The sequence below is a fragment of the Mastigoproctus giganteus genome, chromosome 3 (genome assembly GCF_048544385.1).
Source record: "Mastigoproctus giganteus isolate SK-2022 chromosome 3, ASM4854438v1, whole genome shotgun sequence".
Lineage (NCBI taxonomy): Eukaryota > Metazoa > Arthropoda > Arachnida > Uropygi > Thelyphonidae > Mastigoproctus > Mastigoproctus giganteus.
In genome coordinates this window covers 153,016,523-153,160,701 of record NC_143577.1, presented here as the reverse complement: position 1 = coordinate 153,160,701, position 144,179 = coordinate 153,016,523, and the positions used below count along the sequence as shown (strand labels likewise).

Genomic DNA, 144,179 nt, shown 5'->3' with positions numbered 1-144,179 from the left:
CAAGATGGTCTTGAAACATGGTATCCATGATGTTAATAATTGTTTCCTGCCAGGTCCGGGTATAAGTACCCTGCCGTGTCCTCGTCGCTGGTATGGTCTCACCCCTGGGGAGTTTGTTTGTGGTTACTCTGTATACCACACCCCAGGGGTTATCATTCCCAGTGGTAGAAACAAGGTGTTCCCAACTGCGCATCTTACGCTGGCGAATGGTTGCCGTGTATAGGTTCCTTGCATCTCGGAAGTTCTGTCTCAGTGCCTCCACTTCCGCTGCCGGCTGGGAGCGCCTTGCCCGCTGGAAGAGTTTCCTTCTCCTGTGCACCTCCTGCCTAAGCCTCTGTAGCTCTGGAGACCACCAGGGTACAGCCCCCGGGGTTGGGTTTTTCTTTTTGATAGAGGTGTTGGCAGCTTCAGTGATGAGACCAGCGACCGTCATCTGATGCTGATCCGGGCTGAGTCCAATGATGTTCAACGATTGGGCTGCTGTGGTCAGTGTGGCTTGGAAGAGTGGCCAATCCGCCTTCTCTATGGCATATCTTGGCTGTGCCTGCCTCACTGCTTGGTGTCGACTAAGGGAGCGCTGGAGCTCAAACGTGATGGCCCTGTGGTCCGACGTGGTCCAGCTTTCTTGGACGGTCCACGATGTTAGGTGGCCAGCGAGGGATCTGGTAGCCAGAGAGACATCGATTGTGGCCTCCCCCATCGAACTAGAGAACGTTGCCAGATTGTTTGGCCGGTTGAGGACTGTGTACGGACTATTTGCTAAGTAGTCTTCAAGTTGTTGCCCGTTCTGTACTCCACGTCTATCCATGGTCTCGCTGAACCACGCTGGGGACCTGCAATTCACATCCGCTCCCACGACAATTTTACTGTTTGGGAAGTCTGTCTGGAGGCTCCTCAGATATCTGGTTACTGGTAGTATATCTTCACCTGGGTGACAGTATAGCGATACCGCATAAAATTCACCCAGGGGCGTGATAATATGGGCACATGCAGCCCAGGATGTGCAGTAGTTGGTTAGTTTTGTTGCCGTTATATTTGGATTCCGAATCAATATGCAGGCCCAGGGTGTTTCTCTGTTATCCTGCACTATCTTATAGGCCAGGGGGTAACCCCTGACCTCCTTGCGATATGCAGATGGCTCCTGGAGGAGGAATATGTCGAGATTTGCCTCGTTCGCCTTCTTTGTGAGCTGCGCCGCTACTATTTTGGACCGTTGTGCGTTCAGTTGTATGAATTTAACCCTGTTGATGTTATAGGATTTAGGGCGTGTGGCCATAATCTAGTCTCATTTGGAAAGTGCTCTTTGCTTTACAGTACACTGGACATTCGTTATCCCTAACTGAGTGCTCTGCTGGTAGTTTATGGAATTTGCAATTTACACAGGTCGGCGGCTTGTCTTTATTCGGACACGTGTTGAAGTCGTGGCCACGTTCTGCACAGTGGCCACAAGTGGGTTGGGTTTGGGCACAGGTATGAGTGGTATGCCCAAACCTGCAACATCTGAAACACTTAGGGACAGCAACGTGTTCCCTAAAGCGGTGACTGCCCCAGTTTATAAACACTCTGTCGGTCTGGCTAAGCGTGACCCAGGCCGCTGGTGACAACTCGACGACCCAGTGGCAAGCATTTCCTGTTCTGGCTTTCGTCTTGAACTTGGGAATAATCAAGTTGGCGGGTTCTTCTTCCGGATGTGCGTGCTGGAGGTTTCTGTAATACAGTTCCTCCTGGAGAGCAGTTGGTGTCAGATCATTGTCGAGGTTATATATTCTGATGCTAGGTCCTTTGCGTCTAGGGTGTAGGGCTTCAAGTCCGAGTGTTTGAATCTTCTCATTTTGTAGGATTTTTGTTGCGTCCTCTTTTGTTTGAGTCTCGATGATAATCCCTACGTTTCGGGTCTTCCTTACCGATTTTATTTTGGTATCTCTGAAGTCGTCTGCCAACTTTGTGACCACTAGATTTTTGACCTGTTCGCTGCTACTGTTTTCGTCTGTGGAGGTCGGGCGCAGTATTACCAAATGTGGTGTTGGCAGGAGGGTCCTGCGTTTCATCGCTGTAGTCGCAGTTGCAGTTGGGTCAGCAGTCGGTCGGGTCCTCAGCGCTTGCGCATACGAGGGAGCGCGCTGTGGCATTTGGTCTGCTCCCACGGATTGGAAGGCCTCCAGTTTCGCTTTAGCTGTTTCGCACTCTAGGTTGGTTTGTAGTAGGACTGTCTCCAGCTTTGTCCAGATGGACACTATTTTTCCTCGAAGTCCAGTAGTTATTCTGTTGCTGGTATCTTTCAGAAGGTTCTCTAACGTTGTTCTGAGGGCGAGGGTCTTTTCCAGTACCGTCCCCTCTGGGAGAGTCGGATCTAGCGACTCGCTATTTTCGTCCTCCTTTACATTGTTGGTATTTTCTGCTTGAGAGCAGAGGATGTTCTGACTTCCTCTTGTTCCTTGCTGGCTTCTTGTCTCTCTGTCACTCTGTTCGACGACCTGTTTTTTATTATTTTTCCGCTTGGGTGCGGAGTTCGTTTCCTCTGTATACTCAAGCTGCACAGTTTCCAATAGAGTACTGCCTGCTGTTTCCTGCGGAGCAGTGTTTATTTGGGCGGTGTTGCTATCAGTTTCTTGTGGCATCTTGAACCAAACTTCGGATTACCGAGCTATTCCAGATAAACGAATGTAATGCGTATCGTTGTGGAAAGTGATTCACAAGATTGCAAATAGCGTTGACTACAAGTTCGTAGCACAAGTCCAAGCCGAGATATGGCGTGTCAAAGTTTCAGCTAACCCCCGCAGGTCACTGAGGAGGGGGGGGGGATAACACCAGGGAGCTGGGACTACCTTTAGTAGGTTTTGGGTCAACAAGTACAACGGTGGTGTTAATTCTGTCTATGGTGCATGGTTATCAATCGTGTCTTTAACATTTTAGGTTCCACGTGGGGTGGGTGGTGGGGGAAGCACATTAGAAATTTAGAAATCATTGTTCAGTAGTGGTAGTGAACTTCTTCCGTTCGATGACTACAGGAGAAAGTATGCAGCAGTGGGTGGGAGTGGGGGAGAAACAATCACTAACCCTGTCGCCACCTGACCTTGCCAGGAGCTTAAGTGACGTGTTGCCTAAAGCAGAATATCACTGGGTTCGGCTGCGTTGAATGAACATTAAGCTTGCTGTTGGTTTCGACTGTTAATTAACTGGAATATACGAATGCTTAAAATTTAGATTAAACATATTTTCCTTAGCAGACACTACAGGTTCTAGTTCTCAAAAGCTTTCTGTTAAATTGTGATTCAATATATAACACAGGGGGTCACCCTCCCCAGTCAAGAGTGCAGTTCAACCGCGGTGGCAGGGAAATAAGTGGAATGCCACTCTCTCCAACGCTAGAACAATGCCGCCATGGTGAGCTGACACATTGTTGCCAGCGTTGAATCAAAAACGAGTTGAAATGCACTATCTCACCCAATAAAACTGAAAACAAATCTCACCACTGTGATCCACTGATGTAGATAAATCCTTCAGTACACAATTTAATTACCATATTAAACTTAAAACGCATAATCCAGACACATTTTCACGGAGCGATGAACAGCACGTGTGAGTAAGAAGGCGGCCATTTTGGCGATCCTTTGAAATATGATATTTGTGATTGAATGTTTGTGATATCTGCTGTTGGCTACCAATTTCATTTGCAAACCTGTTTCTGCTTTGTATAAATGTTGTTAGCGCCGTTCAATTCAATGGGAGTGGTGTCTGCCTATTTTGGTAGGGCTGTGTATACAACTAATTGATGAACGTAGTGGCATTGATTAAAGTCTATACACCTCAAACAGATCGCCTCGCAGGTGCTTGGTCTCCAGAAGCAGCAATTGGCAGAACTTAAATCTTTCTTCATAAGAGGACCCTTTGTTCCCTTCGCCAACCTTGTTGCCCTTCTCTGTACACGCTCAAACAACTCTACATCCTTCCTAAAATGAGGCTTCCAGACCTGTACCTAGTACTCAACATCTGCTCGCAAAATTCCTTTATATCATTGACAAAACCCCATGACCCTCTGGCAGCCTGTCTGCACTGCTCAGAAAAATTCATATCTGACTGCACAATTATCCGCAGGTCTCTTTCATTCTCCACTACCCTGAGTGTAACACCATCCAGTTGGTACATTTCTCTGGGGTTACTGCTCCCCATATGCAGAACTTTGCATTTGTCAATGTTTAACTTCAGTTGCCACTTCTCAGCCCATCTAGCCAACATTTGCAGATCCTGTTGCAGCAGCATACTGTCCTTATTGTTATTAACAACCCTGCAAACCTTTGTATCATCTACAAACTTGGACATTAAGCCTGATATACCTTCATTAATATCATTGATAAATACAAAAAACAACAATGGGCCCAACACCGAACTCTGAAGGACACCACTAATAACATTAGTCCACGTAGAGCAGTATCCATTGATTACCACTCTCTGTCTTCTCCCACTCAACCATCCCTTTATACATTGTAGCAATTTTCCCTTAATGCCATATTGCTCCAATTTGTACAGTAGTCTTCCATGTGCAACAGTATCAAAAGCTTTCCTGAAATCCAAGTATATGATCTCAAAATTACTTTTTGCATCCAGTTCCTTTGTGACAACATCATAGTATCCAATCAAGTTGGTCAGACAACACAAGACTTCCCCTTGACAAACCCATGCCATGTCTGAAGTATTACTGCAGTCTTGTCTAGATGGTGCTGCAATGCTTCTTTAACCAGTGACTCCATTATTTTCCCTGGAACAGAAGTCAAACTAACAGGTCAATAATTACTCGTGTCACCCTTTGATCCCCATTTGTGGATTGGGGTTATATTTTCACATCTCCAGTCCATGGGGACTTCCACCGAGTCCAAAGATGCTCTCATAATTATGGGTAAAGGTTTGCTTACTTCCTTTGCCATCTCCTTTAATATAACTGGATAGATCCCATCCACCCCAGGTGCCTTTCTCATGTTTAACTTCAACAATTTCTCCTCCACTTTGCTCTCAGTTATTCAACATCATTTAACTCCCTGTTAGAGTGTGATAAACATCTGGCCCTCTCCTCCTTGAATAACTCCTGATGTGTGAATATAGATGCAAAATACTCATCTAGTTCGGAGCTATCTGAGAATGATCATCTACAGTCAAACCATTGATATCAAGTGCACCAATCTGATTCATCCTTTTAGAGTTTAAAGAAGCCTTTGCTGTTTTTCTTTGCATCCTTTGTCAAAGTTTTCATAATCTGCCTTCGCTTGCCTAGCCTTCTTTGTGACTTGATTACAGACTAGCTTGTATCTACCACAGGCTTCTGTGTCACCTGACAATTTATGTGCATTCCATGCATTTTTCTTCTCTGCCACGAGTTTCATTAGTTCATTAGCCAAAATTACTTCCTTGAATGCTTCCCATTTAGAATTTGCTGTTGGTAACATCATCAGTTGCTCCCACTGTATAGAATTTCGTAAAGGTGACTATAGTGGTCTGAGACCACTATAGTCACCTTTACGAAAGCAAAAACCCTTTACCCCTGATGGTAGTTACATCTTTAAGTAAATCCCGCATCAGTACACTGTGATCACTGCCTCCTTTATCTGTAAATTATTAATGCATGAACAACAATCACTGCTGATAATCAAATCAAGAGCATTACTCCCCTCTGGTTTCCTCTCTAACATGCTGCTGTAGAAAACGATCATCCAATAAATCCACAAAAGTGTGCGAGTGACCAGTCCACAAGTTCCACTCAATATCTGGGAAGCTAAAATCCCCCATTACAAGACACTGATTTACTGGCACACTCTATTTATCTGTATAATTGTTCATTGTACTCATCAGAGTCATTAGGCCTATAACAAACTTCTTCCCCTCATTTTTGCTTTCTCAGTGCTTATGTCACACCAAACTGACTCAAAGTTCCACTGTCCATCTATGTCACCTGGATGCACTTAGATTTTATGCGTTTCTTAACTAACACAATAACCCCTCCTATCCTGTCTATCCTTTCTCTGTACACATTGTACTCCCCAAAATTCCAGTTCTGCATCCTTTATATCTGGGTGACAGCATGTCTCTGATATCCTAACAACATCCGCCTTGGATGGCTTAACCAGCACTTCAGATTTATTTACTATACTCCTAGCATTGGTGTACATGCAAGTATTCATGCACCTGTTCTTACTCTTAGTTACTCTAACACAGCCCATGCATTTACTTGTTTCATGACTCCCAGCAGTTCCTGAAATCCCCGCAACTTGCTTTTGGGGCTGCTGCTCATTCCAATAGAAGCAAGCAAGAATCGTTTCCACCTCTGCCTGCCGCTACCATTAATCTTTTAGTCTGTGAATCCCCCCAAAGTGAGCAGTTTTCCAACCCACCTAACACTGCCTCGATACCATCAGCAAATATTCTTGCACCCTTTCTGTTTAAGTGTATCCCATCCCTGTAGAATAAGTCTCTCCAGATCTCTTACACATAATGTCATTAGTGCCAACGTGTACAACGATATCACCTTTTGTGCCTTTAAAAGATGATATCTTCTCTACAACGTCATTAACCTTTGCCCCTGGCAGACATACACTAATTCCATTCCACCTATCGACCATCCGCCTATATGGATGATTATAAATGTTGAAGGAAAGTTTGCGTGCAAACTTATTTTCAGAACTTGTTTTCAACTTATGTGTCAGAAATCATTTAATTGAACCCCAGAGACATCACAACACTAAATTAGTAAACATTGCTTGCAAAAACAAGGACAGAGAAGAGAAGCCAACACGACCGACCTTCTGGTGTTTTATCTGGGAAAGTGAGCAATATTATCAATAAAATCCGAGAAAAGAATAGCAAACAACGCGAGCACAGTCGTATAAACACTTTCAGAAGGCTTGTGAAACTCCTAAATGCCTGGCGGTACCTTCTGAGATATCGAATCGGCGATAACGCGAATGGAACGAAGCTGCCGTACTTGTTGATCTGCGCACTGTTGATAACTGAACGTCCAAATGTGTTAATGGTTTCCGAGGCCACTCTAGACTCCAGGGTTAAGGTACGAGCTAGTCAATGACATTTAAGGGCAAACTTCCATGGACACGAAGTTTAAAAACTATGTATGAGAGAGAAAGAGAGAGAACAAAGAAGGGTGTGGTCGCTATTAACAGATCAATAGATATCGATGTAAGTTAATTTCCAGACAAGTAACATACATAAATGAAGTGCAACTGTAACCACTATCGATTTCTGATCAGCATTATTAAGAGGAGTTTGTAAATCTTGAGGGGGGGGGGGAGTTAATTAAGCATACAAAGCGCTCCTTTTGGGGGAGGCGAAGTATTTATTCAGGATACTCAAATTCCCTTTATGATTTCTATGTTACTGAAAATCTTTAATAAGGATAATTATGAATAAATGAAAACAACTTCCTTAATAAAAATATAAATGAAAGAACATCCGTGGCTGGAGGTACTGAGGAATACTGTTGCATGTCAGTTCCCGTTGCTCAACTCGATGTGCCAAATGCTAACAGGAAATTTCACTTCCTTCTGTTCTTTTTTAATTTCACGACCTCGGACGAATTTTGTTGCGTGGCTCAGCTTGTTCAGTTTTAACACTGAAACGGTTTCACGTGAACTGAGATCCACAAAGATACGAGTTCGTTGACTCATTACACGTGAAACGTCAGTAGACGTAAAATGTACGTTCGCTTATGTTGCGCTATTCAGTCGCGTACCTAAATAACATAAAATGTTATAAATTGGTTATTTCAATAACCTAACAATAGATGGAGCCACAAGACAAGCGTTTATCATGGTGTTTGTATTCAGCCAATCAGTGAGCCACAACTATAATTTTTGCCAAAAAAAAAATGTCGTATCCATTGAGTTTCACATTCTCTAACTTTGGGTCACGCAGAATTTATATATACGTAAAAAAAATAATATACTTTTTCCAATTTTTTCCCTGTTTTCGCTATTAACAGATCAACAGATAAAAAAAAAAATGCTACATATATATAGCATTTTTTTATGGCAGTATTTATTTATTCATTCAAGTTAAAATCAGCAATCTACAACTACCTGAAATGGTAGAACTTCAAACGACTTAAACACAAGTTCTCCTCAGGTCAAAAAGAAACTACAAATAAGAAAGATGGGTAACAGAGGATTTAATACTGTAGTTTTAACTATTAAATTCTCCAATTATCGACGAAAATCGAACCTAAATCTTGACAGGCGGCGATGTATCGTGCCTTCTCAAAAGTGGCAATGGTTTACGAAAGTATGTGAATGGTGGTTAAGCGCCAAAGAAACTAAGGATATGAGGCGTCAATATATACATTAAGAGTTCTTATCTGTTACCCCAACTGGACGTATTATCTAGATGTTCTGGGGCCAAAGACGTTTCACGTGAGCAGGTAGCTAATATCAGGGAAGAGAGCCTAAAAAACTTCAAGGGTTGTGTTAGGGTTGTTAAATATACAAGAACAGTAAATCTTAATTGTTTATACAGTAAGGTTAGAAGTGTCGTCAATAAAATGAGCGAATTCGAACTGCTGGTTAAAACAAGTAATGCGGACATAATAGGGCTTACGGAGACGTGGTGTCACCCGGAAATTGGGGATGATGAGTTTCAGTACGGCTTGTATAATGTATTTAGGAAGGATAGAGTAGATAGAAGGGGTGGTGGGGTAATGCTTCTTATCAGAAGCAGCCTGAGTGCGACGATAGCTTTCCCAGATTCAGACATTTCACATGCTAGTATAGAGTCTGTATGGTATGAGATAGTTGGAAAAAAAGGTACAATGCGAGTAGGCGTAATCTACAGACCAGGTGATTGTGAAGATTATGACAAAAGCCTCTACATGCAAATGGAATGGGCAAGTAAGCGTCAATGCCTTATTATGGGTGATTTCAATTTGCCTCTAATTGATTGGAGTAAATGGGAAGGAAACTCGACATGGGGAACAAAATTTTTAAATCAACTAGATGACTGTTATTTGTATCAACATGTCAGGGAAAGTACTAGAGAAAAGAATATCCTAGACCTCATCATCACACATGAATCAGATGACATAACAGGGCTGACAGTAGAGGAACCAGTAGCAGGAAGTGATCACGGAGTTCTACGGTGGATGATGACGAGAGAGGTAGCAGAAGTAAAAGGCAAAGGAATGGGTTTTAATTTCAGAAAAGGAAATTACGATGCCTTAAGGTACTACATGGCCTCTATTAACTGGGTAGATATCGCGCAGAGAATGAATACAATTGAACTGTGGTACGCTTTTAAAACATTAATCACAGATGGCTTGAATGCGTATATACCATTAAAAAAATACTCCACGAGAAAGGTTCCAAGTTGGATGAATAGTGAAGTTGCCACATTACTTGAGCAGAAAAAGGTGGCATGGAAAGGTTATAGAGCAATAAAAAGTACTGAAGCCTATAACAGCTACAAGGTGATGTGTAATAGAGCCACAGAAAAGGTTCGACAGGCAAAGGCAGTTTATGAGAAATCACTAGCAAACAGAGCAAAGAGGGGGGATAAAGAATTCTTCACATATATAAATGCCAAGAAGAGCAGGACAAACCAGATCGGACCTTTACGTAAGGGAAAGGGGATAGTAATAAATATACCAGCTGCCGTTGCAGATGAACTCAACAGTTATTTTGCATCGATATTTACAAATGAAAAGCCTTTTGTGGCAAAGGGAAATTGTGGGAGCGAAGTTAAAAAATATGTAATTAATGATATTGAAATTTCGCAAGATTATTTAATGAAAAAACTTTCAAGCCTACAGACCAGTAAGGCTCCTGGAGTTGATGGAATATACCCTATAATCTTGAGAGAGGCGGCAAGCGAGTGCATTGAACCATTGAGGCTAATTATGCGAGCATCACTAGACTCTGGGGAGATTCCCTTGGATTGGAAAAGTGCAAATGTATCTCCCATATATAAGGGTGGCTCTAAAAGTGAAGTGGGAAATTATCGACCTGTCAGTCTGACTTCAGTAGTAGGGAAAATCATGGAGGCAATGATCGAGGGTGGAATTCAGGATCATTTGGATCGAATTGAAATTCTCAAGGATACTCAGCATGGTTTTGTAAAGGGAAAATCATGTTTAACAAATCTGGTTCGCTATTTCGAAAGGGTCACTCACGAGCTGGATTTAGGGAATAATTTCGACATTGTTTATTTATATTTCAGCAAAGCTTTTGACTCAGTCCCACATGAGCGGTTGCTTTATAAGCTGGAACAGGTTGGAATCACTGGGAAAATCCTTAGATGGATAGAAGGATGGCTTCAGGGCAGGAGGCAGAGGGTTGTGATAAATGGCTATTCCTCAGATTGGGTTGATGTAAGAAGTGGGCGTTCCCCCAGGATCAGTATTAGGACCGCTGTTGTTTTTAATTTTCATAAACAACATTGATGAAGGGATAGAGGGCGTGATGTCTAAATTTGGAGATTATGTTAAAATTGGTAGAGTAGTTAATGATCACTGTCAAGCTGAGCTTCTTCAGAGAGACCTAGATAGACTTCAAGAATGGTCAGAAAAATGGCAGCTGTGCTTTAATCCAACAAAGTGTAAGGTATTACACCTGGGAAACAGTAATCCCAAAATAACTTATTCACTTGGTGGAGTTCAACTAAACCCAGTACTGGAGGAAAGGGACTTGGGTGTTACGATACGGTCAGACATGAAATTCTCTGAGCATTGTAAACAGGTTGCAAGGAAGGCCCATGGTGTCCTATCGATGATCTATCGAACTTTTGCAAGTAGAGATAGGGACGTGATAATCCCATTATATAAGGCTTTGTTAGACCACACTTGGAATACTGTGTTCGAGTATGGAGACCGCACCTAAAGAAAGACATCGAGCTTCTTGAAAGGGTGCGAAGAAGGGTAACTCGCCTGGTGAGATCGGCAAAAGGGCGTCCTTATGAAGAAAGACTTCGAATATGTGGGTTGCAGAGTTTGGAAACTAGACACCTTAGAGGAGATTTGATTGAGGTGTTTAAGGCTCTGAGAGGCATCAGTAAAATGAATGAGGACAAAATTTTCAAGATTATAAATGATGCTAGAACTAGGGGACATAAATTCAAGTTACGCGGGGAAATGTTTAGATTGGACTGCAGGAAGTTTTATTTTAGCCAGCGAGTTATAAATTACTGGAATAAGTCGCCTTCATGGGTGGTAGAGGCCGACAGTTTGGGGAAATTCAAAGGTCATCTGGATAGTACTTTCGGGTAAGGGAAGCGCATAGGATGATAGGATTAATTTCCTTTTTATTTAATTTTTAATTTCATTTTATTATTTTTATTTATTTATTAATTATTATTATTCATTTATTTATTTATTAATTATTATTATTTGTTTATTTATTTATTAATTATTATTATTTATTTATTTATTTAATTTTTGTTTTTATCATTGTTTTGTTCGGATTTTTTTTTTTTTTTTTGGCTGGTGCAGCATAAGCCATAGGCTTTCTGGCACCATACGGCCGTTACTAATACTAATACTATATTATGTTTGTAACTGCTGTATTCTTCAATTGGTTTGCTGAACTGAAAACGAGTGTTTCAAGTAGAGGGAAAAGACTGCAATACTCGCCCGAGACCTATATAAAAGAAGTCGCAGTCTCCGGAAACTCGGGTTTTCCTTTAGGCAAAACAGACAAACTGAACAGAGAACACACGTAATTTATGGCCAATTCGAATACGACAATTTTATATATAAATAACGAATAATATTAAGTACAGCTCATCCTGCTTTAACGCGCGACATGCGCCCCCCCCCAACAAAAAAAAGAAAAAAAAAGAAAAAAGAGGCGGACAGGATGAGAAATGGGCGTATTAGCGTGTCCATTTTTTTCCAACAATCAAAGTTTTGTAGAATACGCTGGGATTAGTAAATAACAATAACACTTAAAGGTTATTAAATAAAATATACATGAGCAATACTGTTTCGTTTTTGAAAATGCATTATTTTCAATCTTTACGACAGCGCACTCTGTCGTTTAACACTTGCATTTTTTTTTTCTTCAGAGCAGGCACGTTCGCATATGGTACTGAGGGCCTTGCAAATGGGGGGTGCATTGGATGTGCCGCACCAGGGCTCCAGATCTAGTGCCCCCAATCGAGGGAACCGTCAAAGTCTCAGCATAAATAAACGAGTTCCCTTAACCCCTTTTGCATGTGGGTCCTCAAGTACCTTCGCACGGCGCTGATTATTTGTACTCTTTTTGTCCTTCTGTGTGTGTGTTTATTACAGAATAAATGTAAGATCGGTTGCCTTCTTTTTCTCTTCTAAAATAAATCGGAGCCGCCCATCACATCATTCACATTTCTTTTGAATGTGCAGCTTCTCTCGATGTCCGGATCTAATTAAAAATTCTTTGCTTTCTCCTTTTTTTTTTTTTTTTTTGCACTTATTATTTACAGCACGTGCAGTAAGAATAAATACATTCCTCCCGAATCTGTTGGAGAACGGGAAGGATTTAATTCTTGCATTCCTGCCAACAGCGCAACGAAAGAAAGGGTTTTCTGCAGCTGGATTTGTAATACAAGAAAGAAGAATGGTGCTCAACTTGGAAACTTTTGACGTTCTGTTTCCACATAGCCATTTAACAAAAAAATAATTATATTATGAATATGTTTCATTTTTTCCTAATTTTTTTTATAATATTTTTGTGTATTACATACCATAAAATATTATTACTGATTGATTTAAATTAATTTAAAGCTAATTATAGCATTCTTACCGACGTGTAGGAAGTTAAATACGATCTTCCTAATCCATCATATCCAATTTCTCTTATTTTATTTATTTATTTAATATTATTATTTATTTATTTTGTTTTATTTAATTTTTTTGCTGGTTGCGGGTACAAACAATGCGGTGCGGATGGTCCATTTATTGAGGTGCTGCTCTAACAAAGTGTACCCGCGTAGGACTCTGGTCTCTATGCTGAAGCTACGAGTGGCGGATTTAAAAGCGGGCGCACCGGGCGCGCGCCCTGGGCCCCGACTTTTGAAGGGCCCCGCAAAACCCCAACTTTACACTTTTTTCTAATGACACCAGTTTGGTTTCATATGTGCAATTTTAATTACGTACAAGTTTACAATCGGCAGTAAAACCTGATAGTATGTTTATATTCGCTTATTTTCATTATTTCATTACTACGCTGCATACTATACACATACTACGCTGTATAGGCCCCGCGCGGCTGCGCTACCGCTCATCGGAGCAATATAATCGTATTTGCTACTTTGTACTTACAAAGGTTCTCCTGCAGTGCAGACTTATATCGTATATATATACGTATATACATATACGTATATCGTGTATATACGTATATAGTATATTGTTGAAATTATATTAAGACAAAATTAATTCCTGTTGTTACATCAGCGCCTGGATTTTCGTAGTTTATGAATAATTTTTGAATTTTAATTAATCATTAATTTATTGCACTATAACGAAAAATCTCTTCTCTAGTATTCTAATCATCAGACTAGTAAATTTTATATTTTTCTTTTCATTGGTAGGCTACCAATGGTAGCTAGAAAAATGAAACGACATCTATCAGGGGCTGAAAAAAGACAAATTAAAAAAAGACGCCGAGCAAGTTGCCAACCAACAGAAAGGAGCATTGGACAAATTTATTTACATAATTTAAACGAAATCGAATCAGAAGTTAAAGAACTAACAGATAAAACATTTGAAGAGGATCGCGAGCGAACGTGTACAGAAAATCGAAAGGAATTTTTTTTACATAATGTGCTCTACGTAATATGCGATCATTTAATAGCAGAACTGAACAGACGCGGAACAATCTATGAAAATGTTATAAGCAATTTTAGAGTTTTTATCCTGTTTACATTGTGTGTAGAAGAAAAGAAAAAAATGCGTTAATAATTTAATAGAAATGTATAAAGATGACCTTGATTCGAGTAATTTTAAAGATGAGTTGGAACAGTTTTAAATCTTTTTAGATGAAGAAGACGAGCGATCAATTAATAATATATACAAAAAAGCATTAGATATGAAAGCAACTTTTCCAAATGTGTAAATTATTTTGGAAATTTTGTTAACCATGCCAATTTCAAACGCATCGTGGGAACGCTCATTTTCTTGTCTAAAAAGAGTAAAAAATTATCTAAGAAATTCAATTTCAGAGGAAAGACTAAATAATATGGCTATTTTATATATAGAGAGCGATTTACTTAAAATTATTGATTGTGATGAGATAGTTAATAAGTTTGCAAAACGAAAAGCAAGAAAAAAATTTATTTATTTAAATATTTTCACATTTGTAATTTTAATTTCAAGTAAAATTCCATGATTTTTTTTTTGTTCAAATTTCTGATTGTTACTCCTATTACTCATTAATTATAATTATACTTTTACATATGTTTAACTATTAGTTCAAAACTTTGTGATTATTATTACGCTATTATTAATTATATTATACATATATTATATTCAAATTTTATTGGAAATAAAACATTAATAGTACATTATATTTTTATTTATTTAAAAAAATGGTTAACATGTATTTTTATTTTCACTGTCTCTCTCTTTATTTTAAGGGGCCCAATATTTTCTTCTGCGCCCGGGGCCTCAACCGACCTTAATCCGCCTCTGTCCAGGTGTGGTGTCCAGAGTTTTAAGGCATGGAGGCATGGTGTCCAGAGTTTTAAGTTTTTTTTTAGATCGCCTCCTGCCTTCTTTTTCTTTAATTTCAAAATTTTGGTTAAGGGAGGGCATATGCCCCTTCTGCCCACCCCTGAATACGCCCCTGGAAGCTACTAAGCCACCATCCTATATGACAATCACTGACATTGAACTGCGCATTTAAAATAAAATCCATTCCCAGACACTCTGCATAGGCGATGCTTTTTGGTCCATGTTGTGAAAATTTCAAGTGGAATTAGCAACAACGCAGTTGGACCCCCCCCCCCCCCCAAGAATTACGATACAAGACTTGCTACGAGGACATGGCTTTAACATAGACTTGCCAGCACGTACCCATCCCAGCATCTGACCACACTTTTAAGAATTAGGGTAAAAGAACGATACCTACAACTTCCAACAGTAGCATGCAGCACATCGAGCCGAATTTTCTGACTACTGTATATCACAATACGTATAGATCACTCAAACGTGGACAGCAGCAGTATTCACATTTGATATTTTTTCGAACTTTCAGTTTTAGATGTAGAATATAATTCCTGTCATTAGCAAGAGATGGCAGCACTATACGATATATTTCATAACCAAACCAAAACAAATAAAAATAAATAGCTAGTAAGATGATGGATGTGTCTACATCGCAGAATTTCAGCCACGTTAATGTTTTATCTTATTTAGTAATTAAATAGTTTTTTGCATCCTTAAATATAGAAAACGACAAGTCTTCATCAGACTAAATCTGCCGGCGTATCAAGGCCTGAAGGCAAACAAGAAAATTCCGTTTCATCGGCTTACAGATTTCCACCAAAATTCGCAAACGCACTTATTTTTTAACAATACTCACTCGTACGTCGGTAGTTTTTACAAGCGTCAACACATTACAGTACAGTTCTATCCAGTAATATAAAACAAAATGTTCGTCAGAGTACTTTTAGCCACCTAAGTCCCTCCCTCCCCGCACGCCTTCTGCGTGCGCCTTTTAAGATTAAAAAAAGAAAAACAGGAATTAAAAAATTAATTTTTTTTTATACTTTGGCACGAGGAGATTAAAATTAATTATTTTGACAGTGAACACAATGGTTAAGCGTATTTTAGCAGGCACGGAGGTCAATCGCCCGAGTGCAAACTCAGTTCTCTCGCGATTACACTCGGCTACCTTGGCTCTAAAAAAATTTATTGTTATTTCTTGAAACTTTTCGATTTTCCTACTCTCTTACTCCTGCTAGAACATAATTTTGAAAAATCCGAACAAATGATATCAAAATCCACTTTAATTAAAAACTCTTTCTCTTATATTTACGATAATCTAAAATACTTTCTCTATAAAAACATTCATTACATGTGTGGGGTCCAAGGCAACAAGGTTATGAGGCGACAGCATGCTGTGTCTGCAAATTGCGTGTATTTTCTGATGGATTTTACTGTTTGCTGAACGATAAATGTCAGTTCCCTGAAGATCAAACCATGCTACCCTCGCCTGAGACGACCGACTAACTCAGCCACATCACAATGTGGCTGAGTTAGTCGGTCGTCTCAGGCGAGTGTAGCATGGTTTCCTTTTCCGTTCATCCCCAAGAGGCAACACCTTTTAATAAATAAATAATCACTTATTGCATTTTTACAGAAAAGCATTAGGCTGTTTTTTTTATATATACGCCGACAGTTGTATGTTTCTTTTTACACTTTTATATTTTGAAGAAACTTGGAGGATAGAACGCAGAAAAATGACACTTGAAAAACTGAAGAAATTCACAGTAAATAAATAGATTTGCTAATAAATATGCTAACACTCGGAAAAATAATAACATTATTAGAAAAGTTTACATGTAGCATATTTTATGCTTCTTTATGTTCAATGGAAGTGTAAACTCGCGCTATAAACACTAATTTAAAACAGTTTAAAAATGCAAAAATAATAATAGTGGTGTTGCAGTCCAGCCCATCTCTTGATGTTATCCATCTACGAGGATTTTCGTGGGCAAAATCCTCTCTTCCTTCCATCCTTCCATCCAGGACCACCCGCAACACCTCGTATTTCCTTCCTCTCATGATATGTCCCAAGTATTTTTACCTTGGGTCTTGTCACGATGTTCATCATTTGCCGATTATGTCCGATAATTTGTAACCCCTGTTCATTTGTTCTCAAGGGATCATCAGCATTCTTCTATACACCCACATCTCGAAGGACTCCACTCTCTTCACCGCTGAAGCCCTGAGTGTTCACGTTTCAACTCCATATAGAAGTAGTGGCCACACATAGCACACAGACTTGATGCACAGTTTTATTTCCAAAACCAGTGATTTGTATGTCATGAATCCGGATTTCGCGATCTCAATTGTGATCTTAATCTCTTCATCAGGGTCTAAATTTTCATTCAGCCAAATACTGTAATGATCCGAACTCGACTTAATTTCACTAAACTTATAATTTCTCATAATACAGTGCATTTTCTAATAGTCGCATTGGAAGAATTAGTCCAGATTAAGATTTATTTAGGATATAGTTAGCGTGTATTGAAGACCTTCTTTGTTTGTTGTTTTTAATACATATTTTTAAGTGCTGTGTACTGTATTTCCTTATAAGTTAAGATGTTGTTATAAAATAGGTATATCTGGAAAACAATATATATATATATATTTTTTTTTTTTATTTATTTATTTTGCTCTTTGAAGGCTTAGACCAGATAAGCTTAGTTCAGTTAGTTGAACTTAGTTAAGTTTAGAACTTTACAAAAGAAGTTCCATTGTAATTATAGTTAACCTCATCGGGGAATTTACAAGGGCCTCAAAAACTCATGTAATTCTGTGGCAGGAAATAATACCAAATAACCCTATCTGCTAAAGCTTAAGAGATAAATTATGAGGCTCATTGTTTCAATTTAAGGGGAACGCTGGATGATCTCGTGCCTCAAAAGGGAAGCTTTTAAAATAATGCGTATTGCGGATTCTTTTTTAACTTAAACAGCCTCCCAATGATTCTAAAACAGTTTGTTATTTCTTTGTCGCACAACCTGGATAAACTAATTGCATTTAGATGCGACTGTTAAGAACATCGTATTTGGCGCAGACATCTTATTTCCAAAAGTTAAGGCGGTTTCTCCAGCATGCAAAAAACGTTGTATTAAGTTAGTTCTTCAAGTTTCATTTAAGTTCCTTCCAAATAGGCTTAAAGATGGCTACGCACGATCTTCCCATCATTCCCGAAATCTGCACGTGACGGAATCACGAGGTTTTTTAAGTCCATTATGAAGGGAAAAGGTTAGCGCCCTAGGTAACCCGTCAGAAATTAATTACAGCTGGACTCACAGTGTAAGAAAACCGGTAGTAGCGACTTGCAATTAAGGGGATGTCGTCTGTGGTCAACAAGATAATGATACCCCTCTCTCTGACACTGCAGTCCTTCAGATCACGCTGACGATTCAGTTTCCGTGATGTCTGCTTGCCGTTTCCGGGTAGTCCTATCACGCTCATCTTCTTCCCTTATGAAGATATTCGGTTTTTGTTGCTGCGTTACTTTTTTTTGTGTGGTTTCATCTGTTCCCTTTCGATTTCGCTTCCAGTTGTTTTATCGACAGTGCTTTGTCAAGTATGATTCTACTTTGCTACGTTTTATTTGAATGTTTTCTAAATGTGACCTAAACGGCTACTTTTAGAAGCCATTCAAACGAAACATTTAAGAATCAATAGAAGAAACTTAGATATTAGTGAAACGTCGCATTTAACACACCTGTTGAGTATGAATAAGGTCCAATATTTAGTATTTCGTGGAAGAGCAATTTAAATGTACTTCGAATAGCCACAGCAGGGCTGTTTAATATACTACTGGCATACTCAAAGTGAGCAATAAATCTTATTGTAATCGTTCAGTAACCGACATAATTAGCATGGGAAAGATGTTGTTGCCTTCTGCATAAAGAATGTTGCAGTATTTTTAATAATTGAGTTCAGTAAATTAGAAAAATGAATAGAGAATGAGGAGAGCAGATTATATCTGCAATAATCTAGTTGCAGTAGAACGGCATGATTAATAGAATGCGTTTAGCTTTATCACCATTAAGAACTTTCACAAACCAGTTTGATTTACTTGGAACTAATTCTTCCTCTTTTTAACGAGATCCCTTTTGGTAATAGCCTGGGTGTGTTATGGCAGCGGTTGTGGTCAACTGCGTGTTTTCTTCAGTCGGTTTGTTGTTTGCTATACGAAAAAGGCGAGTTAATGGGAAGAAAAAATTATGTCCCTCATCTGAGACCGATTAACTCGGCCACGTTGTGAAAAACCTATTAAAATTTCTCGTGTTTTTCACGGAATTCGAACTAGGACTCTTTCATACTTGCTGTGGGCAGAAGGTGACTATAACTACTGTGCTACCCACCATATTATATGATCATAATCGAAAACCAGGAAGCAGTGTATTATCCTGTAAAATAAGCGATTCATGCAGTCGAAACTTAGGTTTAAACCGCTTTGATGCTAATAATCATTGCACATTTTTCTAATTAGCTAATACGTTTGTTAAAGTTACCCCTTCTTCTAATCGTTTTAAGTTTTCTCATTATTTTTTAAAGCTGTCTACTTCTCCCCCACCTCCTCCCCACAAAAGCAGACAATAAAAGCTCAACTCTGTATTTATAAATCATCTGACTGATTTCTTGTGTTGGTGCATTAGGTGAGCCAAGAGATTAAAGTACTTTAACTCTCCGCTAAAGACAGTCATAAGAAACCAGACAGGAAACTGTTTGTGAAATTATCCAAGGCGGGGGTGGTTTATGCCTATTTTTGCGTAAGAGTACGAGGTGTTATTTTATGGGTTATGGGTTTTCTGACCTCTTCGAATCTGCGCTAAATCTGACAAATCGCTCATCCTCGTCCGCAGCTAGAAAGGAGCAACTGAGATTATGGCCAGGAAATTCCACGAACATTAAGCCTTTCTCTTGAGAGCAGTAACCTTCTAGAAGAGTCAGAGATGTTCTCCTCCCCCAGATTTTCTGCAAACTTAACGACGGGAAGGCAAGAAATGAAGGGAGGTTATTTAATAATATTCTTTTCACTGAGTTTATCGCATCTCAGGAAGCAGCTCCACAATCTCTGCCCTGGAATTTTTCTAAGAGCCATTCTCAGTTCACCTGTTGGCTGCATAGTCAGAGATAGCCGTATTTTAGCGTTTTACCAAGAAGTTCTGAGTGAGAAAAGTTCGGGAGAGAAACCCTTTACTAGGAGAGATGAAGAAACCGCATTATGATTATTTGGCCACTTTAGAAAAGTTATTAAAAAGGGTATTGGAAATTTTAGAGCCGCTTGCTATTAAATTTCTAATCAGAGGCAGAGGAAAACTGCTTCGTTGGGGGGTTGGGGGGACTTCTGAAAATGCAGGAGATGGGAACTGCCGTAGGAAGAATGAAACATCGGTGTTCTCATTCACTAATAAGAATATGTAGTAGAACTTGTTTTAGATGAACTAAACAGCCGCGGGATATTTTTAGACGACTGTACACTTTCTTCATCACCTGGAAAAGGACATCACACATAACACGATTAACACAGCAATCAAGAAGGAAATCTTTGGAGTAAATATCTCTTTGTTACATTAATTACAAAGAGATATAAGTGATAATAACTAATGTTAACTCAGGTCACAAAGTGGAATATGAAATCAAAATAATATAGTTAATTAAATATTTTAAAGGTATGCCTTTCGCTGGTTGTTTTTATTACATGTTAATGCAAAGATGCATGATTTCCACATAAAGGGAAGATGCTGCTAAATTTCATACGTTATGTTCTTGGTTGTTCCTTTATAGTTTTGTGCCACAACTCAGATTGTTTTCTGAACCTCCGTCACCCGGTATTAACTTATAATTGGTTTCAGGTGGAGGCCAGTGGTTTGTTCCACAGAAGAAATCGGCATTTATCATCCCAAAGATAGGTTGGGTTATTTTAAAATTATATGTAGGCAACGAAAGCCATGAGGCATCGCTATATCGTGTGTGTATTATATGCATTTCATGGTCAGCCTATATTCAGGGACAAAAAGACCGAACGTACTGGAGAAAAGAATCATGGAAAACTCATCAAAGTCGACCACTCATCACGATGTGAAAAAAAAAACAAAAAAAAAAAACGACAAAATCGAAATCTTTCCACGCGGTAAGGATGGGCAACGATTATAAACAAGCGCATTGTTGGATTTCACGAAGGTTGAATTTCGTAAAGTTTACCTTTGGGCAGTGTGTGTTGTGAATCACTGGAATAAATTACCAAGTAAAGCAACTGAAACGGAGAGTTTGGTAAAGTTCAAAATGATAGATTACTTTTTGGTTATGTAAAAAGTATGAGACAATGATTTAACCTTCTGTTGTTGTTGTTGTTGTTGTTATTTGGTTTTTAGGAGCATTAGCAACTAAGGCCATATTGCTCCTGCCTTCTGTACAAGTAGGATGCTATTGTCCCTCTGTAAAAGACGGTGGTGAGACTGCATTCGGAATATTCTCTTCAGGTTTGGAGGCTGTACTTTTTTAAGTAGAGGATTCAAAGAAGGCAATTAAGTTTGCTGAGGGATGCTAACCGATGTCCGCATGAAGAACGGCTAAGAAAGTGTGATTGAAAAGTTTGACAACTAGATATTTTAGAAGGGGGAGAATCTGGCTCAGGTGTATTAAGTCCATAATAAATAAAATGAACAAGGGAGTTGTATTTTAGTTGATAGGAAAGACAACAATGATGGAATACGAATATAAAATTTTGGGAGTAATATAGGGCTAAAACCCATGAACTTTACTATCGTTCTGGTAGCTTGTTTGTAGATCTCTCGAATGAATTACCTGCCAGCGTGGCCGAGGCGAGGAGTTTAGAAAAATTCAAGGCGGAACTAAATAACCACTTTATAGGTACGGGGAAGTATGAGCGGCTGGGAATATTTTATTTTAATTTTTTTCTCTCGGATTCAGAAGTCCAATTTCTTGCATAGGCCGTTCCAATACTGTATTTTCTGCTATAAAGGCATATCGATGACTTTGTGCAAAACCATTCCACTCTTAAAACATCGATTTTATTTATTTTATTAATTCCTATTTATATTTTTAATCAGTGTCAATTTAAAATAAAACGAATTCTTCTATGCTTCAGTAAGCGTAATGATATGAATATCTCACACTTATTCAGACTTAAATAGCGAATGAGCTGAGGAGATGGACCCACTCCTGCCTTACTGAACCCACCGAATTATAGTTGTAATTGCTCTTCTAGTGCGGCAACGTTGAATCCCCGACTCTACATTCCCGATAAAATTATTTTTCTCCGGCTTAGTTGACCTCGCTGATAGTATAAATGATATTATTAACCTTCTCCCCACACCGACAAGAAAAGACCCGAGTTCACCCATCAATGACGCGAGGAAGTTTTATGGGGCTTTTTCACGATGTGGCTGAGTTAGTCGGTCTCAGGCGAGAATAGCCTACGTGATTTTTTCTCCTGGAAACTGGGTTTTCATCTAACAAACTGCAAATCGACCACAGAGCATAATATAGCCTCCATATTATGCGTGGCTTTCTTCCTGTTAATCCTCCCCATCCCACTTATTCAATTTCGCCTGGCGATCCACGAAAATAAGTCGACGAATACTCAGTCTCGCTACATTTTACGATCCTACATATTGTGCTCACCGCATGAAATTAAGAAAGTGGTCTGTAGGAGCAAGTATGAATTGTTTCTTTGCCTACATTGCAGGGGGAACAGACTAAGGGTTCACCATGGGAGAAATCTGGAAAATACTCAGGTGGTCGCCTGACACTCGCAAACACGCTAAAATATTTGCACTTCCTTCTGGCGAAGACAGTTGTGAGAAATAAAGCAGAGAACCCACGAGAGGAAGCAGCTGGAGAGACCCTGCAAGAGAGCGCTGATTAGTTTGATGAGGGCTTAAAAGAAAAAGAGCAGAATAAAGACTGTCGGACTATGTACTTAAGCAACTACCTTTAAAGGATTACATTAAAGCAAACATGACAAAAGTGCGCTATTTTCCACCGTCCCATTGTGAACTTCCTTTCCCTCCAGCCGTCTGCGACTGCATGCGCGTTTGTGCCTTTCTTCTCTCGGCTAATGAGCGGCAAAGGAAGAACACAGGGTTACCGACAATAGCGGCTCATCTGTTGTAATACGTTCCATTACTTACTTGACACTGCGCCAAAACACAATGCCCGACACTAACCTGGAAGTCGGTTGTGTGTGGAAACAATGAGGCTGCAGGAGTTAGTGCGCGAGGAATTATGCCACCTGGTCAGCAAAGACATTTCCCATTTTCAAAAATTATTTCGTATTTAAGCTGCCAAGTCTGTCTCCGTAAGGGCAAGGCCATTGTACGGCTCCCTCCCACCCATCCCCTAACACTGAGGTTATTACGCATGTCTCACAGCTCAAAGAATCAACAAATTTTGTTACACATACAAATGCTCTTAATGACCCGGTTTTTTTAAGCTGTTGCCAAGGCAATGACACATACTTGGTGCAATGTCTCTTTATGTTTGCCATGGCTTTGTCAATCTCACAATCTCACAATGAACACCAGAAAAGTCTCTGTTGATCGCAATTTCCTTGTTCACAATTAGCGCGCTGAGCTTCCGAAGATTTTTTAACGTGGTTCTCTTCCCATCTTCTTAATTGGCTTCGATTTGTCGTTGTTGAGGAACACCGCACTAATCTCTGATCTGGCCACAGGTGTTCCACAAGGACACAATCATTCCACACTTTTTCTTTATTTGTGAATAAAATCTATCTACCAACTTCAAATGTCTCCTCTAAGCTGATGACGTGTTGGCTTGGATTATTTAGGATAAGAATTCATAGCTAAAGCAACGAAGCGTCAGCATATTGTCTATAAAATAGGTTAATCTTGGTTGGTTTGCTGTTTCGTGAGATAAAAACCCAAGTACTCGATGAAACATGCAATGTCGTGGGAAAATTACATTTTTAGACGGTGTGGAAGAAAAGCGACGTTGGAGGACTCGCAACCAGTACAGACAGATTGACGATCGTTCCCCTTGATTTAGATCTGGGAAAATGATCGCTCCCAGTCTGTAAATGGCTAGGGTTTTAAATGAACTGGGTACTCAATGCTTGCTGCAAACTCTGCACTTCCAAATTGAAGATCTTTTCAAAAATGTATAATGCTCGCGGGCTATTCGACATTCCCATCTCTGTTGTTCACAAAATTAACTTGGGATTAGGATAAATTCAAAAAAAGCAAAAGTATAGAAATATACTCACCGCTTCTGTACATGCAGAAATGGACTGTGAGAATTGTATATGTTCTTCCACTGTTTACCATCTGTAAGTAATAGCAGGAAATAATTTGGTTTGCCTTTGTTATTACCAATTGACCATTGCATTTCTATCATTTTAAGCGCGATCATAGATGTGTAAAATGTATTATCTTCACTCTGTTCGTCCGTCTACCCGAAACAACTCTACTCCGAGTGGATCAATTTTTATAGAATTTTGTGTTTGTATCTTTTAGAAGAGATTTGTTAGGAAAATTCAAGAAAATTTCATTAAAATTAGTAGAATTAATGGAAATTCTGCAATTTGTATATATACACCTATATTTCGAGTTATCTGTGTACGAAAAGAGGAATCGGTCAAACTTCAATTGATTCCCTGAGAGATTTTAATTGAAAAAGTTCATATAAAGATGTTTTTGATTCTGAATGGTTACGAAGCTATGGATATATGAATTTTAAAAATGCCCACGCAGTACTGAAAGGTAAAAAAAATAAAAACTAATAAATAAGAATAAGCAGGCAAGCACCCAGCATGAATAAACATTTTACTAGTTTATGTGTCTGCTTATTTTTATTAATATTTTCATTTTTTAGCATTAAAAATTTCATAGCCACTTTTAAAATTCAAAAAGCCACAGTTGTAACTGAATCGGACAGCGTTAATAAGAACTTATTTGCTTAAAATCTTTCAAAGAATTAACCGCTGTAGTTTGGCAGATTCCTTTTGGTGTACTCTTGCGTTAAAGCCACTAAGGATGTGAGGCGCCAGTTTATTGTGTCTGTAAGTTTATTGTATTCTGTAGCCGATTTGCCTGTTTGCTGGGCATAAAACCGAGTTTTGGGATAGAAAACCACGAAAGCTTCCCCTGAAATCGACTAATTCAAAAACGTTGTAAAAAAAAGCTCAAAAAAACTCCCTACTTCATTTACAGCCCCAGTCTGAAGAAGATGGTGATTATTGGGACATGTTACATTTATGATATGTTACATTTCAGGCTGCGGATTCGATTCTCAAATAAGCGTGTTCCATCCAACACGCTCAAATAAGCGTATTGGATGGAACACGAAATTTGCAGTGTATGTCTATTAATTCCCGCAGTTTTTTCCAAGGTTTCAAATTCATGTCTGATTTTGTAGTCCTCTCCTCCTCCCATAAAGAACCGAGTAAGCATACATGAACGTCTATTTCTGATGACTGGGTTTTACTAGAGGAGGAAAAATTAGCATTAGTAGAGGCATATGATGCAAAAAAGCAAGCTTATGCAGCATCAGCCAAAAAAAAAACAAAAAAAAAACATTCCCATTTCACCCCTCCGTTCGTTCGAAATACCTGTCCAGCTGAGCCTTAAATTTATTTAAGCTATCAACTTCCACAACAAGGGATGGAAGTCTGTTCCACCAACCAACTACCCGCTGGCTAAAGGCAAATTTCCGCACATCTATCCCACATCTGTCTTTCCTCAATTTGAATTTATGCCCTCTCAGGTGATTATTCTGAGCAAGCGGAAGAATCCCATCAGCATTGAGCATGCTCAAACCATTCAAGGCTTTATGCACCTCTATCAGATCACCTCGCCGGTGCCTAGTCTCCAGACTCTGTAAATTGCAAAACTTAAGCCTTTCTTCGTAAGAGCAACCCTTTGTTCCATTCACTAATCTTGTTGCCCTTCTCTGTACTCGTTCCAGCAGCTCTACATCCTTCTTGAAATGAGGCCTCCAGGCCTGTATACAGTACTCTAGGTGTGGCCTGACCATTGCCTTATACAAGGGAATAATCACCTCCTTATCCCTGCTAGAAAAATTCCTGTATATCATTGACAAGACACCATGAGCTACTCTTGCAGCCCGTCTGCACTGCTCAGAGAACTTCATATCTGCCTGCACAATAACCCCCAGGTCCTTTTCATTCTCTACCACTGTCAGTGTAGTATCAAAGAGTTGATACGTTGCTCTGGGGTTACTGTTTCCCAAATTGGATCCATACCAAATTTTCAGAGTAACCTTCGATGGTCTCGGGGAGGTTTTAGGAGTAATTCCGAATCCGTAGCTGCTCTTCCATTTCTCATTATAGAAATCTATATTATATAAATGAAAGTATGTTTCCAATGTGCATAACTCTAGAAGGGAAAAGCCAGATTGACACCATATATTTGATGTATGGTTTGTCTTTAGAAAGGTTTTAGGGATCTAAAACCTTTTCAAGAACAAACATGTGATGGATTAACCCACTTTCCCTGAACATCCATACTCCGTTTAAGAGTACTGCTACTCACATCCACCCATCATCATCACGAGGTTAAGTTCATGTTAGTCATCACGTGATAAGCATTTTTAGTACAATCTATGCGTTTTTAATCCCTGAAGTACGTTATTTGATAACCGAAAGGATATAATAAAATGCCACATTACCTAACTTGCTTTATTAGCATTAATAAAGGCAAAGTTACGGAAGACTGCCAGGCTTATAGTATTTAGCACGAGCCTTAGAATCTCACTTGATTTCATTTAAGGTGGAATTGGACAAATTGATGATTTATCCAATCCCTGATTCAATACTTACTTCTAGAGTCCTGTAGCCCCTCTAAGACATAAAGTAGAAATATGTTCTAAAAGTTGATAACTCCTCGGCTTAAAGAAAACTCCTTATATTCAAAGTGTCTCCTTAATTTAAGTATAAGTTCTCTACGCTACGCAAGCTAATCGAGAGAAATTTATATTTATAAATTTATGCTTTTATAAATATGATTACGTTATGTACAAGTTGGCAAATGAATTTACCTTTTTGATATTTATGAGTTCTTTGATTTTGTGAATTATTCGTGATTGCCGATCTGGGTAAAATTGATGGGTCCTATTTTTTGTTGTGTCCTGAATTTAGGTCCTACCATCACCATTCCATGGTGATGGTAGGACCTAAAGAATATCAAGATATTGCTGGCCAAACCACTTGTTGATCGTCCTCTACGTTTGATAGTTATCACAAGACAATCAGGATGATGCGTCCTTTGGCATTCGCCAAATGTGAACTTTCCCTAACGTGGGAAAAAGTGTAAATGATAATTCGCCTGAATGTATGATAAGTTTCCGATCATCAATTGTCCAGGTTTTGTACTGCTTACAGCATTTCATCCTCTTTCTAGCATAACCATCAGTAACGAGTGACTTGGCATGAGCGGTTCTGCCATAAATTTCGGCTTTATGACGTTCTCGCCGAACTATTCTTCTAGAAGCTGGATTGCTGAGACTCACAGAGATTGCTGAGACAAAGTTCTGCAGTTATTTTTGAGTCAGAAGTTTCAATCATGACTGCATGTTCATAAATACGTCATAGCCATTACAAAAACTACTACTTTCATATTAGGTGTGTCCATTATTTTGTTCATCATTGTATATTGGAAAAATAGATACAAATAGTAACGTGTTAGCATTCTGACGTGTCCAATGAACCACTCAGCTATTGGCCTTTTAATCCCTCTGCATTTTTATAAGAAATTTTAGTAAATGCATCAAGTACTCTTTGGTGACCTTTGGGGCAATCGTGCATATTTTGGCGACCCTTAGTTGATTACCAAACCGGTTGCCACACACCAGTGAAAGTGTAGAACATGCATGCTGTGATGGGTCATTAATGTCGTGATCTTTTTCCAAAGTTATAATGAATCATTGCTGATGTCATGATTTTCGGGCATCATCACATCATCGGTATAATAATGTTCATCACCCTCACTTAGCTGGTTCTATTCTCATTCCCTCTCTTTAAATATCTTTCTTACTCTTTCCTATTAGCTGGTGGCTAATTTCTCTGACCAGCATTGTTCATTCTGACAGCGCGGCGATTCTAGTAGTTCGAAAGGGGCTTCAGTTAGTATCCGACATGTGGACTAGCTCGTGAAACAGCTAATCCACATGTCGGATAATAATAAAAGAGTAATAATAAAACTGATTTTCATTTAATATACGAAAACTGGCTAAACAGAAATCTCGTATAATGTAATTCAATTGAGTGCAGCAAAAATAAAAAATAATCCTCTGGAAATCGTGTTTATAGAAAACTTAAAAATGGTTGTGGGAGTATAAAAGTGCATAAAAAATGAAGAAAATGATAATAAATCGGGTAGATTATTTTGACACTAATATACTCGTACTTTCCAGGTACTCTAAAGCAGAGGTACACAAAATGTGGGGTGCGCACTAAGGGGAACACCGATTTTAAAACAAAATATTATACACTGTACTATCTAGAGAATACTCTACTGTGATCCGTTGTTTAGAATGCAGTAATTATCATAGGAAGCATAGCGAATTCCTGGACGCGTACACCTTGAATGAGTGAGGGTTTCACTGCGCAGATTAAAAATTGTTATCAAGCTCGAAATTTGAAATAAACCCAGTAATGCACAATGCATATACTGTGGTGGTTTTAGAGTTAAGACGTCTTTCCTTTTCTGTAATTCATTTATGGCAGTTAATTATAAGGTTATAGGACTGTCTGCTGTTATTTGTGACAAAAATTAAAGGCTCATTGGTAATAATTAGCGATAGGAATTTAAAAGAGCTTGTAAAGAACCACAGGATTGAGAAGGTTGACGTAATGCACGGTCTGATGTAACTTTCCTGTCAATACAACGGCGTGTGAGCTAGCAGGTTAGGTTAAACTCCAAGACAATTACGGCTATTAGGAGTCAGCAAAAATTCTTCAAAAATTCATATATTTTTGGATCAGAAGAATTTTGTGGGTTCGACCTCAGGCCTTTTCTATCGCGTGGGAAAAGGCGGTAATTATAACTACAATGTTACCCTCGAGAGCGACACAGGGCGTTTCAATTGCAGTATTTGTATACAGCGTTGATTACAGCAAATTTTAATTCTAATCTGTAATTTTTCTGATCAGAGAAAAAATAAATGAATATTCGAAACATGCATGCCAACAATATGCTGGAATGGTGGGTATTGGCAAGAATCAAGGCGTACTATTGAAACAAGACCTAGAAAAATTAGGCAGTGGGCTGAGAAATGCAATTAAAGTTTTTTTTTTTTTTTAACATTGATACTGCATTTCGGCAGCAGTAATTCAATTGGATTAACGTACCAAAATTAGGTGGTACCACATTCGAGGTTGTAGAGAACGAAAGTGTCCCGTGATAATTGTACAGCCCGACATGAAGTTCCCTGAAGCGTAGACAGACTGCCAAAATAGCTCATGGTCTGTCAATGCTATGCAGGAATTTTGTTAGAAGGGACAGTAGATTGTCTACTGTATAAGGCAACGGTTGGGCTGCATCTTTGGTTTTGCTTACAGGTCCGGAAGCATCATTTTAGGAATGCTATAGTTCTATTGAAACAGATGTGAAGAAGATGCGCAACAAGATTAGTCAAAGTCACAACAGCGTATTTTCACCATGAAACCCTTGAGTTCTGTAAATTGCACTGTCTTGAAACTAGGCACTTGCGAAGAGATTCGACTGAGGTGTTTATGACTTTAAATTTATTGAGGAAGCGAAATGCTGATGGCATCCTTATTCTTTCTCGGATGATTCATATAAGGGGCCCATAAATTTAAATTGATAAAGAATTAAAAACGAAAAACAGGACAGTTCATTATTGGAACAGTCTTCTCTGTAGTGTTGGGGAAGCGTGTAGTTTGAAATGAATTTAAGGAAGGATACTGCAAATTATTAGAGGAAATGGGCAAATAGTGTGAGCAGCTGGTTTATTTATTATTATTATTTTTTGGTTGATTCTATATAAGTTTGCTTACTTACATCGTTTTCCGCTACTAATACTAACATTGGTTTACATGTGTGATGTTTGTAAGCAGGCGCTGACTAGCCAGAGGCATTGAGACGTCTTGAGACTTTTGTATGGACCTCGCCAGATCTATATCGTTGACTATCAGTTTAAATGCTGGTCATAACTAATGTTTTAAATACAGTTAAGAAACAGACAAACTTAAAAATTCAGTTTATTATAAAATAGAACTATATTACACTAACACAGCGCAATATGACCTCAGATGCTAATGTGCTATGTAAGTGGCAATAACATGTGCTATTTTTATCGTGGGCTGTATAAGATCTGAGGTTAAAGGAATTTCTGGACATTTATATGAGCTGGGCTGCGAAAACTCCACAAATGAAAGTCCCTGGGCAGTCGCCTATTTTGCCCGCGCTCTTCGCCGCCAGTAGTAATTATTTTATACCAGTTAATATGCCATAAATTAAGCGATGAAATTTCAATTACTGATGTTTGATGATGATAAAAATTACCGGATTTTTCACATCGTATAGAAAACGTTGCTAACTCAATAATTTGACATCTATACTTTTGTTCAGAAATAAACCAATAAGTAACATTGTATTCTGAATTGTTAAGAGAGTGCATGAACTTTTATTTATTTATTTATATACTGAACCCCTTTTTATCGTGTATGAATTTTTAAATCATTATTTCTATTTTTATTATTTTAATTATAACTAATACTTACCAAAAATATGTTCATATTTTTGTTTATAATTTTAATATAAAGAACAAAAATGCCATCATGTAATTTTATCTATTTATTATTCTCGTAAATATTATATTTTAGCGTAAACGTTGCATTTGGATCAATCGGGATCAATTGTAAGATCTGAGGAGGTGAGAAGTCTCGAGGATTCAAGTTTGTAATCGAATATGGCAAGGATTCCGAATTCTTAAGAGAAAGATAACTGTTGACTAAGACGACGTTGACATGACCGAGTACGTGTGTAATGGAACGGCTTACAAGACACACCTCACAATCTTAGCGGCGAAAAAATCAGGCACGTGCATCTTCTTCTAATCACGGTTTCCGTTAATTCTTTTCAACGGTGTAGATAAGGAAAGCGAGTTTTGGGTAGGTCTGGAACGCAACTGCAAGTAAAAGACTTTAATCTTCAGATTCTTATGAAGGATGACGAGTTCGGACTGCCAGGAAGGGCGCTCAATTTCTAAATCACAGTGCACGCGCGCATGCAGTACATCCAAACAGTAAGGTAAAGGAAGCATCTGAATTGCGAGTAGCTTTAGCTTTGACCTCAGGTCAGTTCCGCCACGTAGAGATAGGGCTAAAACATTTCGCCGCTTTTCACACGTCCCTACACCTCAAGCCATACGGGAAAATTCTGAAAAATGAGCGCGCTGAAATTTGATTGGCTACAAAAATCACGTTCTCCTGCTCATCACAACCCTTCACGTGTGGTAATAACATGTTCTTGGGGCAGGCGGAGATCTTAGTGAAGTCCGTCATCTTCTGTTCGTAGTTCAGCATGACGTCCGTCATTACTAGTTGAGAAAACAGAACCTTCTTCGAACTCAGTTCGTTGTCGACATCCTGACCTGAGTCATTGTTCCTTTCATTCGTCGCTATTTATCCAGAACCAATGCGTGCATTTCGAACCCACTGTGTGTGCATTATCACCGCGACTTCTGCTGGACAACAGAACCCCCTTACATGACCTACAGAAGTCGTGTCACACGGGTATGCGGGATTCAAGGAGTGGTTCCAATGCTCCGTACAGCAACAATGGCAAAAGGGTGAAATTCTTTTCAAAAGAAAATTATCTCTTCCTCTTTCTGTTTCTCCTCGCTCCCCCCTTTTCAATATTCTCTCAGCGGGTTAAGGGCATCGCAGTTGACTTTCACAGTGGAGTGCATTACTAGGCAAAGGTTGTTGGCACGCCAATTTTAATTGATGCCCGTGACCTCAAACACTGCTGACACTGTGAACATCGGCCTAATACAGCGAGCCACGGGATGTTTCTTTTCGTAATACTCTACTACGTACGCCCTTACAGTTTGTTCAGTTAGAGAAAGTTTCAGCTGCATGAAGGACAGTGGCGTTCTCTACTTCGATGGTAATATCCAGTCACATCAGTATTCCCTCCCATTCCCCAGTGAAATAGTTGAGTGATTGTATTTTAGGAGTTGCTGACGGTTGCGGTGCACATGGCACCAAATGCACATGAACAGAATGTGCGTTAAAATATACGTTTGGATGCCACCAGTTATTGAAGACACGCAACTGTCAATCAATGAATACTGACAGTAATATTGATCACGTGAGATTGATCCTGATGAACTGATATTGGGAAAAATTCAAATTGAACACTGATGAATTGTCAGTGAATAAAATACTGACAGTAATATTGATCGTGTGAGGCCTGCATTAAAACTGAATTTACATGGGTTTACCATAATAATATACGGAATCATCGAAAGCTTTCCCAAATAAATGAAAAGACTTTATACATAGTCGACCTGATTAGCATGTTCTCGTTAAAATTATAATTTTTGAAGCCATAATCTTTATAATTAAAATACAAGTCAAATTTAACATTTTGTTGAAAAAATAAAAAAAAGACATAACTTTTGGGATGTTAGTTTAGTTAACTACGTTAAGCTTCCCTTCCCCCTCCTTCTCGATCACGAAAACGTCAAACTCGACTCGGATTACATCTTCCAGACAAAAGCTCAAATTAATACAGACCTAAATTATCGTAACCGGAACCAGGAATACTTAAAAATCATTTAGAGAACGATTAGTTGGCGTAATTCGCCAACGCTGATTAGTGTGAACTCGTCTCAGTTCCTTAATAGTTAGTGTATGGTGTTATTTGTAATGCGGCTCCTTAATAGCAGAACTCAGATAGTTTGATGAATCTCTTCCAGAAAAAAAACACACACACACACAAAAGAAAAGCATGTGATAAAAAAAAAATGTAATTTTCACGCGGATATAAATACAGCTCTTAAAATAACATCGTAATTTTCGACAAATTCGAAAGAATATTGAGATAATGATTGCTAGTCGATACAAACAATATTTAAACTAGACAAAAAAATGGTGTTCTAATACGATTTCCATCAGCTCTGAAACACGATCAGTGAGAGGAATTCTAAAACTTTTGCGATTCAAATAACACACTGACTGATGTTAAAGACATTGTTCAACTTTTTGAAGAATATTTTACGTCAACCGACTTGGTTTGAATAAAATGTGCAACATTGTAGAATTTCAAAGATTCTGTGCTGGAATTTATTTCAATAAGCACCGATCTTCGATTTCAGAAAGCACCAGACTTCTATGAATAATTTCGCCAGAGCCCCGAACGAATACCCATATTTAAAAAAACAAAACAATAGTAGCCCTCTGAACTGCTTTTTTAACGATATTTAGTACCTCATTTACGATGGTATTTATTTATTTTTTCACTTAAAACAAATTTTTATTGTATTATAAATGAAATCTGAAATATTAGATGAAAATTGCAGACGTATCGACCTTCTCAACTCAGTTGCAATTTTGATTTTTTGCAAAATTGATATGAAAATATATAATCTATTTTCATGCTGTTGGTCCTGTGCTGAATAATTTATGATCACTTTTTCTTAATAGACTATAGTTGTGACTGTACATAAAGTATCGTAAGCGCAGCTGTTTAAGTAATGGTTAAGTATAAGTGTGAGAGAGAGTGCAGCAGCACGTGCGTTTCATTGGACCGTGGGTCAAGCTCGACTGGGGACAAGCCCGTGGTTAACGATAGCATTACTTATCGAAGTGATAATTGTAAATTCATATGTCTTAGTAGACGTGCCGAGGTATAAACCGAATATCTTGGTTTCAGCTTCACGTTACGGCCTTGTTTTCAGACTCCTCAAATCACGTGGGTGCCGAGTTCTTTAGGGAAGGGCAATACAGCTAGATCTGAATACTTTTCAACATTGGGCCTTCGTTAAAACTTGAAAATGAATGCAGAAAAGTGCTCTCTATTAAAATTTCCTAAACTACTTTAAATAATTCGTATTAATATGTATAACATCGACAGGGTACAATTGAGTGTAATGGCGGCCAAATTGAATAAGTACTTTGCAATTATCTTTGCTTATTGAAACTACATTAATGTCTCCAAAATATACCGCCATCGTTCATTTTACTGGTTTCTTTTAGAGATCTTATATACCTCTACTATTCTCCCCACCCCCTTAATAAAAAAGCATGGGACAGTTACAGACTATCGAAAGGTACTGATTGATATGAGTATTAGTATTGTAATCTACAGGTAGCAAAACCACTGGCTGGGTAAGGGCGTAAGGCAGTATGAGAAATTCGAATTGATCCTGATTGAAGCTTCCACACTGTATGGAAAAGTCTTGGCTTAGAATCCAGACAAGATAGCAGGAATTTTATAAGCGTTTCTTCAAATCATGACTAATTGAAGGAGGTTTCATAATCTTCCCACTCCTGTAAACTCGGGTGTCTCATCTAGCAAACCAACCACAGAATTCTCGCAATTTTTTAGCCCCAACATACCGATACTTCACAGTCTTAGTCTTAGTCACTCTAGCGCAATCAATAACAGCTGATTATTGTCTGTGGAACTCTGATTCATATTTTAGAGCAGCAACTCTCCAACCTTTGGAAAATCGGAAAAAGACCAAATGACTTGCATCAACATTAGTGATCCCAACAAGCAGACTTTTACCCATTCCCATTTTTCGCATGTTTCGTGAGCTTCACATTCATATGTGTTAAGGCATAGGTTCTCAGTCTGCAGTATGAGTACCACTGGTGGTAAACCTCATTGTGCCAGATGGTACCCAAACCCGTAAGAAATTAAATTCGAAATTAATTGCAAACACATAAAAACACTGACATACTTTATGATTTATTGTTGTGGTGGTACAATAATCTTCCAATTTTATTAAGTGGTACGATAACAAAACACGTTGAGAACCCCTGTGTTAATGGATGCAAATTCGCACATTGCGAGATGGAGCCGTATGCTGCAACAAAAAGTACATCGAGCAGTGTTAGCTGTTGCGTTGATAACTCGGCTGCAATCAAACAGTTACAGTGAAGTTGTAAACTCTTGAAGTCTCTGCTGACAGGAGTATAAACAGTAATTTATTTATTAATTGCAGGTTGTTTCGTTTCCAGGAAGGAACGTTTCGCTTGCGATAATTTATTTTTGGTGGTGATATTTTGGTGTGGAGATGACGCAGCTATTTTCAACAGCCGAGGCAAGGAAATACTTCAGCACTGTGTGCATGTGTGGCCACAAAGCATTTGGACGCTGTCACCTTGAAAATGAAGGTCGATTGCTATCTCGATTTTGAGATATTTAGAGTCGTGCGCAATTCTGGGGATTTCTTTCAAAGCTGTGGTCTGTGAATTTGGCTCATCACGCCGTAGGAAGAGTGGCTTCAAGTGGTTTGTAGTCATAATTTAAAGTATTATTTGGGAGCATTATGATTTCAGCATTCTAACAGTTCTAAAACAAATTTTGTAGAACAGGACCTTTCTCTTTGAAACTCGGGTTTATTTTCATCTCACATGCGTGAAGAAAACGGCGTAGTCCAGCCTTAATTTATAGATCCAAAGTATACGGATTCCTAGTGACCTTAGTTGCCACAGGGCGTACCGTAAACAACCCAACTCAATATTAGCGGACGCGAAAACCCATTCCTAGCACAGTTAGTACCTCTACTGAATGATAGTATCAAACAGTTCTGGAGACTGACGTGAGGTTACTACTATTGGTCTTTGAAACCAGTTGTTTCTGAGTTCGTGCTGAGTGTACTACTGTTAGGTGAAAGAGGATCACGTCGTCCTGCTGCACGGGCATCCTGTCATGTAAGCCCATCGTTCTCTAGCAACGTTCTGTTACAACACAAATTTAATTACCGAATGTGTCATGTGTCCTACGAATTAACAATGATGTTGACAAGTACGGTACGGGCGAGTCTCGTTTGACACACGCTACCCTTGAAAATTACGGGTGGATGACACGAATGCTCTTTGGGTGTTGCACTTGACCTCCTTGCTTGTACACAACCTCTCTCTTTAAACCGTACTTAAAATGTCACCTCGTGTCATAGGCTCGGATTAGATGGCCAGTGACCGCACGAGTCACAGAGAAAATTTATTTTTTTACAAGCGATCATAAGAAAAAACGAATGAACGATTTTAGAAACCGGTTCTAGCAATCAGAATATAATTACGGAATCTTACTTACTACGTTCACGTTTTTCATCGCATTTACTTTCTCCCTGTTCGTTTTTATTATTGTTATTATTATTTATTTATTTATTTTTGGCTACATTCAGTTGGCGCACTGTTTGTGTTAAATTGTGTTTTGTTTTTTAAAGATATCTGTGGATGTCGTAAAGCAATTTCTTGGTTCAACTGTTCAAAATTACATAAGGCGCATTATAGCCAAAGTAGCTTATGCGCCATCAAACCTCCATATCAACAACAAATTACATCGGTAGAACAATTTATTTTGTTCTCCTTGCAACAACAACACAGTCGCCTTAGAGAAGGCTTCATTGGCCTTCTTTAAGGTGACCAAGTTGTTGTGCTGTTGCTGCTCCTGCTGTTAAATTAAAAATATTAAAACAGATGTCAGAAGTAATCGCAGCTTTCGTATCATTCCAGCTTCCTTATGAACGATCTGAAAACATATTCTACAATAAAACCCCCTAGCAGTGAGGATCCCCAATCTCATTGTAAAATGTAATAACAGAGACACCTGGCATAGAATATAACATGCACTTTTATTCCGAAATGAGACATTCGCTTCTTCAGGTTATTATTATTACCACAGGAACCTTTCTCTTAAACTCCGCCTCAAATTATGGATCCGCTTGTAAAGTTGGTTGCACTGCTGTGTCCATACCTGCCGTGTTAGAAGAGAAAATAATAATCATTTTCAATTCTGCAAACTTCGTTCTATTATTATTATTATTATTATTATTATTGAGGCAAATTAAAAGTAATACTGTATGTCACATACTGTGTAGTCCATAATTAAAGAAGAAACTGTTTTGAATAACCGCTAGTGTAAATATTATTATTGTTATTATTACAATCGGTTTATTAATCCTATAGGATTCACCCCTGGACAGCCATAGGCTAGGAGGGTAATAGCTACATTCTTTGGTACAAGTTGCCACATGCACGCGAGGTTATATTACAGTACATGCGAGTCCCACCTGATAAATATTTACGTGAATCGTGTCTACAACGAGTTTACATGAGTCATATTTATAAAATCTTATCTAGAACAACAGCTTATATTTATAATATCTTTAAATTTACTATTTAGTAACATTCACTTTAAATGGAAGAAAGTTATGGGTGGAGTGCTAGTAGGAGCAACCTGATGACTAAGGTACAAGTCGGTCAACTTTATACAAAAGTGTCTGTTGATATGAACTCCATTAGATTTGAGCGAGACCTGCTATCTGTTGTTCCTAGAGTTTTGGCTTGCGGATAGCTCTAAGTATCCTGAAGACAAACAAAGCTTGTTGTATGTGTTATTTGAAATAGTTATAATTTTTTTTATTGTTTCAGAATAATTTGAAGATTGGTAAATTACCATAGCCTTACAACGAAGGAGAGGATTGAAATTATAAAGTGCATGCAAAATATGAAAATACTGCAGGAGATGCACGCCCTTCCAAAAAGTAGTTTTAACATAAAATGCCCACAATATAAATTATAAAGCGAATTGTGAAGAAGTTTGATGAAGTGGAACAGTGCACCTTGCATCCCAAAGATATTTGCCAATTTTATCTGGTAAAAGAGGATATCGAGAGAAATTCGAGAAAATCTCAAAGAAGATTAACGAAGTCTAGAACCCAAAATACCTAAAACAAGCTTAAACAGAATCATAATGGAATTTAAATACAAGTTTTTATCATGCCATATTGTTACAAAGTTTGAATGAAGATTGGAACTTTCCGAGCGGTTTTTGGCCATGATTGTTTGTTACAAAACCAGATATCACCAACAATGTTTTGCTGACTGATGAAATCATATTTAAACTAAATGGAACCGTTAATTTCCATTACTGCGTTTATTACTCTCTTTACAACCCACATTTATTCTTTAACAAGGCTTTAAACGCTCATGGCTTGAGAGTCTGGGCTGGAATTTGGACACGGGTGTTCCCTCTTTTTTTCTTTGATCGAACCGCGACAGGAGAAAGATACCTGAGACTTTTAAAAGACAAAATATTTTCATTAATTTAGTACAAAATCAATTTTTTGTATAGCTTTTTTTATGCAGGACCACTATTATGCAGGACCACTAGTTCACTATGCAAAAGTTGTCCAATAATCCTTAAATGAAAAGTTCCCAGCTCTTTGGATCGGACAGAGTTTTCTATTGATTGGCCACCGTGCTCCCCAGATTTAACATCCTGTTATTACTTCTTGTAGGGATTATTAGAGGATAAAGTATTTAATGATAAACACAGATCTCTGCTGGAGCTTCAGCAAACGATAATTAGAGAATTTGAGAACATTTCTGAGGAATTGTCTTTTACCTTGCTGTGTGCCGCTTTGTGCCCAAAAGACTACAGTTTTGTGAAGACCATAATGACGACCACATTAAATAGATGTTGTAAAATCTTTTGTAATTTTTGGGTCATTAATAAAAATTATAAAATTTTCTTTTGGTCATTGGTCTGTTCTACAATGAGTCTCAGGTTGAACAGGATTCAACTCTCCTGGGTAATTTGATTAAGTTCCTTGGGACGTATTCAAACTGAATTTTCAGACGCATTGTGAACAAGACTAGAAAAAGAAATAGAAACAAACCTAGAAATAAGATCAGAAAGTAATCAAAAGGTCCGTGACAGTGATTTAATTTATTAATGATTTACAAAGCGGTGTATTCTGGGTTAAAAATGTATTAAATTTAATATTCAGTTTCTCCTGGCTATGCTGGGTATATTGGTTGGTCATAAATATTCTTTAATTATTCCCTTTTTGATGAAACTTTAAAAAATGTTGAAACAAAGTTAAAATAGCAATTTACCTTTTTTTTTTATCAATTATTCTTGGTCTTTCTGAAATAATTTTTGGAATATTGTACGAAAAGCGCATTTCTTCAAATTATTATCACTTGTGATAACTCAATAATGCCATACTGACTCCCAACGAAATCTAATTGAAAATAAAAGGAGCTGAGTTTCATTATTTGTGTTTCTCAGGAGCAACATTTACGGAGTTTTTGAAATATTTAGACTGTCGATAAAAATAATTGAGATTAATCTTTAAGGTGATCGAGGAATGTAACATGCAAGCGTATTAATTTATTGTTCATAATTGTTAAAAGTACACTCCGTTACTATTAGAGATATTGGACTAATTTGTTAATTTTGGCTGTGAAATATAAAGTTATTTAGATACTAAATATGACTTTTTAAGGTAAAGTAACTGTGCTCCGTTAGCTGCGTTTCTGAAATAATAATTTGTTGCATTGTTTATTTACCTTCAATATTATTCTTGAATATTTTTTCTCATCCTTTACTTTGTAATGTTATATAGATTAAGCGAGTGCTAATGTTCCTTCTCTTCTCCCAGCATCAAGAGGGACTCTACTATAAACAATAATTATAATAATTACAGTGGGAGGGTTCAGTTCCATGGATTGTCTCATCATCACGCCCTCTATCTGAAGGCAAGGTCTTTTTCGAAGAGTCGAAAATCTTCTAATGGAGTAAGAGTTTTTTTTTCTCCCGACTTTAGATTTTATCCTTCTTCGCCTTTTTTCTCTCCTCCCCCTTTGCTCTCAGTACTTGGCTGAAACTTTACTTTCCATCCTGCTTCATCAAAAGAAGGTGGTTTGCCTAATGATGGATAGGAATTTTTCATGGTCGGAAGGTTATCTCCTCGTCAATTTGTGTGTGTGTGTGTGATGTGGTGTGTAAAGAGGCGAAGAGTGTGTTCACGCATGAGAAATCAAAGTCACTATCCACTCGATAATAAATGACCGGAAGGAGTTAAGTTGGGACCCAAAGGCTACTTTTCTAGTTACTTTAAATGGCTTTAAATGGTCTTGAGTCGGGTTCGTAATTTTCAGGGTCGCCATCCGGAATGTTTATCCGTCGTTCTAAATCACTTTTTCTGTTGCTCGCAAAGCGCTTTGTAAACAACTCGGATGACTTGAAAGCAGAAGTGTGCACTTAAAATAAGCGACGTCTGACTTTGCAAGGATACCGAACAATTTTCCCTTCAAGTTAAAGAATCCAGTAGCAAAAGAGGAAGGAAGATGTACTGCCATCTAGAAAATAAATCGTCTGGGGAAGTTTACCAGAAAAATTAAAACACCTCTAAGACCACAGTTAGGCTTAAAAATAAGGTTGCGGTTTTCCCTTTAATACTTTGATGTTGCTTATATTTCTGGTAACCTTTATGAGCAGCGTCGTCCACCGACATAAAAATACTTTAAGAACATTCATGCCAGTATTAAAATATGGCAAAGTAGGTGGTGGTATCGACATCCATGGATCCGGGATCTTTCACCAGCATAAAATGCGCAAGCACTTGTTTTTGGTAACTCTGAACAAGAAACAATATATGAAAGAATCGGGCATTAATTTGTTGACCTTGCAGTTAGACATGTTACGGTCACTCTCCTACAAACACCACGCCCCATGTGGAAAAAAGTCTTGGTTCCAATCTCATTGGAACAGGAGGAATATTTACGATATTTTTTTCCGAACCATGAACGAGTTAGTCAGTCTGGTTTTTCAACCGGTTGAACAAACACATACAGTCATAGACAATATAATGACTTCACCATGGTTTTAGCTGTTTCGGCGCTTATCGTAAATAAATAAACCTAACAGGAACTTGTTTCTGAGGCATTCTAAAGGCTTCAAGCATAGTACTTCAACAGAAATACAGTACGGAACTCTAATAATTGCATACAAACAACAAGAATTAAGGAAGAGTTCTTTTAACTGCTATCAGAAATGAAGTCGGTTTATTTCAGAAATTTCCTGTACGATGCTAAAAAACGAATGTCGATATGCCTATACGCTATAAGGCTCATAGGTCCCGCAATGTTGTTAATGTTATGGTAGCGTCACCCAAATGCCGATCCAAAATGGAAATATTAAAGATGGTAGGACTGTTTCGTGCTGGAATCCAATAGATCTGATGTAAAACTCTGGAGGATCCAACAAGAGAGAGGATGGCCAAAAACCATGAAGCTGGGTACCAAACAATTTGTCATTATTAAAACAAATGCTTTCACTTATGATGATAACACTTATAACATTCTTTAATTGGATTACAAGAATGATTTCTTTAGGACTTAAATAGATGGCTTTTTGAGTTCTGTATTATTTTATTTCAGGAATACGCAATTGTCAGATATAATACCAAACTAAAAGGAATATACAGTACTCGTGTATTTTCACGTCTTAGTGTATAATGCAAGTAAGCCTGAAAGTGAATAACCCTTCTCCTTATATCTCCGAAATAGACAGTCTGTTCTTTTTTTCGACTGTCTCTCCAGGTTGAAGAACTGAGGAACCTCAAAGGTGTATTGCTAGAGAATTCTCCAACATACAATGTAATGACAAGCCAATATTGCCACGCTTAGGAAATATACTTAAACACGGCTGTTTCCAAATCGTTTATACTGTAAAAACAGTTTGAATATGAATGAATTTTATAGTTTTATTAGCCACAATTAGCTGACAAACAGTAAAGCACTCGTGAGAAAAGCTATGCAGGAACAAGGTTCTCATTAAAAATCGTTTATAATGTCTAGATGCACAAATTATTGCCGCTCTAGATGTACAGATGTTGGGATGAACAGGATGAAAGGTGTTTTGACTTTCTGAACAAATGAGCAGTGTGTATTTCAAGTTTCACATACACCGCCTTATCAAAAATCATTCATAATGTGAAAAAATACTACTTTTAATGAATAAATTAAAAGCTGCAGAATAATGTTGCCATTAGACTAACTTTGGTCCCAGTGACGGCATAGATTTGATGTGCTGTGAAGCGCTTTTCGACCAGTTCCCTATAGAAGGCAGCAGGAAATTTTTGTCCATTCTTCTTTCAACGAGCCATTATTATGTTCCATAAGATTAATACCATGGAACCCTCTTTTTGTTTATTCCAACGTATACTGAGCGGCCCCTTTATTAAGTAGTACCGTTTTCATAAAGTGGACCATTTCTTTAATAAGAGCATCACGTGTTCGTACCATGCGATATAAAGCTGGTTTACCAGATAAATGGACGATATTGCTTATGTGTAATTCAGTGCGAGAATGGGTAAGCAAAAAAGATTTAGTGGCTGCGAATGTGGCGTTGTAGTTAGGGTCAGACAAGCCGGTATGAATATCTCGGAAATTGAAAACTTGCTGGAGTATTCACGTATGACTATGTCTCGAGTGTATATCGTGATTGGTCCAATAACCAAATAGCATATAACCAACAGCGGTTTTGTGGGCGGAAACAGCTCGTTGATGTAAGAGGCCGAAGGGAGCTGAGAAGATTTGTGCTGGAAATATACGGATAGGATACAATAAGACAAATCAAATCAAGTACGACAGTGATAATCAAAGGTACATTTCAGAACGCAAAACATGTGTTACCTTGTAATGGATGGGGTACTGCAGCCGACTACCGAACCAAGTTTCACTATTGTCAGCAAAAGACAAGGATACTGTTACTTTGTTCCCAGGAACACCAACACTGGACAATGGAGGATTGTTAAAACGTTATGTCGGTTCTTGTTGTCCGCTGATGAGAGGAGCAAAATGTGGCGAAAATAGCATGAGATGTAAAGTGTTGGGGCGTGTTTTTTTGTGGTCATATTAGACATTTTGTTACAAGTGGAGCAACATTTGAATACCACAAGTCATCTGAAACTTGTTTCGGACCATGTACGTCCCTTCATCTCTGCAGAATTCGCATCTGCGAACGGGTTTCTTTCAACGAGATAATGTGTCATATCGCAAGGCTAAAATTGTAGAGAACTGGTTCCAGGAAAAGGAATTCAGTCTGCAGTGGTGGCCTCCCCATTCACTAGATCTCAATCCAATTGAGCACCTGTGGGATGAGGTCGAACGACTCTTTGGAGTGCAGATCCGCAACCAACACGGGTCATCACCTGAGTGTACACGGACTTAACTCCTGTGGCACGTTTTCGCTTTCACACCTCGTTACGTTCATGTCATTTTGAATCCAAACTATTCTGGGGACTAGGGGGGAAGATATATTCACTATTGGGTAGCCCCTCCCCATTCTTAAGCAAATCACTTCGAATATTACTGATGCATATTAGTTATCTGTTATCATTCCTATTAATTGCCTGCGCATTTTGTGGCATCGTTCCTATTTCTCTCTTCCTGCTCTCTGCACAGCACATTCCTTTGTTCTTCCTTTTACAGATTCGAAGCACCACGTAGATTTCACTGATGACATTTTTTGTTTAAGAAATTATTTTATGCTTTTCAGTTATTGTGTGTTATTGTCATTATTATTAATAATTATATATTATAACCGTGCCTCTACACCTAGGTATTTGGTAAAAAAAAATCTCAGTAAAAATATCCTGAGGTGGACCCTACCCTTCCTTGTGAGATCGATCTACTCAGCTCCTAGTGAAATGACCATTGGAAGTTTTTCCGGTCAAAGACAGTACAGTCCAGGCAGTTTAATTCGATCGAGAAGACGTAGGGTTATTTGGAATGGCACATCCAAAAAGTGATGAGAACTGAATTCTTACATGAATTGGCCAATATTACTAAGATACGCCTTGACCATTTTAGGAGTTTAATGGATGCCTTATGGTTTCGGTATTTCGGAATAAATGCAGCCGGCCCACATACTGATATCACCGACCATTTTGAATACTATAAATAATAAATTGAGGCTATTAAGCGTTTTGTTTTTCTGCGATGTTCTTAGTGAATCGACACAGCGCTTAAAAATTTCTGAATCCTTAAAATCTTAAAAGAACTGAATCCTTTGCACTTTCTACAGAAAACATTTTCAGTTCTGATTTAAAAAAAAATTCATGCAAATGAGTTTTTTGCAATAAGCAATCCAGAATAATTTTAGTTTTGCATCCTCCCTCGTCTTCTTATTTGTAATCTTCCTGTCTGATCAATTAGATGCACTTTACATTTTTTACAAAGTTCCAAAGCAATTTATCCGCACGAAACTGAGTTCTGCATTTAACGATAACTTGATAACAGAAATCTGTAAGCACTTCTTTACAGACCACCTCACCCAGCCTTCAGGCACTAACCTCGCAGTTAGAAATCTGAAATATCTTGTTCCGCTTCTAGCTTGTGATGAATGGTTGGCAACGAATGCTGCCATTAATTTGCGCATCAAAGTATGGCCTCTGCCTGTTGAGATAAAGACTTCGTGAACATCTCTATTACTTAAAACGGACATGAGACAAAGAACACCCCTCCTGTTTTTTTTTGGGGGGGGGATGAAATTTAGTTCTTTAATAATTTCAAAGCGAATCTATAGCCCGAGTACAGCGAAGGGGATAAACAAAAGAAGAAAGTGTCTTTCTTCAGGCAAGATAAAGAAGAAACAATGCCCAATCAAACGAAGGGAAGTGAAGTAGCTTCTGCTCCAACCGACTGAAAACTTCTTACGGTCAAGCAAAGTTGGAACAAAAGGAAGCTGCTCTAAACCGTAGGGAAATTGGAAAGAAAACCCACCAAATTTCCATTTCTTCAAAGATGCGTCCGTTTATGTTCTATTAAATTGAAATGTGATCCTCCTGAAAATAGCAAAATCATTTAATAAATCTTCGATAGGTACCAAAGGGTTGCTGTTACATTCCAGAATTTCTCGAGGAGAATGAAAGTTGCAGAACTCTTCAGCGTTCTAAGTCGGAAAACATCGGTTTGGTTATTTCAGTTAGTAAGCCGACAGTTCATTCTCCTGGCTACCACAGTGCTTGTGATCTCCATCCTTCCACACTATGTGGAAAGGACCCAGGTTCTAATCCTGTATCGACAGGGGAAGCTTTTTTCGCACCGAGACCGAATTCTTCAGTCACGGTGTGAAATTACTGAGGCCTTTTCAAGAGGAGCCGATTTAATCGATAGTGAGAGATAGCTCCCACTATCGATTAAATCGGCTAAAGGGGGAAATAAAATACGCGTAAACAGAGGGTAGAAAAAACGGAGCTGCGAATAGGAAACATAGGGAAAAAAAAGACAAAAGATGCATTGTAAGTGTGCGAACCAATACTGCTGAGAGTTTATTGAATATTTTGTGGTTATTGGCTTGGCAAGTCTTCGTGGATGCAAAAATTAAAGAACAATAAAATGAATTGAAAGTAATGAGACATATCAAGGAGGAGTCAAGAAACCTTTTGTTCTTTGTTACAATTATATTCAAATCAAATGGAAAATCAAATGAAAAAAATGATTCTTTGATCATTTTTATCCCTCATTAAGGGTATTGGTTCTTTGGGGTTGTTTTGTATGTGTGCCGAGCTGATGCTATTATTTGTTTTTATGCCAAAGCATGAGGTGGCAGTGTACTGTCTGTAAATATTACACTCTGTAATCACAGCATATGACAGCAGTTTTCGTTTGAAATTAGCTATGACAATATAAGATTTAATATTAATATAAAAACTACACACTACAAAGCATTTTAAAATTTTTTTAAGCACTGAAAAATTTACAGCAAAAAATATTGAAATGATTAATATTAACAACTACACTGATTTTTCAACAACAACACAAATTATACAAATACTGCACTCCAGCGATTAATTTTATAATAGTGTCTTCACTAACATTATTCCAAGCGATCTGCAAGGTTGCCATATGTTTTGTGAAATCTTATATTGTATAACTAATTTCAAACGAAAATTGTTGTCATACGCTATGATTCCAAACTTTAGGGGGAATGTATATTAATTATTTCTTCCACTACTGGAAATATCTATCCACAATTTTGCTGGCAATAGTACATTGCCCTCCATCTTACAGATTTAGAAACCTTCTCCTGCACGAATAGCTTCAAGTTCTCGAATGTGCACCCCGAATTCCATGTTGATTTACTGATTTCCAGGTAATGGAGTAAAGATAACTTATTTAATTTCAGTCTCTCTCTCTCTCTCTCTCTCTCTCTCTCTCTCTCTCTCTCTCTCTCTCTCTCTCTCTCTCTCTCTCAAGTTCAATTCTGTCTTATATCTTGCAAAAAAGACCCTACTGCTTCCATGCTTGTGTTCGATTGCACTCAGATCTCTAGACAAGATCACCTATCTCTATTAGAGATTATTCTGGCTTCTAATCTTTCTTCGCATAAGTACATCACAAATGGTGTGCACTTTATTAGAATCAAGAGGGAGGTGACCTCTAGATAAGACTTCATCTAGAGGTTACCATAAATAAGGGGGAATCCCTGCAGACCCGAGGATAGAAGCCAACCCGAGTACGCCGTTATCTCATTCAACCTTTGCAGATGGCTCGACCATAGAACTAGGTTCTGTGCCCAACCAGAATCCACCGCACCAGTGGAATTTCCACTCAATACTATTTCAATATGCTCTATAAATTCAGTTCACTTCACAAAAAATCAGCTGATCAAAGTAAAAAATAGCTTAGCGCCTATGGCCGCATCTGGCACAGTAGGATTCCTCAGCTTATGCTGAAATGCTAATTTATTGTTGATCCAATCTTGTCGCTATTTAACAAGACCCTTAATCAAAATTTTGTTACACCAGATTAGGTAGCAGTTTTTTCCCTCCTACATAGGATGGAAAAAACTGCTACCTAAAATTCTTTCTGCTTCTCAACCCATTTACTTCCGTACAAATTCTTCTGAAACAGATCTACGAGTATTAAAACTCTGAGAAATCTCTTTTGAGAATGATAACCACCCAAATACTGTACTGTAATGCCAGAACAACTACTGCAGATTCACTATGCTACTCGGTCAAGAATGACCACCACAAATCTCATCACCACGCTACCAAGATCCTTGGGACCTCTGAGCACGGTTTGGAAGTCCCAGTTACGTATGTCGACGTTCAGGCTGAATTTGATACCGTACCATACCACATGTCAACATGCGAACGTATGAATACGTTCATATATTGAGAACTTACTACGTGAGTATTACTTCACTGGCGGAGATGTACTGTGGTTTATTCAGACAGTGGTTTATTTAGGACTGTTATTGTTCGGGATCGTCATCAGAGACACACTAAGGCAATTACAGCTGAAATCTGGCAAGGAGGAGTTCTGTCTTCTGGTGTCTTGTTCTCAGGTATTCTTGTGTCTTTTGTGACGGCTGAACTGCCATCGTTACCTTTGCTGATAATATAAAACTGTTCACTCTCATCAACTCTGGGAACACCGCTGACTATATCAATGCCTTAATCCAACAGAAAATACAAACCCTCGAGGCCTACCTGTCCGCATTCGGTCTCCGCATCAATCCTGATAAGTCTAAACAGTTGACTTTCTCACTCGAACGCAATCAAACAATGATGCAACTCATTTTAAGCGGATGCACGATCTCTAATGTCCACCAACACATCAATTTGGTGTTATTTTTTATAATAAGCTCTCCTTTCTTCTACATATAGATCAATTGCAAATTATGTTCTGCTGATTCCGGTGGTTGCTAAAGCACCAACATTCATACGTCCACGAACAATCTGTTGGGTACAAATACATTAAGACCTCTGTCTATCCTGTCATTCTCTATAGCGCCGAAGTCTGGACATCTATTGCTGTGATGTATCCTAGATGAATTTTCACGGGGGAATTGTGGCTGTTGAATTGTGTCATTTGGTAATTTCGGCTTCTCGGTGCACTAAGGAACACAACGGCGGCAACTCGTCTCTCATGAATGATGACCACCTGCCGGTCATCATTCACAAAAGAAGGCTTGTCTTTGTTGTCAAAATTATGGTGGGAATCATTTCTGAACCGACATCTGGGTTCAAGGTAGATGATTCCAGTTCCAATCCATAGGGCCAACCCAATCCTACAGACCACCTTAATCCAGTAAATGTTTGATTGGTTCCTACCCATACAAACGCTGCGGTACATGCACTCCCTGGATGGCGATCTCTACAAGTTCGCAATGGATAAAAAAATATTGGCAGAACCTACTTCATGGACCTCCTCCCCGGACCCTGTCACAATGCAGTAGAACCTGCTCCCGAAGATTTCTTCATCAAAGCCACGGTTACATCACTCCAGTGATCCGAACTCTCTGAGTCTTGCTGAGATGGTGACCTAAGTATCCCTATTCGTGACTATCTTTGCTTTACCATAGGTAAACTGCGCATATCTGTGCTCAGAACGAAATCGTGCTTGCCTGGATCTCACAATTTATAGCTCTGAAAGTAGGAATAAATTAAAGACAGACAGGCTATGGTATTAGGTCCTTGCCACGCAATTAGTCTCCCTACTGTTTTCCCGTACTATAAAAGGACTTCATCCAAGACAATAATTGTATAGTTTCTTCCTAACACAATATTGTATACTAGGATATATTTTTAATAAACTTCCTATATAAGTGAACCTATGTGAATTTGTTAATTTTTGTGCTCTAATCTTTAATCATATAGTTGTCTAATTTTTAATGATACTGTGTTCTAATATTTTATTATTTTAGGTGTTATCGTCGTTTTTCATTATGTATATGGTCGTATTTTCATGCTTATAGCCGTGAAAGGTATTGTATAAGGTATGACTTATATATATACAGTAAAGAGTTCTTAAATAATGCTTCCTCTGCATCTAAAAAACTTGGTTTTCTCTTTCGCTCTCGGCGTTACTTTTCTTCCAAACAGTGGCGCCTCCGTAGCCAGGTAAGCAGGAGCAACAGTGCGTAGTACACGCTTCTTGATTAGAACGGGGTTCGAGCCCGTGACCACCAAATATGGAGGATGCGGAAAGGTCAGGGAATGACCACCGCATATCCCCGGAGCAATATGGCCTTAGTTGCTAATGCTCCTAAAAACCAAATAACAATAACAAACAATTCTTCCAAACAGCTGTTCACTCTGTACAAATCACAAATCAGGAATATTGTCCCACACTGGAGCGGTGCCCCCAGAACCTCGCTCAGGCTTCTAGATTCCATTCAAAAGATGGTCAGTTAATGACTCATCTCTAACAGAGTCTCTCCACTCTCTTCTCATAGACTTTCTGTTTCTGTTGCATGGCTTTTCGATAGATACTTCCATGGGCACTGTTCTTCTGAATTGGCTTCTATAATTCCCGCTCTCTCTTCCAAACGAGTTCAAACATGTGCCGTAACCATTCAGTATCTTTTTATTATCCAACTTCAAACTCATAGAACCAATTTTTGTTTTTTCCTCATTTATCCCTTCAACTTACATTTTCTGGAAGAGCCGCCCTTGTGGGTAGCACAGTTGGTAAGATCGCCGTCTTCCCCACACCGGGTGAAAAAGACCCGAGTTCGAATCTCGTCGATGGCGAGAGGAAATTTTATGGGTCTTGTTGACAACGTGGCTGAGTTAATCGGTCTCAGGCGAGAGCAGCATGGTTCTTTCTCCCGGAAACTCGGATTTTTCCTCCAGAAAACAAAAAATCGACCTCACAACACACGCAATTTACAGACAATATACAGTACATGGAACAACATGGTTTAGTCGCCGATGCTCCTAAAACCCAATAACAACAACTGGAACAACCTTCCTTCACATATATTTCCTAAAAGTTACAATCTAAAGAAATTCAAGTGTAATGTCAACAAGTATCTTCTTTCATCTTCTTAACATTAAATCGACTCACGGTATTAATTACTATAGGTTTTAATACCTTTCGGGTTTTCATAAAAAAAAAAAAAAAAAAAAGTCAGTAGTCATTTCGAAGTGATTTCTGTTTTGTTGAAATCCTCCGTATGGTGGCGCAATTAGTGTCCTTGGTTTGGTGAAATTATCTCAATAGGTATTCTAACTACTTTAAATTATTTGTTGACATTTTTGTTCAATGGAAGTCCAGGGGAATGAAACTTTCTGTTGCCTATACTGGTAAGATTTTATTTATTTATATAATTCATAAATGATATTTAATTATCATAAATGATAAACACATTTGTTAAACGTGTTTACTGTTAATCGAGCAAACATCTGTCTTTAATGGGCGACCGACAAGAATCTTTATTAAGTTAATATCACGGATTGCGAAAGAAAACCGGAAATACACGAACTCTAAATCAATAAAAGGAAACACGCTGCATTCATAAAAAGAAGAATGTACCTGAACTACCCGGTCAGTGGTTGCAACATAACTGTGAGATTCAAATTAGTGTTCTGATTTATGGTAGGAAAATTGAATCGCCCAACCTTCCCCTACCCCCAGATTCTCTAACGCGATATCCTGCCTGTTCTAATGACAATGGATGATAGCACGTCACGTGAATTGTAGGATTTAAGATTATTATTATAGTATAATGATGATGAAAGATTAAATTTTCGGTTGCCTCTTGATATTTTAAGGAGTCTTTATGTGCTGTAATGTGATAACTAGATCGTACGTATAGCTTAGCTTAATTTTCAGCACTCACCTCATAGTAATCCGCTTAGCTGGTATTAGAATCCTATAACCACTATATATGTGATAAAACCCTCCACCAGCTAAGCGGATTACTATGAGGTGAGTGCTGAAAATTAAGCTAAGCTATACGTACGATCTAATTTTCGGTTGCCTTGACTAAATAAAAGCGTATACATCATTCACATCGACAGAAAAAAAAAAAAACAGTCAATTATATGAGTAGTTATGTTATTTAAAATTTTATTTGGTTAAATCGAAAAATTAAAAGCACTCAACTTGCGTTATTTGAAACAGCAAAACCACAAACGCTGTTTGGAGATCCGGGTGAGAAAATTAATATTGAAGAAAGACAACAAGGAGGAGTTCTACTTGTTTAAAATCAATAATTTAGACTTAAGTACGCTCCAGAAGTCCTCCATGACAGTTTAGTAGGTTCGGCCTCTGTCTCTCAGTTGGAGAGGTCTAGTTTCGAATGCCGTTGGAGACTTGAGGAATCTTTAAAGGTCTCTTTTATTGGGGGCTGCAATTTGCCTGTCTTGGGTGGAGGGAATACGGTCATCCCTTTCCATGGAGTTATTTCTGATTTTCAGCCGATAATATGTAACCGGTCCAGTGAACAACTTGTATGATAAAAAATTCAATACAAAGATCACAAAGTGCTGTCAGACTATGACCAAAGTATACCATAGACAAAATATCCAAGAAACAACCAACTGTTGTTTCACAACAATATAAGGTTTACTGGTAATAAAACCAATAATCCACATAACCCAAGTTGAATGCTTTTATTTTAAATTAAATAGTTTTCTATAAAAGATTATAAACTCTTATTCCATCTTTCTGAATGTGAAGCATTTCACCTATGTTTGATTAATATTATGGTTTTGGTTATATAACAAAATCAAATGAATATCTTCACAACAAAGAGAACTTTATTTCCGTTGTACGAGATTTATTCAAAAAGCAGTGGGAAAGCAGGTGTTGCATAAAAAAAAAATATATATATATATCTTTCTTGATCTCAAATTGAGATAAATATCGTCTGATGCCATCAACACTCTGGTTTTATTGAAGAGTTGCGAGGGAGTGGCCTACCTCGTAGTATGTTATCTTAGTGGTCACCCTTCAGGAGCAAATCAAAATTACCAGGACTCATGGACTTAAGAAGTACAATAGGTTACTCAACGATTTCTCACTGCTACCGCTGCAGCAGACGGAATTCAGCAGCATTAGCCCCATCAACACCTTGCACTGACGCCCAAAATGACTTGAGCTATCTCTAGGAAATGGCCACAATTGAGTCATACTACTGGACGCAAATGGCACGAGTGCTAGTAACCAGAAATCAATAATCTTCACATTCTTTGAAGTTTTATTTATTTATTATTATTTTTTGAAAGGGTACGATGAAGCTATTTATTGTGATGAAGTTTCGGTTCTTGCTCTTAAGAAAAACAATCCTTTGCGTTGTTTCCGTCTCCACCTTCAGTCTTCATCCACGAGCGCCGATCTTTGCTTCGTAAACTTAGCTTAGATTACATGCAGCTGCCACTTGCATTTCGCAGTCCAGGAAACAAACTCTTCCGGTAACGTACATTAATCTCTGTTTTTAGGTAGCCTATGCCATTTCTTTTTCATTAACCCTCATATCCTCGTACATATACATATCTTTTTATTAACCCTCGTTTAAAGATTTGGTGTTTTATCTTTGGTCTGACTCACTTTCTGTTTTCCAACTGAATGAATCAGTGCGGTTAATACACTCAAGGATAACACTCAATAAGTCAACTTGTACTTCAGGAAAGTGTTCTTTCTTTACCAGCTGTTCTTAATAAAAAGATTCCGAGAAGTATCTAATCAAACAAAAGAACACCTCGCCCTATTTTAGTGAACAGCAAAGACAGCTCCACGTAATTGATTGGTATTTCCATGCAATTATCTGCAGGTACATTGCTAGGACTTATGAAAAACTAAATTCAATAATTGAATAGATCGATGTCGCCAATTAGTTGGCACTGGATTATTAGCTAATTAAGGAAATGACCAGTCGTATCCCGGGATAGCCCTCTTGGATTACATCACTGTAATGATGGTGAACATTGTCAGATATTTATGAGGTCGTTAGCTCCCGGAAATAGGCCGAAGAATCCTTCACACCCCTTACAAGGTACTAAAAAAAAAGTCTAATTAGCCATACATTGCAGAGATGAAACACGCAACTTCTCACGACCTTTCGACAGTTGGTAAAGACAAGCCAGGTGAGAATAAAGAAATTCGGAATCTTAATTAAAACATTGTTCTTCTACGGACGTTCGCTGTTTTTTTTTTTTTTTTTTTGACATGTCGCTGTAGAGAAGATTGGTTCTTGCTCGAGGCACTCTTCTCCGTTGAAACAGTTAACAAAATTATTGTGTTCAGTCACTCTTATTCGCACATAAACTAAGCCACTTATATGACTAAGAACATGCACGCCCAATCATTCGTACCCAACGACTTCCTGAAAACGGATCCTCTACAACGTACGTTGGAAATTACACTCATTGATCGGATGTCTGGATTGTCATATCAAGGATGTTACCTAGCCGGTTCGGACGAGATGTCTGTGGAACTTAAACTCGTTGTTATGAACGTTGATGGATTTACCCCTTCCCCAAATATTTTGTATCGCTGGGACTATTATATTTAATATTTATTGATTGTAATTGATGCGGAACCTCTGCTATTTGGGTGGGGTTGATTATAGGTGTTGATCATTTGAACGCTACACAAATAGTAACAAAATAGCCAGGATATGGATCCTAAAAGGGTCTACAGCCTGCTTTTGCTATCCTTAATTTGGGACCATTGATAAGGAGGAGAGTAATAGGGTCCCCTGCACCAGTTACGATTGCGGATGCATTAATGCAACCAATAGTCTACATTTTAAGGCTAATAGCGTGTTGGACCTCTTCCAAATGACTATAGTGTTGTGTCCTAGCCAATATTATTATTTAAAAGTATAAGTTTGACATCTGAAATTTTAAAATTAATTTATTTAAGCATGACACAGTCGAGGAAACGCTCCATTTATAATGTGAATAAAGAAATATAATAATAAACAGAAGCTATTCACATATATGCGCTTGAAAAGACTTTAAAATTAAACAATCTTCAAAGGATTATCTTTTTATATTAGGTTCCTGGTTAAGAGAGGGGAGAGAATGGTTACAAGTTTTTACAGTGGAATACAAACTCTATAATTTTTATGTGAAAACCTTCAATAAGTTTCAAATTTGCATAAATATTCAGAAAAATCCTAAACTGCGATGTTACTAATTTTTTGAAAATCTGATTTTCGCACATGGATCGAGCGATTTCACAGCTGCCACAAATAATTGTACTAAAACGCCTACAAATTAAATCTCCACTTAATTTTCTATTTTTTTATACTTTTAACCCTTTAGTTCTTGTGACTACTAAACTTGTTTACGTCATTTCAGCGCGTGTTCCTGATTAATTTACTGGAACTGTGTTAAATAGCTACACCTGAACTTTGTATTTAACTCCGTCTGATAATAATTCTTCGTATCTAAAAGATGTGTAGAGACTGGGGCTGTGTATGACAATAAGAAGTAATGCTTCCATGCACACTCGTGTATACAGTAACAAAAATCAGTGAAAGGGTTCTCAGCAGCTTAGCTTAAAACAAGAATGCACTTTACCCACTATTTCACAAGAAAAATCGTCTACTTAGCAAATTCAGATCGTGTCGAATCTGACCTTGCAAAATGCAGATTCAGCAATCCCAGACTGATGTTGATAAAGGTAGAAAACTCGACAGCAAAGAGTACTCTTCGTACGCTTTCTCATCCAGAACAACTCTTAAAACTCCCAATCTTTTTTTACGTTATTCTCACGTCTTGTCTTACATTCCGTGATGCATCTAATATTTGGTCAACATCTAATAAACGTAGTCAAGAGCATGACGTTGTTGGCATATCGAGTGGTACTATTTAGATAAGCATCACAATAGAAGTTAAAACAAAAATTCATACTTTTGTGTTCTGTACTTTTGCCCTGTTCAATAATGCTTGGTTGTTGCGCTGCTCTCTCAGAAGATCGATGTATAAAAGAAAAGATGACACCGATTATACCGGACATTAGCACAATAAAATCTCCTCATTTATTGATAATTGCGTAATAAGCAATGACAATGCGCATGCTTAAAACGTTGCATGTATTACACTGGGGAACGTAAAACTGGCTTATGTCACGAGAAGTGAAAGTTGCTATTGTTCAGATGTAGAAGATGGGTGGTCGTTCAAAGTGACAACCTGAATTATGAGGAAAGAAAAAGTACGAAAAATATTTTCATACAATAACCAGATGATTAGGTTTAGCTGTGTCTTCTCTCTTATTATGAGACAATTGCATAACTTTGGTACTTCGTTTCCTTTAACTTGCGTGTCAATTAAAGACCCTGAATGAAGATTTGTTTTTAATTTGACAGTTAAGGTCACTGCTCTCTAATAAAACATACACACACAAACACAATCTCAGCAATGCATTTGAAATTGCCGCATTACATTTCATTGTTCTTTGCCTTTTAATTAAGCTGCCAAAGAACTAAATTCGATTTGTTTGCTTTTTTTTTTTGCATTCTGTCTCTTGAAAAAAAATAATAAATTCAACTCAACTGAAAGAAAGCACTGAGAAATATACTCCCTCCGGCGAAGGGATTGGACATTTTAAATTGATAGTGATGAGGAATTAAACAAACCTCACTACTACTCTTAGATATGGATGACGGAGTTTCCTGGACTGAGTGGTTAATTTCGGAATTCCATCTTGTTCATCTTGCCATTAAAACAGCGAGCTATTTGATCACGATTTCATGATTTCAGTTAATTTCATCTAACGATTGGGATAAGTTACAATTCCTAGTCCTTAATCCCTTGAGTTACTTTGACGCAGTCTGCACGGGTCACCATCCTTCCCACACCGCATAGAAAAGGCCCCGGTTCGAATCCCGTCGATGACACGAGGAACTTTAATGGGCTTTTTTCACTCCGTCGCTGAGTTAGTTGGTCTCAGGCGTAGATAGCAAGATTCCCTCCCTAGAACTGGGGTTTTTCGTCCAGCAAAACAGACGAATCGACCATAGAACACACGCAATTAACAGACATTATACATAGCACGGCAGATAATTTAATTATTCGTGTGGCCTAAAAATAGTTGTTTTTTTAGTTACTTTGACACATGCTTGAAAACCAGTCACCACAAATTAGAACAGCATTTACTCAAAACTGATTTGATGATGATTTAAAGCGCAATTTAGTTACAGAACAGAGCTGGCTCAAATATCTCAGTGCTGAAGTTCAATGTTCTTCAGTAACGAAAGTATAAATGTTTTTGGCAGTTATGTTGAACTGCCAAAACAGTTTAATTGGATGCACCGTTAGCTGTGGTGTAGAATGCGAAGCAGAGGAAGTAGAAGTGCTTATGTGTAGTTCTGAAAAGGAATATCCTTTTGTTTTCATATTTTATAATAATCGTTTTAAACTGTCTATAGCAACCTATAAATTAATTAAATTAGTTGTTATGAGACCAGTATGCAATAGGTAATACAACTTCTGTCAATCAGATAAAAAAAAAAATCAAAAATTTACTTCTAAAATAATTAATAGCCAATTTAATAATTCTACTTGCTAGCTAACATCTTTTTATGTAATCCAACACGAAATATCTGGAATTTTAATCTATGTTAATATATTTTTTGAACATATTATAGCAAATATCGCCCGCTCAATCATTTTCTCCGTGGATTAATATAATATTTATCTAAAGAAAGAATGAATGAATGATTCTCTTTTGAAATTATTTTCAAAAGAAAATCATTCTTTTTTATATATAAATTGTGCTCCACTTTTCTAATATATGGATAGAGATATATGAAAAATTATACAAATAAACAAAGCTTATTTGTAAAGTGGCGTTAAACACGAAGTTTGTAAATAAGCTTTGATTTTAGCCAATTCAATTGCTGTCAGACTGCAGGAATTTGTCGAAAATTTAATTCTGACTTAATACATACAGTGGACAGCGCAATGATCAAAATGCTCTTTCGCAGTTAGCTTTTTACATGCGCAAATATCAACGTTTCTATATTGCTTGAACTAAAAGAAAAATACGATTTAATTTCGCGCTCAGTTTGCTCATTAAACGTCTGTTTTTGTTAGTATACAGTACAATAATCACTCGTTAGAGTTAACAGTTAGGATAGCTTTATAAGCTAATAAACCAAGTATTAATCACCTTATGAAAATTTAAGCTTTGTTCACTAGAAGATTATGCTTTTTTTTTTTTAACCTCGTGGTGCCCATACTTTCGATACTCTGACCAGAATATTTTTGTAGTCCACTTTTTATTTATTTATTTATTATTTTTACTTTAAAATCGGTGTTTAAGTAACATAAACCAGAAATTACTATCCATATATTAGAAAAGTGGAGCAGAATTTATATATAAAAATAATAATTCTCTTTTGAAATCATTTTCAAAAGAGAATCATTTATTCATTCTTTAGAACGAAATGATTCCTGTGGCCCCTTTCCAAAAGTTCGTGGTAACGGGATATTTAGTGTATTATGTTGTGATGATAGCGGTGTTCGATAGATGGCAACACTGTAGAAAGTAAAATGGCAGCGTAGTGATCTTATATGTGAGAAACATTTTATATTACCTTGTACATTGACCCCTGAGTTCAGTCGTGTCTCGTGCATCCCTATCGCTGTGCTGCATAGTGAGAGATGGATTCGAACAAAAAAGGAAACCTGAAAAAAAAAAGTGGTCAGTCAACCTGTCAGATGGATTATTTGCCTATCGTGAATTCATTCTCGTGGTCATCTTCAACTTTTTAGGACGCTTGAGTTCCGACGGCACCTGTCAGGGAATGGTCGCTGAACTGCACAGAATGTCAGGCCCCCCCTGTAGCTACCTGTGACGCGGATTGTCCCCGGGGAACAACTGCCTTCTTCCAAAGCACCTTTCGTTTACTGATGATTACATAAGAAAATATTAGGGGAAGTAACAATAAACAGACATTTTGCGGATCTTAATTGGAAGAAGGCAACTGATGCGCAGTCATTCATCTTTTTCTATTGTGCTACTGTGGGTTGGGTTGAGTCTCATGTCTTCCCATTACATTGTGCAACGTGATTCCCTTGGGCGATACTAAATTAATGGAGCTAATTATTCACCGAAGTTTTATCTTTTATTCTCGATTAAAATTTTCAACATGAAACAAGAGCTTTTTTTTTTATTCGTAATTTTTGATTAGTATGCAAATAAGTTGCTTTTCTTTGCAGGCCAAGCAAACAAGTTTCATCCCAAATATCGAGAAGAAACGTTTACGGAATAATAAGAAAAGGAAAACATTTCTTTAACCCGCCACTCTTTTAAATTGAGTAATTTCAACACGCCTTAAAGTAACAACCTGCAAATTCACTTCACATATTAGCCTTTTCCATCTCTCTGTCAGCTGTTTTTCCAAAGATGTCTGTCAAGATATTCGTTATAGTTCTTGTTTTTACTAAAACCACTTTAAAACTTGTTTTGGATTGACTGGTTTGTAAATGAAGATGGTTATCTCTCGTTGGGCTATTTTTATTATCTTAGACTGGGATATACCTTTGATGAACACCGATCCATAAGAAGGTTAATTAGTAATAATTTATACGTGATCGAGCTAAAGTTCAATGGAGAAGGTCGCTCTTATAAAATGAAATCTTTGAACATGCTAAATATGCAAAAATCCTCTAATGCTGTTGAATAGCTGGAGGAAAAGCTTTCAAGTTAAGGTCAAATAAAAAACCTTCCAATAAGAGAGACTCTCACGATTATCTCTAACATATTTGTAATCAGAGATTATTATTTTTTAATTATAATATAACGATGCGCACAACAGAGTTGTTTCTTTTATTATATATATATTTTTTTTCTTTTTCTGAAACAGAATTTGATAAAGCGAATTGTGAGTCAGAATGCTTTATACATAAATTTTGTTTTACGTGATTTTGAAAAAATACCAGTTGGGTGCAAATAATAATTTATTTATTAAATTAACCATACAGATAAAATCCAGTGCCGTGGGTACAAATACAGACTTCATTAAGTCAGTTTAACAATAAATAAATAATATATACATTTTGGATGGATTCAGATCTGTAGATGATGGAAAGCTTGGGAACGCATGAAGCATGGTAGGGTGAAGTTGGGCTGATACGACAGAAAGATATTCATTGAAGATAACGCGACTTTCTAATGGTATGAGCGGACCAAGTTCATGCAAAGAGAATATACCGCCATATCACAATACCACTAATATTTGTTAATTATTGTCACTTCCAGTGGTAGACAAGAGACAGTCTGAATGAATGGCTTCACGAGGTTCACACCACAGATTCACTCTACCATTGGTGCAAAAATAAAATGTAACTCGAAGCTGTCAGACCACATGATCTTTTTCCACGGTCCAGTCTTGGCGTTGACGGCAACACTCCAGTCGAATCTTTCGATTTTTCAACATTTGCTCACGTTACCGTCAACGATGATCAACGTGTACTGTGCATTATATAAATTCGAAAATTCTTAATTTCTATTATATATATATATATATATATATATATATATATATATATATATATATATATAATCTTAAATTCTATTATTTGTTATATAACCTCAAAATTGATTTTGCCATAGTGCATATTGATCATTACAGAGAAGCCCCTATCGTTGTTTTTCCTTTTAATTTGGGCGGTTGACCCTGGAAGAAGTCACCCAAATTGTAGGTATACAGAGATAAGTTTTTGTATATTATCCTTTGTGTATATGTAATATATTTCACCTATGCGTTCTCCATAGATTTATCAAGGTATGTCTTTTACGATAATCTTTCCCATAAATTAATACATATATTTAACAAAATAATACGGTATATATATAGATAGATAGATGTTTTTCTTTTCTTTTTTTTTTTTTGTTATTTAAAACGTGAACAGTAGATACATTTTCAACATCAACTATTTACATTCTATGTACAAAAGCAAAAAAGGGGAAAAAATAAAGAAACTTTTTAGAACGAAATACAAACGTTTCAACATTTCAATTTCAGGAATTAAGAAAACAGTTTCTTGGCATTGGATCAGTCTCATATTAAGTGTCACGCGTTGAAGGTGATGGACTGTTGAGCGATGGTGAACAGGTGACCGCCACTCTTCCATTCGCTGTTAAGATGATCCAAAGTTTCTGGTCTTTTGCAGTGGAATTCGAGTAGAAGTCTGCTCTGCAACTTCCTCCATAGAGCTCCACTTCAGATGTTGCGCCAATGTGACGACAGGAGGCACGTCGTCACTGCTTCTTGTGTGCTTTCAAGTAGTTGTAAATGACGGCCTTGGCCGCAATGAATAGGAAGTTGCAGGTGGTGTGTGCTGTCTGCTCAGAGTGAAGCAAGTACCAGTAGTCCTCCGGAGTGTGGGCGTGGTTGCAGGCAAACTTTGCTGCATCCAAAGCGTATTTGACAAGTTCCTTGTTCACAGGGCATGCCAAGTATGTGTGTTCCAGGGTACCTGGAGTGGCACAGAAGAGGCAGTAGTTTGAGGTGCGTAACCCGAAGATTTGTAGCTTGACTGGAGTGTGAAGGATGTTGTGCCACAGTTTCCACTGGATGTCTGCATCCCATTTGAACATTTCATCATGTACGGAAGGTTCCACTGAAAGTTAGATGGTGGCTTGTGGAGAGAGGTGCAGGGACAGCTTGGCAGGTGGATGACGGGAAAATCGTAGTTGTATGGCGAGACATGATTAGCTGATAGACCTTTTTGGAGGGTGCAGAAGACAGAGGTACCGTGTCTTCTGGTGACGTGATGACGAAGATTGGTGTAGGCGAGGATCCAGTGACATTTCCAATCCCTTTAGTTGTAGTGATGTCAGGAAGCGCTTGTGTGATCGCTGATTTTAGATGTCTGTGTTGCTGCTTTTATGGTTTTGATTTATGGTTTTAATGGGCAAATCTTCTGATCCTTTCCATTCAAGGCTTGGTGTCAGGAGGTCGCCTATGGTTCTTATTCCTGCCCAGTTCCACATAGGAAAGAAGAGGATATTATCATTTGCAGGGTTTATTATTTTTTTACTGTAGAAGAGCGGTTCTGAAAGTATTCCGGGAAGAGATGTTCTCTCAAGAGTATGGTGAAGGTTTAGCTTTTTACAGCGGTACAGTGCGTCTTTATAAAACGGCGGTAGTTTGAGTGGTGCTGGTGCCGGTGCCATATCCATTCTCAATATTGTTGAAAGAGATAGTCCTCTAGTGTTCCTCTACGGATAAACTAGTTGCTACTAGTTTATCCGTAGTGTTGGAATGTGGGTATTTTGTTTGCAGCGTCTTAAGAAGGAAAGTGATCCGGAATGCTGTGATTTTGTCGTCAAGAGAGACCAACCCTTGACCCCCGTGAGTAAGTGGTTGGCTAAGTTTGGAGCAGGACATCCAGTTGGTTTTGTTCCAAAGGAAGCTTCGGACAGATGCCTGGATTTGATGGAGGAAGTCAACAGGTGCAGTGAGAATTTTGAAGGTGTACCAGAGAACACTTGCCCCCATATGATTGACCACAAGCACTCTCCCTCTCAGCGAAAATGTGGCGCACACGCTTCTCCATTTTCCGAGTACTTTGTTGAAACGACTCAGCAATTCGGGCCAGTTCTTCTGGGAGAAAAAGAGGGTATTGCCGAGGTACACACCTAGGTATTTCTGACCCTCGCTGGACCATGTGCATTGGATGGGGGAGTAGGTTCTAGTTTTCCAGTTGCCAGCCCACAGGCCGCTGGTCTTACAGTGGTTGAGTTTTGCGCCTGATGCTTGAGCATAGAGATCATGAGCCTTTTGAATGACTTCCAATTCGCTCTCGTGGCGTATTGCAATTGTGACGTCATCTTCGTATGCTGAGTATGTTATATTTAAGTGGGGTTCTGGTAGCAGCGTTCGTCGGGATTGTATACTGGTGGCAATTTTATTAAGGAATGGTTCTATGGCAATTGCGTAGAGTTGTCCAGAGAGTGGGCAGCCTTGTTTTATCCCTCTGGAATATGGAAAGTGGCAGGTGAGTTGGTTGTTCAGTTTCAGGCAGAATTTGGCTTCCTTGTATAACAGATGGATTGTTCGATGATGTAGGGTTCTTATCCAAAGGTTTGAAATAGGTAGCTATGTTCAACGCTGTCGGATGCCTTTTACTGGTTAAGGCTAACTAGATAGATATGTTACTATAAAAAGTCCTAAATCCTACGAAACTTTGCCAGTTTTCCTTGCTAAAAATATTAACACATTTCACACTTCTTCATTTCTCCTCTCTGATACACTAAATTCTATCATTTAACAGTTGGCGTTGGTAAAAGCTATTTGATAATCGCATTTGCGAATTCGGTACCATTATGACTGAAGTAATGTACATTAGGTGTTCCAAAAAATTGGAAAAGTGAATGAAACCTGGAAATTATCAATTCCTTTTCTGCGCTGTCCGATTATCTGTTTGCTGGTTTTTAAACAAGGGCATATTATTCACTGTATTCCAAATAAAACAGTTTATGGTTTCTGTTTGCGTGATTTCTATAAAAATGAATAACTTTAATTATTTTGAATTGTCGGCGCTTACAAATCGCCTTCATCATTGTTTTTCCAAAACAAACTTGCAAATGCAAGGAGTTACCGTATTGGAGTGATAAAAGTTGAAAATAAAAAGGGTAGGAAATACCTCGAAATGTATATCTCTAACGTGCTCTCATGCCATGGAAATTTGGTCTGCCGCACCTCCCATCAGCCTCAAGAAACTATGAGGTCTAGAATTCTAGGTACTGAAATGGGCTTGTGGTCTCACCAGATCTACACGACATCCAAATCTGCACTATGCTCCTACCTGCAATACACGCCCACAGTCCACAAAGCCCATGTAAGGAAAATAAAGGCATTCCTTCATCTGCATTCATCGAAGCATGATTGCTTGAACATCTGGAACACGATTGGTTGGCGTTTGCCAGGAAGACACCTTCACGTTATTCCCTTTTTGTGTTCAAGGCTCCAGTGTTTACAAAGTTTCAATAGACACTTCCCAAATGTGACTTTGGACACTCTCAACTCGCTCAACATCGACATTGACCTATGGTGTATTGATAAGTATTATCGAGTGACATCTTGGCCTATATTACTGTATGTAAAGGACAGGTGTGCAAGTGCCGGTCCTAGTATGCTGATGTCATTTTACGCTACGCTTAATTTATAGTCTTGCGTGTTTTAATTACGATTATTTTTATATTCTCATATTTTGTTTGTAATGGTCATTTTGTAGCTGAACTTTGTATTTCTGTACTTGGTCACTTGTATAGTTGAGGTATCCCAGTTTGTCTGAAACGTAAAATAATGAATCAATGTATACTCCCCACCATGACTTATGGAAGTGAAGCTTGGGCACTCGCCAAAAGAATGGAAGAGAAGCTGAGAACTACACAGCGAAAAATGGAACGAATTATATTGGGAATCAGACTGTTAGATAAGAAGAGAAACACACGGATTACGCAGCAAATTCAAGTAAAGGACATTCTTAACAAAACTAAAGAACTAAAACGGTCTTGGGCCGGACACATAGCTCGAAGACATGATGACAGATGGACTAAGAAAATAACAGAATGGTACCCAAGAGGAGCTAGAAGAAAACCTGGAAGACAAAGGCGGAGAGGGATAGATGAAATTCATGAGTTTGTGGGTAGTAAATGGATGGCCAGTGCTCAAAACAGAAGGAACTGGAAAGTTGCTGGAGAGGCCTTCATCCTGCAGTGGATTGAAAATGGCTGATGATGATAGTTGAGGTCTTGTAAGATTACTTTGGTTATCTGTGCATGAAATCACAATTGTATACCATTTAACTTATTAAAGAATATTATTATTATTATTAAATAAAATGAAAATTGCTGATATTTCGAGATTTTAACAAGTAAACTGATAAATCATAGCATTTACCAAAACGCTTTGGTATAAATTCCGAATTTCGGGCTTTTACCAATAGAGATTGGTAAATTTTTCAGTAACGTACAAAAGTCAAATATGGTATGTAACAAGATACCATCGGTAAGGACAACTACAGCCATGATAAAATTACACTAATTCTATCAGAGCTGTGGTTCCGAACTAGTCAACAAATATTTTCCATCGAAAAAGATAGGTGAAGCACCTCCCCCTCCAGTGCTGAACTTACTCGAATGCTAACAGTTTTCGACCTGGCTTCAGAAATGTTTTGGCAATAAAAGAAAATAAAAAAGGACAAATAATTGCAGGCTTTTTATTTTTCTGATTTTAATAACTAACAAATCTTTATAAAATAGACAAATCTAAAAGGTCATGAAAATCGGCTCATTAGGAGTTGAGTTACATGGCAGATGGATGGACAGGCATGGTCAAGATAGTAGGCGTTATACACGTCTTTGCGAACGCACCTAAAATGCCACTTGCTGCTGGAATGATATGTTCCAATCAACATGTAGCGTTTCTTTTTAAAGTATATAGTGGACCATGATCATCGAAGGTCAACGGGGCCGAGGTTGCCCCGTTGATAGAAACCAAACTGAGGTACGCTGTGGAGTAAACAATTCAAAGTTTAAATTTGATATTCGGCTCTGTTGACAGCGACCTTAGCTAACGTAAGTTCGAATAATCAAGGTCCTACTTTTTTTTTTTTGTATTGCTCTAATGTATCGTTTTAAAGGGACTTCCCACCCTGCAGTTGGGCAAAAACAGGTAAGGGATTTTAATTATCTGTAGATTCAGTGGTGTTGCCAAAATTTGGCAGAAACTGCTTAATATAATAAAAAAAAGTATACCAACGTACAGTAGTAAATGGTCAAATGCGGATTCAGAGCAATGTTTTTCAATCAGTGTTCCGCGAAATGTACTGCCAAAAATTAGCATTTACCACTCTTTCATAGTTTGTTATTTAAAAAATAATAATAATAATAAAAAAAAAAAAAAAAAAAATATATATATATATATATATATATATATATATACACACACACACTAGATATTTCTATTACTAAAAACAAATTCTCGTCATGTAATCAATTGGAATTCGAGTAAGCTGAGGCCCTGGATCAGTACACAGATCAGGTCCCCCCCTTCCCAAGGAGTGAAACATACATTGATACATTATAATCTCAAATACCATCATATATTGACCATGTCTGAGATGGGTGCTTATTTTTACATCCTCCCTTTATTTTTAGTGGCTTAATTAATTTGTATCCAGAATACTCTTAGGATGTTAAAGCGTGCTTTGACTTCGACTTCTTCTCCAGCAAACAAATACTGTATTGAGTTCCGCTAGCCTATATGTGAAATGTCGAGTCAGATAATTTACGTCTCATTCTTAGGAATTTCATTTCTGCTTCTCGGTGCAGATACTGCTCAGTGCATTTCGTGTTCGTCCGCTATTCATTGTCTTTCACAATGGCCCCCTGTACACACCCATTCTGAAAACATTTTCTTCACTTCACTGCTGATTTCCACTATGAGAATTTTAAAGTTGTTCCACGAAAGGTCACTCGTTTCCCATGCTTGAGTTCATCACACGCGGCACTCGCCAAGGTGATTTGGTGTTCCTTCTTTTTCCGAGACAGGCTATTTAGCTTAGCACTAACAATGTACAGACGCGTTTCCGTCCGTCTTCTGGACATGCAAAGAAACAGTTCCGAGATGGAATAAGTGGTGCTACCGTGAGTCGGCACACCGTTATGTCCTGTAATTACGGCTTTCAGGCGGCTTCTGGAAGAACACGTCATTAGCATTCCTTGTTAGTCACCCAGCCAACCTCTGTCACTGCCTACCGGTTCTGGGGAGGCGAGAGAGAGAGAGAAACTTCACTGTGTCAAGATGGACTTCTTAAGAGTAGTTTTCTTTCATTAAAGATGCTCGTAATTTCATGAGGAATACTGACGGTTAAAGGCACGAGGTAATTTAAAACAAGGTGGAGAGCATTTCATTATGAAGGGAAATAAAGACATTTATCCGGTGTGTTGAGAACTTCTGAAAGAGTGGGTTTGATCTTCTCCAGCAACATTGCATCTCATCTGTGGAGAGACATTGGTAGTATAATTTTGAATGCCAATTCTCTTTTATCATGTCATGAAATGTAGGTTGTTGCTGACAAGTATGGTCTTAAAAATAATAATAATGAAAAACAAAATGGAATAATATCACCAAGATAGAAAGAAGATCCCAGTCAGCAAAATTACTGCAAACAATTGGACTTGTTGCTGCAGGAGAGAACCTAATAGAATCCCTATCAATTCTCTACACTCGTATTCCATGTGAAGGTTATTTTTATTGCATGAATTCTTCCATTAGGTGCGCTTTATTTTCGTTTTGAAACAGTCTATCTCAATCCTTGTGAAAACGAAGAATTTCATGGTAAACTTGGTACGATACGACAAAAAAAAAAAGATATTCATTGGAGGCAACACAACCTTCTACCGGTGTGAACGCATCCAGTCCGTACCAACAGAACGCCCCATATCGTGATACCACCTCCAGCTGGAGGTGTTATGATGATATGGGGTGTTAGGAGGTTTTGTAAGCAGCTGGAGGGTTTAAAGGTAAAGGCACGCGTTTTAACTTCAGAAGAGGGAACTTTGACAGTTTGAGATGGTATATGGCATCTATGAATTGGACAAATTGCCGAGGAACGGCGAATACATTTGAATTATGGAATACTTTTAAAGCAACAATCATAAAAGCCATGAACCCATACATTCCTTTAAGAAAATATTGGAGGAGGATGCCAAATGGATGACTGCGGAACTGGCTGGTCAAATACAGCAGAAAAAGATAGCGTGGGATAGTTGCAGAGTGATGAAAAGCCTACAGTAGATACAAATTGATCTGTAATAGTACCACAAGTAAGGTTAGGGAGGCCAAGGCTGCGTATGAGAAAGCATTGGCTAAGAGACCAAAGAATGGGGACAAGGAATTTTTCATGTATGTGAATACAACAAAGAAGAAAGGTAATCGGATCGGACCCTTGTGAACTGGGTGTGGGAAAGTCTTAGATAACCCAGCTGATGTTGCAGATGAATTGAATAGGTACTTTGCATCGGTCTTTACTGAGAAAAAAACCCTTCATGCTTAGAAGAGGCTGTGCGAGCGAGGGAACGATGCTGAGTCATGTGAAATTAGTGATCTCGTAACTACGGATTGTTTATTAGAAAAATTTTTAAGCATAAAGGCAATTAAAGCTCCTCCCGCCGGCGTTTATTGCATATACCCTGTAGTTTTGAAGAAGGGCACGAGGGAGTGCATTGAACGATTGAAGTTAATTATGAAAGTATCTTCGGAGTTGGAGAGATTCTTTTGGATTGGTAGGCTCCTCCGTAGCCAGGTGGGAAGTTGCAGCAGTGCGTAGCAAACGCTTCTTGATTAGACCGGGGTTCGAGCCCGTCACCAACAAATACGGAGGATGCGGAAGGTCAGGGAATGACCACCGCATATCCCATCCCGGACCAATATGGCCTTAGTTGCTAATGCTCCTAAAAACCAAATAACAACAATAACCTTTGGATTGGTGAAATGCCAACGTATCGCTAATGTATATTCTAAGAGTGAAGTTGGTAACTACAGACCGGTTAGTAACTTCAGTGGTCGGGAAAATCTACGAGGCAATGCTTAAGAATGAAATCTAAGAGCATTTAGATAGATATGGGATTCTGAAGGACGCACAACGTGGCTTTGTTAAGAGGAAATCATGCTTAACTAACTTAGTAGGATATTTTGTCACAGTTACTCACAAACTGGATTTAGGGAACAATCTCGACATAGTTTATTTGAATTTTAGCAAAGAATTTGACTCAGTCCCTCATGAGAGGTTACTGTATAAGTTTAAACAGCTTGGGATTACTGATGTGATTCTAAGATGGATTGTGGGGCAGCTGCAGGGCAGAAGGCAGAGGGTTGTGATTTATGAATATTCTTCAGATTGGTGTAACGTCAGGGCAGGAGTGGGGTCCACTCTTGGACCACTGTTTCTCGTTTTCACAAATGACATCGACGAAGGGATAGAAGGTGGGATAAAATTTGGAGACTAGGTGAAGATTAGTAAGGTAGCTAATGATCAGCACCAAGCGATGCTCCTTCAGTATGACTTTAACAGGCTGCAAGAATGGCGAGAAAAGTGAGAGCTATGTTTCAATGGAGCGAAATGCAAGATGTTACACTTTGGGCATAGCAGTCCCAAATAAATTATACACTTGGTGGAGTTGAAGTAAAAACAATCGAAGAGGAAAGGGATCTAAGAGTTATAATACCGGCAAATAGAAGTTTTTCTAAGCAGTGTAAACGGGCAGCCAGGAAAGTCCATTGTGTCCTACCCGTGAGTTATCGAACATTATCCTGTAGAAATATGGAGGTCATAATCCCACTTTATAAGACAATTAAAGACCATATATCTAATACTGTGTTCAATGGAGATGTCATCTGTGAAAAAAAAAAATCACGTTTTGCTTCTTGAAAGGGTCCAAAGACGGGGAACTCGAATGGTGACATCAGCAAAAGGACGATCGTACGAGGAAAGATTCCGATTATGTGGGCTACAGAGCTTTGCAATCAGCACCTCAAAGGTGATCTGATTGAGGTTTACAAGGCTCTGAGAAGAGTTAGTAAAATGAATGAAGGTGGAATTCTTGCTGTTATAAAGAATTCCTGTGAATCATAAATTCAAATTACAGGGGTTGAGGTTTAGATTAGATTGTACAAAGTTTTCTTTTAGCCAGCGAGTAGTTGATTGCTGGAACTGGTTGCCCTTGCAGGTAGTTGAGGCTGACAGTTTGAATAAATTCAAAGGTCAACTATGATTTGTATTTTCTTATCTACTTAGTGTTTTTTTTTTTTTTTTTCAGCGCAGCAAAAGCCTATGGGGTCCTTGCGCTATATGGCGAATACTATTAACTACTGCACGAAACGGTCTGGAACTAAGACTGGACTGCTCTACAATCCAGTCTTAGCTCTGGTGGCACCATTCCAGTCAAATCTTTCGATTTTTCACAGAAAGAAGTAGCTTTAGAATAGGCACGCGACTACCAAATCCCTGATTCTTCAACTGCGCCGAGAAGTTTCGTTGGAAATGGGTCTTTCTTGCCTAAATTGAAATATTTAATCATTTGCTGCAAACTGGATTGTCCCTTCTGGAGCAAAAATCGTTTTAAAGTCTTTAAATTCGACAGACAGCTTTAAATGCAGCAGAAAGACGGTTCTTTAAAAGTGAGGTCTGCGGGTTCGTTCTTGGAGTACCTTCTATCGGCCGCATTTCTTCCTTTTTATGGCTGCATTCTCCCCTTTCGTCTTCCACTCATGTCTACTTTTTTCAGATGATTGCCTTCGACATATCAGTGATTTCTATTGTTTTTTCTTAATTATGGCTCCTGTTTCTGGAAATCGAAAGATCTCCTATCTTCCCCGTGATCGGATCGACTAAGAAGTCCCAGGAAAGCGTACTGTATTTGTCTAATACCAAGGAACTTTGATCGTATCAAGTAATAACTTACGAGGGTGGTTCAATAAAGAATCGTCCTCACCTACTTCCACATATCGCAGAGTCATGATATTTTGTGTGTAGCATCATACATACTAATGGTGTAACAGCCCTGTGTCTTAATTTGTTTTTCTCTTACAGAGCTGAACGTGTGACGAAGTAGTATCATGGACAAAGTTGAAGCCAGAGCTGTAATCCGGTATCTGTTCTTGAAGGGGAAATTTTCTAAAGAAATCCGAGAGGAGATAACTGCTGTATATAAGGATGAAGTCCCATCTTATGGCATTTTGAAGCACTGGCATAGACAGTTTAGGTGTGGTCGGACATCAGTAGAATCTGAGCCCATTCCAGATCGTCCCCATTCAGCCACTGATGACAGCACGATCAAAAAAGTGGAGTCGTTAATCATGGAAGATCGCCGGATATCTGTGTGTGAATTGTCCCAGGAGGTGAAGATTAGTGTGGGTTCTGTTCAAGCAGTCCTTCATGACCAACACCATTTACGGAAATTAAATGCATGATGGATTCCCCGATTATTGACTGATTTCCAGAAGGCTGATCGACAACAGAAATCACAAGGGTTGTTAGCCCTGTGCCAAAAAATGAGAAAGACGTTTTCTCTCATCTAATCACTCAGGATGAAAGTTGGATTTACCATTTCGAACCTGAAAGTAAAAAGCAGTCCATGGAATGGGGACATCATGGTTCCCCCACCCAAGAAGGCAAGGGTTCAAGCGTCAGCAGGAAAGGTCTTGCTGACAGTGTTTTGGGATGAGAAAGGCATAATAATGACTGATTACCTGCCGAAAGGTAGAACAATTATAGGTGCCTATTATGCCAAATTACTCACAAAATTACGGGAGAAAATCAAAACATGTAGGCGTGGCATGCTGGCCAAAGATGTGAGACTGCTTCAAGACAATGCCCCAGTTCACACTTCTGAAATTGCAACAACACAAGCGGCCACTTTTGGATATGAAATACTGCCCCATCCAGCCTACTCACCCGATCTTGCACCATCGGACTTCTTGTTTCCTTCCCTCAGATCATTTCTTCGGGGGACCCACTTTCCTGACTACGAGACACTCATTTCTGCGAGTCATGGTTCAAAGACCAACCTCACCACTTCTACAAGGCGGTATCCGTAGCCTCATCCATCGATGGAAAAAATGTGTAAATCTGCACGGTGGTTAGGTAGAGAAGGACTAAAACCTGTGCCACGAATCAACAGGCTAGCACCTCTGCAGCTAGATCAGGGCGATTCTTTATTGAACCACCCTCGTACATTAGCATGCCGTACGTTTAATTATCTGTTGGCTCCAATTGTAAAAGGTGTCTAAAGTTTTGGCCAGTACGTGTAAGTCTTTTGCCTTCAGTGTATTGAGGCGTACTATATGATTTGGTAGGTGTTTTACTTTTATTGATCTTTTTTTTTTTGTCCTTCTTTGTCACTATACACCATTCCTAATTTTTTTTTCGCAGTTTTCTTTCCCTGAATGTTAAACACCTTCGTTCCGTGATGGTATGTTTGCGCAAAATGTTGATACCCGTTATTTTAGTTTTTTCCATTCTTTTTCCTCCTTGTGTACTCAGGTATCGGTTCTAGCGTTTATAAATGTCTTTTAGAATTCCTCCACAGATATCCTGTTTCCGCGCAGTTGTTCTAACTAGACACCAAGGTTGTTTGTTATTTTTACAGGACATTGGGGACATTATTTATTATTTGGAATGAGTCTAAGTGAGCATGGAATACTTCGTCAACAACGTAGTGATTTGGGTCGCTTGCTTCCTACACAATGTGGGATAGGCGAGAGAAATTTCTTTTAGGGTTTTTTTTTTCTTTTTTTTTTCGCCGTGGTTTACTTTGTATCGGGCAATGGTTACTTAGGTTTTATTTTATTTTATTCTACTCCCAGAAACTTGGGTTTTTCGTTGAGAAAACCGGCAAACCGAATAGAGAATATTCTAGCGTCTTATGGTTTTAGTTCTGGTGCAAAAACAAAACAACAACAAAGTTAACCGTTGTCTTTCCACATTCCCTTCGATTACCTTACTCCGATATAGATATGGGATCCGCTATTTTTCTGGCACTTATTTGTTTGGCTATTTGAAGAAACAGAAACCGGAACACAACAAAACAGTGACACGATTTTTGACCAAAGTTATTGATGATGTGAAGAGGGATTATAGGAATAAATGGTTAGATTTTCGGATGATTTCAAGAAGTTTTATGTGAAATATTAACGGAAAGTGTCATTTTTGAAAATTAATACAGGTGTGACCCCCACGTACTTGAATACAAATCGCTAACTGACGAATATTTGGGAAAGATTTAAACAGATGCTCAATGTCACCTTGAGCTGTCATTCCAGGCCTGCTTCATTTTAGATCTCTACTGAGGAATCAAAAGTGTAGGTATCGAATTTAACGTGGAGCGCCTTCTATGTCCCGGACCAAGTGAGAAGTCACAATGAATGAGAACCTCAAAGAAAAAGGTTTGGAGGGACCGCAGTAACGGCAACCCCCTCATGCTATATTAAGCACTTCAACGGGACTACTTACAGAGTGGGCCCTCTCTTCAATGTGTCAGAACAAGAAATCCAACGATGCGAGCCACAAGTTGAAAAAAAAAAAAAAAAAAAAAACATTTAAGAGAGACGGAGTAATCATTCCAACCAGAAATGTAATTTTAACTTTGAGCACACCTAACGTTCATAAAAACAGGATACCGGAGTTGTCCATTCAGGCCACGTGTGCCGAACTCTGTCCGATGCTACAGATGCTAGAAGAATGTACATTCCTAAGTAGCATGCAGAGAACCAACCGTATGTGCAACGTGGATTCCGAGATTATTCACAGCAAGGTTGTACAACACAAATCGGAGAAAACCCCAACTGCAGAGGAGAAAACAAATGCATACTCAATGAAGGCATATTCAGAAAGTGGAAAATGGAAATGAAGATATAAATTTAAGCACAATGCCACAAGTGGGTTAAAAAAACAGGAGTAAAACCATAAAATACGAGCAGACTGTTACATGAGCAACTCATGTAACAGTCCACACAAAGAAAAAACAGTTAAATCGCGAAAAGATTTGGCCCTTCAACCAAGGGGGAGGAGTTCTACACACATATATTTGTCACATGGCGTCCAAGTTGAACAGCTATTTGGCAAATATTATTGAAACAATGTTACTTCCAAGAAGAAATAGTAAAGCTGATTTGAACCGTTGTAAAATAAGTAACATAATGAAATCAGAGAAGCGTCTATATGAAAAGCTATGAGGCTGAAAGAGAGTGTAGAGCTTCAGAGGTGGATGGTACCTCCAATTAGACTGAAAAAAGCAGCAGACACTGCATCCAACGTTAATATTGTTAATGTAATCTCGATAAGAATGGTACCCTAAATGGGTCTGAGCATTGTTCATGATGGGAGACATTGCCTTACAAATCTGGTAAATTACTATGATGAGGTTATAAAGCAGTTGGATGAGAAGTAATTTTGAAATTCTATATCTGGATTTTAGTAACGCTTTTGGTACAGTTTTTGAGAGATTAATGGTCAAATTAGAGTAGATCGGAATAACATGGAAGTTCCATCATTGGATCGGGGTTTGGATTCTGGAAGGATAGGAGACAGAAAGTGGTCATAAATGACCTCTTCAGAGTGGACTGAAGTAGCAACTGGAGTCCCTCACAGATCAGTGCTCGTACTTCTTTTGTTTCTTATCTTCCTAAATGATACGGATGGGCAAATATAGAGGAACTGTCCGAGTTTGCTGATGACTTAAACGGGGTGATTAGAGATCTGAACTGGGCTATGCTGCTTCAGAAGGATTTAAAAATTGTCTGCTAAAAGTTTAAGGCTACTAAATACAAAGTATTGCACTGGGGGGGGGGGGGGCAGAAACCCCAGGAGTGGTTTTCAGATTAAGAGAGCGAGAGATTAAGAATGTCCAAGATGAGAAATGCTTCTGGACTACGATACAGAAAGATGTGAAGTTCAACATGTAGTGAAAGCAGGAGGCCACATGGTGTCCTATGATTTATCGGAACTTTGCAAGTAGAGAGGAGGAAGTAATTTTCCTCCTTATAAGACGATAATGCGACCAGACTATTGTATCTAAGTCTGAAAGCTGCATCTACAGAAAGATTCAGAACTTCTGTAATGGGTGCAGAGAAGGGAGACTAGATTGGCGAAAACTGCTAAGCGTTATCTCTATGACAAACAGCTTAGATGTGGTCTACAAAGCTTAGCAATTAACCACCTTGGGGAGGGGGAGTTGACTGAATTGTATAAGGCCCTAAGGGGGAGAATTAATAAAATAAATGAGAGGAATATTTTCACTGGTGAGTGAGAAAAGCATTAAAGGACACATCAAAATTCGCAGCATCGCAACATGTTGGGAAACATTAGAATAAGTTGGCTGCAACTGTGACCAAGGTGGGGGAGTGTAGCAAAATTCAAGGAGAATTGGATATGCACGTTTTTACGATGCAGAATAACTCATCATGTGTTATCACGTTATTTTAATATTAATATTGTTTGTTACAGGTATTTAAATTATCGTTTCAGCAGTTAATTCTGTCGAGTAGGCTTACCCCTAGATTGCCTTCTAGCTGTAGAATGGTAGAGGGCATATAGTACCAACCCTACAATGTTACAACTTCGTGGGCATTAATATATTATTTATTATTATTATTTTTTAGTATACATTGTGAAAGTTACAATGTTTATTAATAGCTGCCATTTTTCTGACCATCCCTGAAGTCTATCTAGGTCATTCTGAAGAAGCTCTGCTTGGCGGCGATCATTAACTACTCTACCAATCTTTACATCATCTGCAAATTTAGACATTACGCCCTCTATCCCTTCATCGATGTCATTTATGAAAATCAAAAACAACAGTGATCCTAATACTGATTCTGGAGAACCCCACTTCTTACATCAATCCAATCTGAGGAATAGCCATTTATCACAACCCTCTGCCTCCTGCCCTGAAGCCATCCTGCTATCCATCTAAGGATTTTCCCTGTGATTCCAACCTGTTCCAGCTTATAAAGCAACCGCTCATGTGGGACTGAGTCAAAAGCTTTGCTGAAATACAAATAAACAATGTCGAAATTATTCCCAAAGTCCAGCTCTTGAGTGACCCTGTCAAAATAGCTAACCAGATTAGTTAAACATGATTTTCCCTTTACAAAACCATGCTGAGTATCCTTCAGAATTCAATTTCTATCTAAAGGATCCTGAATTCCAACTTTGATCATTGTCTCCATGATTTTTCCTACTACTGAAGTTAGACTAACCGGCCGGTAATTTCCCATTTCACTCTTAGAAACGCCCTTATGTATTAGAAATACATTGGCAATTGGTAATGTTTATATGAAACCTGCTGTGTATCCGATTATTTTATGTTATTTCCTTTGTATTATTATCTGCCCCTAGCCATGTGTTGTGATGGGCTTGCTGTATTTGCAATAAATGAGTATTTATTTATTTAATTTCACTACAGAGGTTTGTTCAACTGTGTGTATTCACGGTCCGATTATATGTTCTACGTGCTTGACTTGCAATATTAACGCGTTAATATTGCCAGTTATCAAAGAACCGTCTTGCCATGTTTCCATCACTTGTAGCTTCTTTTTTTTTTCTTTACATGAAATATTATATTATTTTTTTCCTTAAATTTGCCTTTCTTTCTCATCTTCGCTAGTTCTTGCCTCTCATTTCTTAAGTGGCATATTGTAAAATCTGCAACAAACATTCGCAGCACCGCATGAAGAGAAGATAATCCAGAAGCACAGAATTCGTTTGTTTTCTTCCTATACTCGTACTGTATTTAAATTATTCAATGTTGATGGGTTTGCTTTACAAATATAGTAGCACATTGTTTGATAATGCATTATATACTTTTCTTTTTATATAATTTTCATAATCTATTAATATGATGATTTTTATACAGAAGTCGTGCAGTTCTCCCATTATCGAGCTTTGTTTTAAGACGCGTTCACATATTCATATACGCCTATTGTGTTCACCATGTCTTTCCGTCCGTCCGCATGTAACAGAAGGACTCCCGATGTAGGGATTTGAACTTGTTAAAAATATTTGTTGACCCATTTCAAATTTCATTAAAATCAGACAAAAATCCTGCAGTTATTATAATTTTTTTCCACACAATTTGTATGGGAAAAAAATTCATAGATTAAATACAGGTTTTAGCTTTAGACTAAATTGCGTAGCTTGTTATATACGCATATAACAATCTACGTGAACATGCTGTTCCTTGTAAAGAGATTAATATCTATATAGAGAAAAGATACTTAAAAGTATATGGGAGAAGAGTAATAAATATTATGCATTAGTAATTAAACCAAACGGCTAAGTTTAGACAACGTGAAACTATAGAGTTTTATTACATGTTCTATAGAGTTATAATCTTAGTAATTAATTGGTAATAACGAGAAAGCTGTATTTATTTTTTAATTCTATTAATCACAGAAAAAAAAATTCAATTAATTTAAGAAAACAAATCGAACATGTCTGAAATATAACGCATTGCTTACATTAACTAACTTGTTTCCATGTGCTACCTCTTGTGTCAATTTTGACGATATAAGAAGAAAAGTTAGATGCTGTGGATGAGATCCTTGCAGGATTTGTAATTAAAGAGTCAAATTGTGATACCTTATAATCAGATTCTTAACACTTTTTGATATTTTTATTTTTCGTTCACTTTCTTTTATAATACGAGTATAAGTAATTTCACGACCCTTTTTAAATGAGTCGTTTTCCTTTAAAAATATAATAATGTTTGTGTTTTTTACAGGTTCATCGGAATAATAGGTGGATTATTACGTTTTTAAAAAATTATGATATTATAATTGAGAGAAATGCAGTTTCTTTTCAAAGTTACGAAAACATTAATAGAAATCACAGGTGAAGAAAAGAAAAGAAAACAAAGAAAATGAGCAAATTCAAATTTACACCTCTTAGATCTCATCTTAGATTTATATTCATGCTATACATAAATATAAATCTAAGTCATTATTAAATCTGATTTTTTTTCAGATTCCAAAGTTCGAATTTTGTTTGGTTTCAGAGCCAAGTAGACCCAATGTAGCGGAATGGTGTGGCGCGGAGGTGCAGAAGCACACGCGCTTTGAGTGAACCGTGGTTCAAGCTCGCGCGACTGCTAAATACGATTAATGATTGCATTCATTATTAAAATAATGTCAAATCCTGTGACTTAGTGGTCGTGCTGGAGTATAAACATGAAATACCCAAAGTAGTGCACTGCCTCTGTGTAAGGGCAGAGCATTCAGCGGTCTGTGTTCAACGCGAAGGCTGTGCCACAGTTGTGACCTAATCGAATTCGAACTGGAGATAATCGTTAGCACCAAATTAGCCGGTGCAGATATCTCGGAAACGGACGCATTCATTCAATATTTCCTTACAAATTTATCTCATAATGTGTATATCAAGGATGATCCACTGTAGAAGGACTGTCAGCCAGAGTTCCCATGCAGGCCAGATGAGGATCCAACGTACTGTCCAGCAAATAGATATTCCAGAGGGGAGAAACTGACAGAGCAATGTAACAATACAGAGATGGCATACTGGCAGATCTTCACAGTTTTGCTAGAGGATGGCAATATAAGAATGATATATTTCTAAGGGGTCGATGTTTATTTATGTTATTGACAGTAATTTAAAATTTAGTTTGAATTTGTCTCGATTTTTAACCAGCCATTATTTAGTATATAACATGAAGAGTTACTATAGCTTAATACCATAAAACATGGTACTGCTCCAATTTACTAATCTAAGATGCTTCTAATATAGTTAGAAACATCTTATTGGGCTTAATTACTATAGGATTAAGATTATTATAGTAATAATCTTAAGGTTCTTCTCTTTAAAATTGAAGCCCATCCGCTCATTTTAATAAGTTATTGTAATGAAGTGTTATATAGGCAGGGAAAGCGTAATAGTCTGGGGCATGCTTGTATGGGAGACCTTTAGCATCTCCTCATTGGAAACTCAGACAGATCATCATTTTGACCACGTGCATCCATTTATGGTGGCAGTCTTCCAGGACTACCAGAGCATCTCCGTGTACTGTCCAGCAAACAGATATTCCAGAGGGGGAGCAACGTTCGCACATCTGCAATGGTGTTAGACTGATTTGACTAGCATTTCAGCGAGTTCTGCCATGGTTATCAAACTCGTTTTCGATCTCAGTCCAATTGAATATGTGTTTGACTTCTTGGAATTGACCGGTCCTAGTCTGGATCCAGTATCACTGAATATTTGGCAACTGTAGGATGCAGTCTGGCTAGAATGGGTTACCAGATTTGGGGACACGACACATTCTGGAATCCCATGGAGTTTACACCACAAGTTATCCAAGCCATGCTAAAGATGGCACAAATAGGTGTTCCAAATGGAAAACAATCTCAGTGCACCTTATAGCGGCTTAAGTGTTGATTCATTTTCAAGACAATTCGTTCATTAGACTAATAACTCTAGGATTAATATTTCTACAGTGGTGTGGAATGTAATTTTTGTAGTACAGAGAGTCACATTAACACAGCAAGTGATGGTAGGAAAGTAGTGTTTGCGTTGATTACAATTAAAACAGAACACCAACATTTAAAAAGAGTGGCACCCTTTATTAATGTCACCAGTAGCGGATTTCAGAAGTACAGTATATTACAGCTGCAACATTCACAGGGACAACACAACAAAAACAATGTCCATTATTAATAGGAACATCCACGAGGAAATATGAAGAAAAAACTGAAGAAACATGTTTTTTTTTCTGCTGTCATAGCCCAACTCTGCAAGCAAACGGAAGAAAACATTTCTTCGATGTAAAACACAGTTGGCTGCTTATCCCTGCAGACTTCCTCTATGTACATTAGTTGGGACAAAAAGATTCCCATTTCCCTTTTCCCGACCCTCTCACCACACCCTTAGGATGTTCCTAAAACCGTTCATTTAGCTGCCTAAAAGGGCTTTAAAGTTACCGAGGTAACCTCAAATTAAAAATACTATTTACAGACATTCGTTATTTAAACAATTCAAGTTTGAGTAAATAACTTTGGTTATTATTGATTAAATTCAATTACTTAACGCTGTCTTGGGAGTTGCTCAATGAATCACAAGATGATGTTTCGGCTCCTGGAGGCCTTTGTTTTCGGAAGTGGCAAAGAAAATATTAGGAAATAGATTCATTGCAATAGTAGACTCTCTGGTTTTTATAGATTGGTGAAAAGATCAATGTTATTTGATATGAACTTTTATTTGAACCAACTTGGATATGAACAAACGTTCAAATTTTTGTTTGTACGAAAGAGCCCTTTCTAAAAAGAAAGGGCTCTTTTCATTTATTGGCAAGATGTCTTAGTATGGAGTAATTTAGGGAACCTTTACTATTGCAGTGTTCTACTTCCAGCATCAGTATTTCCTGTACATTTGCCACTAAATGATTTCACCAAGTAAGTCATGGTAACCTCAAGAAAGCAAAAACGAATACTGGCATCATATGTGAGAAAGTAAAGTATACAGAAAGAAAAAATAATAGTTGAAGGGAATCCCCTCTATGACAGGCTTTCTTCTATTGCACGCATGCCAAAGCCAGCGTTCAAGGAACGGTGAACAGTTGGAGTGGAGTCAGAACTGTCCATTTCCACGGGAACTGTTAGGCACTGAAAATCGTCCACAGGCTGGCTTCTACTTCCAAGTGACGTAAACCTTCTCTGCCTAGACTCAAGTAGAGTCGAAATAATTATCCTTAGCCCACAAAATACCCTACCCAGCAGTGACAACGGCGAATGAATGAGGTATGTTTAGCCACTGTAAGGGACAAAAGTTCTTTCCTCACTGACGAGGACAAACGAAATCTCTTACTACATCGTAGTGACACACATGAAAGAGTGTTAGAAAAATGTCTAACTTAGCAGCTACCTGATTTATGAGTATTTTCGGCTAATAGTCGACAAGCTAAAAGATGGGGCAACCACAACACGTGAGGCAGGATGAAATGTACAGTCCTGATATGTATGGGTCACCTAATAAGGCACTATTTCAAATAAATAAATAATTAAAAAGATAGCAACCTCAGTGCTTGGCACATAATAAATAGCAAATCTGGTGAGTCAGGTGTGACCGTATAAGATGTTGTCTACAGTGCTTGCTTGTCTTAGTAGAAGCTACGAAGATCGATCAACGATGTCTGTCTCGTTTCACTGCTGTCTTCATTTGCGCTTATAAGCAATGTCTATGGTTTGGACAGACTCGAGAATAACCAAGTACTCTCTTCTAGTCACGGCTGAATGCGTGATTACTGTACGGACCGGAATAGATGGAACTATCCGCAGTGCTGGTGCCCTTTCTGCGTCTTCGGCGATGAAGTATACAAGCCACGAGAAGCATCACAGCCAGCATCAGTAATACTCCTGCGATGGCGATTCCAATAGCGAATTTCCTCGTGGACACGCAGAATTCCTCTTCTGCGAATGTCTGCTGAGGTTCAGATGCGATTGGGAGTTCTGCAAGAGATTTAAGAAAAGTAGAATTAAACTATACTCGTGACAACCATATTGTATTAAATTTCTTACTGTCAGTTATATTTATGTATTTGAAGAAGTAATTAAAACTTAATTACATCAGTTTATTAACTGTTACATTAATGAGCTATTTAATGTTTACTGTCTCAGTAAATTATTCTGCATTTATTTTGAGCCAGTGAGTTATTACGGATTTAATTATAAAACTAGAAAACACCTTTCATTTTCATTTGAAAACTGTACCTATTTCTGCATTTAATCTCTCACTTTCGAATTCACAATCTCTCAAATTCTCACAATCTCTCACTTTCGAATCTTACTGTATTCTTTTATTTAAATAAATTTATTGCTTTCTGTACTTACTGTTATCTTCTGGCTCATCAACTTCGCTTACGTACAGGCCGGAGTATACTTCAACACTGAGATCTCGAAAATCTAAATCGCCCCACAGTTCCTTTAGACTTCCTTTTTGTTGAATGCTAGTGTCACGTCTCCGCCTATGCAAATTGTAACCTTGATCCCCACACACTGGAGGCTGGAAACAAACAAAAGTTTTATGGCTTTAATTCTGTTTGACGTGCCCAAGAAATTGAGGCTTATGAATTAATTATAATTAATTCATAAGCCTTCAGTTAATTATAACAGTAATATCAAGTTAGATTTGATACTGATCTCGCAGGTTTATCATGAGGGCTCTTTGAAAAGTAAAGCTGCGCCTTCCCTAATAAAAAAAACATCGCAAGAATAAATTTTTTGGGTCTTTTTCACAATGTGACTGAGACCGACTAACATTGTGAAAAAAAAACCATAAAAATTCCTAGTAACATTGACGGGATTCGAACTCAGGTCTTTCCCACCCGGTGTGGGGAAAATGTTGACTATGTCCAAGAGGCAAGTGGAAGGATTAATTTAGATTAATTAAGAGTGATAAGATGCATTGTTCGTTTGGAGCGTGGTACAAAGGAGCAAAGACATGACATTCAGAATGGAGAGAATACTAAAAGATGGGAAAGTTTTAAGATGAGGTTATGAAGAAGGATGGAAAAGATAGGATCGGTTGACAAAAGGAGAAATGAGGATGTTTTGAGAATGGTGGATAAGAGGAGACGTTTTACTGAAATAGTCAGAAGGCGAAAGGAATTTGGATTAGACATTTGTTGCGAAGTGAGCGATTGATTAAGGATGTGAGATGTAAAAAGTGAGGGGGAGAGGCCCATTTCATAGATAAATTAAGAGAAAATGTTGGATATGGGAAGATGAAGAGGAGAGCCGAGGAAAATGGGATACGGATAAGTAATTGAGTGTATGCGTAGGCCTGCCCTTGGTAGAGCACTGATTATGATGAAAAAGCATGATTACATAAAATAATACGGCATTTGTCCCAAACTGCCTGAATGATATGGGTGATTATATCTAAAAGTAGTTCACTAGTGTGTCTTCACTTAAGTGTCGTTTCCTTGTTCTGTTTAAATTCTTTCACGCAAATAGTTACCTTACTTTTCTAACAGCCCTCGTACACATACATGTATATATATACTTTAATTGACGGAGGGGGATTGTACCCTGAACCACATGCGTATGTTTAGAGGTATTTGAACATTTTCTTTCCCTCTCTCGCAATTCTAAGTGAAGCTTCTGCGAGGAAAATTGACGTGAGGGGTGGGGAGATTAGTTGAAGTCTTTTACATGAAAGAATTCATTGTTTATCGGCAGCCCACAGCCTGGGCGACCGATAAACATGTTTTAGTCTTTCCTGGACTAAAACATAAATAGCTAACACATAACCGAATTGATATTAAACTGACGAATTACAGAATTAACATGTTATTTCCCAGAAGTACTGAGACATGTGATGTAAGAAGAGTGAACAGAGAATCAAATGAATGTCCACTTTTGATTAAACAACAAGATGTTGCCATGAAAAGCAGTACTCACCACATCGTCGCAGTCAGCTCCATTCTTGAGACATAGACGGACGTTGCACTGGTAGTAAACGGATGAGGTGTATGGAAACTTGTGAGCAGGGAAGGTCACCGTCGCCTGGGTTTTGTTAAGAAAGTACTCAAACGGCCCCATTATATCCTCGTCAACGGGACACCTATGAAAATTGTAAAGTTAAACTAAAATTGAGTAAAAATTTCGAAAAAAAACTCAAATGTTTCCATATCTCGTGAATGTAGTTAAAAATATAACACCATATAAATATAAATATTTTAAACTAAATATTTTAAAAACTTGAATGCCACTGCTTTTTCAATATATTCGATAATACTCCCGATTCTCCAACCGTTTGGTACTTATCCATCCACTTTAATTATTAAAAGTGCATTATTAAATACAAAGTTAAATAATAAAAATGCTCTTTGTTTTCGAAGAGACATAATTACATCCACTGTATCACGTAGAATCTCTTTTTTATTATTTGGCCTGAAATGGTTGTTTTATAGTCATTATAACGTCCATGTACATGTTGTGCATTGATGTTTTGGACAATTTCTTGACAACTAACTATAATGTGACAATCGAAAATCCTCTGCATGCATCAACATGATAACCTGCGAAACGATAAGGACACGCTTAAAAGCTTTATAAGCACGAGTTGACACAGAACTCTTGATTTGAATCCAGCGGAACTTTCTTGGGGTGTGGTAAAATGGTTGAACAAGAAGCAGCATTTCTCTTTGATTAAGTAATTGATGACGGCTGCGAGTGAAGTGAAGTGGATTGCAGTAGATAAAAATATCAGCTGTCCAAAATTCCATAATTTTTTCATGGCTTCCATCAAGAACAAAAAAAGGTCCAAAAATGGTTAGTTTTTCGAATAAAACTTCTTTTTTCTTGAAAAATAGTGTCCGTTTATTTCTCCAAGCGGTGAATAATCTGGTATTTTAAAGTCTTTTAGCACGGATTTTTCGTCCAGAAAAAGCAAATTGAATGAAGAATACGCTATTTGGTTTGGTTTTTTTTTTAGGAGCATTAGCAACTAAGGCCATATTGCTCCGGGATATGCGGTGGTCATTCCCTGACCTTTCCGCTTCCTCCGTATTTGGTGGTGACGGGCTCGAACCCCGGTCTAATCAAGAAGCGTGTGCTACGCACTACTGCTCCTTCCCACCTGGCTACGGAGGCGCCTGAAGAATACGCGCGCTCCATTACAGACACAATATGCTTAACGCACCACTCTAAATACACATTTAAATGTCCTTTTGATTGGGAAGATTCGATAAAACATTTTGCATTCCTGACTATACAAAATTTTTTGAATGATTTCTTAGTTCATGATCAGTGTTAATTATTTTACAACTTCGAACAGCCTTATTACACCATTTAAATTCAAATGAAGAATCAGTATTTAACTAAGCAAACCTACCAATTATAATTCATGTGTCATCTAACAACAGATTCGGCACGTTGTTTTTGTTTGTTTATGCATATACCAACTAAAGCTCTGAATGCTAGTGTATTGTGTCTGTAAATTGCGTCTATTTATTTGCCTGCTATAAAATTCCCGAGTTTACAGGGGTAAAAACGACAACCATTGCATGAGATCAACTAACTCTTCCATGGTGTAAAAAAAGCCTATAAATATGTCCCCTTTTTGAGGAAACTCAAAACTGGGATGTTACTAGCGCCTGAATGCAGTGGTTCCAGGCTTTCATGTTAACAGCTCTGACTGCAAATTCTTTAAAATCAATCAATTCTTTTTACTGAAAGTATTGCAATAATCAAAAAAGAAGACAGTTCGCGAATTATCAGTACAATATGAGTATTTATTTCAACAATTTAAGTGATTTAATTATAACTTAACAAAACCATACGTACCCTTCATTATTGATGAGCGGTTGCTCTCCCCAATTCATTCCATCCCTAACCAGGCAGTTGGTGACTTTAATGCCGTAGACATCTAAAAGAGAAAAAATGAATTAAGGTGAGATGTGCTTGAAAATTTGAGGGTACTATTCTGAACAGAAAAAAAAAAAAAAATTAACAGCTGTAATAACAGTGGGTGCAGCCAGAAATGATGCTGGAATGAGTGTGAGCAGATGAGTAATTAAACGCTCCTTCCCACTAAAGATTGCATTGTAAAATTTTTGTGACTCTACGGATATGAAATTCTTGTGGAAACTTTCATGTCAAATTTCAATATTTCAAACTTTGAAATTAAATGTATTGAAGTCCATATTAATTTATAAACTCATAGTTAAATTTTGTGTCGGATCTACTTATTTGCACTTGAAATTTATGAAATATTTTAAGGAGGCGTAAGATATAAAAGTTTGGGAACCTCTGCTTAACTTATTTGTTGTCATATTTGGCACCATATTTAAGGGTCATCGCAGTTCTTGACGTCCATCTCGATCAGCCTCCCTTGATGATTTGAATTGTCGTTTTAGATATCCAAATCCATCATTTTACTGCATTTACTGTGGTCGTTAGTATGGGAAACACGTTTGGCTTCTTTTCCTTAACCAATTCCATAACCCCAGCATGAGGTAACGTATATTTTGTGATTACAAGTGTGCATTAATAGCCGATATTTGTGAGAGATGAAAAACCGAGAGTAACTCACTATGGAGACTCTACATTCTCCGTCTGCTATTGAAGAGGTTTGAATCTAGTCCTCTTCGGACGAGTGACAAGTTGCAATACGACTACACTGCCACTGAGGCAAAACAGATACAAAGGAAACTTTCCAAGATTAAAAACATTCGCTTCAGCATTATCAAAGAGATTGTTGTCTAAATTTTTGTTTTCGAGAAATTATTTACGATCATGTTTTTAATTCTTTGCCGATCTGTCCTGATCTTTGATTTGAACGAGAAGCAAATTACTAAATCCCTAAATAGAGCTATTTGTGTAATTGGTTCTCGCCACTTGTAAAAGCTTTCAACAAACTATGCCTCCTTAAAAGGAAAGTTATTTACTACCAGAATGCCCCCAAGGAATTCGTTCCCTGCATTGTTTTTGCTTGTGCTACTTCTGTAATCCCAGTGCTCAAATTTAATTTTTGGATTTCAAAGCAGTGGAATGTTTTTAAATTGTAACGGATATTTTAAGTTATATAAAATACCGTATTAAGCAAAATATCATTTTGTAAGAGTATTCACTGAATAATACCCAGTGATAAAGTAAAATAACTTTAAAATTATAAACAGAATTAATTTTAATGACATTTCTAAACTTCGGTGTTCAGTGAAAAACGCTTGAGGAAGATTTCTCTTAACAGCATGGTAGACATTTTTATAAACGCCAATTTTTATCAATTCCAGAGAATATTCCCTAGGAATATTATGTGGAATTGATCTTTTAATTGTTTTTCAGTAAGAGATAGCGATAAGAATAAGTGAATAGATGGGGAATGCCCCCATCTTCTTACCTTGAAAGTCAATGCTGATCAAAAGCGTTAGCTGATCTCCGATTTTGACGTTTTCTGCCACTACGCTTTCATGGGGATCTCCAAGATAAATACGCATAGAGCATACAGGCATAGGAGCTGTCGCCATGAGCGGTGTTGTTCCCAACATGCTAAACAAGGTAAAGATAAGAGTTGTTCAGAATGAATTATTGTAAGATTTCTGTTTCATCTATCGTTTTTAATGGATAATATATTGCCACTAGTTGCTAACACCATAAATAGGAGATAAAAACTGCTATGCTATTTACGTTTCTATTTCGGACAATAATTTGCTAATTCCTTTAATTTTAATACTGGTGTATGTTACTCTTGACGATATACTTATCAATGTGGAAGGGTCATTGGATTTATTGTAATCGCTATTTTACTATAATCACAAACTCGGTTAGCTCTCCAAACTAATGTAGAAAATAAGAACAACAAAAATGTATGATAACATAATATTCAAAATAAAATTAAATGAATAAAAATAAGAAAAAACAAAGCAAAGCTCGCCTCCAGCAGTGTAAATGTAAGACTCCCCGCCCAAGGAGATGCATGCTCACACCCACCAAAGGTAGCGTGCTAGTTCCACAATAAACGGAATTAAATTAAAAATAAAGAGAAGGAACCTATAAGCATACCACATTTATAAACTCCAAAAGGATCGTATTTCAATCGTTGACCATTATCCGGCCAAAGGTCAATGGGTTCACTATAAATCAAGATGAACAATGGAAAATAACAAACCATCTCGGTAACATAACATATGCCAACGTGTGTTATAGGACTAATGACTTTGTTGAGTACACCAAACAGCTATACAGGGAAATAGAGTGGACCAGTAAATCAAAATGTCTCATAATGGGGGATTTTAATTTTCTAGATGATGAAGGCAATTTGTGGGTTGGTCACTCACACACTAGCAAGACTTTTGTAGATTTATTGTATGACTGTTTTTAGAGCAGCATGTTAGAGATGCAACAAGAGGAAGAAATACTCTTGATCTGGTTATCAGCAGTGATTCTTCATGCAATAAGAATATGCAGCTATATGATCACAATGTACTAATGTGGAATTTGATTAAAGGTATATCTACTGTCAAGAGTAAAGGAAAAGGCTTTTGCTTTCATAAGTGTAACTACAGTGGTCTCAGACAGTTTTTAAATTCTAGACAGTGGGACCAACTGATGTTACCAAGAGCAAATTCTAAATAGGAAGCATTCAGGGAAGTAATTATGGGAGCTACTAGGTGTTTCATGCCGATGAAGAAATACTGCTCAAAGCTTAGACCTAAATGGATGTTAGAGGTGAACTATGGAGACAAGTGGCAAAGAAGAAAAGTGCATGGGATGCATATGAATTGTCAAGTGATACAGAAGACTATGGTAGATATAAATTAGTCTGTAATCAAGCCACAAAGGAGGTTAGGCAAGCTAAGGCACATTATGAAAAGTCTCTGGCAAAGAAAAGCAGCAAAGACTTCTTTGCTGCTATTAACAATAGAATGAAAGGATTGAATCACATTGGGCCACTTGATGTCAGTGGGCTAACTGCTGATGACCCTGCTCAGGTTGCTGACAAATTGAATAAGTATTTTGCATCTTCATTCACACATGAGGAATTCTTTAGGGGAGGGGATGCCAGAAGTTTTTCAACTCCGGTGGGGAGCTAAATGATTTTGTGATAACTGAAAGGAAAGTGGAAGAGGAATTGTTGAAGCTAAATATAAAAAAACCTCCTGGGGTGGATGGGATCTATCCAATTATATTAAGAGAGGCAGGAAAGGAGGTAAGCAAGCCTTTAGCCATAATTATGGGAGCATCCTTGGATTCACGGGAGGTCCCTGTGGACTGGAGATGTGCAAATGTATCGCTAATACATGAAGGGGGGATCAAAAGGTAACATGTGTAGTTACAGACCTGTTAGTTTAACATTTGTCCCAGGAAAATAATGGAGTCACTGGTTAAATAAGTAATGCAGGACCATCTGGGCAGGAATGAATTTATACTGCAGTCATAGCATGGATTTGTTAAGGAGCGGTCTTGTCTAACAAATCTTATAGGTTACTCTGATGCAGTGGCCAAGGAATTGGATGCAAAAAATAATTGGATATCATATACTTGGATTTCACGAAGGATTTTGAAACTGTTATACATAAAACACTGCTGTATAAACTGGAGCAATGTGGCATTAAGGGCAAGTTACTACTATGGATAAAGGAAGTTAAGTGGAAGAATACAGAGAGTGGATAACCACTCTCTGTATGGACACTTTTCTTCGTGGACTAATGTTAACAGTGGAGTTCTCCATGGTTCAGTGCTGGGTCCATTGTTCTCAATGATGTTAATGATACTGATGAAGGTATATCAGGCTTAATATCAAAGTTTGCAGATGATACAAAGGTTAGCAGGGTGGTTAACGACAGTAATCAGGGTGAGCTGCTGCAACAAGATCTAGGAAATTTGGGTCAATGGGCTGAGAAATATCAGTTGACGTTTAATATTGACAAATTCAAGATACTGTTGTTGTTATTTGGTTTTTAGGAGCATTAGCAACTAAGGCCATATTGCTCCGGGGATATGCGGTGGTTATTTCCTGACCTTTCCGCATCCTCCATATTTGGTGGTCAAGGGCTCTAACCCCGGTCTGATCAAGAAGCGTGTGCTACGCACTGCTGCTCCTGCCCACCTGGCTACGGAGGCGCCAAGATACTGTATATGGGTGGCAGCAATCCCAGAGTAACTTATCAGCTGTGTGGTACTACACTTAAGATAATGAAAAAATGAAAAAGAGCTGGGGTAATTGTGCAGTCAAATATGAAATTCCCTGAGAAGTGCAGCCGTACTACCAGGATGGCTCATGGGGGTTTTGTCAACGACATACAGAAACTTTGCTAGCAAGGATAAGGAGACAACTATCCCTTTGTACAAGGGCACAGTTAGGCGGCATCTTGAGTATTGTATACAGGTCTGGAGGCACCACTTTAGGAAGGATATAGATCTGCTGAAACAGGTTCAGAGAAGGGCAACAAGATTGGTGAAGGGAACAAAAGGGTGCTCTTACCTATAAAGGTTTTAGTTTTGCGAATTGCAGCTTCTGGAAACTAGGCACCTGCGAGGTGATCTGATTGAGGTATATAAGGCCTTGAAGGATTTGAGTAAGCCGAATGTGAATGCCATTTTTCCTCTTTCTGAGACTACACACGTGAGGGAGCATAAATTTAAGTTGACGAAGGATGGATGTGTATGAAAATTTCCCTTCACCCAGCAATAGAACTGTGAAAATGTCTCTCCTATTGACAAAGGGAAAATCAAAGGGGGGGGGGATGTGAGTAATTATAGACTTGCAAGCTTGATTTCTGTTCCAGAGAAAATAATGAAGTCAGTAGTTAAAGAAATAACGCAGGATCATTTTGACAGGAACACAATTATGTGGCATTTACAGTACGGATTTCTTACGAGATAATCTTGTTGACCAATCTGATCAGCGACTATGCAAAGGAACAAAAAGTAATTTTGGGTGCAAGAATTAATTTTGCCATATACTCGTATGCTTAGATTTGAGTAAAGCTTTGATACTGCGCTACACGAAAGACTGCCATGCAGATTAGAGTAATGTGGCGTTAGGGGCAAGTTACTGTTATAGGTAAAGGATGATTGAGTGGACAACGACAGAGTTCTTATTATCGGACAGTGCTCTTGTTGGACTTGCAAGGCATGTCAAGTTTTCTGATAATACCAAGGTTAATAATAAGAATCAGAGTATGCTACTGTAACTAGGGAAATTAGGCAAATGGGCCGAGTTGAGGGCAGTGGAGGTTCAGCTTTGTTAAGCGCAAAATACTATCGTTTGAGTAAAAGTAATCTCAGAATAATATACCAATTCGGAGACACATTCAAAGTGGTGTAAAACGTAAAAGTCCTAGGAGTAATTGTACAGTCCGACATGAAGTTTTGTGAGCGGTGTAGATAGGCTACTAGGACAACTCATGGAGTTTCACAATGATATCAGTAATTTTGACAGCAGGGACAAGGAGGTGATTTTAACCCGCTGTTTAAACCACTAGTTAAGTCGCATCTTGAGCACTGCACACAAGTGTTTAAGCCTCATTTTAGGAAGAATGAGGATCTGTTGGAACGAGTACAAATAAGAGCAACAAGATTTATGCCCCGGACATAAAACAGTACTGTTACAAAGAAAGATTTCATTTCTGTTAATTGCGGTCTTCTCTAACTGGGTACCTTCGAGAAGATCCCATTGAACTGTGTAAGCCTTTGTATGGATTGAGTAAACTTAATGCTGATGGCATCCTTACTCTTTCTTGGACGACACATAGAACAAGATATACATTTAAATTGAAAAACAGATGGTTTCAGGATAGATATGCAGAAATTTTCTTTCAGCCAGAGAGTAATTCATTGTTGTAACAAACTTCCATCAGGTGTTGTGGAAGTGGACACTAAATAAATTAAAGGAAGGATTAGACAATTATTAGAGGAGAAAGGACAAATGATGTGGGGAGTTTTTTTTTTTTTTTTAGGGGGATTGAAGATATATAAGATTTCTTCTTTACATCCTTTGCTCCAGTTAACACTAAATAAATAAACTAAATCAATTCACAGAAAAAACTATTACTCTTATTTATTTCTATTATTTACTCTTTATGCCTTGCATGTAATTATGTAATATAAATGAATATTTTTTTATTAAGTTGTGTTACAAATTAATCGTGATGGATACTATGTTCATTAAGGCCCAGGAATGTTACGTTCATCATTAAACATGAAAATTTCGCATTAATTAATAATAACTTGCAAATTATTTGGTGTCGATCAATTACAGATGTATCCACAGATCCTTATAATTAGTTCTAGATAATTCATAATCCTCGGTCGCGAAATAAGACTAAATATCATCTACAAAACGCAAATACTGCTTCAAAATAGTAAATCTCCATTACATCCTTGATATAATGGAGGTTTAATATTTTGAGATGGATTAAAATTTTAAAATTAACCATTCTTAGAAATATTGTTTTGCTTTTTTGAACTAGAATTGTTTCATAAAAGGCATTATTTGAGCCATAAACTGAGTTCGTTATTCGGTTCTGTAATCTACTGAGATTTTAAAGTCCCATCCGAAAGCATACCAAGTAAGAACATAAACGAATTCATGCTGATATTCTTACATTTTAGTAAGAATATCAACATACCTCGTAGTAAATGCATTCGGTCAAGGTTTGAATCGCTTTGCATACCCTTTTCTTTCTGCTTCGTTCTCTCCTACTAATGAAAGGGATAAAAGCAGTGTCTGAACTTCGAGCTAACTAAACTATCACCCAAACGTGTTATTATGGACGCTCATTTTCAGAAAGAAACAAAGGTTTATTTTGTACGCTATAATCATTCGTCGCTGCAGCAAATAGGGGATGGGAAATAACATTCACTGTCTATTTCATGAACGAGTCAGGGCAAAATTAGCAACCGGATATCCTTAGCTGCATTCCACCAGGTGTGCAACATATTAAGGAAATATGACGTAATCTCTCATCACACTCCTCTTACTTGCTTAGAATTAGTTGGGATTATCGTCTAAGTAGAGTTTGCGCCAGCCAGTCAAGGTCAGGGTTGTGAACCGTTCCTAAGGGCCTTGAGATGTTCCGTTTCAAGGAAAGGTATGCTAGACTCTGCCAGTCACACATCATTTTTGAGGTGGATTATTGGGCGAAGGCCATCTATGTGGCATACTGTGCCATTAATCTAATGAAGTTTTTAGAAATGCGCTAATGAAGTTTTCAGAAATACGCCCACAGCTATGAAATAGATAATGTAAAGGGATGGAACACCACAAGCAATGGACAAAGAGTTAGAATTTGCAATTAGAAAGTTTTACTTAGAAAATTTGTTCTTAAGTGTTTAGTTTGAAGATGTTAATAATTCGTACTGATGAAAGAGTTCGTGTAGAATCGCAGTCAAGCGTACCTCACATTGAATCCTGAAGTAATGGTCTTCTCTTTGGTCTGATATCTACATCGGATGTGATAACCACGTCCCTGGTTGGTGACCAGTTTCCGGTGAGGTTGGATGACCACAGTGTTGAAATATTCCACGCCGTCATCCTACAAAAGTGAAGAACATATATGTTACAAAAACTCGACCCCTCAATTCTGAGAAAAAAAAATTGTATAAGATATTAAATTCTTTAAAGATTGATGCGAACCACTTGTATCCTGAAAAACAAATGATTTTATCGTGCTTTAAAGAGTAGAAGTAATTTGTATCAACCTTTATGAATAACACCCACAAATAAAACAACTCATTCAAAGTTGATTTTCATGTAGAAAATCAATTATGGTTTGTAAACACAGATGCCATTTCAGAATATTTGTATTGACCCAAACCGTTAACAATATGAATTGAAACGAACAACTATTTCTATTAGTCAAGATCGAATAAATTTTATTCCATTTAACAAACCGTATTTTATTAAATTTTAAAACTGGTCATTTAATTTTAATCACTATACCTTACGATTAGTTCTACATTAAACAGGGAATAATAATCTATTTATTACTTACGATGTCTGTGCTCATTGTGTTACAGGATCGTAGAGGGAGGGAATAGACCACATGAGGTCCGGCGGTGGTGTATTCTGTCATGCATGTCGAGTTCTTGGAAAGTCCCTTTGGATAAATCATGCCGTTGAAATTAGAAACAGTGGAGATGGTGACCAATATGTTATGGCTGTTGCATGCAATGCTGACGTCGGAGACAAGGTTGGAACCTAGAAAGGATTTCTCGTTATTGGAGTATTAATCAAGTAAGATTGATTTTAAATATAACAATTATTTTCATTAGATAAAATACTGACAACTTAATTATTTATTTACTTAATATAACCTTCTGTTTTTAATTTTTTAGTAACAAACTCATTTATAAATTTAATTTAGTCTATAAATTAAGAAAACCCAAGTCCCGATGAATTCATTGATACCCAAATTTAGTTTTAATTCAATATAGCTAGATTAATTCCTATAATGTCTGCCGTCGAAGATAGTTATGGTTGCATGCGTATTTCACAATAGGTCATTTTCACTGCCCATCTCAATATCTCTCTTCACAGCACCAAACAGTTCTCATCCTTTTCCCTCTCTCTTTGTATCCCATGCATTGGCGAAACCCCGTTGTCGACTTGAGTGAATTTAAACAGGTACAGACAAGGTTCATGACCTAGAAAGAGTGTTTTACGAAGAAAGCATTATGGGTATGCAGTAGAAAGAAAGACTGCTGTGCCGATGCTATTGTCTCTTGCGTTGGATGCATGGCGCTTTGATGAGCCGATGGCAGATCAAAAGGTTAATGCAGCGATAACGCACTGTCATTGAGAGTGGAGGGAAATTAGAATCACTAAAGACTGGAACAACTTCGTGTTGATGTCATGTATACAGAGGGCTGACATTGTGAGCGGTGCCTGCAGGTGGGATGGCCGAGAAATAAGACCTTAAGGAGCATGTTTCCGGTGAGAAGAGCTTTAAGGCGGATTTATTTGACGGTGTCAGTTTTAAGTCTTCTCGCTTTCATCCTGGAGTACCTCAAAAAGAACGTACTCTTCTGAAGTAAATGAAGTTTCCTCCACCCCCAGCCGACTCCAATAACTACTCTTTTATATGCAAGCCATTAGTCTGTACTTGACCTAATAAAGGAGTAAAAAAAAAATGTGTCTGCTGCCAGCACACGAGTTTATGCTGTCTTATTTAATGAGAAGACAGCAGAAATTGCCCCACTATTTCCAGTAACCAATATTTAAAGTGAAAAAAATGAACAGACACGACTCCATTATCTTTCCACTCTGTAGGATTATCCTCTTTCATTTAAACGCAGCTGGAGCTGGCCGAGCAGATCCCCAATTGTTCCTTAACTGTTGGACAACGTTTTATTATTGCTATACTCTTTCATTATCCTTAATTAAGCTTTCTTAAAGGAATCTTAGAGAATTTCAGTATTGGCCTTTATTTAAAGTTATATTAACTCTGTTCTGCTGATTAGAATAATGATTTAAATAACTTTATTTAAAGTTATTTAAATCATTAATCTTTATTTAAATCTTTAAATAACTTTATTTAAAGTTATATTAACTCTGTTCTGCTGATTAGAATAATGATTTATGACGAATTCTGATATTTCAGTTTTCCTAAACATCGTATTCAGAAAACTGAAAGAGAAAAATAAAAAAAAAGAAAAGAAAAAAAACTCGATTAGATTCGTATGAAGTATGAAGTCTTGGAATTACTCGTCTAGATCTCATTAAAATATTGTTTAAAGTTTGCTTTAATGATTTCCGAACATCGTGGCGTTCTTGACATTAAATTTTGGGTGAGCTTATTTACTACTACTATGGTTCAAATAAGAATAAATAAATCAACAAAATCCCAATTCAGAATTCAATGTAATCCGATAGATCACTTAACCATATGATCCTGTAATGCGAACGTCAATAATCCGTGCCTACAGCACATTCTTTCTGAAATTGCTGTCTTTGCTTTAATGATCTCTAGAAATTTCTTCCATAGTCAATTGAGTTGGTAGGTAGAACCAAGCTCCAATTTTTGAGGGTTGATCAAAGAAGTATCCAAGCCACAGTGAGCTTTCCTATTTTCATCTATCAGCTGGATTGAAAGATCATAAGAGTAAGGGAAATTAACAAGAGAAAGACCTATATAATTGTTGTCAGAAGGGGAGGGGATTCAGTGGAAAATCTGTCCCACTTATCAAAGTGAAAATGCTAATCTTAAATGCACCAAAGCCAAGTGAGGAGATTTAAACTTCCTCTCTTTTACCGTTTAGCAGTTCTCATGCACAGAGAATAATTCCAGTTACAACAGAGTCTACAAGTCACCTTGCCGTATTTCTGATCTCTTAATAATTTAAAAGTGGAGGTGGCGAACATAATTACAACATTTCTCGTAACGACTGTGCAATTAAAGAGGATAAAATTTAGCCGACCACGAGGTCAAAAGCCATATTAGTTGGTGCCCACCTAGCGCGATTTACTTTTGTTAATGTCATTGGTCGGAAAGCCGTGCATAAACAACTTCTTCTGTGAACAGCTTTCTCTTTTTGTTGGCTAGAGAGAAAGCCAGATTCAGTCCCAAAGGGCAAACGAGAGCAAACAACAAAAAACGAAACCGAGAAGCACCTGCAAGGCGTTTTGCGCATGGTTACGCATCTCGTGAACAAAGGTATAACGTCGAAAATCCAAGAAGTAATGAACATGAGTTTTTGGCGGTGTCTGTTTCTGCCTTTTGTGTGGTGTCATATTTGCATTAAAAAGATGTTTATACGCAATAGAGAGAAAGAAACTGATATTACGACACCGAGCATGGCCACTGGCCTTCCATTTCGGTACAAACAGTTCCTGTAAACACGCTTGACCAGGGGTGTAGCTGCAACAAGGTGATTTATTCACATTCTCTACAAGCTCCTTCGCACCTCCCCCACCAGTTTGTTCATTTGCAAATCTACAGCCACGAATATCCATTTTCTGCATGTGTATTGTTCACGCTTCCAGGTCTTGTCATTTCCATTGTCTCTGGCGGAAGGGCGCGTTGAGAACTGCCATGATGGAGAGCACGAGCTTGGCAAGGTGGTGCAGTTGATAAAACATCGTGACGGGTATAATACGGCAAGGCGTAATGAAAGTTAGCGTGAAGGGGTTTTATCTCTTTCAAGGTTGCCATGGATCCCACTGTTAGCGCTGTTATAGCGATGCGCTCTGCCACGCGATAACAAAATACATTACACTTTCGGGTGTGTCTGTCGTTTCTTAGCTGTATCTTAATTCCGGGTGATACGAAATCGTGTAAGTTAGCTATACGTGCCTACGAGCATCCTGATGGAAATTCGAGGAAGTCTCTATAATCATTCTTCAACGCACGTTCATTCTCTGAGCCCATTAGTAGACTCGTACAGCAACAGACATAATTGGAGTACGCAAAAACGGTTGCTAACGGTTTTGCCGTGTTTCTTGTAATTGATCATGGTTCAAACCATGACAAATTTGTGATCTAAATGCGTTTATTTATGCCTCTTGCTCTCGAAATTCTAAAAATACATTTTGGGGAGAATTATCTTTAAGGGTATCCTTTAAGATACTTCCCTGATAGGATTTGATTTCCGTTTCATATAAAAACTTCTTTAATAACTGATGATTCCTTGAGATGTGAGAACTTCATGGTGTTAAATTCATTTTATTGTAACGACTCAATCTCAAATACCTGCGATGTAGGTATTTGATACCTCCAATATAGGTTGCTGAACATCCAGACGAATTTAAGAGAGATGTAATTCAACCTATAATAGTACAGCGTGATCCAGATGTCTTTTTGCCTCACTCATTAATTGAAATTTCTATTTGTTGCCTGTAGCTGACATCAACTCATATACTGCGCATAAACAGCATTGTGTCACTTGTTTGGATAGGTTCTGGTCTATATCCACTTCTCCCCTCCTCGGAGACTAGAGCAGTTCTTATAGGCATCTTCAATGGGGTATGGTTAGCAGATCAGGCAAAGGGAGATTTATCACGGGTTTTTCATCCCGCTCAGCATGTAAATCAGCACATGAACAAATATTAGTAATGACGTGCTCACGATGATCACCATATGAACTAGTCCTACCATATTAATTGACGCGCTATGATCAAATTAGTCAATACGCCACGGACTCCCGTCCAAATAGACAAGTTCATAAAGAACAGAACAGCAGGTAGTTGTAATCAGTTGGGTCCAAGAAAGAGCAAGTATGGATAAGACAAGAAAAGATGTTCTAACTTATTTCGGAGAAAGATTCAGCAAAGAAGCACTACCAGACAAAGACAACCTTAAAATAGAACTTTTTAAAACAGTATTTTGGGCAAACGAGGGCTCTCGTTTGCCCAAAATACTGTTCGACAAAATTAACACTGCTCGACAAAATGTTTTTCATGAATATTTTATTGTGAACATCCTGTAGAAATGTAGATCTACCACCTTACAGAGCCGTACAGCATGCAAATTATTCATGTCTATAAAACAAGGATTGCGATCACAACTTCATTCTCGTATTTTGGCTTGCTCAGTAAGATAGCCACATCTCCAGTACTGAGTACTGAAGATGTGTCTATCCCACTGAATTTGGTGTAGTGGTGTACTATGATACATCACCATACTAAATTCTGTCCCGCTTCATTGAAAGCTGGGCGAGTTACATCACGTTTTCTACGTGTTCCTGTAAATTTTGTCGAACAGTGTACTATCAAATAAACAGGCAACATCGCGGAGGTCGCTGCTTTAGTTGAACGCTCGTCAAAAAACCACTATAAAAAGGTCATAAAAAGTGGTATTCTCCAAACAATCACGAGACGACAAAAGTGGGTGACTATTGAAATTCTTTACGGCCACGTTTCTCAGAACTAAGTGAATATCTGCACGATGTGTTTTGTGATACCCAGATCTCTGTTTGAAGTTATACAAACAGTACGGTCGCCTAGTAGCCCGATATCACTCCATGGATAACTTGCTATCCATGGAGCTTTACAGCACGAGGGACCATTTGGAAGAATCTATAAAAAGACATCTGCACTTGCAATGCTGCCATTTTGGCAAAATATTCTACAAGAAATGGCGTTGGTTTATCTACTGCAAAAAATATACGACATTCACACTGACATTATGGACACATGGGAAGCTTTGTCTTTTATTTAAATTCAATTTCCTTTAAGTCTGTTAATGTAACACTGAAATTAATATCAGGTCAGCTAAGACCATGAAGCGTGGGAATATAATGCATGTAAATTGTGCGTACTCCGGGGTCGCTTTGAATGTTTTAATGGAGGAGGGGAGACGTAATCCTCGCCTGAGACCGAATACCTTGGCCATGATGCAATAAAACCAATACACATTCGTTCCTTTCAGATGGGATTCGAATACACGCCTCTAAGATATCGTTGTCCCTTACACGGTGTATGAAGGACAGCGATATTGTAATCACCTTTCCAACAGCGAGGGCCAGTTCACTCAGTAAAACATGTGTAGTATACTCTGAAGATCACATAGCAATGACATCGGAACTTCTTTCCAAATAATGAATGCTGCCTTCACAACAACTTCTTAAACTTCAGCCTGCATAAAAACAGTTTCACTGCTCATAATTTTCTAGCTAATCGTTAGACAGAAATTTTATTGATCATGCCAGGATTACGAAAAAGTAAATGTAATCCAATAGTCACTTAACAACTCAGTCTTTGAATTTTATACAAATAAAGATGTTGTTTTTGATTAATGTGCAGATCAAAGTGATTTATGTAGAAGATATGTTTCTTTTTCAGGGACTGTCTTTATAAGCTCAACAACTCGATGCTTCAGACATTGGCAATCTTTGTCGGCATTAATTATATCCCCCCCCACTGCAAAAAACTGTTTCCTATTTAAAGAACCTGGGGTTAAGCACGTATACCTTGCAGGATCGCCTGCAGCCTTGCTTTAGTCACTTGGCTTAAGGTGAAGAGAGGAGATTCTCCGGAACCCAGCCTACTTCTAAGGGGACAATGCATCGAAGCTGTCAGTTTCCCCGAGAGCCATAATGCTTCAACCGATAATTATCAAGACGACGGAAATCGATGGGGCCGACCGGGTACAACGGCTTCGATAGGTGTGGCTCTTACCGCTACAAAATCCAATCGCGGAACAACCTACCTTACCAGTTGCGCCACGTGCAACGGCCAATGCCCCATCTTTTACCGAGAGCCCTGAAGGGGCCCCAACTATAATTAGAAAATTCCTATTAGGTGACTCACGAAGAAATTTAAGCATTTTTCTTGAACCCTAAAAATACAACTGGATTTTTTTTCCGGCTCGATTTCTGATTGTATCTTCACTTATCAGCGAATGGACATTGATTATTCTCAGCAAGAATCCTGATTTTATTTGGTCACCAATAGCTTGAGTGCAGCGCTATCTGCGGTGGCTAATACTCCAACCACAAGTATAAAAATCCTTTGAACATAGTTATGTATCAGATTTCGTATACATTAATGGACGAAATTAAGTTAACACAGTTATTCTTCAACAGTACTTCATAAAATTCATTTCGTGTCTAATTCTAAAATTCGTGAAATCTACGATCATAGCGCACTACCATAAATAATTATGTAATGATAAATTAAAATTCCTTAGACTAAATTTAGAAAAAATATATATATGATTTACAATACGATGGGATTAGTGGGAGCCATTCCTCTGCAATCACTTTTTTAATACGCATTTCATTTCATTTCAGTGCTCTTAATAAGAGGAATAAACATTATCCCAGTTGCTCGTGATTTCTTCATTTAAATTCATCCTTACATTCAAAAAATTTGATGTTTATTTTTTAATTTTTTTAGAGTACTAAAATCCTAATGCTTAATTCACGTGAGAATAGAATAAGAATACTGTACAATTAATTAATATCGTGATATATCTTACACAGATACTTCTTAGGGATGCAGTTAGCCCAGATTTTATTTTCATGCACGAAAACGCCACTGCACATAAATACACAACACTCCACACACTGGTGGAGAAATCCACCATCTTGAAGTTGAAGATATCCGACGACTGCCATGGCCAATATGATCGTCAGACTTAAATCCGATTGAACATTTGTGGGACGCCCTTGGGCATCGCATTGCACGCCGAGAGTCAGCTCCTCAATCACTTGGTGAGATAAGGTCTGCGCTGGTGGAAAATTAGATTTCTTGCCAAAGAATCTTATAGACACCTTTATATCGAGTATGGTTCACCGGTATAGGGCCTGTTTGGCCGTCCGTTGGAGGGGATGATACGCCAGTACTGATGTCATGTAACCATATTTTCAAGCCTTTTGTATCGACTTCTGTAATATAACCTTTTTGGTAATTTTTATAAAACCTCCATAAATGTCCATTATTCGATGGTACACCACCATACCAAGTTTTGTCCCGTTTAATCGCAAGCTGCACGAGTTACACTCCATTTGCTACGTGTTCTGTTAATTTTGTCGAGCAGTGTATCTTTAAATGAATGATAGCAAGATATAAATAGCTTCTGGCAAGCCTTATCTGAGTAAAGCCCATTAGAATATCGAACTCATTGTGGGGTGGATTTTCTTATACACAGAGAGGTAATTTTATTGCATTATATGCATTGGTACCTACAAGTAAGAAAAGGTACATCGGTCTGACTTTTCCTGCGCTGAAAAGCCTTTCCCGAAGGCCAAGGAACCATTTGTTCCCAAAACAAATAAAGATAAAAGCGCCCTGCCTCTTCTTTTCTTTTCTTTTACCTGAAGTGCCCGAGTGGGATACCTACTGGCTTACTGCCCACATCCGACAGCTGCAAGTACGAAATGACGAGACAGATCAAAGGGTAAATGTCAGTGCGCATCGCATACAAGCCTTAACCAGAATGTCGTGCTGAGCCTATGCCATGAATGCAACTGATGAACACCTGCATCTCAAGCACCTCTTTCAGGGGAGAAAAGCCTTTGTTCGATAATAAATAGAGGTGAAACTGAAAGAAATCGCATTCGCTTCCACCTGTTTTTTTTTTTCCGCATCAAGAATCAAAAGACATGCGCTGTTTAAAGTAAAGAAATGGTTAAATATGCAAGCATCGTCTTCGACACTCCACACAGAATTAATTTGATTTCGTCTGCAGCTTCTGACGGTGTTGCAACTAGGGTCATAATTCAAGCACAACTCTGTCTACGGCACGATTTGGGAATGACGTCTGGAAATAACGTGTTGTAAAGATCTGTCTGTTTCGCAGAATTTAAAAAAAAAAAAAAAAAAAGAAGAAGAAGCATTCCCTTTAAAGTAAACTCTGCAGCCCCCGCTTGGCACCCAGTAATTCTGTACCCGACAGAACAGAATGCGACGGACGTGAAATTTCTAGAATATTTTGTTTCAGGACATAGCGGCTCAACCAAGCTATGAAAATTGGTTGAAAACTGATCCAAAGCCTGTCGAGTGAAATTATGGCATAAAGATCAGGTCACGTACTCATGCTGACAGTTTAGTCGACAAGATACATCGCCATCTTCAACTCGAATGACGTCGTTTGAGTTCTGTTACCGTCTACGACTGAGGGAATTTCTAGTCTTTTTCAAGCCAACCTCAGGTGGAGAGAATACAATTTTTCCCTCGTTAACACCACACATTTCTACAGACAAGATACATATGGTCGAGTATAAGCGACAAGCTCCGGTAGCGTTAAAAATAACAACAATAAATAATACATCTGTCAGAACCAACAGAACCTCTCAAAAACTAAATGCGCTTAATGTTGAACCTCGTCCATTCGCTAAAAAAGTCAGTAGACCAGGTTAAAGGAAATCAATTGATCTGCATACAGACGTTCTTAGGATTTCATAACATAATTTTAACATAACAATGTTTAAACATAATTCACCTGTTTAACGTAATTAAAATTATCAAGAAGAATTTACGCGCTGGACTAGATATTAGTGGATACAGCACTCTTCGCTTGATTATGCGCAACTATCTTTAGGCAGCCATTTTATTTTATTTTCTTTACTTTGTCTTTTTCTTTTAATCGCACCACGCGACAGAAATTATCTGGAGTTGCCGTGTGCCAGAAATGCGCAATCTGTAGACTGGCGTGGATGCTGTGGGCTAGGCTCGTGCAAATGAGAGGCATTTCCGTTATCAGGTCAAAGGCCCTAAACGTGAAAAAAAAAAAAAAAAACACAACGTCCGTTTCTGTACCACAATATTAAATCTTGGGCAGCTGAGAAAGAAAGGTGGGTGACTGACCTTTGAACTGCAGCAGCAGAAAGGTACAATATGTTCACGGACGACGAGAGCAATAATCTAATGTAAGAGAATGAATTCTGGTTCAAGGCCCCCACTATCATCTGGTGCGTGAAGAGAGCGGCAAAATTCAGCAGCCATTCCCTTCCTTCCTTTCCTCCGAGATACGCGATGATGATAGAAACATTACTGGAGAACGCTCACGCAGCGAAAGTGCGGCGGCCTTCCGGATTAGGTGAAGGGAAGAGCGCACACACTCAGCCAGCAACCCTACACTTCGAGTGGAGAATTCATTCCTCTCCCTTTCGGTACCCGAGTCACTCAACTCGAACCTCGCATTTCATCACACGGAAAGTCACTTTAGATATTTGGTAGATGTGATCAATCGAGTCCCCCGCCCCTTTCACCCTTGCCAGGCGTAACCTCTCTCTGGATTCATACTTTGGTGTCTGCCATTCTAGCGTGACGATTACCGAGATGCTCCTCACCCTTTCTTATCTCTGTTTACAGCCCTTATTCTGAATCCTTTCTTCCACACACACACGGCGCAAATAATTCGATTTTAACCATGAAAATAACAGCGGAAGTTTTGGAGACTACCCTTTCTACTTCTTTGCTTTCGCTTACACCCATAGCTCGAAGCAAAACCAATAGGATATATAGATATCCGTGTTTCCGTCAATTATTTACAGTTATTTCCCTTTTGTACTTGTAGTGATTCACTTGTGGTACCCTTTTCCATTTTTGGTATCGCTCTTCAGCATTTAGTACAGCGAACGGCTACGCCAATGGACACAATGAGAGCGTTGAAGTTTGATAGCGGCTACGACACATTGTAAATAGGAAACATCGCTTTAAATTTCAATGGAAGGTAGAGGAATATTGTGGTTCATTGGTTCATAAAAAAGGTAGGGAGGTAGAGAAATATTGTGGTTCATTGCCAACAGAGCCAATAAAAAACAGGTGAATGAATTAAATGCCAGTTTTGGTAATTTCAGAGAAGAAAGCAAAGCTATTCATTAACAAGCTGATGCTTGCTAACAAATAGCTAAGCATCTGATAACACTCCAAATCATTCCGTGCTAATTCATCAGTTTGTGCGTGGTGATGGTGTCTCTGCCTGAAATGGCAGTGACTGGACTACGATCTGGCGTCTTTCCGCTCAAGACTATACAGCGTTTCAAAAACAACGGAATAAAATTACTGTACTTCTATTTTAAAATGTCTCCACCCCTGTTTCATCTGAGTGCCTTACTGAACCATCTGTAAGGCAGTGAAGTATTCTCAAGAAATGAACTAATCTGGCATGTCAGGATGACAACCAATGTTTCTCGCTCCACGAGTTTTTACTGATAAGATTCCTAATTGAGGAGGCTACGCTCAGAGTATGGACTAGTTCCTGGTCTTTCCTGTGAAATGTCTGTTTTAAATCTTTACGTTATTATTCATATGTCATTATACATTGTTCAAAGCTGTCTATTATTGTACATTATTGGTTATTCAAGATACAAATCATTGATTATTGTACATCCACGTTAATACTTATTTTGTATTTCGGCATGCAAGTTGGAGTAATGTTTAAGCACTATAATGTACGTATTATTCCATATAAATAAAATATCGTAAAGTGTTCAAAAATTACCAAAGAACAAGCGTCATATCACCACGCTTATTCTTCAATTCAGGTGCAGATCGTACACGATTATCAATTTGAAGCGCAGCTCATTGCTTAACAGTAACATAATGACATTTTTATGGCATGAGATTCTTTAGACAGTTTTCCGAAGGTAGTTTAATTGTGAAAGCATTTGTTAATGGGGTTTTATTCCAGAGAAGAACGTGTGTTCATTTTGAAGCATAACCTCATATCCATTTCATTTTTTTAAATATTCTGAGAAATATTCAGCACATCCTGCGGCAGTCTTTTTATTAGATTTTTAATAAATAGATAACCCTGTATTTAGCTGCATCTTTCATATTAGAGTACAATAACCTTATATTACTTGACTGGATGAAAAACTTATGAATATACCGACATGTGCCCAGTCTTTGCCATCGGCACCTGACACCAACAGGTTTTTGTTATGAATGAAAATTATCCCATTAAGCTTTCTAAACATATCTGATAGTGATATGTTTTCGCTGTGTCAAAAGAAGGGTCAGCAAGAGTGCGATGGACCAATGTCTGGAATGGCATGCGGGCCAATATTAGGAGAAGTCGCTGCTGTTTCTATTTTATCCTGAAAAAATGATTTATTTTTACATTTTATTTACATTTTTTTTAAGTAAGAGAAAATCGCCGAGTGTGCAGAAAGAGAGGAATGCGAATTCAAAGAACACGTGAGTCTTCCAAGGTAACAGCTAGTAAGTTGCGCTAAACTATGCTATTAACGTTCATTAATAATGATTATTTACACACGACAGAATTCCAATGCCGTAAACGAAATACTTCAGGCAGTTGTACCTACCATTCCTCCTCTCTGTTGGATTAAATATTATTCTGCTCTGCTTGCACACTGGCATTCTTTAATGCTTTGACCAGTTCTCATTAGGACTCCTTAGCAGCAGGAACCCTTCGTGTTCCATGTGAGAAATACACTTAAGTGGCTTTTACTAATTAGAACACTCCTTGTGTAGCGACTAATTGCCCCTAAAATATTCAAAGAATGGAATTTTTCCTTGGGTTCTACACTTAACAGAATGAACTTTGGCTCATTACATTGTTTATTGGAAAAAGCAAGGAGGGGGGCTGGGCTGAAGCTTCTGTCGAATTCCGCCCACACGTAGCCGAAAAACAGAATTGGCTCGAGAATACGAATGCGCCGTGTATTTTGAAAGATAGCCAAAGCAGTTCCGGCGAACGATATCTGACACAGAGAGGTTCAAGACGTTTCATTCGGTAGGATAATCGGTACCAAATGTCTTGGTTAGCAAAAGACAAAACTCGTCCATCCATTATCTCAACAGGTGGTCTGCTCGTTAAGTCTAGGACCTGAAGATAATTGCGATGCTTGCGTGTCATGCAATGTACCGTCATGGTCGGGTGAAGCAGAGAGAAGGAACAGCAATGGATGCTGGTTTCCATTAGTGGGAGTAGAGGAAATCTAGTTCCATTGACAGATAAGTCCCCGAAAAGACGAGTTCTATGCGAATGAACTAATTTTTTGATAGAGGGGGAAAGTGTAATATCGTTTGAATGCACGTGCTCTTGAGGTTCCTATCGAACGTAATAGATCTGATAACACTAAATGGCTGTTGCTAATAGCGCCATCGTACGGCCATCAAGGAAGTAACGAAAGCATTGTTTCCCTATCTTACCCTCTAAGATTCTTTTGTGCTGCACCTTATTAAATATTAAGGACGTATAATAATTCTCCTTATAAGTATTGTGGCCAGTTTAACAAGGGCGTTACAGGACGTTAACCTCCACTGGTTGGTGTAGCAAAAACAATGCATTAAATAGCTGATTACGTTTGCTATAACTCCGGAACACAGTTAAAGGGAGAGTTCATATATTCAGCCAGAGTTGATCGGGTCATTAATGTGTGCTCCAGCCATTCAGCACTCTCTTGCTAGTTAGATAGCTTCCAGATTGGGATATTAATAGCGTTTAAAGGTGCTCGGTGCGCTTCTTATATTCAATATAATTTTTCCCTTTTGTATTCAATGCGCTTAGTTGCATAAGGTTACCCCAAGGACAAGTAACATTAAACAATATAACGCGACCTCGACTACAGTTTGATCTTGCTGATTCACTAGATGGGTTGGGGGAATAAAAAATTAAGCAACTTCCACGATCGACTGGAATTAACATATTGAAGACAATACACGGATGAACGGTGAGAGTTTAACTAACTTCTGTTGACCATAGGATTATGGAGAAAAGAAAAGAAAGCGCAACCCAATCATAAATTCCATCAATGTATTCTTGTCATTCTAAATTGGGCAACAGACCTTTGACGCATTAATAACAGCAGTCTTCAGCATCAAAGATATCATCCGACTTGAAATCCTGCCGTAGGATAATCGTAATTTCTGTTCAACGCATATTTTGAGGTTGTTCAGGAGGCATTCGCTTTATTTTTAACTTCTAATTCGGCAGCGATAATAAACGTGTGTGTGGTGGCGCCCTCGTAATCATACAGTCACACTCGGCTAGGGCACCGCCTCCAGTTATTTCCCTTCTATGTCGTTTAACAATAAGTGGCAAGTAATGGATTTGTTGTTAGACTAAGCAATTCACCTTACAATCACCGCGCGTGTGGGAGAAAAGAAGTACAAAGACACGTATAATAGCGACGGAAAACAGAAATATTTGAAATGTATATAAAGAATGAGCGGAGGAATAAGTACACGCAGCGAAGCGAAGGAGATTGACTGCCTCTCTGGGAGCCTTTCAGTAGGGACCATTCACCTTGCAGTCAGCGAACAAGTGACAAACCAGTTTGGCCAACTTATCACGAACACTTCCTTGATGAGCATTGAACATCTTTGGCAGGTGGAAAACGTGACAGGCCGTGACCCCGTACGTGACAAAAAACGAATGAAGGGTGCTGACTCCCGCTATGAGAAGAATTTTACTCGTGGCGCATATGAAGCAGGGTTTGCGAGGGCAGTAAATTTCTTGGTGGGAGTTGCGGATGTATCAACGAGCGATTAGCAAGAAGGACGCGAACAGCAATAAATCCTCGCATCTGCACCACCATCTTCACACATCCTCCGGCAGCGAGCGTAAGTTGCTTCTACGGCTTCTGTACTTGTTTAGTGTCTGGTGACAGAGGCAGCTCTCTCGTGGGAAGTGGTGTCCCGGGTGGGGTGGAGGGGATAGCACGGTCAGGAGGATGATATTTAACACGTCTTCGGCCAAATGAACCATTGGGATAATCTTCCAGGTGTCATCTGTTGTGCGCTTTTAACAGGGCCGGAGAAAGGTTTCTAATAACTGGTTTACTACCTTTAGAGTCGAGTCTTTGACATTCACAGCGCAGCGAAGTTCCTACCAGTATTACTGGAAAGATTTACTTTCATCTGCAGCGGTAGACGGAGGGCAGGGACAAATTTACTTCTGCACATTTTGCTTACAAAAAAAACTTTTAGAAAACTTTCGAGCATAAAGGCAAGTAAGGTTCCTGGAGTTGATAACATATCCAGTAATTTTGAGGGAGGCCACCAGAGAGTGTATTGAACCATTGAAGTTAATTATGCGACACATCTTTGGAGTCGGGGGAGATTCCTTGGGAATAGAGAATTGCCAACGTATCGCCAATACATACAGGCGGTTATAAGAGTGAAGTCGGAAACTACAGACAGACTGGTTACTGTGGCTTCATTGGAGAAAAATCCTAGATGTAATGATTAAGAGTGCAATCCAGGGACATTTAGAAAGAAATGGCATGCTGAAAGACATAGAACACGGTTTTGTTAAGACAAAATCATGTTTAACTAACTTAGTAAGTTATTTTGACACAATTACTCATGATCTGGATGTAGGGAACAATTTCAGCATAGTTTATTTGATTTTAGCAAAGCATTAATAAAACTATAGCAAACCTGAAGTTGCCTAAGATTCTAAGGTGGATTGCTGGGTAGCTGCAGGGCAGAATGCAAATTATGTGGTCAATGGATATTCTTCAGATTGGTGTAACGACAGAAGTGAATTCGCTCAAAGATCGGTTCTTAGCAACTATAGTTTCTGATTTTTTTAAATATCATCAACGAAGGGATAAAGGACGTGATAAAGTTTGGGAGAGTCGTTAATGATCAGTACAGAGTGGCTAGAGGGCAGAAATCAGTGGATTATAATTGATGAATATTCTTCAGACATCAACAATGGGATAGAAGGCTTGAAGTCAAAATTTTCAAATGACGTAAAGATTGGTAAAGTAGTTAATAATCAGTACTAATCAACGGTCCTTCAGGATGACCAACAGGCTGCAAGAATGGATAGAAAACTTGTAGCTATGTTTTAATAGAGCAAAATGCAAGATCTTACACTTGGGGAATTGCAATCCCAAATAATTTATACACTTGGTGAGGTTGAATTAAAAACACTGGGGGTGGAAAGGGATCTGGAAGTTATAATCCGTGCAGATAGAAGTTTTCTGAGCAGGGTAAACAGGCAGCCAGGGAAAGGCCATTGTGTCCTATTGATGATTTATCGAACATTATCCTGTAGAGATAAGGAGGTCATAATCCCACTGTATAAGGCAATTGTAAGACCACATTTGGAATACTGTGTTCAAGTATGGAGACTTCATCTGAAAAAAGACATTGAGCTTCTTGAAAGGGTCCAAAGACGGGCAACTCGAATGGTGGAAAGACTTCAATTATATGGGCTACAGATCTTGGCAAACAGCCATCTCAGAATTGACCCGATTAGGGTTTAGAAGGGGTTAGTAAAATTAATGAAGGCAGAATTTTCACTGTTATAGCGAATTCCAGAATTCAGTATCATAAATTAAAATTACAGGGGAAGAGGTTTAGACTAGATTGTAGGAAGTTTTCTTTTAGCCTGCGAGTCGTTGATTGCTGGAACAGGTTGCCTTCGCAGGTAATTGAGGCTGACAATTTGAATAAATTCAAAGGTCAACTGGATAGTTACCTATGTAAGGAGGGAAGCAAATAATTTGCATTTTCTTATCTACCTGGCTTTTTTTTTTTTTTTTTTTTTCGGGCAGTGCAGCAAAAGCCTCCGGTTTCCTCGCCCTATATGACTATTACTACATAGAACACGGTACATAGAATTCAGGTTATATTTTATGGAGTTGAGTTCTCTGTGAGCACTGGCTTGGAATTCTGTCGGAGATTTTTAGGCTTCTTTAATCTAAACCATGGTTAATCGATCTCAGGTGGAGGGAGAAGGATTTTGCATATTAGTTATCTTGGCTCAAAAAACACGCAAATTGTTTGTTGAACACATGAATTTGTACATTTTTTTTTTCGCATCGAATACTGTGAGCCAGTTCATACAAGCCGCCGGTCAGCCCGAGGGGTCAGGTTCCAGAGTGCATAAGTACATGTGCTTTGAGTGACCGGGATTCAAACCCGGGACTGTTAAATAAGGTGCTGTTTTCTTGTATCTAATCCCTGTAACTTTTTTATTGTGTATTATCTCTGTACAAATATGTATTCCCAAACAACAAGCAAAACTACTTATGAATACGAATATGTATTAATGGACAGATTTGCTCGTTGCGTGGGATGAAAAATCCGGAATAACGCATGGACACCTACTGTTTTTTTCTGTCTGAGATGGCTAATTAAAGCCTCAGTTGAAGAAGCCTTTAAGAATTATTCCAGCCTTCGATAAGGTTCGAATCCAGACTTCTCCAAACGAGGGAAAAGTGGTGAACCCACTATGTTGTCACTGAAGACAGTTGCGCAACTTGTATGCTGTGTGCACTATTATCAAAATACTCGTACTTCGAAAACCCAACCAGCTGAAGTTGCGCAAAAATCGGTAACATCGAAATGCAGTGTTTTAAAAAGAATCAAATTTCTTGTTTATAACACCGAAATTCTAAAATCGAAAGTATGTATACTGCAATGGACAGTATATAATACTCCCTGCAAAAGGGTCTGCTCTGTCGTTGCCCTTCAGCCATAACAAGGTCTGTCGGACACGCTAAAACTGCCATCACGATCCGAAAAGAGGCGACTAATGAGAAACTCTCAGAAGCATTATTGAGAGTCTCAGCATCTTAACTCGATTATCGTAATCTGTGCTTGGAATGTTTCGAACAAACGAGGGAAGGGATTGCGATGCACTCCCTTCTCTTCCCCCACCTCCTTTCTTCGTTCAGCTCTACGGCGATCCTTTAAGTACTGTCGGACGTGCAGACACGAAAGCTTAACATCACGACTATCACGTGGCTCATGCGAAACCTGAATCATTAAGAGAAAAGGGAAAGAATGTTATCATTGCGTCTAATTTCCAGGTAACGTTTAATGGCCACTGTCTCAGACTAGACGGAACAATTAAAACGTCACTGGAAACGCGGCTATAATTTAGTATAACGTGACGTTACCGACCTCTGACGGAAGATGTACAGCAAAGGTGACTCCCGGGTTAATAGGGAAAGGACGACTGCAAGTCTGCTTCTAAGAACTGATTCTTGAAGAGGGAAAAATATTTAGGGTTCTGAGTTTGATTAGGGGGAAAAGAGAGTGCAGAAGACTGCGAAAAGTGACATCTGCGTGAGATGGGATGAGACGGTGACTGTTATTGAGCGTATGACACTGCTGTTAGGTTTTGTTCCATTAGGAATCGAGAGACCAGCGAGGTATCAACATTTCAAATATAGGTCTACGAGGAGTTTATTTTAGGCTGCTTTGTCCTTGCCTTCCAGCGATACAAGACCTGTGGGTTTCAAGACACGCTGGGTCCTAATAAAGGATTCCAAAAAGCTTAACGCCGAACTCGTCCCCTTTGACTTCGTCTGGAATTCATTCCAGTGGATTCCATCCAACGTCTTCCTTTTCTTTTGTTCAATTCCCCTCACACAATGCTGTTTTCAACGTACAGAATCCTGTATGAGGGGGAGAGGTTGAAAGCGAAACAAAAGAGGTACGGAAAGGCGAAGTTCCCTCAGCAATAGCCTGTATACAAGGGGTAAAAATAGAAATCGCCATGCAGAGTACAGTTAGGGAAAGGATAGCATATAGAAAAGCTTCACTTGAATAGAAGGTTTGGCACACTTGTTTAACTTGGAGTTTCTCTAGAGCGATACAAGTTTTGTTTTGTCAAACAACAGGAGAAAACCGTGATTCAGCAATCCTCCTCATTCGCATGTGAAATGACTATCTGTCTTTCACAATTACTTTTGTTTTAAAATCCTGTCAGAACCTCCTAATGAGGTAGCTCATGAGATGTGCTCTGTGTGTTCTCCTGCACAGAGCATAATTGAGCAGTTGGTCACTTAATCATTCCCCGAGAACAAGAAAGTTGATTAATTTTAATTCTAAAGATTAATCCGTTTTATGTAAATATTTTGGTGTGTAAAGCAGGCAATGAACAAAACACTGACTGAGAAACGAAATCATTTCTCCTGAAAAAAGGCACGAAGGACAATAACTCTTCATGCGCTCAGTGTAGCGTCACAAGTGAATGCAACAAAAAAACAGATTTCGCCGAGGTTCCGAAAGAACTCAGGTGAACAGAAGAATGACTCCGGCATATTCCTCACCCACCAAACACAGCGGTAACCGATCCTTCTCGCACGAGGGTAGTTCTTGGTTGCCTTGCTTCATCAATCATCCTTTACAACGCAGATGTTTTGGAGAAGGAGTAACTTCCATGTCATCAACCCTGTCGATGCGCGGATGTAAGAAGGTGGTGTTCCTCCCCTCCTGTTTGCCGTGCCCCCTCTCTTTTCGCGCCACAAATGAGCGACTGTTATTGAATGGACGGCTGAAGACACCATCAGAAGCTTAGAGTGACCGCTCACGTGTATCGCTGCAAATATAAAATAAAAACAAAATACGCGGAAAAGCGGAACGTGTTCATGAGGTGCTTATATGCATATCACAAATATGTGAATCGAAATGAACCATTCTGAATGATGCCTTCACATCGAAGCCTTTCTAGAACTCTGAAGATAGGGAGAAAAAAAAAAAGTAAAAATCTTAAGTAGTAAAAGTGGAAGTTAATTTTCTTAAAGCAATTGGTTACTTTCTCAAGAAATTAGTTGTAATGATAGGGCTAATGGCTATATAAAGAAGCAGAATACATTGCTGTTTGATGTTCTCTTTATAATTTCAATACTGAACTTTAATTAAATTAGGAACATCATGAAACGCAATAGGAATATCATTTTGGCTAAGTGCCAACACTTTTGTGGCAAAACAATGGTCAACAAGCACTGCTTAGCATGCATGAAGATTGCGTGTGGCTACCAAATGAGCTTAGCGTGTACACTTAATTAAAGAATTCACCGATTCCTGCGTGAGAACAACGATCTGCATCCAAGAAGTGGAGAGAAAGCAAACATCGTTAACCTTTTTGCAGGAAGCTGCTTTTGTACTTCAACCATTAACAACCTCATAGTGAAAGCGCTGTAAATGAAACCTCCCACGCCCTTTCCTTCACGCTCATATCTCGAGCAGTTCGTGGGCGGTAAAAGCTCGACAATACACCGACACCTCTCAAACAAATCTAATGACTCTGAATTACAGAGGAGGATCGAAATGAGAGCAGCCGCTCTGTACAAGAGGAGTGACATTAGACGGGTCTTGTAAATACGGCTTGTTAAGTGGACAATTAGCGAAGGTGATTATTCCGGTAACTGGTTTACGCTGTAGGTGGCGCCCAAGGAAGTGAATTACGGAAATATTCAGAAAACGTGCAACGTGAGTTGAAGAGCACTTTAAGTGCCTCCATTTTAAGCATAATTTCTGTGAGTCGAATTTACTGGCTTTTTGAAATGTCTGTGGGGTTTCTCCGGGAACCTTCAACGTCGTTATTAATAAGCTACGTTTCGGAGGTAAATGCCCACGCTTTCTTCAGTCTAAAAATTAACTCGTATATTTACAACTGGAAATAGATTGAACCCAGCATTGGATCAGGAGGTTTGCTGAACCCAGGATTCCTCATCAACGAGTTCTACCGAATCCCCCTCCCCAGCAGCTCAGCACCAACTTTATCTAAGTTTTGCAGCGAAGATCGAGTGTTTGGGTGTGTTACGGACATGGCAGCGGTGTAGGGGAAATCACATTATAGGTTGGCCACCCGCAACATCAGATATTCAACTCTGTGGAGTCCCCTAAGATTAGACTTCGCTGCCAATGAGCAGACTTCGGTGACATGCAACATAAAAGTATAAGCAGGTGATGTTAAATATCTGGGGGAATCAGAAATATGCAAAAGAATTTATCAAAGAATCCACAGTTTTCTAATTGGGTAATGTGAATTGAAAATAATAGCCGAACATGACATCTCCAAATTTCCCTGGTCATCTATACTCAATCTATAATCCATAATTGGTCGATTTTCACGAGGAACCAGATATGATCTTTGGTTCCTAGTGAAAATCAACCATTTATGAATTATAGATTGAGTATGGATGACCAGAGAAATTTGGAATGGAATTCTTTTCTTGGTTATGATCATGTGAGCAGATTTGTCACGAATAATTTCATCCCAAAATTCGGTGAAATAGTTAATAAGAAGGAAAAGAAATTATTAATGAGACTAAGTTTCCTAAAACGTGGTGGTGGATATTTGTTCAGGTTTTTGTATCGTTGGCATATATGATTAAGAATAATGTAAAGCAGAAGGAACAAAGGGGACTATGGCAGAAAGAAAGAGGGGAGAGAAAGAGTAAACTAAACTAAATCTAACAGCCATTAGAAGAATGTAACTAACGTGCATCAGTGGCTAAAAATAGTTTTCAGGAGATTCAATAAGGTAGCAACACTCCTTTATTTCCATAACTGAATATTGGTTGGTCTTAATACGATGAACTTCAGCACCATAGTGGAGGAATTGTGTTAATATCCGTCTTTGTTCCTCTTATCTCTGGGGTTGGATTTCCCTCCCACGTTTCTGATCTCTTCACGTAGAAGCAAGAACAGCGATATTTGGTGACCAAGCGGAGATGGAAATTAGTTGTGCTGGTAGCGGCAACAAAGAAAGGTTGTGGTACCCCTTACTGATTTCTAATTACCAAACTTTTATATGCAAATGAAATAAATAAATTTGTTTATTGCACGAGAGGATCAATAAGAGGCCCTGGGAATGGCTCAGCAACGAGAAACACTTGGTACCAGAGACCATATAGCAATGCTGAACCTTTCCGTTAATCCATCATGTGATAGATCCACGTTTCAAATAACTTGTTTGCCTGTTATGTAATTGCCTTAACAGCTAAAGTCTTCTGGCCTGAATAAAATTCTCCCTCTAAATTTCAAAGATGTTAAGTAGTAAAATCTGTCATTTCCAAAGCTTTCTTTAATCATCAGAAACAACCCTTTCATTTTTCAAGACAAAGAAGTTCCTTTCGTTTTGTCGTGCAGCCATTTTGTTCTTGAACATTCACTGAAATCGCAAAAGTGCAAGTTTCAAAACGTTAAAACTCGTGTGTTCTCAGAATCTTTTAAGATGCTTACAGAAGTGGCTCATAAATTTATTTAAAAATTTGTTCTTGCCGTTATAATACTCTTCAGTTATTACTTACCAGATTTCGTGATTAGCTGTGGGGTCGTCTCAACTGCAAATACCATCTGTAAATGAAAGAAAACGGATTATTAAACTTAAGACTTACAAGAAAGAATAAGAAGCGTGTTAAAATATCATGGTACTCTTCAACATACAAGTAACTGTGTTATTAAAGGAGCGTTACATTAATCCAAATGTAACTCTCCTTTAATAACATAGTTACTTGTATGATGGTCTCGTTAGTTAACAGAATTAACTGAATTCTGTTAACTAACGAGAATTCTGAGGGTTAATAGAATTCTGAGTGATATTAAACTACTTAATTATGCTCTGTCCAATTCAGAATTGTTTACAAGGTGTAATTTTATAAATAATAATGTTAATAAGTAAAAATAAAAATGGTTTTCACTAGTTAAAAGATCTCTTAGAGCTATTAAATTCATAGTAGAATTTCTTAGCAGGTAACCTCGCTTAGCAAATCGCTTCATGGGCGAGACTTTGTTCTCGTCAGTGCGCTGTGAATAACATCTTCAGATACCAAAACGGGTTCTGCACTCACTTGCACAACTGCGTGTTCTTACGTCTCCAGAGATCCACATGTTTTAACCGCAGAGTTCTCTGATGAAGCTGCTTAGTAATATTATGCGTCGATATTCAAGGGACGGAGTGATCTGCCCTCTCTTTGGCCAGAGATGCACGCGACGATTACATAATGCCAAGTGGATAAAAAAAATCTTCCCCTACCGGATGCTACCGACATTGAAAATGTGACGTCAGCATAAAGAGGGCTTGGGGAAGTTCATGCCTACAAGTACTTGGATAATGGGATGAGTAAGGTAGTTATTAGTACACTGTTTTCTTGGGATGACATCATACGATGCAATGCATTACATCGCAAGAAAAAGAAAGGAAAAGAAAACTGGAGACCAAAATCCTTGACCCTGATATTAATTTTCGTCAAAGCGAAAAGAGGGCGGAAGGCAGGGATTTCAATATTTCAGACTTGGAAATTTCGCGCACAGATGTCCTGTTATTAATAATCTTGACAGTCTGAAACATTGTTGTATTAACAGTCTGAAATGTTAACAATTTTCCAATTTTTCTCAGAAATCAAATATCATTGAGAAGGAACAAACTCATCACCCAGAAGCATATTGGACGATATTCATCATCAGCCATTTTCAATCCAATGCAGGAAGAAGGCCTCTCCAGCAACTTTCCAACGTTCCTTCTGTTTTCTGCAATGGCCATCCATTTATTGCCCACGAACTTTTGAATTTCATCTGTCCATCTTCGTTGTTGGCCTCCAGGTTTTCTTTTAGTTCCTCTTGGGTACCATTTTGTTATTTTCTTAGTCCATCTATCATCATGTCTTCGAGCTTTGTGTTGTGCCTAAGTCCATTTCAGTTTTTTCGTTTTGATAAAAAATGTCCTTTACTTGAGTTTGCTGCCTAATCCATGTGTTTGTCTTCTTATCTAACAGTCTGGTTCCTAATATAATTTGTCCCACTCTTCGCTGTGTAATTTTCAGCTTCTCTTCCATTCTTTTGTTGAGTGCCCAAGTTTGACTTCCATAAGTCATGGTGGGGAGTATACATTGGTTCATTATTTTATGTTTCAGACAAACTGGGATATTGCTCTTCAGTATGTGACTATATTTCCTGAATGCTGTCCATTTGAAATTTATTCTCTCTTGACGTCTACCATTTATCACTGTTACAACTAATGGAGTTGTCCAGGATAAGAATATGAATCCATATTTTCAATTTCTACTCCTTTAACAATTATATCCCTTGTTAGACGATATATATATATAGATACACACTGAGTGATCACTGAATTATGACCACATCTATGAAAACTGAATGCGACTCGTTGACCACGTGAGGTACGAGAGTGCGCAGTTAATCGACCTACGTAGCATAGATAAGGCGTCAGTGGTTCAGTAGGCAGTAAAATTCCGAGCGTGATGGGTAAAAGGAAGGATTTGTCGGACTTTTAAAAAGGACAGATTGTGGGTGCTCGACGAGCTAGTGCCTCGATTTCCCAAAGGCTGAACTGGTGGGGTGTTCGAGAGCTGCCGTAGGTAAAGTGTACCAGGACGGGCGTCAAAATGGTCAAACAACGACCAGACGGCAAAACTGCAAAGGTCAAGGTCAGCGAAAGGTTGATGTTAGAGGTGAGCGCCAGGTCTGAAGACTCGTACAGGCGAAAAGGCGCAGCACTGTTGAAGAGTTGACTACCCAATACAACATGGGCCAACCTGGAACAATATCCAGCATGACCATGAGTCGCACGCTCGCACGTATGGGCTATACCAGCAGACGACCTATGGCATCCTCTCCTAAACCAAGGTTCATCGGCGTAAGACTCGCCTGGTGCAAAGAGCGTGCAAGTTGGACGTTAGAAGACTGAAAGAAGGTATGCTGGTCGGATGAGTGACGTTATTTACTCCACACCGTGGATGGTGGTGTACGGATTTGGCGTCAACAACATGAGGCTCCTCATCCATCATGCATGGTATCAGAAGTGTAGGGCAGTGGAGGCGGTTGTATGGTGTAGGGCACGTTTCACTGGCAGGAACTTGAACCCCTGGTGCATGTGAAACAATGTATCACTGGTCTCCGCTATCGTCAACTGCTTGCTGATTGTGTACACCCCGCTATGTTACACTTTTTCCCGAATGGCGATGGTGTCTTCCAAGATGGCAATGCGCCGAGCCATAGGGCAGTTGTTGTGCAGGAATGGTTTGATGAACAAAGTTCTGACTTCTAGCATATTGATTGACCTCCGAATTCTGCCGACATCAATCCCAAAGAGCACTTGTGGGACACTATTGGAAGGCATATCAGGCATCTGGATATAACAATCACATCCATACCTGATTGGCCCTACCTCCCGAACGCTTCCTACATCCTGTTGAATCAATGCCACGTCAGATAGTTGCTGTACTGAGGACAAAAGGAGGACCTACGAAGTATTAGGTAGGTGGTCATAATTCAGTGATCACTCAGTGTATATCGTAATGTGTTACATAGTGTCGTGCATCGTGACACTATGTAACCCATGAATTCAGCGCATTATATTCTATTTTGCAGTTTGAAAGAAATGTTCACTGTGAAGAGCCAATAACTCTTACGTTCTCCTCATCATTTTCGTGCATCTGCCAGTAAAGCCAGGAATCGCCACAACGGAACAATAACCTCTGCGAACGTGGCTGATAAGTGATTTGCATTCAGTGCTCGTCTCCGGATGCCAACGCCCACTTAACTTTACCCTCCCCGTCACTTCAGGTTCAGAGGGGGACAGTAAAGTCAAAGTTGAATACCACTTAGTCCGATCAAAATTGGATAACGACCCTTGGCTAGAGATTATCCCTCATTTCGAGAGGAGGGAGAGACCAGGAGGGATCAATACGAGGAATGACAGGCCAACATGGGAAGAAGAGCCTGGTAGTCACATGTCAGTGGCCAGCGCGAAACTTGCCGCCAGGAGTAGCAGTTTCCGGTTAAAGGGCGAAAGGGAGAGCGTCCAATGGGAGTTAACGGCATTATCTCTTGCTTTCGTTTGCATAATGAAGTGTTGTCGCAATTGTTTCGCGACTTGCAAGCCAATTTACTGTAGTGGGAAGGTCGCTCCGCATGCACGACATGATGCGAAGATGGCAACGCATTGGTATCGTTACCATGGGAAATGAGGCCAGTCATGGCACGAGGTATTGCATCGAACCCCAGGGGGAAATTATTTCGTACGAGCAGCAGAGCCTTCTTCAAGAAAATATGGTAAAAGGGGAGCGCTCTGCAATTCTGTAGACTGCCTTCTTACTGCAAAATCACTTTAACGATTCCAACATGGCGTTCAATCACCTTTCAAAGTGTGCGGACCACAGTGCAATTTGCTATGATCGCAGCCACGGCGACCCATGACCCCAGTATACAGAAGTCCACACACGCAATTTCTGCAATTCCACTTTCATTGCAATTCGTTCTTTTGGTTCCTTTTCTCTCATACGTGAGCGGTCATTTGTCTTTAATTTCCATAATGATCTCAATCAGGATCAGGCCGTTGCTTTCTCCCAATCCATGTTCACAAATTTACATATATACAGTAATGTACGCCTTGTGACTTGTCTGTAAATTTCTCGTATTCTCAAGCAGAATTAGGAAAACCATTTGAGTAATAAAGACTACTTCGGTTTTTATCAGAAATCTGCGATACATTCGTATTGATTTTTACGCAATTATTATTATTAACTACTTATTTATCAATAATAATCCAAAATCTCGAGCCCCACTCTAACGGCTTTTTTTTTTAATTTGATATTAATGTAAACTTTATTTAATTTTGTCTGCTGACGAAAATATAGCTAGTGTAATAAATAATTACTTCTCCATTTCTGAAACTCTAATGCCTTCAGTCCACTATGAGACTGCGACCGATGTCTTACTCAATGTCGTTCTGAAGGTCGGTTCTCTGCCCACTGTTAGTCGTTCTATTAAGGTATTCGTAAACTACTCAAAACTTGAATTTAATTTATATTTTTATTCCTTAGAAAAACTTTCCAATACCTTGACCATTTTTCGGCTGGTCTGATTAACCTAATTAGACTAATGATCAAACGTTGATAAACATTTCTAATAATTTTCAAAATATAATTACCGATTTCAGCGAATAAGATAAGGTGGGGTAAAGACAACGCGTACCTCAAATAAGAAAAAGAATAAATCCCTAACAGATGGTTGTTCTTCCCCATTCGCCTTGTAATTTGAACAACCGATTTTGTGTATAGACAAAGAGAGGGACAGTCTACTTGGCTCAGGCCAATTAGACTGTTGAATTTGCCATGTCTCCACCTTGGACTGAATAGCTCACAAAGGTGCATCTTTTTATACGAACTGCCCGATTTTTACTCGACCACAGCTGCTAGAGTACGTTGACTTCATCCTCAGTACCTTCTGTTCTCTTCACCAGTGGGGCCAATTATGGAAGTCTTCGCGTCATTTGCCCGATTCACGTGCAGGCGAACAGAATAAGCATGGACTTCTTCCTTTAAGAGATCCCTTTCAGAAAAATTTTCAATGTTCAAATCAGGGACGTCAACAGGGCCTCATCCTGGAAAAAAAAAACCACGCCAAGTCCCTTTTTCTCGACGCCACTGTTTATATTCGTACCCCAATTCCAATTTATCTTCAGCAACACTTTTATTTATTGTTTGTGTGGACGATCCTTCACGACCTAGCATTACTCAGTCATGGTTCTCAATGGCAGTGTAGTGAATACGCCAAGTGCTTCGCGTTTTAAGTAGGCCTGGACTCGATTCCGCTAGTTAGAGAGGAGTGATTTATTTCCAGCGGTGTCAGCAGTGGGGACGATAAGTTGGCCCTTGCCTGTATACCAACATGCGCAAGAAAATGAAATACACCCTGCTCCAAACCGTCGATTCATTGGGGCAAGGAATTCAGTCCACGAGATGGACTATGCCCCTTGAGCCTATCTGTCTTCCTAAAGTGACCATGGGTGCAGCAACCGAAGTTTACACTGATGCACGCAGAATACCTGCGACGGCAGTCACGAACTGAATTTCTGAAATGGGACGGTTACGTCACTGTGAGACCGTGAACTCCGAAAATTTTTGTTTCGTTTGCCCTTCGTCGTTTTCTCCCTCAGCACTTTCGATCTGTATTGGAGCTATAAATTTTCGATTGCCTAACGGAAAAAAAAAAAAAAAAAGAAACAGAGAAAGATTTAATCTTACGCCCTGTTAAACACGAACGCAATTAACCGTCGTAGTGAAGCCGCACTCCCTGGGCAAAGTTAATGGCAGTGAAAGGAGGACATTCACCTTCACGCGCAGCGGAACCTCTCTATCTTCACCCTTCGCTCCCACGCAGCTTGGCTCGTTCCCAGACAACGGGCAGACGATATAAAGACTCTTTCTCCGAGTCTGCTCCAAGTGGAAGTTTTATTCCCCTGAGTCTCGCAAATTGAGTAATAAAACTGTGGACATTGTCTTCATTAGCGGAGAAAGGGTCTGCCGAGCAGATCCCCTTGTGAACTCTTTGGAGGTGACGGTAGCGATTAAGCAGATTAAAGACCTTCAACTGTTGGCGTTGTGTGTGAGGTCTTTTTGAAGAAAACACGCCGCGCCGCAGATATTGTGGAGGTAGTGGAGTGTGAAAAATCGAAACGGAACGCGGAAAAAGATCGGCCAGAGGTGCACGCGCGAATGTGTTACGTCAATCCCATGTTTGAGAAATCCCACGCAGGCCCTCAGACCGTGGAGTTTCCGAGGTAAATGTCATCACTTTCTTCCCGCAACTGTAATCAAAAGACAATCAGCGCGAGTTTTGCCCCCTTCCCTCCTCCCTGTGATAAACAACACCAGAACAGAAATGAAAAAATGATTGCATTTTCCCAAAACTAAGGGTGTTTCCGACGAACTTTATCGGCAGAGTGCTTCCGGGCAAATTGGCCAATCGACCAAGGAGAGAAACGTGTGCGTTGACTGAGAAGAGGGTGAGGTTGTGTATGTGGGGGAAGGGGGAAAGGAAAAGAATGGGAGCGTCTGATGCTATTGACATTCACCGAAATTCTAGCAAGTAGCAGGAAGTAGAATTCAAATATCAGAATGGGGAGGGGGGGGAAGAATGCTTCATAATTGACATCCCTGAACACAGATCTAATTTGATTGGTCATCTTGATATCACCAGGACAATAAACTCGCTTTTGTTACAGAAACAAAAAAATTCTGGGAGCATTCAATTCCCATATTTCATTTTAAGCTATTACACCAGATAAATTTTCCAGATAATTTTATTTTACCTACCGATCGGAAGAAGCCAATAAAAATAGAGAACGCTTGGATATTATTTCTGTTGATATTCAGTATAAGCTCCATCCCAAAAATATGATTTAGCAGTCATCTTAATTGAGTAATGATTCTGTAGAAGGCCACGGTGTCCCGCCAACGGACAAGCAAGGAACTGTGCACATCCTAGGTTCCAGCTTCTGCTACACCACAAATAAGCGATTCTACCTTTATTTATCGGACAATGCGAGCTTACGATCACGTTCTCGGAACTGCAAAGAGTAGTTATTTGTTAGACAGCTCGTGCTATCTTCTCGAGCGAATTAAGATGGCCATCACATGTTTCTTTCCTACTCCTCGGTGTGCTCAGTTCACTTGTCGCTTATTTTCAATTTGAAGATGGACACCTAAATTCTGAAATCACTGTCTTTTTTCCTTTAATTTATAATTTAAATTAAATTATAAATTTTTCTACTATTATAAATTTATTTTAAAAAAGTTAGAATTTCAAAGAGTTATCATTAATTGTACGTGATCTAAGAGGGCAAGGATGATAACGGGGCAGTCTCGGTTTAGGATCAAATACACGCCGAGGTCCCTATGACTGGTGAAAACTGGCATGGGAGCCCCTCAAACTGAGGGATGAATGACGGTTGGTCGCTGTTGGAGTGAGTACATCGTTGTTGCAAGTTTATTTGGATTAAGATTTTATCCTTATGTGGAAAGGGCAGTCAAGCTGTTGCCGACTGAAGCAGCTATTGCCGTTGGATTTTCTGTAGGGGTTAAGGTTAGTAACTTTTTGGCACCAGCAGATATTATTCCATCATCGCGGAGACAAAAAACGGGATCAGTCTGGCTGAGATTGGGAAGACACAAAGGACTCCACTTTTTAGTACTTCTACAGCGATTTGAGGAGTACAATATGATCTCTTGATTGCGAGGTTGGTGTACATTCCTATTCTTCAGTAATGAAGAGAGAAAGAGGAGAAGATCTCCATTTATCCTGAAGGAGGATTGTCGTACATCGAAAGGCCTGTAGTGTTTAGGCTGTCAAAAACAGCTTCCCTATCATCGTAACGCTATAGCTAGTTCAGATTTAGTTTCAAAGGTTTGAGGGATGGATGTTTGTGCTGCCAAACATGCGAAATTATTGTAATTTAAAAACTATTTGAGATACACAGTGGAGTAAAAACTGTTTCAATGTCAGTTATGCAATACATATATGGTGCACCTTTAGAACTATCTCAAAATTCTAACATCGACATGTCTCGTCATGTGAGTTGGATCGCTAAGGGAAAATAAATCAATAAAAAAAAACTAAAAATAATAACTTCACATACATTTGCTCTCCTGTTTTATTGTGTAATATATTGTAGGGATCTTCAAACAGCATTAACGGACGATGACCACATAGATATTGATGGTACTGATGGCTTAAAAGAAATTTTTTGATCATTAGACAACACAGTGGTCTGCGACAGTAGTTTCCAGGAAACTTAGCTTTCCCAAGTTTCAACAAAAAGCGTATACCCGCCCGTGTTGACAGCTCGGCTACATCAAGCCTCCTTCTGACCTTAGACGTGTTTCTGTTCTTTTCTATACTAAGATAAACAAACCAGCAGCCATGGTTTTCCTAATATCATTGGTTTGCCACAGAAATCTGGCAAACAGAAACCCTTAATACTCAAACAATGGAATGAGTGAGCAGCCTTGCTTAATGAGAACTAAATTGGCTGCTCAGTTCCATTCCAATCCTGGCGGCCCAACTCCACGTCAAGATTGAACAAACTGTCAACTTTTTTGAAGCAGATGCCAGTGAACAGTAATTTTCGCGTTGACAGTTTAAGCGCGTAACCTTGAGGGCACAGAATGATTGAAATATGAAATAATTATATCGAAATTATTTATTCCATATTTTCCCGGAAACTGTACACAGTGGGAGTGGATTTAATAGAAGGTTGTGACTTATAATCGCCACTGATAAACAATACGAATAATGAATACGTGCGCACGTTGCTTACCAAACCAAGGGTAGGGAGTGTTTGTTCGACTTCGGCGACATGGCAAGTGGAAAGACCAGGCAGTGTTTCATGCAGCGAGCAAGACGGCAGACCTTGTTATTCGAAGCACACACGTACAAGAGGTCAACATCCCCTTAGTGGCCAAGACACGTCACTTGAAAGGATGCTCCGTGGCAGGCTCGTTTCTGCTTAAAACAGTTATGGTAACCAATAAGTTTACTCGTTTCTCTTCGCTGTCAGGAGTGATGAAAATACAGTTTTGTGGCTGACATTGCGAATTTGTTAGTTTTCTGTGGGCGGGTCCATTGCAAGGACATTGAATCCACCGTCCAGCTTAAAAATAATAATGCATAAGTAAATATTAGGAGCCAGCAAAGATTAAATGCATAAAATAAAACAAAACCAGGAACGCAATTTCCAGAGAGGCGGCACCAGCAACTATTTGTGCTCCTGTTAGTAAATTACTGTTTTATAAACTTTCTTGATAAAATTATATAGTTTAAGGTTTACGTATGAAGTATCTTTGGTAAGACCTGAAAGACATAGATGAGACTCTACCACAAATTGGCAACTCCACTCCCCACGCTCTTTGTGTGTACATTTTAGAGTTTTAAATCCCTTTAGCCCCCGTTCCTTACGAAGAAAAAGACCAAGATCCTCTCCGAGCATGTTATTACAAAGAATTAAATAACTGTCATCATCATTACTGAGAACAACTATTATACGCGAATATTTCAAGCTTCCCCACCTTCTCGTGTACGTGCCTTCGAAATCCAAATACTGCGTTTAAAAAAATAAGGAAAAAGAATACATTTTGTGATCTCTTGTACATGTCGCCACAATGCGCGCACTCCATCTAAGAAATAGTGGTAGGCAGAGAAAAACCACACGCAGGCAGTACCCTCGTGCTTGTAAACTCCACCCGAACCATTTATCCACCACGTCTGGCTTCTCGAAATTCCTGGAACAGAGTCGGCTACAAAATGCTGAATGCCTTTTTCGCTTACGATGCAAAGGTGGCATCATCGCCGACGTGCACACCCTTTCCTTACCACCTAATCACTGCATGTCAGCAGTTCAACAAATGCGTAGGTGTGCATATAACGGAATCCAATTAACTCCGCCAGAGTAACGGTTGAGCTACGGTATTTCAACACCTTGCTAATAATTCCACAGGACATGTCCGATCTGGCTAATTAGCAGGGAAGGTCATCGGATCGTTTAGATGACAGACATAAGGGGAAAGAAGGAACCCCTTCAGGCATTCAGCTGTCAACATCGCTGAATCGGAATATTTAGATCGCTAGATCAGACTCGATTCCTCACAACCCTCTTAAGAATGATTGGCAGAAGCTTGTTGACAATATTCTGATTTCTTTCTACTCATGTTGCTGTAATTTCTCTTTTTCTTTGACCATCTTAGAGAAGATGGTCAAAGAAACAAAAAGCCATCCCTAAAAGCACTTACCTATCGAAATACATAATTTATGAAGATGGGTGAAAACATGCGGAATTCTGGGACAGGTAAAATACAAACAAAACTGAGATTTCCGTATTGCTGCATACATTAGTTGTACAGTTGGGCTTTTCTTGCCACAAACCAGTTCTAGGCAAATCTTATTTCTTTCTTATTACCATAAACTCTAATAAATTTGTATGTAATATGATCGGTTATATGATGCAAAGCCAACTTTTATAGATCCTCTCGTGATTTATATCCACGATTAAAATTGTACCTTTTGTCGTCAACGGACCCCCGATTATAATGATTTTACCAGATATGATTTATAAACTCGCGAGCACAATGCGTTTTGAGTAATTTGATGAGAGGAATTTTTAATGCGCATTTTATAGCCATCTCCATTGTCATGGTCACAGAATTCTCAGACGGAAGGTCAACAGAAAGGCAATTATGGGCTCGAAGAAAAGTCATCTATGTATCGGTTCAGAAATTTTACGGGCAAAAATTATTCCTTTTTTTGTAATGACTTAACTTTAAAGTTCTTGAGTGTTAATAAGGACTGTCGTGTGTTATCTACATCTCTCGTCTACCTAGAAAGGAGCTTGAAATTCTACGAAATGCTGGCCAGAACGTCAAAGCCCCTATCAGAATTTGCGTCATGGTATGTAAAAGAGAATCGATGAGGCATGATATGATGCAGCTACGCTTATAGCCGATCAAGGGTATTGACGCCTATGATTTATACATCGCATTAACACCTAAAGCCAAAATAATGCGCTGCGTGTGTTCTGTCTGGTCAAGTGTATGTTCACTGGCAGTTCTGCATGTTGTGCGAGCTAAAAAACCGAGAATAACTAACGGAGAAACTATTATACCTCGCTCTGACATTGGCCACCCCAATGAAGGGGCCTTCACCAGTCTCCGGCAGGATTCAAATCCAGACCTCTCCAAACCAGTGGCAAAAATCACCATACTGTCATGTAGAATACTGGGAGTTGAATCTGTCTTTCTAGGATTATGCAAATAAAGTGTGTACACCTTGTTTTTAAAAAGCCATTGCTTCTCCTGTCTCAGACATTATTCAGAAAACTCGAATGAAAAAAGTAACGATAGGATCAGGTGTCCAGTTGCAAGGTGGGAAGGTAGAAAGATATAAATGGGTTAAGTGAAGAGAGGGCGCTTTGCTGATTGTCTATTTGGTGCAACGCTTGAATATCCCTCATGGGTGTAAGGCACATCCAAGAAGAGAAACTCAAACATTGTTTTTCAGTCAAGACTGTACACGACAAAAGATATTCCGGAGTTTTGCTGCATCTACCGCTTTCAAACACAATAGAAACAGTCCCATATACATCAAACTACTGATAACTTTTGGACTACAGTATCACCATCCCGCATATCTTCTTGAATGATTCGAGGAACTTGATAATGAGTGCATCTTTCATATTTTTTTCATTTTTATTAATAACAAGATACACAACAGGTAACCAATAACAGTGTTATTGGTTACCTGTTGTTTTATAGGTAACCTAAGTTACCTGTAAAACAAATAAAAAATAAATTAATTAGAGAAAAGAAAAAATAACAAGACAAATAATAGTAATAAAATACAATAATTATATGAGCGCTAGTAACTTGGCAGTTCAATAGATGAGGCAAAGTTGTAGATGGAGTTCATTAGTGATTGGGATTTGTCAAAAAAGTCAATGAGAGAGTCATTTGCTGATTCTTGTTCAGTGGACTGAACTTCATAAAGTCCGTGATGGCAGAGTCAATGCGAAACAGCGTAAGATTCCTTACTTTTCTACAAGGAGCATTGAAATTGATTTTACTAAGAATATCAGATGCTTCATAAGCTCCAGTGATTACTTTCGCTAGAAGGGTGATGTCAGCAGTAACTCTTCTAGTGCACAGAGGCCTCAGATGAAAGTAATTACATAGCGATTCATAATACACTGAGTGATAGAATAGAGGATTACTGGACGTAAGGTAACGAAGAAATAATTTTTTTTGGGACTGCTTCAATTTTGTTAATTAATGTCTTTGTGTGAGGATTCCAGATGGGTGAGCTGAATTCAACGATTGGCAAAACAATAATTTTATAAAGAATAACATCATATCTGTAGTTTTTGAACTTTTAAGTTTGTTTTTGTTTGTTTGTTATTTGGAGCATTAGCAACTAAGGCCATATTGCTCGGGGATATGCGGTGGTCATTCCCGACCTTTCCACATCCTCTGTATTTGGTGGTGACGGGCTCGAACCCCGGTCTAATCAAGGAACTTTTAGGTATCCCGTTTGATAAATCCCAGTGTTTTGAATGCTTTGCTGATGATTTTAAAGACATTGGCATCAAAATTTAGCACTGCTGAAGAAGAGAATCCCCAAGTCGTAAACTTGGTCACAAGCATCAAGACTCTGTCTTAATGCTCCTCATCATTTTCGCCAAGGTGAACTGTTCTCTTGAGCCACCCATCTCTAGAAAGTGGCAATAAGGAGTAGATGGTTGGTGAACTTATAGTCCCGACTGTACATTTTGCCTATTAAGAACACATTACATCTAGACAGCCTGGCCTCCGTAATGGATACGATCTTGTCTCTCGCTATAATCGGACTCGCGGTGACGTACTTGAATGGACCAGGCTTTCGTTTGTTCTTACCATAGCATACATCCAATTAATGGAAGATACATCGATCAACGAAAAATTTCCACATGAATTCGTGAAGGAATTTTAGAAAAGGGGTCTTCCACTTCTTTGCACTATTTTGTTACGAAGACTGTCGATAGTAAGTGTGTACTGCCATTAGAAGAGCTCGTATGGTGACGCTATAGAATTCAATTTAAACATGGTGACTTAAAGTGTTGTTTTATTTATTGATTATTATAATTTTATTAATTCATTTAATTAATTTTTTCGTTATGCAACTTCATCCACTGGGTTTTATCGGTTGTTGTTGTAGAGTTTTAGACGCAGCAGCAACTTAGGCCCTATTGCGCCATATATATAATGTCCGCAAATTGCGATTTTTTTTTAAACTTTATGAATATCCCACAAAGACAGCTTCGATCTTCTTATTTATTAAGAAAATAAATGATATATTCGATTTCAAGCCGCTTTAAAATTAGAGTACTCTACTTCACAAATTATTTATATTTTATGAAAAACCCTTTAAGTAAAACATTCGTCAGATCCCCCACTTGTTGCTGTCAGTTGTATTTGGGGGTTTTGGGCGCATCAACTACTTTGGTCATAATGCTCCAGGTTACACAGTAGGCTAATTCCTTTGACCTTTTAACGTGTATTATGTTTATACAAGGTGTGTTCACGGCTGATTTGAACGTTGCTCTGAATGAAAAACTCTCCTCCTGTCTGAATCCGGCTAACTACAGCCCGATTTAAGAATTCCTTCGAATCCAGACCTCTCAAAACGAGTGACAAGTGACGATCCCACTATACCATCACGGAGGAGCCACCAACTCATAATACACGGTTAGTATTTTATCTGATTCCGATCCCCCTTATCCGTGTTACATAATTTGTTAATGGCCCATTTTTAAAAGAGAAGCACGAAAAAGTTCAAACGATGCTTGCGCCGATGCAAGAAATTTTAATTTTAACCACAATTATTTTATGTTTAAGACGTTTCCTCTTGTGAAATAAACAAGATTTCTTTGCAGTCTCATTACAATATAATTTAAATAATTAATTTAGATAAAATAATGGTAATAATAATTTTAGACTTACCAAAAGGACGGTGAGAGTAGCCCAGTCCTCCATCTCGACTGTAAAGAAAACACACTCATTAGTTTAAGTGCAAGCGAACTACTGTTCAGATTGCTTTAAACATTTATTTAATAATATTAAAAAAATTAATTAGTTCAAAACGTAAACATAGTCTGGTACTCTTAAAGCTTGAGCAGTTCATTTGAGAGGGATCGATTATTTGAGGCAAAGTTGCTGTCCACTTTATTTCCCTCATATTTCAGTCTCCGTGATACTGCAACTGATATTCAAAATCCTAACTAACCTTACATCTTAAGGCGAAATTTAGGCTAAATAATGTATCCTTATGTCGAGTATGAGCTATTTAAATCTGTTATTTTAAAAAAGGCCCAACTGCCCCTGAGTGTTCCACCATATCCTATCATAGTTCTTGTTTAAAAAAATCGATGATAGCACACTACAGTCCGCTTTCCAATTCAAGAAACTCTGCTACGCTCAAACTGCTCCAACTTCCATCATCAGTTCCTTAAATTCTGACCTCCAGGTACTCCTCCGGTGGGGAAGAAGAAAGCTTAGTTAATTTCTGTTATTTTAAAGCAGTTCCTTGCGTCCTCGTGGATAGCATAGTAGTGATACTCACAGTCCACCTCCACACTGGGTGGAAAAAAGACTGGGGTTCGAATCCCGTTAATGATGCAAGGACTTTTATGGGGCATTTTTGATTTAACCCTTTTACTGCTATTCTTGGCAACCACCCTTCACATATATTTCCTGACAATTACAATCTAGAGAATTTCAAGTCCAACTTTAGCAAATATTTTCTTTCTGTTCAACCTTCAAGCTACACATAGTATCAGTTAATATGTTCCAGCACCTTGGTGTTTGAGATCACCACGAAATGGTAAATTTTCTATTTCCTTTTATCATTTTAAAATAATGAAAGAAATGGCTTACTATATCATCGCATCTATTAGTCTGTGGGTATCAGTGATACTGACCTGAATTGACCAGTATCTCTGATATCCACAGATTTCTATTTCTCAATGCCATACTGTGTTGCCTGGATTTTCCCACCATGTTATATGAAGAATAAATTCAGATGCTTTCCGCTAAACAAAACTAAAAATATGAACAGAAAGCTTAAATAAATGTAGGTATTTAATATGGTGAATTTTGTTTAAAATTAAAATATTTTTAAATTAATAAATTGCTCGGAGATTGAGATTGTCCTAACTCTTGACCGAACTCGGTATATCTCTTAATTATATATATATATATATACCTGCTAATGCTCGAATGTGTGACGATGGATCGAGCTTGGGTTCAAAAGCACGAAGAATCACTGAAATATGTTGCTTAAGTACCAAGCGGTGGCAGTAGTGTGCCTTTCTTGAGCTTAACCACGAATCTTCTCTGTAGAGATGAATCAAGACGTTGATAACAATCGGGAATATTAATCTCTATTACCAGTCTTCGCTTGAAGTACGTCTTATATCTCAATTTGAAATCTCTTTGCATTAGCAAATAGCAAGTTGACGATCGTGTGCCCCTTCAAACCAAACGATAGAAAATCATTGGCCAGCAGTAAACGAGATCAGCAGACGCTTAAGTGCATAGATAATGAAAACATATCCTTCAAGTGAGTTCAGACGTCGATGATTGCTTGTCTTCTAACTGCTTGTTTATCCTTTACGAGAGCAGTTCCGAATATGAGGCTTTAGAGAGCTCTTTTGTTTCTCCTCGATTGCTCGCGCTACATCGAAAGGGTACGGATTGGCAACACGGGAAGCTACCAGAATGTTAACAAGCGTTGTGCCATAGATCACGTATGCTTTAGGAGCACGGAGGGCGAAGGGTGTGGGGGGAACTCTGTCTTTTGAAGCGTGACGAGTATGATGACCTTGCGCTTATATGAGAAAGAATGCTGCTGGTCGGTTACAAGTTAGAAACCACGGAAGTAATGATAAGCGTTCATCTGCTCGTTGAAAACATGTCAAAACTTGCTTCACGTACGCTTAAATAATGGCCCCACCGTCGAGTTATGGATGGAAGAAAAGAAGGGGTGGGGATGGAGCTAATTTATATTCCACATATTCTGTTCGGTTTCATAAAGAGTGAAAGTGAGATATATCCCTTTCATCAGATAAGAAACGTTTCCTTCATTCCTCAGGGTTATTTATGTCCCTACGACGGAACACTGCTGCTCAGTAAGGAGTGTTTTACAGTACCTATGTTTCCTCCTTTAACACGAGACGGATAAACAAGATTGATCAGAACTCTAATCAACATCTAGATCATTGTGCTCATCAGCGGCCCATTCTAGTTCGTAGCACTTCCCAGAGATAATTACAGTCCGAACTTGCTTTCTCCTAAGTTTGGAAAGCGTTCGAAGTGTTTTACATTTTTTTAATTCTGTATTTTTAAAATATATATTTGGATGTTTGTAGGTTGAATAATTTGTATCCTTAACAATACGCAAAAGAAAGAACTTTTATTGCGAGTAGTATTATTATTATTAAGTAAATGCAAATAAGTTCGCTTCATTACGCCATTTTGATACTAATACTATCAGCTTCTAACCATAACTTTTATTTATGAGGGACAACTTTTATTTAGGAGGGGCATGTATCCTTAAGAAGAGGCAAATGGACATATTTTGGCCACGAGCTACTCCAAGGTATTTTAAATCAGAAAAACTCCTTTCCATTAAATTGCACACGTTAAAAATATCCCTTAGTACTCCACTACGGCCCCAAGGGGCAAGGGGAATTGACAAACCAGCAGAACAGTTAATAATGGGTCATGCATATTCTAGAGCAGTGTCGGGCCCAACCTTGCCATGTCCGTAACAGTGTCCACATGCAGTATAATGCAAGACAAATGCAGTATAATGCATCTCAAATTTACAAGAGTGGTCTTGGAGTATATTAGTCTTGTAAAATTTACAAGGGTAGACGCACGTACGAAATTTTCCCTGTCCTCAATTTTAACTGCATCCTGTACTTCCTTCTCTCTCTCTCTCTCTCTCTCTCTCTCTCTCTCCTGCAGTTGGAATCTAATTTAAGTTTACACCATAAAATAGATAAAAAACTTGTTAAATAATATATGCTAGATGCTGAACAGCAAGCTTCAGTCTATCAAATCTACCAAATTTTTCCTCCAGCCATCCTGAAACAAAATGGCGGATGAGACAAAGAAATGTATGTTTCCTAACGGCCTTTTCTTACCGTGTTTGTTAGTTCCACCATTTGGATATTCATTATTTACCCAATAATATGATATAGTCTAATATAATGATATTTTCCCTATAAATCGCAGCGTATTACGTTATATTGCATTATTTGTTTTCTGGCCGTCAGAAAAATTTGAAAGTTTGGACACCACACAGTCAGCATTGTTCGCACAAAAGTCAGATGCGAGATTTAGCAAACGAGTTATTATCTATAAACAGTTTTCATGTTTCGTTCAAAGTCTCTATCGAAATATTTAAAAAGCTGGATTTCTCTTTTGTAGACAACACGTATTCAGCTCTGAATAACATGATAGAAATGCAAAATTTGCGATGTTACTGAAGCAGTCTGGTTTAACTTTGCATATTCATATGTTTGGGAATAGTTTAATTACTCAAAGATCTGTAAAAAATTCAGTTGAGCGTATTATCCCAGTAACTAATGAAAGGGGAATTCAAGACATCTGAGATGTCATTATTAGATTTAAAAAAAAAATACAAAGTAATTTAAATATACTAGATTACCATCCGTAGTTCACCTTGGAAAGGTATGAGCGCATCAGCAATCTAGTATATATTTACTGAAACATCCTAACGACTAACCAAGCGTCATGCTGTTGTATGGTTTGGGAAGCTCGAACCCACCAGACTGCTCAAGGGGAATGGAAACCTGGTTCTCAGAGTCTTCATAACTTTCTTCTCTAGAATCATCCTGCTTCTTGACTCCTTTGGCCCTAAGGATAAGGGCGTTTTTATGAGTAACCGACGAAGCATTGGGATGGGTTCAGACTAATTACATTGGTGGAATACCTTTTTCGAACTAGTAGACGCAGAGTCGGAGTAGCGTGGCAATAAATAATTAAGCCATTTTTTCCTGCTTCATTTTCGTTATATTGTACAACAAAAAGGAGTATTCAATTTAAAAACCGCACGCTATGGATAACGATTCTAAAAAAGAAAAGAAATCCATGGTATCGTTCGATGCTTGCACACCACTATTAATTAAAGCGGCTGCCTTCGTTGTATGAAGTCTGTTTTAAAAGTAAGATGACTGATATTTTTTCTGTTGCTTTTTCTCTGTTCTATGATCATATTTATTGATCACTGAAAAGAACATTTAAAACAAAGAACCGGCACATAAATGAAGGTACATATCCTTCCTTCAACCCCGCCGTGTCACGGGTGCAGTCATCTGTTACCTAATTTGCCCCTGTCGTAAGATTCAAGGATATTCCCATTCAGTTAGGTTTCAGCGCACCGTTTAACTTCATCGTAGTCGAATCTGTCAGAGGTTTTTCAAAGGTTTGAATAGACGAAAGTCAGAAGGAGCAAGGTCGGAACTGTGTGGTGAATGAGAAAGCACCGCCATCCGTAACGCTGAACTACTGTCGTGTTTGTGCAGACCATGGGCGATATAGGCACCATAGCTCCCCCCTCTTATGATGATCAAATTAATGTGGAATTTTTTTATTGCTACATCATGATCAAAGCATAATGATTCACCGAATATTTCCTAATTTTAAAATGAACCTCATAAGAAGTGTCACCCGTAACATTCTATATACATCGAGTGGCCACTTTATTGGGTACACCTATCAAATAGCGAGTAGATCCTCATTAGCCCTCTCAAAACAGCAGGGGCATCGACTTAACAAGGTGTTGAAAACGTGCTGGTCCATCCCGTGTGCTGGAGACTGTAGCCACCGCAGTCCCCAAATCTGAATTCATTCTTATATTCTTGGAACCAGTTCTTTACCATGGTACATTATGCTGGTGGAAGAGCCCATTCGCTGATATATACACTTGAGCAACAGATGCGCTTCGTTGAAAACAATTTCCTGATGATTTGTGACATCCAAATATAGCCACAATGGTATTAAGGGAGCCCAGTGTACAACACGAAACACTACCACACCATTACACCGTCACCACTAATCTGCACCGTTGATACCTAATAGGATGGGTCCATACTCTTTTCGCCATATTCTGGTTTTCCCAACATGACAACACAGTGAAACAGCAGAAACAGGGATTCGTCCCAGCAGAATGATAATAAAATGGATGTTTCCCAATCTCGCACTGTCCAGTATTGGTGTTCCTGAACACAATTTAACCATTTTTTTTTTTTTTTTTTTTTTTTTTTTTTTTTTGTTGACAGGAGTAGAACCAGTTTGGTCGTTGGCTGCGATACTCCTCTCCATGAGTACAAGTAGTGCTTACCAGTGCTGTACCGGGCTGTTGTTTCAGTGACTGCAGAATGCACAAGCCTTGTCAGCCTCCATCTTCCCCCTAGCATCCAAGCTGTTTCTGACCACAGAATCATTGTTCGTTGGATGTTAATTGGATTATTGAACAATCTCAGTCACCCGAGTTACAGTCGTGCATGTAAACCTCAGTTCCGTTACACTTTCCGAGATACATATACGAGGATGCTGCGCCTTGCGCCACTATCACGCTATTTTCAGAGTCCCTTAAATCTTTCCTCTTGCCGTTCTTGCACTGAATTTCACACATCCAACATCGCTATGTACTCGTTTCTGTACCTAATAAAATTAAACTCTGTTCACAGATTATAAGTTAAATCAAGATTTTTTTGAAGCCAATGTCATTTGATTTGTACCACATCAAGTTAAAAATTGGGCCAATAAATTTATAAACAGCTTTCGTTGTTTCTTAGCTTATCCAGTTAAGCAAATGTTGAGTGGGAAATAAATTCCGACTGTGTGATCATCGACTATTTTGGCGTTGAAAGGTATAAAATTAATCAACATCTGCTTGATATAAATTTTCAAGGCCTCTTGTTAAAAACACACTGTAAAGGAAATGCGCTCTTCTGCAGGTGTCTTCAGTCACGAAGGCAGTATGATGGAGGACAAAATTAATTAACTTCTGCTTTCAAAGTGTCATAAAAGTGTTTATAGCTGTAAAAAAGATTATTCCTGAGGCTATATTGCTGTTTGTGCTTTTATTATAATCGCATTCTGTATTCTCTACGAGTTTTCTTTCTTGGGAGTCAACGGAAAATTGAGATTAAAAACTCGATGTCCACAAAGACAACTGCATTGCAGGAATTCGCAAACGCTAATTTAAAAGGCGACTAATTTAGGAATGTTACAACTATGAACGAGCTTCCTGAGCTTATCAAGTGGTACCTTGGAATAAAATACAGGTAAATATTTACCAGAATAAAAGTAGACAAATCTGCAAGAGTTTCATGAAGACTATCGGATCTAAACTTTTGTAAGTCTTAACCAAATAAAGTTTTCGGGGAATATTCCTTATTTTGTTACCTTATTTAAAAAAAAATAAATAAATAAAATTTTTGGGAAATACGCACAAAGTCAAGTTGTTTTCCAAAGAAAAGAAAGAGAAGAGATAAATGAAGAAGAAAAGTTGATTCTGTGGGTTTAAGAGTTGAATTATGAGTGGATGTTGACTAGCTGATTCACAGGTTTCGACTGCTTTGCTAGAAAGGTAAAATTACAGAGGAATTTAGAAAAAAAGGAGGGTCGTGAAGTATCAATTAGCATACAGCAGAAAGTAAATCTTTGTGAGTTTTATTGACTCAGTTGCTATGCTCTTGAAGATCTCCATCGAAAAAACATGTAGGAATTTTCTCTTCTACCGTAAAACAGGCAACGCTCAAACGATAGTAAGCATATCAACTATAGTATGACCATAAAAGTCAATCTCCAGTAGACGTGGTCATCCCCATAATATTTGAAACACTCTGCGCACGGAATGTCGCCCTCACATATGCTACTCGTATCTTCCATAAAGAGTTATTGAGTCATAAATATGTCTAGTGGATGATGATCTTGAGCAATAAACTTCTACGTGTGGTGAAGAATGTAGATTTTATCAGATCCATTCACTATATTAAAATTCTGTATTCTAATAGTTTTTCCTTTTTGAGATACATGCAAATGAGGTTCAGTAGTTGTTTATCTAGGTTCGCTAGTTATTGTACTTCATGAATCAATTGAGAAATAACAAAAAGCGTTATTTAAGCTTCCATAAAGTATGCTGTTCATGAGCAAATTATAATGAATTTCTTTTTGACATCACAAAAACTCTGGAATAGGATCAGCAGTATTTAGGGATGATTTCTATTTATAATTTCTACGCAGTCTGTTTTTTGATTGTGCGCGTAAGGTCCTCCACGATAGTGGTTTCTACACCACGCCACTCCATCTCAGGTATAACAACAAACAATGGCGTCACTCACTGTGGACCGTCCCCGAAAGGGTCCGTTGTTTGCTATACACTTCTGATAGGGTGGAGCTGACTGTGTGAAAGGGGTGTCATTCGTTTGGAAAGGTCTCGGTTCGAATCCCATAGGAGACTGAAGGAATTCTTAAATACCTCCTTCGATCGGACTGTAGTTAACCAATTTTGAAGAAAATGGGATATTTCATCCCGCAGAATATGCAGAACTGGATTCAAATTTGAAGGAATTTCTTTTATCTTATATAGATATGATATAGTGGTGCAATGAAGCCTAAGTTGCTGGATGGATGGCCATAAAATGATATGGTCGTAAAATGATAACATTAAGAACAACAGAAGCAATAAGCTTCTACATTCGGTGAAAAATGCATATTTTACCTTAATTTGTTACTGTATGCTTTCACCAGAACTGAAAAAAATCTATATGCAGATATGGACACCACTTCAAAAATTCAGGCGCTAGCATTAAAGCAGAGCATACTATACGAATTAAGTAAATTCGACTTATCAAAATATAACAAACGTTTTTCCCCTTTTATTTAAATTCTGATTCATCGATTTTTAAGCAGATCTGTATAAACCTGCTTTTCGCTGCTGCTTGTTTAAAAATACTTGCTAGCCAAGAGTGAAGGTATCCAATTAGATGGGTGCTATCATTACGATTCCCGAAAGTATTTAAGCAGAACATGCTTTGTCTTGTTTGAATAGTTTTATGTACCTTGCATCGTTGGTTGATGCGAGTCCATTTGCTATTAGTGCACCTTGACCTACTCTTAACAACAGCCCTAGCCAAGCAAGAGTACTCCGGCGTTATTCCAGTGACGTGCTGAAGGAGCACACTGGCAACTTGATCTACCAGCTATCAAAACTGTTAATTTATTTGATCTAAAGCATTCAATATCACTTTAAAATTAAAGTCTATGATTTATTCGGGAAAATTGAAATCCTCATAGGCATTAAATTAGAACTGCCCACTGTTTCCCACTAAAACATTCTAAGTTCCCTCCCCCCTTTATACAGGGGTAGAAAAAATTTGTTACTGTATGCTTTCACCAGAACTGAAAAATCTATATTCCGATGTGGACACCACTTCCAAAATTCAGGCGCTAGCAATAAAGTAAAACATACGATAATAGGAAAATCATGTGGTCCTCTGCGCCTTGCTTAAAACTCCTTTATGCTCTTGAATACTAGATTTTCAATGGATTGCACTGAAACATCAATCCCACTAGCAATACCCAAGCTGTCCTGTAGGCTAGTTTCCTCACATTATCCATGTACATATCTGAAACATCCAACGCTTCCATGTGCTATTGAAATACGAGTCTATATTTGGCAGACAGCTTCCTACAAGCTCAAATGCTATCGACTGCCCAAAGCCTTGCAACCAATCTGTACGGATTTAGCAGCGATTAATGCTACAGAAGAAGATTCAGCACTTCTGGCATGGAAGCTCTCATGTGTGTGACTAGCCGTTACCTTAGCTAGTCACACTCATGAGAGTAGGGTTAACTCCACTTGTCATTCCCCTGTATAGTACAGCGACAAAATTATAATTTCTAGCCCCCCCCCCCCAACGTGAGATTTCCAAACGGCCCGCGTGATCTTTAACTACTATACTAACTCGGCTATCAGACCCCGCTGTGACGAACCTGGCAGTATGACAGTTTTCTAGTGGCAAACTTAGAATTATTATTATTATGCACTACTGTAGCTAGCTGTGCATAGGAATTCTACTTTGTAACCATATCAGTATTTTGCCATGTGAATCGGCGTACCCCCCTCGCCATTTCTAGCATAGCCGATGGCTCCGCGTGCCCCCGCATTGTGGGGATGCACAGGACCCTTAGTAAATTATTTTGGGACCCAGAATCGTTGCCTAAATATCACAGGTAATAAAACGTCTTTAAAAGTATAAATGTTCTGAATTCTCAACTTTATATCTAGTATATTTTCAATCAGTACAATTTAAAATATATCCGCTTATACATTTTTCCCTTAGTGAAAACTCAGCTAGCTTTGCAGGGTCTCTGATTTAGTTGCATAATCAATATTAACTGGTGTTAATACCGCATTTTGTTTATCAATGTTAAACGATAACGTAAACTTACAAAATGCACATAATCTTATCAATGCAAATCCATAATCTAAGAATACAATATCAAAAATAACATCGATTAAAAGATATATTATCAAAATGAAAACCTCGCAAAAGATCCCACTAATGATATTTACAAAATGCTCTTGCAACTGTCCAAATCAGCAGTGCGAACATCTCTATACAAGTATTGCTATGTAGCGTATCAATTATAAGACCACACTTCATGGAAGGTACAGAACTTACTTGGCGCCATAGTCGTTGCCTATATGTAAATCTCTGCCTATTTGTTAAACAGTTTCTCAACTCTCTTTCCCACTCATAATGCTGAATGTCTGAACAGCTGAACTGTTTTTTAGGGCATGGAATACGTCAAAGCAGTCATACAGTACGAATCAAGGAGGAGGAAAAGTTATCAACGATGGGCACATTAAGCAGTTCCTTTGATTAGTGTAAGTGAATATTCCATGAGAATATTTGAAATGTTAAGGGCAACAGCATTTAGACCAACGGTCTCCAAACTTTTGCCTGGAGTGGAGGAATAAAAGATCAAAATAAAATTGAAAGACCGGTTAATAAACCTGACATTTTAAACTTGCTAATACGCTTAAATGTATACACCTATGCCATAAACACAAGCCTGTGTAAAACAGTAACCACATATCAATTTATGCGTACGGGTACATTGGAACTTAACACTGTCTCATGAAGGACTTTCGTTCATCTGTAAATGCACACCCTAGATATCTCCTGTACTCCATTTATCTTCAAATGGAGTTACTACGACGTTAGAACTGAGAAACCAACTAAAAGCCCTCTGGTTTCTCGATGACCAGCTGCTTAAAAGACGGAATTATTAGCGGAAGTCTGAATGTTTGTCCTAGTTAATCTCAAAATCGCAATACTTTATTTTCTTGTAGAAGGTCATGTCAAACAGAGTCCATGGGGAAAAAGACTTTTAGAAGTTGAGAAATCTGATACGAAATGCATTGCAAACGTCACGTCCCGCATTCCAGAAAAGATGTGGGTGTGATGCATTACCAGTTTTATATATGTGCAAGAAATAGCTTTGTTGTTGGAGTGAAAGAATTACGTTACAAGAACTTGGGGTATGCCATTCATGATTTGGGTGATCATTTATGACACAGACATTTAATATCGAATTTTCTGATTTCTGTGAATTTTCACTTGCACGCGTACATCAAAACAGAGAGAGAGGTGAAAAAAAGAGTGTGCATATGCGGGCATGCTACATCTCTTTAGGAATGCCGATTTCTTAAGTTTAAAAGACAAAGGATAAGAAACCACAATTCAAAATTGCAATGCATTTTTCTAAACTAAATTCTTTTTCTGAATTTTTCCACTCTAACAGAGAAATTATAAAATACCTCACAGAACACAGTAATCCTAGCACCCCAGAAATTTAAATCGTCCTCTGTAAAATAAACATGAAAACGATTTCATTTTAATTGATTGTATATTCTAATTTCTAAGTGGGCAAAAAGATGACAATATGGAGGAACTCCGTGTCTCATGAATCCTCTCCTTCTGCTCTTGAACTTTCATTAATTGCTCACGTTAAATACACTCCTGAGATTAGGACAGGTTACACGAGGGTATGCATACTCGAACAACAAGTTTTCAGAAGCTGATTATATATGTTCTTTAATTATACAACTTTGACTATGAACTTTCCACCAGACCTTTTTTTGTCTTTTAATTCTTTGCTAAAATTCACCTGGGCCCAATGCTTCCTGTCCATTACGCTGGGTATATCCACGTTTTCAGCTAAATATTTGCAGAAACAATTTATGTAAAAAAATCATATTTGCTTGTCACGTTCCGAACATAACTGTTTGCTTTTTTAGATCAATAAACGATAATTGTCTTAAAGTACCAGATGGAGCTCGCATGGCTAATTTGCCTCCTCTCAACCTTCAGTATTATCATGACTCGCCTTGCTTCCTTCCGTCGGATTAATGAATCTGCTTTCTAACCTACGCTGAATAGCAAAATAATCGGGTTGTAACGGAGGGAAAGGGAGGGGGGGGAGTATGTCTTCAGGGGTGTGCGCCATAATCATAATTTTCCATTGTGAGAACAGCCCGGAAAGATAATGACAGCCAGAGCAGTAGGCAAATGCGAAAGAGTTTTAACCTCCGCGGAATCAACTCCTTCGGTCCTTTTTTTTTTTCATTTTCTCACGAAAGGAGCCCATTATCTTTTAACACGGTGTCAGGTGAAGGTCACTGTGCCTAGAATCCGGCAAGCAGAGAGGACGTGTCACTGTCCACATCAGACATGCCGACAGTTTGGTGTCCTGGATCTATAATTAGGAGTTAATGTCACGTACTTGATAACAGCGTTGTGACATTTGCATAAACAAAATCTCTCTCTCAGCGTAAAAATATTACTCCAAGTTCCAGTTGCACGATAAAAAACCAGACTACCCACCAAGCGCCTCACTAAAAGATGGTTGAGCAGAAGGAAAACTCAAGACAGTTAATTATAAAAGTAGCTTATCGCTGACGGTACACGAGAGATGAAATCTAAAGATAAAGTCTTTCAAAGCAATGAATGTAATTTGTGCTAAAGGTGGCCTTTATTCTTAACTGTATTTATAGATGCGAGTGTGCGCTGTAATTACTTTGTGATAAAACAGCGAAGCCATTTGAGAACGAATGATGCGGCGATGGCCACTAGCGAGTTAAGGCAAGGGCGGAGGAAGTTATATAAGCAGAATAAATAGATTACAACGATTAAAAGGGACAATATAACATTATTTCCGATTGCTCTTCAAGTACTCTTTCTATCAAGATGGTTAAGTACTTGTGCAAGTGTACAGCGTGTTAAATCCTTGGGAGTGACAGCTTCATTTTTGGCATCTAAAACCATTTAATTATAGCATGTACAATACTGATAATAAAAAGGGGGAAATGATAATTAATGGTGTTAGACAAAATAAAGAAAAGGATGTAAGAAAGAGAGGAGTAAATAGGAGAAAGAAAGCAAAGAAAAATAGAAGAAAATGTAATTACTTAAAATATTAATGCTCACTTTTACTAGCTTTTAAAAGAAGAGTATTAAACTAATGAATAAGTTTCGTGAATGATTTAAATTTACTGGTTTAAACCAAAGACTTATCTCAGATTGTTTCACAAAGGAACAAACAAAAGGTAATAAAATAATAATATCCAGCTTTCGTGCTACTCTAAACGGTGTTTGTATCCAGTTTCGAGAAGCCGTTTAACTAATCATGGAGAAGAAAACATCCATGTAATTGCAGCTTCCAATTTTATGGAACGAAAAAGGAAAGCATATAGGAAGTCAGCTTTAAAATTCTGCGTAAATTCTCTCTAGGATTTGCAGTTTTGACATTAAAAATCAATATATGATTATATTAAGTAGCAAACAAACTTGAAAATTAATAATTTTCAAATCGTCTACAAAAGTAATGGGCTCCCGTATAAAAATAAGAAAGAATAACAACGTTTGGTAAACAGAAACCGGACGTGATTAGAGGCAGGTACAAAGTTCCATATGTCGCGGATCGAATCTGCAGGACACCACAAAATAAATGGTCCATTGTTAAAATAAAGCGACATGTTTGAATGATGCAAATCACTGTAGCTGAAGACCCTATTTGTAGTATGTCTGGGCTGGAATAAAACCGCTTTTAACATCCCTTCGTCCTTTAACAAACTCCTGAAGATCCAGATAAGTTGAATCCAATGCAGATCAACATGGGCGAATTCATTAAAGGCATAGCGAAAGTTAGAAGAAAATAAAAATCTAAAATCAAATAAATACAAAATCATTAAATATTTCAAAATACGCTTTAATGAACATGAAATCAACGTGTATTTTCGTTTCGGTTTTAAGTAAAAAAGTTCAATAGTAGCTCCTGGATTAAAAATAAGTGATACAACTAATTAGCGTGGTCTTGTATTTTATTTATCGATTAAAAAAACAAACTAAAGTACTTTATTTTAAGTTTTAGCCGAAAAGAGTGGGCGAGTAATCGGACCTGCACTCGGGTGGTCACAGAAAAAAAAAAAAAAAAAAAAATCGACAACGTGTAGTCAGACATGAATCATCTCCGGGAGTTGCAGATGATTTGGCAATCATTAAATAACTTGCCTGTGCACGGATCCTCCCTGTTAAATATTGCAAGATCGATGCAGCGTAAGGCATCTCAAGCTTAAAACATCTCAGATCTTTAGAAAGGAAGGAAATCAATATGGAGGCTTACCTCTTTAAGACCTGTTGCAATTTTCAACGCTTGCTTCTCCACGTTCCGCTGAATCAAGCAGCAGGCCGTAAAGAGGTAACCCTCAATACTGATATACTTCCTTCCTAAATATGCGAGTTATTTTAAGCTTCACTCTCTTTATTCGGTAATGACGGACAGTAGTTTTGAGCAGGAGCCTTAACAATCTTCTTTTTATGTGCCTTTATTACCAAAGAGTTCTCCACTCTTCCCAGAAACCTATCCACTTATAGCATCTCTTTTTTCTTTGCTCGGGTCCTTCCATGAGAGCCAAAAATTGCCCTTCACACTTCGGCAGAACTATTCTTGACACGCCTTCAAATGTTTTTAAGACTTTTTTTTCTCCTGTCACACGATGATACCGTGGGGCTTGTTACACAATTTTTTCTGCACTTTTTTTCATTTCTGTAATTTTATTTATTTTTGTTATCAGTTGTAGCTAACGCGCGGACTCACCCAGACCAGTATACTGGATCAGTTCCGGTTGTGTTGCTCTTCGTGGTTCGCTTAACATAAGTTGCCAGCGACAGAGAACATGCGTAAGTGGAATTCGCTGACAGCTTCGAGTATCCTTTTAGCCATAGCAATAAAGATGTCAGAAATAAAGGCTGTTACCAGGAATCCTTTCCACTAATCTTCGGAAAACATTCCAGAAACAAAGCGAGTAGCATCTCTGAATATGTATTATTAGCTGATCTTAACCGCGATTATCCTACGAAGCGTGCGTTGTGTTCTCCAGTGAAGAATATTCTGCCAGATCTTGAGGGTTTGTGGGAGAAAGATTCCGTACGTGGGTATGTGCTGCTTGATGAAGAGATTAGTTGTGCCTATTTCCACGGAAAGGAAAAGGTGTAGTTTCTCGGATTGTCTAATTTTCTACTCAGTTCCTCCACTTTTGTACACCATTTCTTGTGCATTTCCTCAGTCTAACGGATTAACTGGGATTTATTTCCATAAATCTGTTGTTGGGAGGAGAGAAGAACATTTCCTGCAACTGCTATTAACATTCATTCGCTAAACGCATTAGATACTTTGTTGTCCACTTGGTGATTTATGTCAACTGGAATTTAATCAAATGTGAGAAACTTTTTTAGCAAATAAGAAACACTCAAATGCCTCTTCTTTGGAGAGTACTGTGAATTTCTTTCATTATGTCAGACGGACTTGCCTACTCTACTGATTTGTCTTTTTTCACTTTCTAAATCAAGTCCTTATTCTTGATTACGTTGTAAGGTGGATATTCGTTAATCAATGAGGGATATCCACCTTTTATGCAAGTTCTTCCTCCACTGTCTAACCTACATATATATATAAACCCCTTTTTATACAACCTTGTTTTTGACAAGATGAGTAACAAGATTAGTAATTCAAATATCGTAAATGAATTAACCTTTAGAGTATTTTACGCTTCTTTAAAAATTATGAACTGAACTAATAATTGCTCTATACTTAATTTTATTTATAATACCGCTGAACATTTTAGCTATTAAATTCATAATAATAAGTGATAATCTACTTCAGAACGAAGCCAATATTTTAAAAATCGCTCTACATATTACAGTAATTTTACAAAAACAAAAAAGTAATGGAAGTACCGTTGGATTACGTGGCCACGCGCACAATTTTTATTTCATGCAATTAGCATTGTAGAAAAGGCAGAAAATGAGTAAAAATTGAACAAAAAAATATATTTCAATCTGTTTTTACATACTAAAGCGTTAATCTAAAATAATTATAAAATATACGCAGGGCCGTCCCTCAGTCCCAAAAATTTTGAAGCGTTTTGCTTCGAAATTTTAGGGACTATATATATATATATAAATAAATAAATCATCAGCGCGCACAAGCGTATTATTTAAATAATGGCGCACAATGTAATGCCCTTGAACTTCATCATTCGCATTAGCCAAAAAAGCTCGATTCAAGCACAAAATTAAAGACCGCATATTGAAAGCATGCGAGTGGTCCGGTCATTGCTCAATTGATCTCGAATTTCTATACAGCCTGTTGCTCGCTTTAAAAGCAATAAAATAAAGGCAGTCTACAGTAAATAACTTTTTCATTATTATTAAATTTAAATAACTTCTTAAGACATAAATAAATCGGCATAAACGCTTAAAGTATTTCATTGGAATTTGCGACATAAATAGGGTTCTTAGAATATATTTCCCTACGAGCTAAAATCTGAATATGATAATACATATAGTAAGACAAAATTTAATATTTTTTATAACGAATTTGTGACTTAATATTAAAAATCAAAATAGACATAATAATAATCCACTCAAGTTTTGCAAATACTAAAGCAAAAGAACTTTTAGAGCTGTTTTACTGTACACACAAGAAACATTGCTATATAAAAAACACCCCTGGCTACGAGCCAGGAGTTTACATAAAAAAGATGTATGGACGAGAGCAGGTGTTTAACAGAACGCGTGACAAAAATCATACGAATTAAAGGTTATTTTACTTTCTTTTATTTTTTCCAGCGACTATTTTTAGAGGGATGAATGTCGCTGAAAGCTTAAACGGGAAATGCCAAAAAGAATAAAAACATTTGATGAACAAAATGACTTTCTGAACCACCTGTTAAAGCCAAGACAAATATCTGTAAGGCCAAAGCCAAAATTTAAACATTTCCCCTTCAGCAACTTAAGGTGAAATGAGTGACTTCAACGATAGCTGTTATTTCTCCGAAAATATTTGAATGGAAACCGCTGACTAGGTAGTCAAAGAGCTATAAGTTGACATTGAAAATCGTAACAGTCTTCCTCTTACAATAAACTTTCACTCTCGCTTCTTCTCGAGGAGAAATTCTAACTACACTACAGCCAGTCGTGATCGTAATGCTAACAAAGTCTAAACTTCTCTTACACCAAACTTCAACCTATCCGTTTCATCCCTGCTATTTTTATCCTTACCTAGAGAAAGTGACGATGTCCGAGACGGACGCAGCGTTCAAGGGAACGCAACTTTCACGAACAGTGGCCTTGTTCTCCTTTAGGGACCTCAAGCAGCATAGGAACCGACCGGAACCTGCGCTAACACCTGGCTGAGCGCTTCCTTACGTGGGACTGACTCAGAACTTGTTCCGTCATGACCTCGGAGGAGGTCGTGAGCATTTTTATATGGCCCCAGTAGTCACGTGATACACGTGGAGCCTCGCCACGCTTGATATCCTGACCGGTTACGAAGATCGGAGCCTGCTGCCAGAGAAGCTCCTGCTCGATTAGTGCCTCAGGGTCATTATCGACTCTCGCTTTCTTCGCAGAGAAAAACAAGACGCTTTCATTGGCACAGACCTGGTCAAGGTTGTCGCGCGACCTCGCACGCACGTTTCACAAATATCTCCAAAGCGTCAGGAAAAAATTAAGCTCTGTAGGTCAATGGTCTGGGCCTGATGGAGTAGCTGTTCCTGCACTCATTACAGAGCTGGATCAACCCCATTTCCA

At 38.4% G+C, this 144,179-nt stretch overlaps 1 protein-coding gene across 1 annotated transcript; it reads right to left on the bottom strand.

Annotated features, from left to right (window-relative positions):
• Positions 1-79,258: 79,258 nt before the first annotated feature.
• LOC150088333 (cuticlin-3-like) lies at positions 79,259-143,736 on the bottom strand. The gene is made up of 10 exons (XM_090370725.1): positions 143,649-143,736; positions 126,922-126,959; positions 112,906-112,951; positions 91,482-91,687; positions 90,886-91,022; positions 84,884-85,032; positions 83,329-83,410; positions 81,442-81,604; positions 79,870-80,041; positions 79,259-79,488 (listed from the first exon to the last, which is right to left on the bottom strand). Exons 2-10 carry the CDS (start codon positions 126,952-126,954, stop codon positions 79,259-79,261), a joined length of 1,218 nt encoding a protein of 405 aa, XP_090226851.1. The 5' UTR covers positions 126,955-126,959; positions 143,649-143,736.
• Positions 143,737-144,179: the final 443 nt, after the last annotated feature.

Excerpts from the sequence above, each read along its gene's own strand:
- LOC150088333 (XM_090370725.1), bottom strand. The coding sequence starts at position 126,954 with ATGGAGGACTGGGCTACTCTCACCGTCCTTTTG. Across the intron at positions 80,042-81,441 it reads GAGCTGACTGCGACGATGTG|CCTCCAGTGTGTGGGGATCA; the intron begins GTGAGTACTGCT and ends GTTTGTTTCCAG. Across the intron at positions 79,489-79,869 it reads TGATGAGCCAGAAGATAACA|AACTCCCAATCGCATCTGAA; the intron begins GTAAGTACAGAA and ends AATCTCTTGCAG.